The sequence below is a fragment of the Canis aureus genome, chromosome 10 (genome assembly GCF_053574225.1).
Source record: "Canis aureus isolate CA01 chromosome 10, VMU_Caureus_v.1.0, whole genome shotgun sequence".
Lineage (NCBI taxonomy): Eukaryota > Metazoa > Chordata > Mammalia > Carnivora > Canidae > Canis > Canis aureus.
The window spans coordinates 67,916,516-68,060,694 of NC_135620.1; the positions used below are offsets into that span (position 1 = coordinate 67,916,516).

At 40.2% G+C, this 144,179-nt stretch overlaps 3 protein-coding genes across 6 annotated transcripts in view; 1 reads left to right on the forward strand and 2 right to left on the reverse strand.

The window, feature by feature from the left end:
* Window positions 1-1,990: 1,990 nt before the first annotated feature.
* OR2K2 (olfactory receptor family 2 subfamily K member 2) lies at window positions 1,991-3,916 on the reverse strand. Its single transcript, XM_077911030.1, has one exon. The coding sequence runs from the start codon at window positions 3,787-3,789 to the stop codon at window positions 2,839-2,841; it is 951 nt and encodes a 316-aa protein (XP_077767156.1). The 5' UTR covers window positions 3,790-3,916; the 3' UTR covers window positions 1,991-2,838.
* Window positions 3,917-22,002: 18,086 nt separating this feature from the next.
* ECPAS (Ecm29 proteasome adaptor and scaffold) lies at window positions 22,003-120,130 on the reverse strand. Its single transcript, XM_077912888.1, is given in 50 exon segments — window positions 22,003-22,302; window positions 23,871-23,942; window positions 26,204-26,292; window positions 26,513-26,618; window positions 28,570-28,708; window positions 30,195-30,387; window positions 30,482-30,525; window positions 31,362-31,570; window positions 32,136-32,327; window positions 33,122-33,188; window positions 33,270-33,361; window positions 33,943-34,009; window positions 35,056-35,145; window positions 36,799-36,864; window positions 38,550-38,700; window positions 40,914-41,035; window positions 41,894-41,941; window positions 43,118-43,223; window positions 43,831-43,910; window positions 46,353-46,520; window positions 46,992-47,109; window positions 50,067-50,135; window positions 50,837-50,951; window positions 52,024-52,078; window positions 52,497-52,642; window positions 53,301-53,343; window positions 53,345-53,409; window positions 57,551-57,668; window positions 59,027-59,199; window positions 59,647-59,809; window positions 60,544-60,678; window positions 62,520-62,611; window positions 63,056-63,281; window positions 64,516-64,596; window positions 66,094-66,217; window positions 66,630-66,733; window positions 68,912-69,034; window positions 69,129-69,195; window positions 70,171-70,220; window positions 71,996-72,074; window positions 72,544-72,629; window positions 75,059-75,178; window positions 77,640-77,721; window positions 80,876-81,015; window positions 83,648-83,816; window positions 87,022-87,171; window positions 88,451-88,569; window positions 90,031-90,147; window positions 95,279-95,409; window positions 120,000-120,130. Coding segments are annotated over 50 exon segments (5,541 nt in total). The 5' UTR covers window positions 120,040-120,130; the 3' UTR covers window positions 22,003-22,162.
* Window positions 120,131-136,181: 16,051 nt separating this feature from the next.
* The window catches only part of ZNF483 (zinc finger protein 483), a 14,134-nt gene continuing 6,136 nt past the window's right edge, over window positions 136,182-144,179 (forward strand). The window contains exons 1-5 of one of the 4 annotated variants that reach the window (XM_077912890.1): window positions 136,182-136,308; window positions 137,930-138,474; window positions 140,184-140,272; window positions 141,378-141,504; window positions 141,877-141,972. In XM_077912890.1, the coding sequence (XP_077769016.1) occupies window positions 138,087-138,474; window positions 140,184-140,272; window positions 141,378-141,504; window positions 141,877-141,972 (700 nt within the window). In that variant the 5' untranslated portion in view covers window positions 136,182-136,308; window positions 137,930-138,086. The other 3 variants (XM_077912892.1, XM_077912891.1, XM_077912893.1) reach the window with 3 other exon arrangements.

Here is a 144,179-nt window from a genome sequence, read left to right on the forward strand (position 1 = left end):
AACTGATACTGCACACCAGTGCAACCGGTATTAAACAAGCAAACCCACAAATTATTATCAAGTTACAAATTATGATAACTGTTCCTAATAAAAGAAGCAGCAAGATATAACACAAAACTTTCATGAAACTAAAAGGAGTTGTGTGTTCCTAGAGCAAAGGATGTAAGTGGCGGATAATTAGATTAAGAATGTCCTTAAATGTCATCGTAAGGACTTCAACTTTTAAGGCAATAAAAGCCACTAAGGGATTTAAGCAGGGAAGTAACATGGTCAGATTGTTCCGCAGCGTATATCTGGTTATGTAATCATTCAGGAACTGGTTCTCTCTCAGATGTCATTTTACCTTCTCTGTCAAATATATTCCTCTTTTTAACAATATCTGAAAAGGATCCCTTACCTGAGACTCCAAAAGTTATGACTGCAATTAGCACTGGTTGAGATGGAATCTAATCCAAATGAAGGAATGCATCATTTATCAATAACTAACTTTAGTATTGCCTATAATATATAAAGCATATTTATATTCATTTTGCTTTTCTTTATTTTTTCACTTTGTTTTTCATAGCAACTTTACGTACCATACGGCTGTCACTACTGTAACTCCTAATATTTTGGGCAACAATTGCTACAGAGAGATCTGCCCGGGTCCCATCGTGAGTCCTCTTCTGACATCTGGGTCATTTCTAATCTGTTTTGGTCCCACTTGGGTCCGTATCACATTCTGAAATTCTTGTTTCCATGACCTTTTGCTCCGTCCCTTGTGTCAAAGTTGGTTACTAATTACAGAGGTTGCTAAGTTGTTGTGTCTTTCTCGTAATTCACTCTTCAAAGTAAAATTTTCAGCTATCTCTATAACTCTGGTTATTCCTGTTTATATTTGGTACCACAGATACTACAACTAATTGCGGGAGGCAGATAATCCGTTCTACTCCAACATAAATCCAGCTCTACCGTAACAAAACTCTACCATAGAACGCCACTTGACAATGACTCTGAAATGACCAGGAAATGAATGTGGTATCTAGTTGTGAAGGTTGAGGTATCTTGGCAGAAAAATAATTACTTCTGAGATGAAAGCTTCCTGGTCAGCTCTCCTCTGCTACCCCAAAGCCATTTACTCAAGTCTTTGTTTTCATTAAACATCTCTTGGCATCAATATCCTCCACTATCAAATATCTCTTGGGCATCAAATTTGTCCCCTTGCTGCATCACCAGAATTTTTTTAGAGGGAGGGAAGGGCAGAGGGAGAGGAAGAGAAAGAATCTGAAGCAGGCTCCACACCCAGCACAGCCCCTGACTCGGGGCTTGATCCTATGACTCTGAGATCATGACCTGAGCTGAAATCAAGAGTCAGATTCTTCACCGACTGAGCTGCCCAGGTGCCCCAGCATTGCCAGAGTTTTGCTGTGTGATTACTTCACATCTCTTGTTGTATGGGTTACACACTCCTGAACATGTAATGGAAGCCCTGGATCCAAGGGAATGGTCCACGGGTGAAATAATCCAGAACTCAACATCCAATACTAAAAATTTTTAGGTCTTTCATATGTCGAAATATGTCAAGTGAGTTACCCTTCCCCTACTCAAAAACCTCTCCTCCTCCCTATCCTAGAAGTAGAAGTAGGCAAATGAGAAGGTACACAGGGAGGCACGAACGATGAAAGGAAAAACAAAATTGAAAGGCAAAAGGGGAGAAAGGAGAACTAATCCTACTTTTATTTTGGAATGGTAGATTTTTGCTGGAAACGTTTCCCCAAGTATGGTCATCTCAAAATCTCTACCAGAATTTCTCCAGATCTATTTTAAATGCAGACTATCAGGACCCTACCCCCAGAGCTACTAAATCAGAATATCAGAGAGTAGAGGCCAAGGGTCTACATTTTTAACAAGCAATATTTTTATATGAATAAAAGTCTTAAAACAATGAATATAAATCTCATCTTCTGTAGCCATTGGATAGACACCTCATTGCCCTCTGTTGTTCCTTCATTGTTGTCACAGGTGGTACTTACTTCTCAAAGGGATTAGTTTAAGGCTGGTAAATGTTGTTAGTTTATCAGATGACTGCTGGAAGCATGAAAGATATGATATAACGGGTTTCCTTGCCCTTGTAAAGTCAATCATCCAATAAGGAAAACAGAGACACGCAAAAAGACTTGGCATATGGGTGGTATACAGGCAAAGAAACAGATACAATTTATGCAAGTACCTATGTGCTTAGAAAAGCAAGGTTGGCAGGTGAGCAACTCAAATAGGTACTGGATGCTTCAGTCCAGAAAGCCAGGAACTTGACTCAGGAGTTTTGAATGAGGAAGGATAATCAGGGAACCACTACAGTGAGGCAAGCCCCACAAAGACACAAGGGTGAGAGTTGCGGTTCCAGTTCTGCAACTGTGTGATGGGTCAGTGAGTCTTTTCATTTTTCTTGAATGTTCTCTATTATGCATAATCAAGGCCAATCTCTATTATGTGTTCCTTTGTTCCTTATGCTCCCACCTCATTCTAGAAACGACCAAAGGCAGGGAACATACACAAATTTCCTCTGGAGCCAACATTCACTGACTAAATTCATCCAAGTTTCCTTCAGGGCCAAGTGGGTGAGGATGCTACAGCCCAAAACTTCTCCAACCATGGAACACAAAAGACAGGAAATATCACCAAATGCAAACTGGAACCCACTATTGTCCATGGGCAATCACTTCGGTGTTCACATATCTCACAACTGTAAAATTACACGGCTAAGGGTGAAACCAGTGTGCGAAGGGTGGGGACACTGTGTAGACTTTGCGTGGTGAATTGGGTCAGGAGCACACCTCTGACAAAACTGCTGGCATCTGGTCAGAGATTTTCATGTGTTTGATACAATGGTGTCTGGCCCAGTACTTTTCTCACGGCACCTTTGACTTCTTTGTTCCTTAAGCTGTAAATTATGGGGTTCAACATTGGGGTCAGCACTCCATAAAGCAGCGAGATGATCTTATCTACTTCTTGTGAACTTGATGAAGAAGGCTTTAGGTACATAGACAGGGCGGCCCCAAAATACAAGATCACCACAGTCAGGTGGGCACCACAGGTGGAAAAAGCTTTGTTTCTTCCCTCTGCTGAGCTGATTCTCAGAATAGTGGAAAGGATGAAGACATAAGAGATGCAAATCAAGAGCATCGGAATAGGCAGGAGGAGCACGCTGACCACCAGCATGATCATGTCCATGAGCAGTGAACTCGTGCAAGCTAACTTCAGCACGGCCAGAATTTCACACGTGAAGTGATCGATGAGATTCCTACAGAGGGGCACCCGCAGGGCGAAACTGGTTTCCAGCAGGGCGGTCACACACCCCGTCACCCAGGAGACAGTGGCCATCTGCACACAGACCTGCCTGTTCATGATGATGGGGTATCTCAGTGGGTGGCAAATGGCCACGTAACGGTCATATGCCATCACAGCCAGGAGCACGCACTCTGTGGAGCCCATGGCGAGGGACAAATACATCTGTACCATGCACCCAGAAAAGACAATGGTTTTCTGGGATGAGAGCAAGTTCACCAGCAAAGTGGGAATCGATGCAGATGTGTAACAGATATCCATGAAAGACAGATTTCCAAGGAAAAAGTACATGGGGGTTTGGAGGCGTGAATCTAGGACAGTGATCAAGATCAGAGTGCTGTTGCCCAAGAGAGTTATCAGATACATCACAAGGCTGAAGACGAAGAGAACAATCTCTAACTTCGGGTATCTAGAAAAACCCTCCAGGAAAAAAAAGCTCCAAACGGTGAGGTTTCCTCCTTTCATTTCCTTTTTTTTTTTTTTTTTTTTGCACCTGTAGTTATTCTAATATTATTATTGTGTTCAATTCATCTGAGGACATAAAGAAATGGATCGAGCATCGTGTTCAGTTAGGAAAAGACTTTCAAACTTATTTTCACTATTATAAACACAATTTTGCTACAAGTGATCACAAGCCTTATCTATGGTTCTAAAGGGAGGGAGAACAGGTTTGATCTACATAAAAAGGTGATTATTCCACAATGAAATTTAGAAAAGAGTGAAATTGAAAACAAGAATAATAAACATATTTCATACCTGAATTTCAGTTCGTTCTCCTATGCTTGGCATAGAAGTTTTTCAGTACAGATTTGAAAGTACTGTGCAACAAAAAATATGAGTGAACACTGACTAAATGGGGCATAGATTAACAAGTAAACCAGATAAGTGAAGCAAAGAAAGCATGTCTGGGGCAGCCCCGGTGGCTCAGCGGTTTAGTGTCGCCTTCAGCCCATGGCGTGATCCCAGGGTCCCGGGATCGAGTCCCACATCAGGCTCCCTGCATGGAGCCTGCTTCTCTCTCTGCCTGTGTCTCTGCCTCTCTCTCTCTTTCTCTCTCTCTCCCTCCCTCTCTCTCCCTCTCTCTCTCTTTCTCTCTCTCTCTCTCATGAATAAATAAATAATCTTAAAAAAAAAAAGACAGAAAACATGCTTGTACAATAAAAACCAGTAATGATCTTCAGTGTAAGAAGAGGAGGGATATTGAAAGAAGCAAATAAATGAATTTGTTCTGGGTCTAAATAAACTCCTTCCTTTCCAGCGAATAGCATGGAGGTCCATACACTTGTCTCAAAAAAATGATGACACTGTTAAAAGCATTGGAAGTACCCATTCTGATTATATTTAAGTACCAGTTTACAAGTCACCACAAAAGGAGCCACCTTATTTAAACACCGACACATCCACAGCACAGTCTCACTCCTCATTGAGACCCCTACCTTCGTGAGTACGTAAATCTTGCTAAATATTATTCCCAGGCGAAACTCTTCTCATATATTAAAACCCATGAAGATCTGGAAGATGCAGAAATTAAGCTCCCTTTTTTAAGCTCTCTTAAAGTCTCTTGGAAAATATTATAGATCATCTAGGTATAAACAAGACGCTGAATGTTTCGGGTTTTTTACATTCCAGTCCATTCTATCTGGGTTTTACATGACACTTCACATTAATAAAAAGAAAAGACAAAAAAGTACCTTGCCTCTGCACTGATACCACTCTTTATCACCCTTGATCGCTTCCCTTTCCCTACTAGTCCTTTCCTTCCTGTTTTCAGATATCCTGGCTCTGAACCATCCCGGCTGGCCGTGTTCCCTGTGCACACTGCCATCCTACCTTTGCTCTTTCTCTCATAGGCAAAGTCCTCCGTGACATGGTTCACCTTACGGTGTTTCGCTCCTCACTTTCTCATCGCCAGGGTTCCTTCGTGGTTTCTCCCTTTCTGCAGTGTTACCCTTCATCTCCCCATTCCCCCGTATTTCAAAAGTGGGTAAGTGGGGTGATGGTGGAAACAATCTCGTCCTGGGGTCAATATCTTGTATCATGCCCCTAGAGCAGGAGCATAGGATTTTCCCCAATAGTTTCCATCATAGGATGTTATTCTCTGTGACTTCTGCTCCACCGTATCTCATTCCTAGCCTATTAGCAAGCCCTTCCGTTGTTTCCTGTCTTAGTCATCAGTCCCCAAGCAGCTTGCATGGGGACTAAGTCCAAACATTATCTGCTCCCGCCCAGTAGGCTGTTGGTTTTCTAGGGAATGCCTATCAGTTTGCCTTTCCTCTGCGGTACTCGAGCAGAGTTTGTACTTCTATGAGTTCCATTTCTCCTACATCACAGTAGGTAGTTCTCATTTGTTTCTTAGATAACAGGTCCTTTCATAGGGATTTCTCTGCCAGATTCTATATTTAACAAATTCTGTACAAAAAAATTGTATTATATTATCATAGAGATTATTTTAAAGAAACTAAGCATGTGTGTGTATGTGCATGTGTGTGTTACTCTTAAGACTAGCCAAAAAGACACAATTTTTTTTTTTTTTAAGAATGAAAAATCAGCCCAGTTGCCTGAGACATGATATTTTCCTACTGTTTAAAAAGGGTGCCTGCCTGGCTGGCTGAGTCAGTAGAGCATTAAGACCCTTGATTTCAGGGTTGTGAGCTTGAGCCCCACACTGGGTGTAGACATTATACTTTTAAAAAAATTTTTTTAATCTTTATTAAAAAAAATAGTAACCAGGAAAAATTTGTCATCCCATCTGAATTCCCTGTTGCCAACTCCAAATAAAATATTGTTTTAGGATGAATTTCATAAAGTTAGCTACGTGCAAGAAAGAATGAATGTATCCATGTTAAAAATGCTAAACATGTTATGTAAAAATCAACATTGCAATTCATTTCTTTCAGAAGTATTTACTGTCACCTCCATAACTAAAAGTGCCAAAGGACAGCAACTGACATACTACATAAATTTAAATCATCTGTTGTGTGGGGGGAATACCTGTTGTCCCTGAGCAATTTAAATTTCAGCAGCTATAATATGCACAGGTTTGAAACTCCAGATCCTTGAGGGATGATGTCCCAATGATCCAATTATATCAAACTTTTAAAAATTGAGACAGAGTGAGCCATAGTTCTCCAAAATAATTTCAAGGAACTCATAAAAACAAAGTCTTCTATTCCTCCCAGTCCATCCTTGCTATATCAAGATTTTTTTTTTCTTGAATGACTACAGTGTATATTGAACAGTATTTAACAGTCTCTGTATTTAACAGTCTACAAAAAAAATCCCTAGAATTCTAAGGTATACATTTTTTTCATTTGTGGGAGTACTTCCTAGTTTTCAGGGCTTAAGGAATCAAAATTTACTCTTTAAGGCCCTTGTGCTAAATCAGTGATCAGAAATTTTACTCAATGCACAAATATTGAAGAGGCCCTTAAAACAATGAACCCTCAGGAGCTAAAGACAGACCTAGCACCCAGATCTTGGTTCTAAATACAATTCTCACCAAAAAGAGACATAGTTCCCCTTTCCAAGGCTGGAGCAGGAAAAGGACAAGACAAGCTACAAGAGTAGCTTACTGCACTGGAATACCAGGAAGTATGCCAAGAATGACAGGAATATTTCAAAAGGCGGTAGGAACCCATCCGATGAGGCTCCCATTGGCCAAATCTGAGACAAATCATTTTGAGCATCCAAATAAAAAATGGTTAAAATAGATTATAATCCAGAGAATAAAATAAGAAAGCATGAGTTCTTCTGAAAGTAAGGAAAGTTCTTCCTTACAGGAGGATGCCAAAAAATAAATATGAAAGAATGATGTCATTAGAAAATCATTACGGGTTGTTGTAGTAATAGATTAGAATGGGTAAAATGTTATAGGAGGTAAATGGAGGTTTACCTTCATAGTTGTCCAAGGTCAAAGTTGGATGAGAAACAGGGTATTTTACAGGGTGTTGGAGTATCACTGCACAAACTACGAATTAATTTCAAAAATAAGACACTAACAGCTTTACAGCGAGGAGCTCTGGAGGACAAGCACCTTCACATCACCAACCACGGGACAAACTGAATCCATGTACCTTCTAACACGATGGGCATAGTATCACGTCTACCGTATTCCCACCAAAAATACACGACCCGGGGCAGCCCGGGTGGCTCAGGGGTTTAGCGCCGCCTTCAGCCCAGGGCCTGATCCTGGAGGCCGGGATCGAGTCCCACGTCGGGCTCCCTGCATGGAGCCTGCTTCTCCCTCTGCCTGTGTCTGTGTCTCTCATGAATAAATAAATAAAATTAAAAAAAAAAAATACACGACCCGAATCTAAGTACGAGGGAAAACCAGACAAAATTAAATTAAGGGACATTTGAGAATGAGCAGCCTATACTCATCAACACTGTCAAGGTCAGGAAACAAAGGAGAAGCCTAAGAAATGTTCCAGGAGATTAGAGAAAGATGACAACCCAATGCAATGCATGACCCAGCCAGCACTCAGTATCAGAGCTGGGGTGGGGGGGGGGGGCTCTAAAGGGTATTAACAGGGCAAGGGGCGAACCTTGAATATGGGCTGTAGAGTAGATCGCAGCTTGTATCAGAGTGCAATTGCCTGATCTTCCTAACCACAGCGGGTGGCGAGGCAGGAGAACATCCTTGTTCTAGAACACTTCCGATGCTGGGGTTCCGGGGGCAAAACGTCTCCGACTTACCGTCAGAGCCCACAGGAAACACGCGCGTCACAAGTGGGCTCCCGAGGAGCTGGCCCTGCACGTGGGGCCTGGGCTCCCGGAGCAAAGTGGGGGGCGGCGGTGGGCGGTGGGGTCACAGGCCCCGGGCGGTCCCCGCGGCCCAGGGGGCGGCGACGCGGTGGCCCCCGGAGGGCAGGCGGGCGGGCGGCAGGGGTGCAAAGCCGGGGCGTGGGGCCTGTCCTGCGGCCTCTGGGACCCCCACCGCCCCCGCCCGGCCCGGCCCCGCCCCCACCGCCTGCGGTGCATGCCCGGCCCCGCCCCAGGCCCCGCCCCACCAGGCTCCGCCCGTGGCCCCGCCCCCACCCCAGGCCCGCTCCCCCACGGCCCCTCCCAGGCCCCGCCCCCATCGCCCGCGGTCCATCCCGGCCCCGCCCTCGCCCCGCCCAGGCTCCGCCCCTCCAGGCTCCGCCCTGCCCAGGCCCCGCCCCCACCCCGGTCCGCATCCCCGGCCCCGCCCAGGCCCCGCCCCCCTCCGCCGGGCGCCCTGGGCTAGCACGTGCCGGGCGCGAGGACCCAGGCGCGCAGGGGGGGCCGCGCCCCTCCCCGACCACCGAGGCCCAGCGCCCCGCCGACCTGCCAACCTGCCGCGCCCTCCGCGGAGTGCAGGGGAGCCTCGGTGGGGAGACTGCGGGGAAACGAGGGCCTCGCGGCCCCCCTGCCAAGGCAGGGACACCGGCCCCTGCTCCGGTTCTTCCTCGCGCTCTCCCCGCAGGTGCGGAGCTCGCGCCCGCGTCCGCCCCGCCGCCAGGTCGGGTGAGCGCGGCCCCGGAGGCCGTGGTCCCGAGCTCCCCGCTGGTGACCCGCCCAGCGCCCCTCTCCTCGCCGACCGGGGCCTTCGGGGGCGTCTGCTCCTGCAGCCCCCGTGTCCCTGCCGGCTGCAGGCGCCACCGTAGCGCCCGCGTCCCGCCGACCTGGGGGTCCCTTGGCCCGCGGCTCTGGGCACACCGTCCCGTGCCGCACGTGGCTGGTGTTTCGTGTCGTATCTCATGTGACCCCTGGGGGTCCCCGCGGCCCGGTCCCCGTCCCCGCCGGGGCTCGTCACCCTGGGCTGCATCCCCGCTGCCCCCTGAGCCTCCCACCACTGGCCTGGACCGGCCTGGCCTTCCCTGGGCGCAATGACCCCGAGCCTGTTGGGGGGGGGGGGGTTACTGCAGTCGTGGGTGAAGAGCAGGTACATTCATTACCACATTCCTTCGGCGAGGTACACAGTTCCCCATCCATCCTGTGTCCCTGTGACGGTCCCCACGCTGCGGATCGCCAAGGGTGAATGGACACTCCAGATAAAGAATGAGCAGGGGAACTGGGTCATACCACATGAATAAGCAGATGTTTTCCTTCTTAGGAAAAGAAGTAAGAAATAGATGGAATAATGTGAGAATTAAAAATAGAGGGCACCTGGGTGGCTCAGTGGTTGAGCATCTGCCTTTGGCTCAGGTCGTGATCCCTGGGTCCCAGGATCGAGTCCCACGTCGGGCTCCCCGCATCTCTCTCTGCCTGTGTCTCTGCCTCTCTCTCTCTCTGTGTCTCTCATGAATAGATAAATAAAATATTTTGTAAAAAAGAATTAAAAATAGAAATAATTGGTTTGAAGAATGACATTTTGGGGATAATGGACTTGAGTGCCTATTCATGATAAGCTTGAAATGGTTAAACCTGCTACATACACCCCATTGGCTTGTCTGACTGTAGAACACAGGAAACACGGAGTTAATGACTTCACAGTGTTAATAAGATTGATCTCGAAATTCTACTTTCCTAAACATCAGAGCTCGCAGTAAATCTATCACCAGGCAACAGCGCAACAATAATTTCTCTAAAAGACTGACAATGGGATATTAAGTAGAAATAACAGGCATTGATATTGGAGAAAAGGAGATAAAATTATCACTTGCAAACTGTATGGTTGTATGTCTAAAAAGAAGAGATCCAATTAAAACTGTTCCCTAGCAATAGTTTATTAAACTAATAACAGAGAAATAAATAAAAATCAGTAATTTGCTTGTGGCCAAGTTGGAAAACTTAGAGACCAGAAAAAATTGCTATTTCAATTATATTAAAATTGTGAGGAATCCTAGAATGACTCTAACAGGAACAGTGCAGAAGTTACATGAAGGGAAAAATAACATTTTTAATAACAGTAGTGACATAAGCAGTAAACTAAATGAATCCTGATGCAAAATCTAGAGTCCACCTGTGTTATTTTGATCAATAAATAAAAATAATTCTTTTCTGAGGGGCGCCTGGATGGCTCAGTTGGCTAAGCGTCTGACCCTTGATTCTGACTCAGGTCGTGATCTCAGGATCATGAGATCAAGCCCTGTGTTGGGCTCAGCACTGGGTATGGAGCCTGCTTAAGATTCTTTCTCCTTCTCCCTGCACCCCTCCCGACTCCTCCCTCAAAAAAATAAATAATTCTTTTCTAGTAAAAACACAAAATTACTATATTAAAATCATACCTTCAAAATTGAAGAAGTTTCTATAAAAGATGGTACAGGTGAAAGAGACTTACAGAACCATTTCTCACAAACCAAACAAAAGAACTTAAAGGAAAAACTGCTATTTAATAGTAAAACTGACTCTAGCTAATTCAACTTTCCGAAGAGTAGCATCATTATCTCATCTCCTGATAGTGTGGTTCTTTTATTTAGAAAAATACCTCTGGGGACTGTTTGATTGTGAAAGCAGAAAGCAGGACCCGGGCTCATGCAAATGGAAAAGACTATGATAAAGGTAATTAAATTATTCTATTTAAAAACGAAGTTATAGGATTGTAAAATTCAATCCTGGCTTCTTCAGAAGGGATTTGAAACACTGGACGAGAGGAGACTGGAGAGAGTCTTAGGAAGAGAGCCTAGAAACCTTGGAGACTTACAGGAATCGAGAGAAACTAGCCAATGAGAAATGTCTAGTTGCAGGGAAGGCTAAGGATATATTTAAATACTGATATGTCATATTGAATTTTAGATTGTTGGCTGGTCTTAGCTATTTTCTACTTCCTCTATTACTCCCAAAATTTCCACTAAAGTCATATAAACACAACAGTCTTGGGTGACAGAGCTTTGGGAATGGAAAAATAAGAGTAGCTACCAGAATGGAGAACTTAGGCGTGTAATCACTAGCCAACCACGAAGCTAACTGAGCAGAGCCTTCAGTGGTCACATACAATAAAGAACTGAGACCTTACAGAATTAGTTCAGGAAATCACTAAAAAAGAAAACAGCAATAACAACAACTCTTGAATGAGGGGAATCGATTTCCTGAGTTACCACATAACATTATTTAAATGTCCAATCCTCAACAAAAAAATAGGACAAGGAAACAGGAAAAAGTATGCCTGTGTTTAGTAATGATGGAAGGGTTGATCTATCAAGAAGATATAACAATTGTAAAAAAAAAAAAAAAAAAAATATATATATATATATATATATATATATATATATATATATATATATATGTGTATTTAAAAAACAAAGCCCTCCGGCCTCCGGGCACCTGGGTACCTCAATCGTTTGAGCATCCAACTCTTGATTTTTGGCTCGGATCTCAATCTCAGGGTTGCAGGATTGCGGCTTATATCAGGTTCTCTACCCGGAGTCTGCTTGTCCCTCTCTCTCTGCTCCTCCCCCTTCTCATGCTCTCTTGCTCTGTCACATAAATAAATAAAATCTTAAAAAAAAAAAAAAACAGAGCTTCGAAAGACTTGAAACAAACTGACAGAATTAGAGGGAGAAGTAGACAATTCAACAGTAATAGTTGAAGACTTTTAACATACTCAGCTCTCATAACTAGACACCTCTCAAGGATAGAGAAGACTGGAACACTAAACCAAGTAGACTGAACACGTTTCCAGAACACCCCACCCAACATCAGGCACATGTATAATAAAGTAACCAAAACTTAGTGCCTTTGAACAATAGCCATTTTCTTTTATCTCATGGATGTCTGGGTCAGGAATTCAGACTACTTAAGGGTAATGTTTGTGACAGGCTATGTCCTCCCGTAACCATGTTTCCCTCTCTGCTGTTTCAGTTACCCACAGGCAACTGAGGTCCAGAAGCAGAAGATCCTCCTCCTAATGTAGCATCAGAAAGTCAATAGTAGCTTAACACTAAATAGATTTAATTAAACATTAGTAACATTTCATTAATTTATTAATAATTATGTCATTATTAATATTCTTAGAATGGTAGTCATTAAATTATTAACAGATACTGGGTGCCTGGGTGGCTCAGTCAGTTAAGAGTCCAACTCTTGATTTTGGCTCATGATCTCAGGGTTGTGAGATCAAGCCCCTTGCCAGGCTCCATGGAGCCTGCTTAAGATTCTCTCCTTTCTTCTGTCCCTCCCTCTCCCTCTCTAAAATTTAAAAAAAATAATAATTATAAACAATAAAAGATAGTCATCTTTGGATAGTTGCATATAGGTGATCTTTCTTTTTTTTAAGATTTTATTTATTCATGAGAGACATAGAGAGAGAGAGGCAGAGACACAGGCAGAGGGAGAAGTAGGCTTCTCATGGGGAGTTCGATATGGGACTCGATCCCAGGACCCCAGGATCATTCCCTGAGCCAAAGGCAGATGCTCAACCACTGAACCACCCAGGTACCCTGTGATCTTTCTTTTTCATCTTTAAAAAGTTTTGTTATGTGTGCAAAAAGCATTACCTTTGTAATCCAAAATAAACCTGTAAAATATTGTCCTTAGATTTATCTAAAGTGTAATTTATTTTTTATTTTTTAGAGCAGTGTTAGCTTCAGAGCAAAGTTGAGCAGAAAGTACAGAGATTTGCCATATCTTATCTGCCCCCAAACATGAACAAACTCCCCCACTATCAACATTTGTCATATATTTGTTACATTCAGTGAACCTAAACAGATGCATCATTATCACCCAAAGTCCATAGTTTAACAGTAGGATTTACTATGGCATCACACACCATCGTTGTAGTATTATAAAGAATAGTTTCACTGCCTAAAACTTCTCTGCCTTATTCATCCTCCCTCTTCACTCCTCCCTGGTCACCACTGATCTTTTTGCTATCTGCATAGTTTTGCCTTTTCCAGAACATTATATAGTTGGAATCATAGAGTATTTTAGCCTTTCAGATCTCTTTGACTCAGTAATATGCATTTAAGTTCCTCCATGTCTCTCTTAGGCTTGATAGCTCATTTATTTTTAGGGCTGGATACTATTCCATTGGATATTCCAGTTAACATATCCATTACCTACTGAAGGATATCTTGGTTGCTTTCAAGTCTTGGAAATTATGGATAAAGCTGCTATAAACATCCAGGTTTTTATGTGGACACAAGTTTACAATTCACATGGGTAAATACCAAGGAGTATGACTGCTGGATCATATGGTAGGAGTATAATTATTTTTAATGTAATTTATAAACTTCCCAGAAGACTGACCCTCTTACATAACAACTATAATCTCTAGACAGACTACAGAAACTAATTCTCTTAGGACTCCACAGAGTCAACAAAGGTAGATTTTGGAAAAGAGCTAAAATATGAAAGGGATCAACACATGGTGAGCTTCCTGGATTTGGGGGCTTTGTCTGAAGCGAAACAGCCAAAATGGGGCCAAGAGTTGCTGACATTCTCATTGAAAACCACTTCTTTCTGGCCTGAGGGAGGCAGAGCCCAAGAAGGGAAGTGAAGGGAAAACTCAGGAAAGAATAAAGAGAGGGGAGTTCCACATTTTATGTGTCAACTCTGCCCCAGTCTCTGGCTGACCTCTAAAACCACACATGTTGCAGAGGAGATTGAAAACAGCTATGAGGGGAAAAAAAAAAAAAGAACTGACATCTGAACTGCCACCCACCAAAGGTAAGATAGTTTGCAGTTTGAGTCTAAGCCTGTTAATTTCCTGCTAAAAGAAAAGCAACTCATTGGAGGAATATGTTTAATAGAGTCCAGATTCTTTATAACATGACATTCACAACGTCCAAGATATAACCTCAGAACACTGGACATATGGAGAATCAGGAAAAGGTGGGGCACTGAGGGGAGGGGAATGGCTACCAATAGAGACCAAATCCAAGATGACCCAGATATGTCACTATCAGACAAGAACCTAAACCTGTTATTAATATTATAAGTATGATTTGTGAACTTTAAGTTTGTAATGAATGAAAAGATTGGAAATATTAGGAAAAGAATATAAAAAAGAATCCAGGGTGCCTGCGTGGCTCAGGTCATGATCCCAGGGTCCTGGGATTGAGCCTTGCATCCGGGCTCCCTGCTCAGCAGAGAGCCTGCTTCTCCCTCTCTCCCCCTCACACTCCCTATTCATGCTTTCTCTCATGTCTCTCTCTGTCTCAAATAAATAAATAAAATCTTTAAAAAAATAAAAATAAAAAAGAACCAAGTGGAAATTTTAAAACTGAAAACAATTGCTGAAATAAAAATTCACACGATGGTATTTAATACCAGAATGGACATAGCAAACAAAATGTCAGTGAATTTAAAGACGAATATTTTTTAAAATGCCTCAGAGATCTTTAGAGCAGTATCAAATGTTTTCTCTAAAGATTTATTTTATTTTATTTTTTTAGAGAAAGAGCACAAGCAGGGGGAGGAGCAGAAGGAGAAGAGAATCCTCAAGTGGACTCTCCACTGAGCGCAGAGCCTGATGCAGGGCTTGATCCCAGGACCCTGAGATTATGACCTGAGTCAAAAATCAAGAGATAGCCGCTCAACTGAGCCACCCAGATGCCCCTAGAACAGTATCAAATGACTTAACATAGCTTTAGTTGGAGTCCCAAGAAGAGAAGAGGGAGCAAATGGCACAGAAAAGAAACAAACAAAACTTTTGAGTAAATAATGGCCCCAAATATCCCAAATTTGGTGAAGCAAAAAAATTTAGAAATTTAAAAACCTAAGCAAACCTCAAATAGAATAAATACAAAGAAAAGTACACCTTGGCATATCATAGTTAAAGTGCTGAAATCCAAAAATAAAATCATGGAAGAAGCCAGGAAAAAAGGATACATCCAGGGAAACATCAATTTGAATGACCGTTATCACACTGGAAATCATGGAGGCTAAAAACAGTGAAAATCTCATTTGACAAAGTACAGCATCCTTTCTTGATTAAAACTCTACACAGTGTAGAGGTAGAGGGAACATAAGTCATAAAACCCATCTACAAAAAGTAGATGAATAGTGAATATCATTCCCAATGGGGAAAAACTGAGAGCTTTTCCCCTAAGGCCAGGAACATAGCAGAAATATTCACTACTATTACCACTGATGTTCAACATAGTACTAGAAGTCCTAGCCTCAGCAATCAGACAACAAAAAGAAATAAAAGGCATCTGAATCAGCAAAGAAGTCACACTGTCATTCTTTGCAGATGACATGATATTCTATATGGAAAACCCAAAAGACTCTACCCCAAAATTGCTAGAACTCATATGGGAATTCACCAAAGTGGCAGGATATAAAATCAATGCATAGAAATCAGTTGCAAAAAGAAAAAAGAAAAGAAAAAAGAAATCAGTTGCATTTCTATATACTAACAATGAGATGGAAGAAAGAGAAATTAAGGAGTCAATATCATTTACAGTTGCACCCAAAACCATAAGATGCCTAGGAATAAACCTAACCAGAGATGCAAGGAATCTCTACTCCTGAAAGAAATTCAGGAAGACACAAAGAAATGGAAAAACGTTCCATGTTCATGGATTGGAAGAACAAGTATCATTAAAATCCCTATGCTACTGGGAGCAATCTATACATTCAACGCAATCCCTATCAAAATACCATGTTTTTCAGAGTTGGAACAAATAATCCTAAAATTTGTGTGGAACCAGAAAAGATCCCAAATAGAGGAATTTCGAAAAAGAAAAGCAAAACTGGTGGCATCACAATTCCAGACTTCAAGCTGTATTACAAAGCTATAATCATCAAGACAGTATGGTACTGGCACAAAAACAGACACATAGATCAATGGAATAGAGAACCCAGAAATAGACCCTCAACTCGATGATCAGCTCATCTTCAACCAAGCAGAAAAAAATATCCAATGGAAAAAAGGCAGTCTCTTCACAGTGTTGGGAAAACTGGATAGCTATATGCAGAAGAATGAAACTGGGCCATTTCCTCACACCATACACAAAAATAGACTCAAAATGGATGAAAGACTGAAATATGAGACAAGAATCCATCAAAATCCTAGAGGAGAACACAGGCAGCAACCTTTGTAACCTCAGCCACAGCAATTTCTTGCTAGACACATCTTCAAAAGCAAGGGAAACAAAGACAAAAGTGAACTATTGGGACTTTATCAAGATAAAAAGCTTTTGCACAGTAAAGGAAACAGTTGACAAAACCAAAACACAATCAACAGAATGGGAGAAGATATTTGCAAATGACATACCAGATAAAGGGCTAGTATCCAAAATCTATAAAGAACTCATCAAAGCCAACACCCAAAGAAAAAATAATCCAATCAAGAAATGGGCAGAAGATATGAACAGACATTTCTCCAAAGAAGACATACACATGGCCAATAGACACATGAAAAAATGCTCCACATCACTTGCCATCAGGGAAATACAAATCAAAACCACAATGAGATACCACCTCACACCAGTGAGAATAGCTAAAATTAACAAGTCAGAAAATGACAGATGTTGGAGAGGATGTGGAGAGAGGGGAACCCTCTTACCTGCTCGTGGGAATGCAAGCCGGTGCAGCCACTCTGGAAAACAGTGTGGAGGTTCCTCAAAAAGTTGAACATACAGCTACCCTATGACCCAGTGATTGCACTACTAGGTATTTACCCCCAAGATACAGATGGAATGATTCAAAGGGGCACCTGCACCCCAATGTTTCTAGCAACAATGTCCACAAAAGCCAAACTATGGAAAGAGCCCAGATGTGTATTAGCGGTTGAATAAAGATGTGGTGCACACAAGGAGATGCCACCTCACACCAGTGAGAATGGTGAAAATTAACAAGACAGGAAACTACAAATGTTGGAGAGGATGTGGAGAAAGGGGAACCCTCTTGCACTGTTGGTGGGAATGTGAACTGGTGCAGCCGGGACACCTGTACCCTAATGTTGATAGCAGCAATGTCCACAATAGCCAAACTGTGGAAGGAGCCTCGGTGTCCATCGAAAGATAAATGGATAAAGAAGCTGTGGTCTATGTATACAATGGAATATTCCTCAGCCATTAGAAACGACAAATACCCACAATTTGCTTCGATGTGGATGGAACTGGAGGGCATTATGCTGAGTGAAGTAAGTTAATTGGAGAAGGACAAACATTATATGGTTTCACTCATATGGGGAATATAAAAAATAGTGAAAGGGATTAAAGGGGAAAGTAGAGAAAATGAGTGGGAAAAATCAGTGAGGGTGACAAAACATGAGAGACTCCTAACTCTGGGAAACCAACAAGGGGTAGTGGAAAGGGAGGTGGGCAGGGGGATGTGGTGACTGCGTGACAGGCGCTGAGGGGGGGACTTGACGGGATGAGCACTGGGTGATATGCTATATGTTGGCAAATCAAACTCCAATTAAAAAATATACAAAAATAAAGATGTGGTATGTATACAATGGAATACTACTCAGCCATCACAAAGTGAAATCTTGCCATTTGCAATGATATGGATAGAACTAGAGGATACTACACTAAGTGAAATAAGTCAATTAGAGAAAGACAATTATATAATCTCACTCATATGTGGAATTTAAGAGACAAAACAGAATTATAGGAGAGGAAAAAATAAAACAAAAGAAACTCAGAAAGGGAGACAAACCATAATAGACTCTTAATCATAGAAAACAAACTGAGGGTTGCTGGAGGGGGGGATGGACAGATGGGGTAACATGGTAATGAAAAAAAAAAAGAAAAAAGATCACATTCACAGGTTCTATGTACATAAGTTTTGGGGAGCCACTATACAACTCTATACTGGAATGATGACATTTTTAAAGTAACTCTTTTGAGCTTTTGAGGTATATAATCATATCATTAGAAAATAATTACAATTTGTTACTGTATTTCATTTTATGACTTACAGACTGCCTAGACCAGAAAAAGTTTTAATAATGTAAATATTCTTAATATAATCTTGATTTCAATGAAAATATTTTGTTTCCTTCAATTTGTTCAATCATCTATGAGATGTTAAAGTTCTACCATTCTATATATTACAGAAATGGGTGTTAAATATTTTCAGCACCTAAAAAAATTTTTTTAAATAAAAAAATAAAAATAAACCTGTCACTAAAAACAGTAAAAATCTTTATAGTGTTGAAGTAAAAACAAACCCTCAAAAAAGTATTCGCTTCATCTGACATTTAGGAGAGATTTTGTATTTGAAGATAGGTCTGGAATCAAAAATTACATAATAGAATTATGTTATCTAACTGCTAATACCCAAAACTGGTTTTAAAATACTCTTTTCAGGAATACCCAGACAAAAATTAAGTGTCCTTCAACCACCATCTGTCTTCTCCCTGTACTTTTTAAAGGCAACTTAATCAATGGTCCTTAAATGTAAAAGAAATGTGTCATTTCTTAAGATAAACTTACATTTTTAAGTAAGCATTGTTGAAAAGGCTGATTATTTCCAATTTTTGTAGATTATTTTCCACTTTTTAAAAACAAATTGTTAACCCAAGCAATCAATCTGGAACCTTTTAGGGAAAGAAGCAGAAGGGAATGACGTAGGCTTGTTAGCTGCTACTACAGGTAAAGCAAGGTAACTTGCACCTTTTAAGCCTATGTTCCACAGGGTCAAGGTTTGCCTGGCAGCGTATAGTACAGGACGTGCCTGTACCTCTGACATTTTATGTTCATAGCCATGTATATCTTGGTCAAAAGTAGAACTGCCTATTGTCTGTGTGTTGATCTGGATTACTTTCCTGAAAAAACAAAAACCCACACAAAGAAGACTTCCAAAGATTACTTTTCTCCAAGTATTTGACATTTCAAGCGTCCTGCCTTTGTTTCTGCTTTGACCTTGGAACTTCCAGTTAAACCAACAATGTCTGCTCAGTCGAGAGAGCTCAGGATACGACAGGCAATAGGGCCCCTTTCGGTTTTTGAAGTTTAACTAGTCAATTCCCTGAAGTTGAACTCTTTTCCTAGAGGACCAGTAAAAATTAATGTGCTACTTCCAAAGCACTGATCATGCAGCCTTTATTTACCACTTAGTATCTTCTCAGGCATGAGAAGGATTCTCCTTTCAAATAACATAATCCCATGCATCACTAGCTCAGCACATATTGCAAAGGATTCTATGAAGATCTTACATATAAAATACAAAAATATGTTACATATACATCCATTTAACAATGGTTTGTACATGACAATGAGTTCCAACATCCAAATGACTCCCTGCACTTTACAAGCAGCATGAATATATTGTGGCAGCAGCCGCAGAAACGCCCCTCCTAGGCCAGCGTTCACACAGTGTAGTCGCTACTACAGCATAGATCAACAAGGTCACATCTTTTCTCTTTTCTCCTGTGGGTGCACACACAAGACAGAAGGGGAGCACAGGGGGGATTTGGTGGCAGTCCGTTTCACTGGCAGGTAGACTGTCACAGGCAGACCCAGCGGCACTTGTAAACTGGACACAAACGTTCATTAAAGAAACTGCTGCTCTTTATCACCAAAAACACAGTTTTATACTTTCATTGTTCTGGCTCCCAGTTGCCAAACTTCGGGTCCCTCCTCACACACCAATACACCTGTGACACTCTAGCTGGTACCCTGAATTCCAGGAATAAGGCATTCAGTAATTTGGCTCTCTGAATCCGAGGCCTGTAGGACAAGTAGCACTGAATGTTCTAGGAAGAAGTAATAGGTATCAGTTCCAGATAGCTGTGGGAAACGAGCCAGACCTAAACACACATGGGTCCTTTGGCCACACATCTGCCAGTATGAACATCCCACAAATTCCCGGTGATGAATCCTTTTAATAAATACGTGTACACCCGACACAAGCTGCATTGGGAGACCATGATTTCGTACTACTAGTTGTGCAAATGACTCGGCTGGTCGAGATGACAGCATTAAGAGTGTAAATCAGACTTGTGCTTATGGAAGGTGACAATAAATGAACTAAAACAGCACTGCGCACAACGGTTCCAGTGTCAGCACCACTCTGAGCACCAGGGGAAATTCCCAGCAGTAAATAACAAAAAGTTTGAAAAGCCTAAAACTCGATGAGGTGTAACAGTCCGTATGGGCCTAGAGCACAGTTCTCGCCCTGATCTTCTTAACTTTCTGACAACAGCCTGCCAGCGTGGCCTTCTCACCTCGGAGGCGTGTCCCAGGTCCTGTAAATCAAAGTCAGAGGGCACTCAGCAGAGCGGGAAATACTGATCTGGAAAACCCCAAAATTCTATGAAGCCACGCTTTCTGAAAAACACCCAAAGTTGATTCCTCCCTGCCCCCAAGCAAAAGCCATTCTTGGTGGAAGTCCATTGAGAAGCTCCTTTCAATTCATAAGGCTACTCAAACCCACAATCATATTTCGTACCCGCTAGGAGGAGGTTTTGATAATAAACACCTAGATTTTCATTCGTAAACCCCCTTCCCAAATCAGAAGTGAACCCAGAACACAGTACACCCAGCCAAAGCCTAAGTCCTATTTATGGCAGGGTTTTTCAAACTGTGCATTGCAACCGATTTAAAAGTCAGGATATGAATGTAGTGGGTCTGAAGAACATTTAAAATGGTGTTGGGGAGGAGGGATCAAAATATATTACACATAGTTAAGAGCTGTGTATTGTTTCACATAACATTTATTTCAGTTAAAGATTTTATATTCATTCACACACACACACACACAATTATTCTGGGTTAGGATGTAAGAAGTCATTTTTATTACAGTCACAGTCAATATAATGTCTGTAGAGATCACCAAAAATAATAACCATGGACTTTTCCATCCTGGTGTTAATGTCAGTAAGGGGTCAGTCTTGACTGTAAAACCAATTTTGTGCTTGGAATCCAAGGTGAGCTAGAGTTCTGTTTACCATAAGTACTTGTGTTAGATTTAGTTTTTCCCCTGACCCTACGCCCTTAGGCAGGGGAATGAGCAGTGCAAAAAATAAAAAAATAAAGAAACCCTAGCTGCAATTGTTTATTTTGAGTGATATGTTATTCCCAAATGGTTAATTAAGATGCTTGCCTTCCTCTTCTATAGTCATACTGTCAGCACAAAAATGGGTGGAAAATTTTAAATGGTCTTTACAGCTTTGAGATTACAGATTTAAAATTATAAATGCCAAAGCAGTCATGATTCTGTTGTCGATCTGGCTTTGGCAAAATATGCAACCACATACAGATCCAGACAAACAAGCAATCTTGTCCTAATCTGCTTTCACCTGCCTGTGAAAGGACGATCAGAATTATCACATGGAGGCCAAAGTCTCTCTCAACCTGCAAAGATGCTAAACAATCACTTTCTAAAAACTGATCATCTAAACAAATGACAGTGTTCAGCTTCTCAATTGCAAGAACCCAACGGTACTTAGACATGGGTCGGTCCGACTGCAGCTCAAGGACTGTGTGCACCTCATCTTGGGAGGTACCTGGGCAGCCCAAGGGCAACGCTGATTGACAGCAGCCTATAAACGAAGTGCACTGGGCAGGGCATCTATACCTGGCTCCCAGCCTCAGCACAGGCCTCAGATGGGAAGCCAGGTCATCTCCTATTCTATTTCTACAGGCGTAAAGCAAGGGACTGAGTTACAGAGTCCCCTCCTGAAAGAACTTTATTTAACTTGGATGTACTTCTAAGACTTTAATCCAGCTTGCTCTGCAACTCTACTGCTTTAATAACATCTTTAATTCTTTTCCTATTTCTGTCAGTTTCACCAATAACCACCTCTCAAACATCCGAGGTCCCATTAAGCTCACTTGGCCAAGACACTTTTAAAAAAAAAATCAAGAAAAATAAAGCTAATAAGGAACAAAACTTAAGGCATTTTTTTTTTTATTTCAGCCAAGGAATGATGCATGCTACAGATTAAACTTTACTTTTCCCCACTTGGTTTTTCAAAGAATACCACCATTTCAACCCCCAATGAACATGGCACTTGTTTCTTTCTTCCCCTTCTAATTTATTCCAGATTTTCAAGTGTTTTCTTCAGTAACGATGCTTTCTCCTGCAGCTCAGGTCTGCTGTCTGTCTCCATAGTAGCTAATGACTCGATCAGGAGCACTCTGCACTCAGATGTCAAACTTTCCCACTGTTTAGATTCTGAATAGAAAAAGAAGAAAAGTAGAATCCTTATAGAATGAGCAAACACAAAAACTAAAGCTATTCTTTCTGCTTTTCCTTCATACAACCTATCCCCCAAATAAATGCAATAAATGATAAAAGTCCTGTATGTGATAATCAGTTCGGTGGTTGTCTCAAAACCTAATTATTGACAAGAATTTGAGAGCACGTCAGGGGTTACTGGTGGGCAAAGACAATCTAGGGATGCTGGAGCAAAGCAGAAAGCACACAGTAACTAAAAAGCCATTAACAACACAAAAAAACCTCTTTATAAAATATGCTCAGTAAAAAATAATCTTCAATAGATTTCCCGATTGGGGCACCTGGTTGGCTCAGTGGTTGAGCACCTGCCTTTGGCTCAGGGATCCCGGGGTCCCAGGATCAAGTCCCACATTGGGCTCCCCACAGGGAACCTGCTTCTCCCTTTGCCTGTGTCTCTGCCTCTCTCTCTGTGTCTCTCATGAATGAATAAATAAAATATATTATTTTTTAATTTCCCAATTGCAAAGTCAGTCTGAACAGATGACTTTATTACGATGCTCTTTAAAGCACCAGAGATCTATACACATATTGAAAATTTTAGAAACTCAGAAAGTATACCAGATCCTAAATCTTGTCTATAAGGTTCTGCTACTTTCTACCGATATGGTTTCAAGCAAGTTGTCTTGCTGCTTGGCCTCATTTTCCTCATCTACAATACATTCGTACATATCTGGCTGCGAAAATTCAGTGATGTGACTCGGTGCCTAGCTTTTATTTCAACAAGGAAAAGGAGATAATGAGATGTGTACCGTTACTGAGTCTAAAAGGCCTGCTTCATGGAAGCTTACAAGAGGTCTTTTAATTGCTAAGCAAAGAGAGCAGTAGAAATAGCAAATATACAAGACTCTAGAGAAAACTTTCCATCTTCTCCTAGTCTATCTCTTCAGGAGTAAAGCCAGATCTATGGGCTTTGAATAATTAAAAAACAAGAGAGAGAGAGAGAGAGAAAAGCAGCCTCCTTTGGAATACACTGCTGGAGAAAATGAGAGCAGTTTTCTTTTATCACTAGAAGAAATCTGCTTATTGATAAAAGATTAAAAAAAAAAAAAAAGGAAAACAGGAAAAAAAAAAAAAAACCTAAGATTAAGAAAACTGCTGTCAAATTTGATGACCTGTATAGATAAGCATTAAAAATGTTTTCCCCACTGCACTCTTCACTGTCACTCTTTGCTCACTTGTGTACAGTTAGCTCCACTTGGCCACTGTCAACTACAACCGTAAGTAACCCAGATTAAATCAGGAGTCATGGTGGAAACAAAACTTGATTATTTTAAGATAACTATAGCTTCATAATACATTACAGGTATATAAAATAAAAGAGTATCAAATTTAAACACTTAATAAAATGTAAAGGTTCTAGCTTTGTATATTTCCTCAAAGGTACATATACTAATGTGTATTTCAGAATATATGATTAAAAATAAAAACAGAAAAACATTCCTAGAACATTTGCCATAAAGGATTCTGGCTTTCTGATCCTCCAATAAGAAGAATCAAGAACTCACCTTCAAGTTTTTTAAGCAGTAATTCTATCACAGATAAAGCTTCTGTTCTCACAGATGAGTAGGTCTTATTTTCTAAGAAGAAAATCAAATAGCTCACATTATTTTATATGCCTTACAAACTGAACCTCCAAGATTAAGAGATTAAGCTAGTGTTGCTGCAAGAAAGATATTTAGAAATTACAAATTCAGGGAGAGATAACATCTGTTCTTAAGTAAGCTTCACTTTGCTCATTACGATCAAATATTTAAAATGTGTTATATGTCCATATTTCTTCTTTAAAAATACTGTCACACAAATATACCAACCATCACAACAAATGGCAATATTAAAGAACCCATTTTAAAAGAGAGAAATCAAAGGACACTACCTTTGAGGACACTACCTCAAACATAGAGTTGTCTTCACATGATGCCTAAGAAAGGTCTTTAGGTTTGCATGACTTGCGCATTTTATCAGAGAACATCACACAACCTCGATGGTTAAGGGCAATCAGGGACATGACAAAGCCTAGAGTCTTAGCTGCCGGTTTTTTATTCGAATGAATGCTACTTCCAAGAGATGCAACTGAAACAAGCTTCCCTGGTGTCTATTCTAGTCACAGCATCTAGTTCAGAGTGAAACTGTCTACCAAAAAAATTAATACACAACCATACCTAAGGCAAGGAAAGCACAATATGAGCTTATAACATCCTTTTCATGCTACTAAGTACAGAGGTGCCTAAAGGGATGACAGTGACGTGCCAATAAGACATAGGAGTCAGTTTAAAGGAGCCAAATCTGGAACAATCTGAGCAAAAACTAATTATAAACTGGGGGGAGGGGCACAAATCAGTACTGCTAACAGATAAATAAAGAGGTAAGTAGAGGTGGGATCTTGTTTACAAGAGGATGCCAACTGCCAAGTGGCAGATAGTGAAGAAACTGCCAGAGTTGGAAAATCACACTAGTAAAAATTGGTTCAGGGAAAAACCATCGATGCATGCTAAGTCTAAAGAGGGTATTTTGAAAAAAAAAAAAAAAAAAAAAAAAAGAGGGTATTTTGAAGAGAAGCAGTGTATCTGCATGGTCTTGGGGTAACTGCTCTCTCTGCTGGTTAGACACAGTTTAGAAGAGGAGTGGAGCATCTGGTCTTAAAGAGTCTTCCCACAGACAGCTAATCAGACACAAGGGAGAAAAATAGTAACTATACAATAAAGAAAACTGAGTAGTACCTTAACCAGGTAATCAAAATTAACATCGCCAAGCAGGGCAGATGAACACTATGTGCCTCTTGAGGAGAGAGGACACAGCATCACTTTCAGAGTATCCCAGCTGGGAACTCTAACCTGGATCTAATCATGAGGAAACATCAAACAAACACCAAATGAGAAACATTCTAGTTAAAAACAGGGGGAAGGGCTTTTCTTCAAAATTGTCCATGTCATGTGAGATAAAGGAAGGCTGAGGAAGTGTTCTAGATTCAAGGAAACTAAAAAGACAGGACAGCTAAATTCAATAAATGATCTTGGATGCCTTGCTGAAGGGGAGGGGGAAAAGTCTACAAAAGAACATTGTTGAATCAAACGGAAACCTGAAATATGAATGGTAAAAATCTGATTAAACTCACTGCATCAGTGTTATCCTACCTACAGCTGTTACCTGTACTGTGGTTGTAACAGAGAGGGCACACTGAAGAACCCAGGAGTAAAGGGCGTGACATCAGCAAAATACTGTCAAATGGTTCAAGTAAAAAAGATATGTATACAGAGGTACAAATGATGAAGTAAATGGGACAAAATATTAACAGGTGATTTCGGGTAAAAGATATACAGGTATTATATGTACTATTACTGCAACTTCTCTGTAAGTTTGAAATTATTTCCAAATAAAAGTTAAAAAAATTCTTATCACAAATATATTCCTAATCTAGGGGTTAAAAATCCTAAATTACAGTTCTAGATTAATATACCACAGTGTCAGCCGGCCAGGTGGCTCAGCAGTTTAGCGCCACCTTCAGCCCAGTGTGTAATCCTAGAGACCTGGGATCGAGTCCCACGTTGGGCTCCCTGCATGGAGCCTGCTTCTCCCTCTGCCTTGTCTCTGCCTCTCATGATTAAATAAAGAAAATCTTTTTTTAAAAAAAAAAGGATTAAAAAAAGAATACACACACACACACACACACACACACACATATACATACACCACAGTCTGGGGACATGTCAAGTATATGAAGTAGTTCAGCAGCTGTTCCATAAATCTAGCTCCTAGCACAAGGGAGAGAGTATCTGAAGCTTCACTTCTTGAGGTTTAAAATTAGGACAAGTTCTTAACAATCTCAGTTCACCACACTCACCTAAAGAATATGTGATTGATTTACAAGTTTCAAGAAGAATTTCAGCCAAAGCCTCAGGATCTGCATGTTCTTCTTCCAAAAGCATTAATCTATACAAATCAAAAAGCAAGATACAAATTGGTAGCTATTCAGAAACACTCCAAAACCTGTCTGGCACAAACAATTTCTATCTGCATGCATCACTTTATAATGTCACTTCAGTTTTTCAGTTCTAAGATTTAAAAGAATTCCATTGATCAGCCATAAAATGCTAGGGGGGGAGGGAGGGAGGGATGGCCAAACAGAGGACTGAATTACGAAGAAAATTACCCCTGAAAAAAGGCATTCATTGACTGCAGGACTCCGAGCTGCACTTGCCACGTGCTCAGTTTTAGCCGTTCACACATCAGCTTGCACAGCTCCCGACGGTAACACCCTGGGGAAAACAGACAGAATGGTCCAGAGCGGGACAGCAAGTGTGCAGGAACAAGGGACAGAGCGGGTGAGGGACACAGGAAGGGAGGACAGAGAGAAATTGGAGCAGAAAAGGAAATAGAGACAGAGAAAGGAGAGCGGGAAAAAAATAAAATTACAAATGCCTTTAATTAAAGCCATGAAATCTCAAAAAAACTTCAGCATGACTTTGCACCCAATTCCCAAGTTTCCCTGATGAGGACCATCCCCCACCAACCCCATAAAGGGTCCTACATAACAGTTGATAAATGTTCCTTCTCCAAGGAACTAACACAGAATCTTAATGACACTACCTGTCAGGTACCCCAAGTGATCACCAAAGAAAGCAGAACTCTGGAGGCAGAGAACACAACTCTGGACACTCACAAGCTTCTGCACAGGGCAGGCTTATCATGAGGCAAAACACTTTATTCCAAACATGTTATACCAACTGTACTTGTTATAATCATATAATTAATATTATGCTAACTGATGAAAAGGAGTATAAAACTCAACAAAGTACTCATTCCTTAAATGCTGCAAAATTTAGTAAGGTTCACAAATGTAAAATTGCATGGTGGTAAAAGTCAAGAGTTTTGCACTTATTTCCTAAGAGACTGTAAGTTCTTTTTCTGCTCTAAAGAAACAGAACCCAGAAATTATAGATGTCATGTTACAAGTAAGATATACATAAGAAGCCAATATGGAACAGTTAAACTCTCAAAGGCCATGGCCCGCCCCTCAATGCATATGAGTGGGCATTCCTACACCTTATATGAAAATAAACCACTTTGTGTGTGTGTGTCTGTTGGCGTTTCCATAGAATTCCCTACTTTAACCTTTCTACCTATCAAGAAAAGTCAGGAGTCCTATGGTATCAAATAAAGTGGGCTTCAGCTGTAGTCCTCAACATGATACCAAGAAATAAGACCATTTAACAAATCTCGGTCTTTCAGAAAGTCCTTCCAATACAGAGCAAATACTGGATAACGCTCACACAAAAACCAGCAAGGCTCAGAGACAGCCTTAAGTCTGAGTTTAGACATATCCAATCCCAAAGGACCAGCAATGCTCTGGATAATGTTTGAGAATACAGATGTTCAGCAGGGTACACAGCCAGCACGAGGTGAACTTAGGAGCTGCATCGTCCCGAGTCTAAGGCCCTCAGAACTAACTACAACCTAAATCAATAACCAAGGTTTAGTAGTTATTTACTTCATCCTTTGGAAATATACATTCAATTTAAAAATCTCTCAGAAAGTTTCTTCGTGAAATACAGATTTCACTTGTTTACTGAAGATATGGAAACAAAGGTCTTTAATTTCAAGATAAAAAGAACCCACTCAAACAGATTCCTCACAACAGAGCATTTAGAGTAACAGAATTCTTTTAATGGCCAAACTATCTACATAAAATTTATCATGATTGTTATAGGTTGAACTGTGTCCCCCAAATTCACAGGTCGAAGTCTCAATGCCAGAGTAATCAGAATGTGACTGTACCAAAAGCCAGGCATGGGGTCTTAAAGAGGTCATCAGGGTGGGCCCTAATCCAGTCTGACTGGTGTCCTTCTAAGAAGGGATTAGGTCAGACACTGATAGCCATTTACAAGCCAGAGAGAGAGGTTTCAGGAAGAAGCCAACACTGCCAACACCTTAATCTCAGGCTCCCAGCCTCCAGAACCATGAAAAAAATCATTTCTGTTGCTGAAGCCACCCAGTCAGTGGTGCTCTGTTATAGGAACAGCCCTCACCAATCAGACACAGTAGTCAGAGATCACCTGCTAAGGTAGGAGTGCAATTTACACTGGATTTGTACTACTCATCAGTCAAGCTCTATAAGGAATAGTAATTATAATCTGTCACAAAGAACATCCTCTCCCACTCAGTAACCTATGGTTACAGCACTTCTTCAAATGTAGTTTCTGTGCTTACGTTGGGTCTCCACGTTTCGGGGCCAGGCTTTGCCCAGGCTCTCAAAGGCTCCCAGCAGACACTCCAGCTGCAGCTCCTTTTCCTTCTCATTCTCATCTTCATTTTTGGTTGTCCGAACACCAGTGCTCTCAGGTGAATTCTAGGATGTATTATTAAAGCAAAGGAAAGCAAAATTTATTTTCCCTCTAAATTACCGGTATACTACAAAACAATCACGGTGCCAGAGGAGGAGATGTTAACCAAGAATTAAATGCGAAATTCTCTAGCATGGGTTTTCTGTTTGTAAAAGGAATTTGTTACAGGAATACTATACCTCTCTAATGAATTTGGAAAATCCTTTAAAGGAATCTGTTAGGAAAGGTGACCCCCCTCCCAAAAAATACCATAAGTACACTTATTTTAAGTATAACATAAAAAGTATAACATTTAAGTAGAACATAAAAAGTCTTGCATTAGAATCATGGGATTAAAGATCCAAGAATTTGGTAATCATCTAAATCCAAACTCTTTCTTAATAAGAAAGGAAAATGAGCTGAGAAGTGACTCATCCAACTAGCTGGTGATATCATCAATTTAAAACACAAGTCTCACCAAAAAAAAATAAAAAATAAAATAAAAAAAAAAACCACAAGTCTCCCAAATCCACATACAATCATTATGTAACAGAAATAATTTAAACAGCCTTTTTAGTGAAACAAAACTGCAGATTAGCAGCAATACAAGAAATAAAAGTTATAAAGTATTTCATGTTTCACAAAAAAATAAATGATAAACCACAACCTTCCTTCCCTGACCAAGTGCCTAACCTTTAAAAATGAGGACTTCATTTTCCAAATGAAACCAAAGTCTTTTTGATCAAAGTCCCTCAATATATGGCAGAGACAATTAGCGGTGACACACCAAGCCCCGTGTACTCACTCTAGGATGCCTGGGGTGCCTTCTGCACACGCTTAAAAGGCAAAGCACATCATCACTATATCAGAGACTGTTCATTCGCTCCAGCATTCACTCCCGGAGCTCACTCACAGCCCCCACAGCCTCGAGCTTCCCGGCATGCAGGTTGAAACCCGTGCAATAAACTCCTCTTTTGGCTCTGTTTACAAAAACCACTCACTCTGTCCTCCTGCCACAGAGGGCAAATGGAAGCCTAGAGGATGCCTTCCCTAGCCTCCCACGCAGCAGGGTGTGGCTACCTGGCTGGGGACCCACCAACTAAACAGAAGGGAGAGTGCCACGCAGCTCCAAGAATGTCCAAGAATTCTCCCCGAGAGAGAACAGACGTGCCTACTTGGACCCTTCATCCTTTCTTCACTCTTCTGCCATCACTGCCTGGAAGGCAGTTACACCACAGACCACCGCGACAGTGGCCTGTCGCCTGCACTGCAGGGACGGCGGAGCTAGCAGCTGTGAAGAGCCAGAACCCATAAACTATTACCTGGCAGACAAACGTCTATCTTGTTTGAGGCCACAATATTTTGGGATTTTCTGCTATTTGCAGCCACACTAATCCTAGTAAAATTTGTAAACAGAATACCAGGAAAACCTTCCTACCTTTTCTTTCCTTTTTAATTTTTAGTTCTTAAGTATAAAGGAGACCTGAGAGGATACGGGCAGGTGATCATTACCTTCTTGATGAGAGGTATGACAATGTCAGAAAACTCCTGGAATCTGTCTTCTTTGGTGGCCTTCAAGACATCTGCTGCACAGCTGATTGCTACGATCTTGTACTTAAGATTCTCTTTGCAACACTCCTTCAGAACAGCCTGGAGAATTTCATTTGTGCTGGGTTGATTGGGCACAGGCTTTTCCAGCTCTGCACTACAGGATCCACAAAAACATCAGGACAGTTAATAAAGACTTCAGCTTTCAGGTTCAGTTTAAGAAATGGCATCTTCACTGAAAGAACATTTACCTGCACGCTGTCACCACACAGGCAACGGCTTTCAACAGCTCTTCCTACAGGGTTGAAAGATGAGGGAATGCTGTTAAGAACACGTGTGTCATTTACATTCTATGCACTATGACTACACTACCACAGGAATACTTAATAACCATGATGACAAAAATTAACCAGAGTCATTTTACTATTTAACGAGCACGTCCACAGGGTTTTACTCCAAACCACAAAAGCAGAACAAGTGTCTTCATCTCCATTTCATAAAGCCTAGAGCCCTGACTTGCCCAAGGTCAACAGGTGGACGTGTCATTCACGGAATTCTGATTCCCAGTCCAACACTTCCTCTACAGCACTGTGCTGGCCACTACTGAATATGACATCAAGCAGATCATGATATACTACCATAATCTCACCTTCCCACTGAGTGTTCTCTTATAGTTATCCCACCACCACCTCTGTGTATATAGTGACTAATTCATAGGCTTCAGAAATGGGCACCCTCAGCTCCAAATTTAGACACAGCTAGCCAGCCTTGCTACTCAATTTCACATGTGCCCAACCCTGATCTGTTTATAAGGTCAACAGGGACAAAATGGTGACCAAGTGATAAAGACTTCTCTTAGAAAGCTGAACATGATACATAAAAACCAATCCCCAGCATTACTATTACAATCCCCGTGTATTCAAAAACACATGGGTTACACTGATGAAATAGCATATTTAAGCAGGCAAAGTTTACCCAAAGCTTCCCATTGGCTAGGAAATCTGGTTCACAAAAACAATCCATCTGACATCCCACAAAACCAGATTCTACTTTTTAAAGAAAATGAAAAGATGAAATCATAATCCTTTAAAGGATACCTTAAATTTAACTGGGCATGAATGGTTCCTTTACCTTTCCTGCCCATGTTCTTCCAGCTAGGCCTTGCAGTAATGCGGTCAGTATCATTCCCAGATATGGAGGTACTAGGGAGCTGGTTTGTTTTGCAATTGATGCCATGGCAATTGCACCCTGGGCTTTCATTTTCCAGGACTGAGACTGCAAAGCCTTCTGGGTAATGGCAATCAACTCCTGCAGGTATAATCGAATGCCACCAAAGGAACCTAGGTTATGGAAAGCAAAATTAAAGCAACTTTTAAGTGACAAAAAAAATTAATCAGTTTTTCTTTTCCAAATCTGAAAAAAAAAGTCAGTGACCATCAGCAGTAATTCCCAATGGTTAGATCACACCACTCTCTGAAAGAGAAAGAGAGTAGTGCTGTGATACATCTTTACAGCAGCAGAACTTTACAAACTTGAATATGTCACAGGAGGGTGTCATGGTCGTCATCTGTTTATACATGTGAAGGTAAAGTAGGGAATGAAGAAGCATCACTCTAAAATAATACCCTAAGACAACATAAAATCACCACTCATTCATTCCCAACTCAAGTCAGTAAAGCTCTTCTTTGCTTGGGCAGAGGTTCTGCTCTGTCACATGGGCAGCAATGAGGGAGGAGAGAGAAGAGCTGAGTATCAACCTTGAGAACGCAGCAATTTGGACAGACTTAAAACCAGACAGGACACATGCTGTTAAGGTCCTGGGAAAGTAACTATCGGAGTTTTATAAATGAAAAATAGGAGTAGAAACTCCAGCTGTGGTTGAATTCACAGGCGCTGTTTACTAACCAGGTACGTTTTCTTGCCACACTTCAGTCCATAAGTCACACTCTTCTTTCTCTGACTTCTCCTCATCAGCGATTTCATGCATGCCCAGAAATGCCAAAGGCAGCACTTCTTTGGCATGGTTCTTCAGTACATCAGGGCTGTACCGTCCAATAGCATGGACGGTCAAAGCACAAGAGGTCTTATAGACAGGTTCTAAAAAGGAGCAGAAATACAATAATCTTTATGATACTTACTGTTGTTAGGATAACTGATCTAAACAGATTGCTCAGCTTGCACCACAGTAAAACAAATCAGTAAAATCAATCAAATTCTCCTAGCAAAGCACATAATATCACAGAAGGCAAGAGCTGATTTGTATCATTTTACTATATTGTTAACAACTAAATTAAAAATAATAGAAGGGCGCCTGGGTGGCTCAGTCCAATTCTTGATTTCAGTTCAGGTCATGATCTCAGGGTCATGAGATGGAGCCCCACCCTGCATCCGGTTCCTCACTCAGCATGGAGTCTGCTTCTCTCCCTCTCCCCTATGCCTCCTCCCGCTCACACGCTCTCTCGAGCATGCTCTCTCTCTAAAATAAATAAATCTTGAAGAGAAGAAGAGAAGAGAAGGAAAGAGAAGGGAGGGGAGGGGAGGGGAGGGGAGGGGAGGGGAGGGGAGGGGAGGGGAGGGGAGGGAAGGGAAGGGAAGGGAAGGGAAGGGAAGGGAAGGGAAGGGAAGGGAAGGGAAGGGAAGGGAAGGGAAGGGAAGGGAAGGGAAGGGAAGGGAAGGGAAGGGAAGAGAAATCAGTGAAGCATCTGCCTTTGGCTTGGGTCGTGATCCCAGAGTCCTGGGATCAAGCCCTGCATCGGGCTCCCTGCTCAGAGGGGAGTCTGCTTCTCCTTCTCCTCCCCACTCATGCTCTCTCTCGCTAACTCTGTCTCTCTCTCTCTCTCAAATAAAATAAATAAAATCTTTTTAAAAAATGATAGAAAATAAAAGGGCACCTTCTTTCTCCATGTACCAGCCATTGAGCTTCTGCAGGAGTTTCTCAGTGCTGCTATCCCGCGAGGTCTGAAAACGAAAACAATCCCTATTTATTTCTTTATAGTTATCAAAGTATAATTACTTTATTAAATAAGAAATTCAACTCACCCGAACTAAATGGCCCATGGCAAACGCACAAGATTTCTGAATTACACTGTTCCGATCTGTCAAGCCACTAAGCAAAGCACTCATAAGTTTACCTATCAGAAATAATGAAGAAAAACCCAATACTTGGTTGACCAAATGTTCTTCTCTAGTTCCAGGATCAAAACAAACTTAACTCTGCAATTAATATCTGATTTATTCCACGCTAGTTTAGAACCCTTGTATGTCACATGTGTAATATTCATATCATTTCACCCGATATGAAATTAAACACTAATCTGTGTCTAGAATATTGTGGGGTAAGTTGTAAAAATTAAGAGGTAAGTATATAAAGTTCATTAGCCTTATATGGGAGTCAATCCAAAAAGAGAAAAATACTGAGTAAAGTTAGGTATAAATGGTAAACAAATCCTACAAAATGGCAGATACGTTCACCTCCCTATAACCAGTAAGAATTAATCCGATATTTTTAAAATAGGAACACTTGCTAAACTTGATCATCCCTGCACCTCCTGCATGTGACAAAGAAACAAAGGTAGAAGGGGGAGTTTGAAGGGAGAAAAACCATACGGAAGATCACAAGTGTGTCTGAATGATATTTAATTTTTTTAAAAACCTTGTCACACAAGACATGGCCATACCAAAGTATCACCACACATGATTTTGACAAACTCACCTGAGTAAGGTGTTAGGTCCTGAGGACACTGAGTAGTTAATGACACAATGACACTGGCACAGCCTCCCTACAGGGTTACAAAGGCAAAGGTCTAAATTTGATGGTCACAATGGTCTCTCAAACCCTTTGTCTTATGTGTCAATGATTTAAAGATGAGAAATATATGAAGCCTAACAGTCCCTGCAGGATTCAATCTCGAAAGAGGAAGGTCCTTATTTTAAATTAGCAATGCAAAGATTTTCTTTCAAGGCTTCCAGCAGAAAGATGTGTGCTCTCAGACATGCTACAGGTAAGAAAGAAAACTGAATCTTTTGGGATGGTCACATAGGTCATCTTAGCCATCCTTGTTCTAACATTTCCAATTCTAAAAATTTAATCAAAGGAAATAGCTTCAGATGTGTCCAAAGACATTCATCACAATGCTTTAATATCGAAACAGCTGAAAACCAATCAGATGTCCCTTGATGGACTAAAATAAATGATGCTACAGCCACACAACAGAGTACCCTATAGCCATTAAAAAGGATGGTGTAGCAGACACATACGTGCACAGAAAAGAGACTGGAAGAAAACATTGTGGAATAGAAACAGCAATTACATCTGGGTGCTAAACTTAATGGACAATCTTTAACTTTTTCCTGATCTATAAATGCTAAATTTTAAAATACAAGTATTAATTTTGTCAGGAGAAAAATTAAGAGTTGGCTTTTAAAGTGTGGAGACAGAGTTTGACCCTTGAAAGATCTTGGAGAGGAAGACATTTTTCTAGCCAAATACCCGTTGGCCTCTGTGAAAATGCTAATCACCACCTAAAACCACCGGTTCCTGATACCTACATGAGCATTTCCGTTAATAACTGATTGTGGCGGGGACCCAAAGGGCATGTACGTGGCAACCAGGGACAGAAATGATCCCAGTAAAAAAGTCAGACACTATTTATTGAATAAGTCACAGGTTTTAAGTTATTAGTGCAACCAGAGAAACAAAATGGTTAATGTAAAATATTATTAATTTTAGAGAGAAATATGAATTTCAAACATGATGGCAGTTATATTTTTATGGCCCCAACTAAAGGAGACGCAAATTCCTCTTGTGAAAAATACACTTACTTACCTTAGTTCCAAGACCCACACCACTTCTGATCAATTCACATAATCTAGGAACGAGCTCACCCAGCACCGACACATCAAGATATTGCAGGCACTTTGGGAAAAGAATAAACATAAGGTTAACCTTAGAAAATGATGGAAGTCAATACCACATCATCAATTAAAAGCTGCCATGTCAAGTATGTATGCACTGGATTTGACATGAAAAACTGCTGGTTTCATTTTGCACTGATTTCAACATAAAAACCATCATTTTACTACAAACAGAAAAACCATTCGTCAGTGGTTCAACATTAAAAATAAAACAAAAATTGGGGCACCGGGGTGGCTCAGTTGGTAAGCGCCCGACTTAATTCTTGCTCAGGTTATGATCTCAGGGTCGTGAGACTGAGCCCTGAGTCTGGCTGGCTCTGTGCTCTACATGAAGTCTGCATGTCCCTTCTCCGTCCCCTCTGTACCTCCCCCAGCTCACATGCTCTCAAAAAAATAAAAATCTTTTTTAATTAATAATAAAAATCTTTTTTAAAAAAAATCATGAAAACACTGACTTACTAAAGAAGAAAATACATTATGACTCCCTAAGAAGAAAGGATTTCTCTGGGCCTATTCTTCCCCTTTACTAATCTCTGTTTTTTACACCAGACTAAAGAAGATTAGTCTACCAGAGACTAATCACTACCAGAGATTGGTGTAAAAAAACAGAGATTAAAACTGACCTTCCACGGGCCTGCTCTACCAAACCATCTTAGTAAAGTCAACTTCTTAGTTGAATTTGCTATACTATGTTTTTAAAAAATGCAATGACATCTATTCTATTATTAATGAGCATATCTGTAAGGTGTTTGCTAATCATTCTTATTTAAGATTTCTTTTCCCCTCAATAATCCTTAGACCAAATTTTGGTGACAATCAAGGCACTAAAAAATATCTTCTTGGGGCAGCCCGGGTGGCTCAGCAGGTTAGCGTAGCCTTCAGCCCAGGGTATGATCCTGGAGACCCGGGATCGAGTCCCACATCGGGCTCCCTGCATGGAGCCTGCTCCTCCCTCTGCCTGTGTCTCTGCCTCTTTCTGTGTGTGTGTGTGTGTGTCTTTCATGAATAAATAAATAAAATCTTTAAAAAAAAAATCTCTTGTCCAGCCTTACGATCTGCTTAAGAAAACAATTTCCAATAACTCATGAGTTGTCAGTTACACTCCAGGGTATGCACAGCAGAGCTGGCTCTAGACTTTAGAGACCCCTAGTCCCAGACTCCAGGATGTTTAGAAATTAGAACCTCAGTGCCAAGCAGCTCTTTTCTACAAATCCCTTACTACTTCTTACAACTACAACATTCCAAAATTGCTCAGCTCTCTTTCCCTATTTTTTATGCTGCCTACTCTCACTGAATATCTCCAGCTTACACCTTCCTAGGTCCTCCCAAAGACAATGCTCAGGCAGAGACAACTATGTGAACCTTTCTAAACAGGTAGGCCAAAGGCATATAAATAGATTTATAGAGAAATCTTTTAATACACTGTTCTTCTATGTAACACAAATCTGGACTAATAGATTCTAGTATTTGAAAAATGATTTATTCCATTTAGTAATCTAGAAGAAAACAAGAATTACACTAAGAAAAAAGTGGAGTCCATAGCAGCTTGACTCATCCCTTAAATCTCTATTTCACGTAACTGGCTGTAAAGAGAGAAAAACTGTACCCTAAGATAAGAAAATAAACAAACTTCCTTATTACATTAGGCACTGACCATGTTGATTGTTTCCATCATGGGAGAGGACTTGGCAGCACTGAGTCGAGCACTATCCATCGCAGCCTGAGGACACAAATTCACGTCACTCAGCATCAATTAAGAACCCCCACACACACCCAAAATGGGGCTTTACTTCTAGAAGAAAAATTTTTTAATAATATATAAATAAAGCAAAGTCAAATATAAGTCCAAGTCTAACTTCTTTTGAACTGCATTCAACAATTACCTATAGAGGCAGCACCTCACTGCAGGTGAGAAGTTCAGACAATAGTTAGAAATTAACACAGTATGGTGCTGTCATCGGCCTTCCTGAACCTCATGTTCTCCATCCACTAAATATGGAACAGGCTAAATAAATTTCCATCTAAGGTTTTGAAAAATTATATCTAAGCAATAAAAAAATACACTTATTGCTTTAACTTTGTAAAGAGTCTTCATTATATCTACAAAGGTATGTCAGTCTAACAATGGCGCTAGCAAGAGAGGCAAACTAACCATACATAGTAATGAGCAAAGGCTGGCCTAGAGAAGTGACTAGCTGAAGACTGCAAGTTTGGGCTAGACCTTGTTTCCTAATTCTGAGCACAGGTAAACACTTGTGGGAACCTAGGAAGGACAAGTCCATTGCTGAAAAGGAAAGAATGATGAATAAGAAGAAACAGCAACATGAGAGGCAAAGGGAAAGAGCCAGTTAAGCCAAAGTAAAAACCAAACAGCAAACTGAGAGAAAGCATTGGCAATGTACATGACAGAGGTGTGACAGTCCTAATAAACAGAGACCTACGTAAAAACATCAACAAGTACCAAAAGAGGCATGGAGTAAAACAGACCATTCACACAATGTAAGTGACTAACACAGTACGGTAAGACGATGGGCAGCACTAGTACCAGGAAGGTGCAAATCAGAACAATGAGATTCCTGCTTATCAGACTGATGCTATTCAACGCTGGCAAAGGGGTGGAGGAAACAGAAGAGGCACAACCCTTGATGGTGCATAATCTAACAAAAATCTGAAACTACCTCACTGTAGAATACTATTAAAAGGAATGGAACAGCTCTACCTACAGATATGATATACTGTTAATAACAAAAAGCAAATTGCAGAACATTCACAGTCTATTTTTAAACCAGTGTGTATGTTTGGGTTTGTAGCCTAGGACTACACAGGAGTTTCAAAACAGACCTAGAAGACTGCTGATGGTGGGTACCTTCCAGAAATGATACCACACCAGTAGCGGAGAGGTGACTCCTAAGGTATTACTTTCTATCCTTCTGCATTATTTTTTCACAGTAAATGTTTCATCTACAATTTTTTAAAAGAACTTTGATCAGCTGAGGCAACTACAGTATATATGAAAAGCAGAATAATTCTGGACTCTGCTAAAGTCTAGATACAAATCCTCTTTACTTGTAGAGCAGGAGTGGTCTACTTTGAAAGCGTAAAACCAACCCCTAAAAAAATAAACAAATATGTACAAAAAACTGGAAATGCATTTTTGGAATGGAAGTGTTAGTTTTTATCCAATTCACAAAACAGGATGCAAACCTTCCTCATGCTCCCTCCTACCCCTAGAAAAATACACTTCACGTAGTCATGGGAGCCAAGTTATTTCAAGCATGGTGAAACTATCATTCGAGTCATGGCGTTTGTCTGAGGACACTGGAAAGCTTGTTCCGATGGAACCCAGTACCTTAGCAAGGCTTTTCCTCTTTGATACTCACCAAGATGTCTGTGCTACCAACTCACCTTTTCTTGGTCTGTAGCCCGAAGACTCAAATAATTGAGAACCTGGGGTTCCAGTACACTTAGGGATTCCAACAGAGCTGGGATGAGTTTTGGTGCATGTGGTTTCAGCATGGCTCCTGCACTTTTGCTAATCTTCACAAGGGTGTTAATGCTACAGACACAGAGAACACAACTCCTAAGTCCTTTTGACAAAAGCTAGAAGCTCTACAAATCTAATCATGAGGACCTTTTGTAGTTTATTGTATTAGGAATACATTCACATGCATGCAATGTCTGGTCTTAGCGCTATTTTTTTCTTTACTTTGTATTATAGAAATTTTTGAGCATATGTGAAAGAAGAGAAAATCACAAATTAAATTCTATATATTCTCTACTCAGTTCAGCTATTTGCAACTTTTGACCAATTTTGTTTCATTTTATCTCCTCCATACATACAAGGACACTTCCCCCCTACACATCACATTATCTTGAAGTATCCCCTAACTAAACTTCAGTATATGCCACTAAGAGGTGAGAATTCTTTACTATAATCAAAATACCACTTTTATGCCTAGAAAATACTAATTTTTTTCATATAATCTGATATTCAAAATTCCTTGTTTCACAAATGTCTTCAAGAGTTGATTTGTTGGGGGTGCCTGGGTGGCTCAGTCAGTTAAGTGTCCAACTCTTAATTTTGGCTCAGGTCATGATATCTCGGGGTTGTGAAATTGAGCCCTGCATCAGGTTCCTCATTGGGCTTGAAGCTCACTTAAGATTCTCTCTCTCCCTCTCCATCTGCTCCCCCCTCAAAGAAAAAAATAATAATACGTTGGTTTGTTAGAATCGGATCCAGAATCCACCTACATATCACACATTGCAATTTACTGCATTTCTTAAATCCTTTTTAACAATGTCATCCCTCTTCTTTTTTCTCATAATTTATTTGTCCTCACTAACTATTCCAATGGTGTCATTTAACATGTTCCTCTATCTCTTATACAGAACTTCAGGCTAAATCAGATTCAGGTTCAATTTTTTTTTTTAACATGAATTTTTTCTAGGTGGTGGTGTATATCATCACATTAGGATGCATGTAATGTTTGCTTATTCGTTTTTGTGCTATTAAGAATGATTAGTGAATTCAAGTTTGGTTGGCTTGACCATCCGTTTAAAGTTTCCCAACAACCTTTGAGCAGTGGATTTAGAAGCCACTAATGATCTTTACTTAATATTATTTTATGAAGAACAGCAAATCAGTAATATCCTTTTTATTATTCCTTTGCCTTTGTTATGTGAATTCTTAAAAAAAAAAAAAAAAAAAAAACCAAGGTGGCCCAGGTGGCTCAGTGGTTTAGCGCTGCCTTCATCCCAGGGCCTGATCCTGGAGACTCGGGATTGAGTCCCACATTGGGCTCCCTACATGGAGCCTGCTTCTCCCTCTGCCTGTGTCTCTGCCTCTGTGTGTGTGTGTGTGTGTGTGTGTGTCTCATGAATAAATAAATAAAATCCTTAAAAAAAATAAAAGTAAATTTAAAAATAAAAAATAAGAAAAAACAAAACAAAAACAACTTTTGGGGCACCTGGGTGACTCAGTCAATTGAGTAGCCAGCTCTTGGTTTCAGCTCAGTCATGATCTCAGGGTCCTGCGAACCAGCTCTGGACTCTGTATGAGTGGGGAGTCTGTTTTAGGATTCTCTCTTCTTCTGCCCCTCTCCCTGCTTGTAAGCTCTCTCCCTAAAATTAATTAATTTAAACAAAACACCTTTCCTCATCAACTATTAGTAGTAGTATGAAATAGTTACTATTAGTATGAAATACTGGTGGTACTACTAATTGACCTAATTTTAAGAGTGAAATAAAATGATGGATAAAATTCCTAGCTAGGACTCTAGTTTAAAAACAAACAAAAAATATAAACTAGAATCCCTCACTGTTGAATTTTACAAAATAGCCATATATGCCTAAACATGTAAGTGTATTTTTTTAATATTCCATTGTTGCAGGTGGTACGGTTTATTTTAAACTTAGTAACTGGTGAAATATTACTAAATGATAAAACTAATAATAAACCTCCCAAAGACCTGTGGCATAACAGAAAGATGTGCTTGCTGGGGGCAGAGGCTGATGGCACCACAACAACACACCTTACACAAAGTCAAGGCCGAACAGCAGGATGCGGTCCAAAGCAACGTCCCCATGATACTGTTTCTGTGAAAATGTTCTGCCTCAGAGCTTTTCACCAAATGCTCCTGAGTCACTTCAATGGATTCCCCTCAACTCATTCTCTCCATATTTCCAAGAATCTAACACTCAGAGAAACACCATTTCTGCTGAATGGCTAGGAACTAAGGAAATCCATTCATTTTATCAGCTGATTCAAACCTGAGAGCTCGAACTTCTGTGACAGGACTCATCATTCCTTTGTCCAAAAGGCAAGGTAGAAGGACAGCAATGGTTCTCTGGCCAGCTGCTCCTTTGGCAGGGTCACACATTTTCACACAAACCTGACATACACAGAGCATGGAAATTAGTAAAACTGACCTCTTCTTATCCAATAAAGCATTCATCAAACACAATACTTTCTACTTCCCACAGCCATAGAAAAGAATAAGTAAATCAACTTTCTATGACACTTCAGGGAAAAACAGAAAAAGCGTTCTCTGCCAATACCAGGGAATTGGATAATGCCTTCTACTATCTACAGTTCGGTCTTCTCATTTGTAAGACACGAAACGGTTGAAAATAAAGTGAGAAAATGTGTAATAAAGCACTCTGCAGAAGGATTAAGGTATTATCACCATCATTAACTTTGGGTGGCAGCATAACACAGTGATTAGGAACACAAATCAAGAATAAGAAACACCTGGATTTAAAATCTGTTTTTACTACTTACTAATGATGTAATCTATGGCATGTCATATAGTTAGAATGTAGAAGTCCCTGAAATACCACAAAATCAAGTTCAAGTAAAAAACTAGTTGTAAAAAGCTTGCCAACCCCATCTGCAAGGCAGATGAACACAAAACCACAGCAATAGTAAGAGGTGAGGTAGATGTGGCTTGAACTAAATGAGTAATGTGTTCTTCAGGGTCAAGTGAAAGTCATACTTTATGCAAAGGCCCAAAGAAGCTGACCATATAAAGAGACCAGACACGTACTATGCTAAAAATACTAGTATTCTAGCATAATGGCACCCAATTCCCCATTCACTGTATGAACACTGAACCATAACATGAAACCCATTACTTCATGTTGCTGCAACTCAATGTCTATTTATATGAGAAAAAATAAGTCATTGCTGTCCTGATCACAGGACAAAACCCTGCCCCACTTCACTCCCAATATAAGATAAGAGTTTTCACCTTGCTCAGAGTTTTCAGAGCTAGTTCTGCAGCCTTCCGTACAGATTCCTAAAAATGAGGAAAGTATGGCATGATACCGATTACTTTTATTCCCATCCACCCCTCAATGTACATTTAAATGCCTCTGACTCTACACAGTTTAGTGAAAAAAAAATCCTACTTTCCATACCAGGTAAAAAAAATAGTGTTTTATTAGGTTCCCTGCCCATCAAGGAACATTTTATAATGGCAAATATTTTTTTAGATATGACCTATTTTGACCTTACGAAAATATGGCTATCAAGTATAATAGCTTAGAGTGGGTGGAATAGTTGGTTAAGTGTCCAACTCTTAGTTTTGGTTCAAGTCATGATCTCACAGTTCTGAGATCGAGCCCCACTTGGGGCTCTGAGCTCAGCACAGTATGCTTGGGACCCCTGCTCCCTCCCCCATGCCCCTCCTTTTCCTTTTCTCTAAAAAACTAAATCTTAAAAAAAAATTTAAAAAGCAATACAGTTTAGAAACGAAATGTATTATAAATGTAAACATATAAATATCTCTGTGAAGATTCCAAAAGACTTTTAAAACTTTCTAATAGGGATCCCTGGGTGGCGCAGCGGTTTGGCGCCTGCCTTTGGCCCAGGGCGCAATCCTGGAGACCCGGGATCGAATCCCACATCGGGCTCCCGGTGCATGGAGCCTGCTTCTCCCTCTGCCTGTGTCTCTGCGTCTCTCTCTCTCTCTCTGTGACTATCATAAATAAATAAAAATTAAAAAAATAAAAAATAAAAAAAAAAAAATAAAACTTTCTAATAAAGAAAAAAAAAGTAAAATTAAAGTGCCTAATTCTGATGGTGAGATATCAAAATATCTAAAATTTAGATTGCCCAGGGGAAAAAAAAAATCAAAAGACTTGGTCCCATTATTTGGGAATAACTGATCCAATTCATAAAACTCATCAGATAGAAGTTGTCTGGATCATTTCCAAACTGTTATCTGTCCTAATCAATAGCATCATGAAATCGCTAGTGAAAGAAAGGCTGTAGCGACCTTTAAGAAAAAGTGAATTCAGTTTAGATCTAAGGATACCCAACCTCACGAACACATCAAGAATGAAACTTTAGGAGAAAACTGTAGTCTCTTAAAATTGTCTAGAGAGTGAATTTTGAAACACCTCACATACATATTTCAACAATCCCAGTTAAAGTTATTCTATGAATGAAGGCAGACTTATGTCTATAATACCTTGATATCATCTTGTACCCGAAAAAGAGTTTCCCAAATTTCTGGAAGTTTATCAATGATGTCATCTAGGGGTCTTCCTCTCAATAAATCATTCAGTGCTAAACAGCTGAAAAATAAACAATTTGATTTTCAAGTTTATGATCAAGAAAGCTCAATCTTCTACTATGAAATATTCACACCAAATAAGAATATGGATTCTGCCTACATTTCCAGTTCTTGGCACCTCACTCCTGGAGAGCAACGCCCATTTTCTCCTTGGTGCCTTAAATGCACCACAGGTATATAGCATTTACACTCATCAAATGTCTGTGACCCACAACTCTAACACGGCCTCTCAGAGAATACATCATTTTTTATTTACTGGTGTACCCGCACATAGCACACTGACAAGTATGTAACAGGCAATGAAAAAACTACATATAAATATAGAAAAAAATGATACCCTACAAAGTCATGACAGTATCTATCTTGATGTCTACTAACTTAACAAGTGATCTTTTATGTCATATAAATTAAGACAATTTACATTAACCACTGCCTAGAGTTGTTTTTTTTTTTTTAGAATCTTAAAGATAACTGTCTAACCCAACTAAAAATATATTTTTTAGTAACGCTAATTTATTTCTTTTGCATAAAGTATAAAGCTTGGAAACTTGAAAAAAAAAAAAAAAACCAGTTGCATTTGATTAGTCTTGTATTTCCAAAAACAGTACCTGGATTCTCGAACTCGCCACATATTGCTGGTAAGGTTCTTAACCAAATCTTGAAGAATTTCCTTCAAATATTTATCCACCTAATGAAAGAAAAGGATAACATTTAAAATGTGAGATTTGGGGGTGCCTGGGTGGCTCAGTTGGTTAGGTGTCTGTCTTCAGCTCAGGTCATAACCTCAGGACCACGGGGAGCCTGCTTCTCCCTTTGCCACTCCCCTCACTTGTGTGCTCTTTTGCTCTCTCAAATAAATAAATAATTTTTTTTTAAATGTATCAGCAGTCAAGTTATTAATCTCTCAACTTTACTGACCATGTCTCTGTAGGTAATAGACTAAGCATCTCTAGACATCTTAGCCCACAAGTCTCTTCACACTCTGCTTGCTGACAGCTGCCAAAAAGATCATTCTAAAATGCAAACTGTATTCTCTTGTCTTCCTCAGTACATGAGAATAAAATCCAACCACCCAACATAGATAAAAAAAACCCGTTGTGATTGATCTAGCTCCAAAGTTATTATGTACGTTCTCGCCTTTATGCCTTCATATATACTACCTCTCCCTATAATCCCCTTCCATCTCTTGCTTGCCTGGCTAATTCCTACTTGTCCTTCAAGATTCAAATCAGCCATCACCTCTGCAGAGAAGACTGGCCTACTCTCCCCTGTGTTCCCACAGCACCTTCTTAAGCATGTCATACAGAATGTACATAACCACTCTGCTCCATCACACTGAGACCTCAACCAAGGACAGGGATAGCATTTCACTTATCTTCACATCCCTGGTAACATGCAGTGTCTGGCACATCAAGAAGTATTACGACTGTTCAGAATGAAAGAGGATTGAATCTTTTAAGCCTGTTTCGTTTGAATACACATTTAACAATTTGGTAACAACAAATACCTTATGGTAGGCTCAGTTTTTACACTGATCTTGCGGCGCCTGGGTGATTAAGTTGGTTAAGCATCTGACTTTGGCTCTGGTCATGATCTCAGGGTCTTGGGATCGAGCCTCATCCAGCTCTGCACTCAACAGGGAGTCTGCTTCCCTCCCTCTCCTTACCCCTTACTATGCCTGCTTGTGACTTCTCACTCTCTCTCTTATAAATAAATAAAATCTTAAAAAAAAAAAAAAAAAAAACTTAAGGCTTTTCCACTTTTACTCTTGTAAGTAGGAAAAGTTTTGTGATCTTCACTTATATGGAAGAAAACCAAGACAGGAAAGTAAATAACCCACCTAAGATTTATCAATAGTGATCTCATCCATACCATCTCATCTCTCTAGTGAGACAGACTGATCTCATCTATCACCTTTCACTCATAAGGAGATGATACATCTCGAGAGCGTCGGCCTGTGCACTGGACTCAATCTGTAAAGCCAACTGGCCTATTAGATCTTGACTGACCCAGTGGTACCAAATACTCTCCTCCTAGAGCCTTCAAAGCTCAATTCTCAAATGCCTATCACCAGAACAGGAGCATACTCAACCTGACACCAAACTGAAGAAGTGGAAAAGGCCACATTATGGAGAGACTGCAAAGATAAGGTAAGGATCAATTTACTTAAAGTGAACTATGAAGCCACTAAAGGATTTTAACCCAAAATGGCACAATCCAATTTTTTTTTTAAATCACTCTTACTACTGATTAAATGAAGTAAGGCAAAGAGAAGAGAAAGATGACACACTGTTCACCAGGAAAGAATTACAGAAAGAAGCGAGTAGGTTCAAGAGATATTCTGGAAACAGAATCAACAGAATTTGCTACTAGATTCAATGGAAAGTAGGGACACAACAAACAAAATTCAAGATGACACCAAGTTTCCTGGCATGGGTAAATGGACAAACGCTGAGAAGAGAAGGGAAAGGCTGTTTTTTTTTTAAGTCCTGTCCTGGACATGTTAAGTCTAATTAAGTCTAAGGCATTGTGAAACAACACCCAAGGGACGATATCAAGCAGGCAGGTGGGTGTGCAAGTTAGGAACAAAAGTCATGTCTGAGCCAAAAGCATAAGAATGGAACCATCACAATTAAGATGACATTTATACCCACTGGAATGGATGAGCTCAAAAGATAACACTGAGACAATAAAAGGTACTCAGAGGCAAGCCCTGAGAAATCCTAATACCTCAAAGTGGAATCAAGTATGAGAAGCAGCCAGATAAGAGAAAACCACATATGGTAATTGCCTGTTTCCTTGACTGTCTCAACAAAGTGATCTCCTTGAAGGCAGAACTATAACCTGGTCTCCACGGTCTTGATGGTAACCTATCGACTCAGTGTTCCAATTGTGTGAATACACTGCCACTTCCTTAGCCAGCCATCCCATGGACATTTAGATTATTTCTATTTTTGAGATTTTAATAAATGTTGCCACAAGCATCTTTGACATCTTAAAAGAAGGGAGAAAGCAAAGAATGAAAGCAAGCTTGTTTGTTTAAACAAGTAAGTATACAAAGTAAAAAGGACGATGAGCACTGGGTTTAAATCCCATGTGTAATTTTGGACAAGGGTTCACAGATACTCACCGTTGATTTGTCAGTGACCAATGCATTCCAAATACTTGTCATGGCCTGTCGAATCCCCAGGTTAGGATCAAACTGATAACGATAAAGACGAGGAACTAGCTGAGGCAGAAAAGGAGCCAGCTGTTCTCCAGCTCTGGTGGCAATCACATTAAAACCAAAAGCAGCACCCTAAAAAGGTAAGAAGATAAGTGACTCAGATACATCTACTGTGTTAAAATGTTAACATATTAAATATATGAAGATCACAAAGTTCTCTCTCCCAAACTTGTCCCTGAATAGAATCTGATATATTAGGTGTCCCAGCTTTACCATATAGTTTGATTTGAGTCTGGCTCTCTCTAATCCCAGGCTTCTGAAAACACACTGCGTTATCAGTTAGTTGCCACTCTCTGCCAAAGCAGCAGGCTTGATTTCAGAAGTAAAAAATAAAAACCGGGATCTCTGGGTGGCTTGGCGGTTTAGGGCCTGCCTTTGGCCCAGGGCATGATCCTGGAGACCAGGGATCGAGTCCCACGTCGGGCTCCCTGCGTGGAGCCTGCTTCTCCCTCTGCCTGTGTCTCTGCCTCTCTTTCTGAGTCTCTCATGAATAAATAAGTAAAATCTTTAAAAAAAATAAAAAATAAAAACCATCCAACTTACCTTCCTAGAGTTCCACATTGCATGATGGTTGGCTAAATTCATAAATTTATATACCAGATCTGGCTGACTAAGATCACTTGCCAGAGAACAGAGCTCCTTGTAAGTAGAGAGGCCTTGGCTTGGAAACAAACAAAAAAGCATACAATTATTATTTCTTTGCCCCCAGCCTAGTGAAAGTTACATCATCAATATTACCAGAACATTTTAAAATTATGTTTGCAATCTTATCACCACAGAGGAAAAGAATGAGGTTGAGAGGAATATAAAAAGTCACCTAGTTCAATTATGGACAATGCCAAGTAAATGATCCAGAGGCCTCTGTGATTCTCATGAAGATGGAACCCTCACCATCTGGGAAGCAGCTCAGTAATTCATTACATTGTACATTAATTTCTCTCAGAATTAGGAGATCCCTTAAAGAAAATTCTTTTATTTTCTTTCTCTTTCTTTTTTTTTTTTAAGTAAAGGGATAGAGGTTTATTTAGTAAAGATACAGAGAAAGCTCTTGGATATGAGAGGGGTCCCGACAGGGTTGCTCCCTTAAAGAAAATTCTAAGTCTTTTCTAAGTGACAGCACCCTGATTGTTTTTTAAGTTTTTATTTTAATTCCAGTTAGTTAACACAGTGTTATATTAGCTTCAGGTGTACAATACCATGATTCAACACTTCCATAAATCACACTCTGCACATCACAAGTGCCCTCCTTGATCCCCATCACTTATTTCACCCATTTCCCCCCCTCCGCCTCCTCTCTGGTAACCATCAATCTGTTCTCTATAGTTAAGGGTCTGTTTCTTGGTTTTCTTCTCTATTTTCCCCCATGATCATTTGTTTTGTTACTTAAATTCCACGTTAGTGAAATTATACAGAATTTGTCTCTGACTTATTTCACTTAGCATTATGCTCTACCTCCATTCATGTCATTGGAAATGGCAAAATTTCACTTTTATGATGGCTGAGTAATACTCCATTGAGTGTGTGTGTGTGTGTGTGTATCACTACTTCTTTATCCATTCATCTTATCTCAATGGACATTTGGGTTGCTTTCATATCTTGACTATAGAAACTAAGGCTACTATAAACAAAAAGGTGCATGTATCCCTTTGAATTAGTATTTTTGTATTCCTTGGGTTAATACCCATAGTGTGATTACTTGATCATAGGGTAGTTTTATTTTTAACTTTTTTAGGAACCCCTATTCTGTTTTTCACAGTGATTGCATGAGATTGCATTCCCACTGACAGTATAAGAGGGGTTCTTTTTCTCCACATCCTTGCCAGCATCTGTTGTTTGTGTTGTTGATTTTAGCCATTCTGATGGGTGTGAGATGATATCTCATTATAGTTTTGATTTGCATTTCCCTGATGGTGAATGATGTTGAGCATCTTTTCAGATGTCTGTTGGCCATCTATATGTCTTCTTTGGAGAAATGTCTGTTCATGTCTTCTGCCCATCTCTTGACTGGATTATTTGTTCTTTGGGTGTTGAGTTTGATAAATTCTTTATATATGTTAGATACTAACCCTTGATCAGATATGTGATTTGCAAATATCTTCTCCCACTCTGTCAGGTGCCTTTTAGTTTTGCTGTTTCCTTTACTATGCAATAACATTTTATTTTTGATGTAGTACCAATAGTTTATTTTTGGTTTTATTTCCCTTGCCTTAGGAGACAAATCTAGAAAGAAGTTGCTTTGGCCAATGTCAAGGAGCTTACTACCTATGCTCTCTTCCAGGATTTTTATGGTTTCAGGTCTCACATTTAGGTCTTTACTCCATTTTGACTTTATTTCTGTGTATGGTTTAAGAAAGTGGCCCAGTTTTTTTCTTTTACATGTAGCTTTCCAGTTTTCCTAATACCATTTGTTGAAGAGACTGTCTTTTTCCTATTGGATATTCTTTCCTGCTTTGTCAAAGATTAATTGACCATATAATTTCTGGACTTTCTATTCTGTTCCACTGATATATGTGTTTATTTTTGTGTCAGTACCACACTGGTTGATTACTACAACTTTGTAATATAGCTTGGAGTCTAGAATTGTGATCCCTCCAGCTTTGCTTTTCTTTTTCAAGATAGCTTTGGCTATTCAGGGATCTGCTGTGGTTCCACACAAATTGTAGGACTGCAGCACCCAATCTTGAGATCTCCTTTTGAGTTCTGTTAACTTTCCTCTGAACAAATAATATTTATTCAAATAGCCAATCATTTGTGTTAGTTATTCTGTAAAAGAAAACTCAAAAAAAGTCTATAGGGAGAGTAACTGGAACAAAAATAACTTTTGATGTGGAAACAGTGAGCTATGGGAGAAAGTCAAGGACAGAACAAATGGCTGCTTTCTGAGGTTTTAGATGACACTAAAGCAGGGCTCTGTGATGCCCCAGTAAGACCCAGTCCGCTTCACAGTTTGACCTGAGGGTTTTTAGAGGAAAAGCATTAGCATAAAACCACAATGGAATACTGATTAAAGGAGGGAGATAGGCTCCAGGAATTAATTTGAAATGGTAAATTGGTGGACCCCACAGTACCAAACAGAGTCCCCCCCCACCCCCAAAACACAAGGTGTAGTGGATGCCCAGGTGTGCTGCCAGATTGTCCCACAGGACTCAGCTGGCTGGAACCTACCAGAACTGCCCTCAGTTCAAGGTCAGGTCCTCCCCCAGGGCAGCCCATCACCAACAGCTAGTCATTAAAGAGATGTAAAGGCAAATGAGGGAACGCAAAGTTCTGGCCCCTCAAAGCAGGACAACTCTGAAGGGCCAACCCAGCCCAGTTCCAGAGGTCAGGGTCTTCTTAAGTGCTGGCGGAGGTCAGTTCCTCATTGGGCCACAGGCCCTCTCCTGCCTCCTCACTCCTCCAGGTGATAAGCCTGGGGCACTCATCAGCTGGCTTCCAGCTGACAAACCTCCACCTCAGAGTCTATTTCCCAAGAACCCCAATCTGAGCCTTCTCCCCAGAAGTTTCCTTCTTCCCTAACACATAACATTTTCCAGGCGGGTGGAAATCAGTGTCGTGAGAGTTCTATTCACCAGACTAAAGGTATTTATGATGACTGATCAATGGATTTGGCACACTTACCCATCGGGTGTTTTGCCAAGGCTTCCCCCTTGAAATACCACTGTCTCTCCAGAAACTTCATGTTTAGCTCTAAAGCAAAACAATAAGACTTTAAATTAGCCTCAAAATTTTCATACCAGTATTCAACTAATTGATTCATTTCTTTGACAAACTGATAAAAATAAAATTCCATAGCAAGATCTACCATGTGTAAGATGTAAAAGTCAACTAAATCCTTTCCCATCAGCCTGAGAATTCTGTAGAACTAACTTTAGGGTGAACAAAGAGATATAAAAGACCTTCCACATGAAATTAAACTGCATTACATGTGGTCACCCATTAAAAACTATCCTCCCTGCAAGGAAGGTTGCTGGAAGGAAGGTTGGTGACATAAAGCAGTCACCAATTATAACGTTGCCCTTCTCATACTCTTCACAGATCAGACTATGAAAGACATGTGAGCTTCCCCTCTGCGTCTTCATTTTCATTTAACTAATGGCAATTATGGTATTTTTGTAATCCAATGCTTTGACTATCGTAAGATCATTCAACCTTCAAAGCTTAACCTACTGGCATGTTTCTGAACAGTAGTTTAGTTTACTTTACTGTCTAAACAGTATCCACTGAATAATTAAACTGCTATCCACCGCATAACAATCACTGACTTCTAATTTAAAGACTTAACAAACAGGAACATCACTTGGATGTTTTCCCTCTTCTAGTGCATATGCTCAGTATGTGCAAAGCTTGCTGTACATGTTTAAATCTGAAATGTACAACTCCAACTGTACCTTTTGCCAGTCATAAGTGTCTCTACAAGTGTAGAAACCAATTCCTGTTGATCTTGTTCATTGCCCAGTTCGTATACCAACCCAAGGCCTTTTGAGGCAACATCTTGGCTAAGTTCTGTACAAAAGTCAGACAAAACAGTATTACTTTAAGGAAAATCTGTCTTCTGGACATCGTCAAATTTTTTAAAAGCTGTAACAGAAAACCAAAATGGGGACACTTGGGTGGCTCAGCAGTTGAGTGTCTGCCTTTGGCTCTGGGCGTGATCCCAGGATCCAGGATCAGGTCCCACATCGGGCCTGCTTCTTCCTCTGCCTATGTCTCTGCCTCTCTCTTTCTGTGTCTCTCATGAATAAATTAATAAATCTTTTTTAAAAAATGTTTTAAAAAAAGAAATCCAAAGTGATTTCAAAGTAAAGACAAAAAAACATAATCTGGGATACCTGGGTGGCTCAGCAGTTTACCACCTGCCTTCAGCACAGGGCATGATCCTGGAGTCCCAGGATCAAGTCCTGCATCAGGCTCCCTGCATGGAGCCTGCTTCTCCCACTGCCTGTGTCTCTGCCTCTCTCTCTGTCTCTCTCATGAATAAATAAAATCTTAAAAAAAAAAAAAAAAAAAAACATAATCTGCCTATTTTGTTAAAACATTAAATCGTCTCAGGGGTGACAGTACCAAAGGTCCCCGTAAAAGAAAACTACATGCACAAAAGATCCAACCCACAAACCAAGTGAACACTGCTGGGCCTCAGTGTGCAGTGCAAGTGACAGAGGATCCATACACTGCCAATCACACACATGAAAAGTACAGCAGCCTCATGGGATTCCAAAATAACCACATCCCATTTTTTTTTAAATAAAAAGTCAATACAAAACCGTATGTTTAAAACAATTTATAAAACAAAGCTACCATTTAAATGTCTAACACATTTGCTCTCTCCGGGCTTATGTCACATAGAGAAAAGAAACCAGAAATAGAAAAAGGCTATTACTTAGAAGTACTGATGTTAAAGACAGCCTTGGTTCCATTTTTAAATGTAAAATTGAAGAACATGATCTAATTAATCAAATCAATCAAAAAGAATCTACTTTCCTGTGCCCTTCTTTTTTGTTCCTTAATCTAGATTTTTCAAAACTTAAAAATACAAGCTTAATGAAGTTTGGAAATCAAATATTTACCAATAACTTACCATCATTTTCCGACAAAATGGAAACAAATGCACTCTGAATTTCTTTCAGGTGAGACTGAAACAAGAAAACAGGCATTTAGAACACAAACTCTACCTCCTAGAAGATAAGGGAGGGCACACACACCTCATTAGATTCTTCGGACCTGAGGCAGCCACAAACCCTCTTGTGCTGTCTCTGAAGGCAGCCAAACTACCTCAAGGCTGTAAGTTTACAGATCGTCTAATGCACACTCTCAGCCTCCATCCTGACCACCTGACTTTATGCCTTCAAGATTCGAATCATCTTCCAGTCAATATACATCAGGCTACCTTCCTTCATGCACAGCTTCTTCCAAAATATCTGTTACTGGTTAATGGCCTTCACTACCAGCACTGGCCCTCACCTTCAAACACTTTCCTTCCTACCACCTTTTCATTATAATATTTCAAAACTGATTTCCAGCAGTGCTGAGCACATTTCTAGCATGGCTTACCTTCACTTCTTTATGGGTACTTAGCTTCCTCACAAGGGAAAGGAGCCAGATGCAGGCCGCTTGCCTCACATGTGGGTTGGGGCTGATGATATGTTTATTTAAAATCACATCCAACACCCAGGGGACCACATCATTCACTTTGGCTCCTGGCAGGAAGAAAAGAATGATAAGCAGCAATTAAATGACTAAAATATCCTGAAATATTAAATTTTCCTCTATATTTATTCAATACAACAATGGAGATCATATTCAAATCTAAATGACTACAGTGTTTATGTTGCTGAAGGACGGATAATCATCCATTTCAAAACCACAAGACCTGTGAAATCCCAGGATCTCTAACAAGGGGCCCGAAGCCACACACTCCCTCACCCGTGGGGTCCTAAGAACCAGTGCACCTGCAGTGCAGAGGTATGAGGAGCACGAGCAGGACATCCCAAGGCTTCACTATGTGATAAAGGACTGAGGGACACATAACGTGGAAATGCAACTCTGCCTTGACTTCTGAAACTGGCTAAATATACCAGTCCTCCAGAAAAGAGTACAAGTTTGAAGATAATACCTAGAACTCCCTCCTTGCTTCCAAAGAACTAAAAAAAAAAAAAGGTTCTCATTCATTATGCTATGTTCACTCTCCTTGAACCAACTATTTCTCTTGGCTGAACCAAACTGATAAGGCATGTACAAATATCAGAAAAAGAGTTAAAATGGAACACATAAATTTTGTTTTTTGCTTCAAATGTGGTACCAAGATCGGAAAGGGCTACTTGAGGATTATGAAAGGATTAGCTGAGCATGTGGTACCAGCAGGGGGCGTATATTCTTCTTCAGTCACCAGCCAGGCATCCCCGGGCAGCCACGGAGCTGGTTCCTATTGCAGCGCTGGTAATGGCTTCGCCAATAGTGAACTGCAGTTCTATCCTGCTTGGCCTGCAACAACGGAAACAGAAGCCATGAATTGAAGAGAACATTTTCCCAAAAACAGCCATTTCCACAAAAAAAGCTGTTTTAGATCTTGTCTGTCAACATGCTGTGTTTTTTGACTCTTGTCTAAATTGTTTTCCCCTAAGGTGGTGGCTCAGAGGGCAGGCGAGGGGTGGAAATAAGAATCTTCTTCCCACCCCATGTTGCCCTCTTCACCCTCAGCAGAGAACCACGGAGCAGGGATTTTTAATCTCTGGAGGAAAAAGTCATGGACTGGGAAGCCACACAGATCTCAGGGCAAATTCTAATCTCTCACCAGCTACATACACTTAATTAAATAGCCTCAACTCTGTAAGGAAAGCATGACACCACGGCCCACCTCGTCAGGCCATAAGAAGGAAATGAGGTAAAGCTTCTACATAAAGCTCCTAGCGGACATGAGGTGTGCAGTCACAGCACAGTAAACAGGCAGCCACTATGACTTATTACCACCTCCTCTGTGCACTGTGAAATTACACAGTGTCTGCAAGTTACTCTCCACTGGTTTCAAAAAGAGAGAGAATATGGTAAAATGGTAAAATCTGGCATCTCTGGATTAAAGAGTGTAGAAGTACAGAGATAAATGGAGAGCTAGATAGCTTCAATACAAGTTAATAATCCAAACAAGAACAGGAGCTCGGATTATTCTCACAACTGCACTGTAAGTTTGAAATTGTTTCAAAAATCAAACATTAAGAAAATTCTATATAGTACAGAATATAGTATAATATACTATATAGTATATTATCAAATTTTTAATAATTTTTTTTAAAGATAGAAAGCCAGCAAGCAGGGGAGGAAAGAGGCAGAAGGAGAAAGAGAATCTTAAGCAGGCTCCACACCCAGCACAGAGCCTGACACGGGATCTCAATCTCACAACCCTGAGATCATGACCTGAGCCAAAATCAAGAATTGGTGCCATCCAGGCGTCCCTCAATTTTTTTAATTTGGTTTAGAAATTTTGACACATTGGGGTGCCTGGGTGGCTCAGTCAGTCAAACATCTGCCTTCAGCTCAGGTCATGACCCAGGGTTCTGGGATGCAGCCCCAGGTTGGGCTCCCTGCTCAGCGAGGAATCTGCTGTTCCCACCCAATTCATGAGCTCTCTTAAATACATAAATCTGGAAAGAAAGAAAGAAAGAAAGAAAGAAAGAAAGAAAGAAAGAAAGAAAGAAAGAAGAAAGAAAGAAAGAAAGAAAGAAAGAAAGAAAGAAAGAAAGAAAGAAAGAAAGAAAGAAGGAAGGAAGGAAGGAAGGAAGGAAGGAAGGAAAGGAAGGAAGGAAGGAAGGAAGGAAAGAAAAGAAAGAAAGAGAAAGAAAGAAAGAAAGAAAGAAAGAAAGAAAGAAAGAAAGAAAGAAAGAAAGAAAAGAAAGAAAAGAAAGAAAGAAAGAAAGAAGAAAGAAAGAAAGAAAGAAAGAAAGAAAGGGAGGGAGGGAGGGAGGGAGGGAGGGAGGAAAGAAAGAGAGAGAGAGAGAGAGAGAGAGAGAGAAAGAAAGAAAGAAAGAAAAAAGAAAGAAAGAAAAGAAAGAAAGAAAGAAAGAAAGAAAGAAAGAAAGAAAGAAAGAAAGAAAGAAAGAAAAAGAAAGAAAGAAAAAAAGAAAAGAAAAGAAAAGAAAGAAAGAAAGAAAGAAAGAAAAAGAAAGAAAGAAAGAAAGAAAGAAAGAGAAAGAAAGAAGAAAAAAATTTTAACACATTTCACAAGCATGAATCACTGACTCAACGTGGAATTGGACCGGTTTTAGTTCCCTTTGGCCTTGTTCTCTGTTTACTATAAACTGGAAAACAACCAAGAATATGGGGAGTAAGAAGAGACTGAAGATCAGAGAGTCCCCACGAGGAGCATGGGAAGAGTGACCCTCTGGGAGAATCTACCAAGCACCGACCATGGTGTAGCCAGCCATTCCTAAGCTCAATCAACCAAATGTTCTCATCTCGATGAGGTGTCACATGCTGATACCAGATGCTTCCTACTCTGAGGAAATAGAATTTCAGGGCTTCTTCAGTACTACAGTTTCCCTGGTCAAAAAGCTTCTTTGGCAACTCTAAGCAGAGAAAAGGTATGTCTACATAGAGGATCCTATACTAAGGACTCAATCAATGTGCCTATTTTCAAAAGTTTCCCATTGTTACTAATAACATAACTGGCATTATAAACAAAAACAAAACTCCATTTCTGAATGATATGATACCTAGACTTTGCTTCAAATATTCCAAAAATAAAGGATCAACAGATGAAATAAAAACAGGTAACTGAGGGATTATATTACTATTATGTCTACTTTTGTGAATATTTGAAATTTTCCATGATAATTTGGTCCTAGATTACTGTGAATACATTTTGCTTCTGATTCCTTTATCCCATTTTTATCCTTTAATCTCTCCATCATGTTTCTAGGTCTTCATGGATCTCTGTACTTCCAAACTCTTAAAAAACAGCTTCAACAGCAACTTAACAATACAGACAAACTACTCATTCATTCATTCATTAATTTTTTTAGAGAGAGAGAGAGAGACTGCTGAGCATGGAGCCTGCTTAATATTCTCTTTTTCCCTCTCTCTCTGTCTCTCCCTCATTGCGTGCACACACATGCACTCTCTTTCTAAGAAGGAAAGAAAGAGGGATCCCTGGGTGATGCAGAGGTTTGGCGCCTGCCTTTGGCCCAGGGCGCGATCCTGGAGACCCGGGATCGAATCCCACGTCGGGCTCCCGGTGCATGGAGCCTGCTTCTCCCTCTGCCTGTGTCTCTGCCTCTCTCTATGTGTGACTATCATAAATAAATAAAATAAAATAGAAAAGAAAAGAAAAGAAAAGAAAAGAAGACACCTTAAGCTTTTCTCCAAGTGGTTACGATGTCAATGACACCGGGGAGAACCTTATGTGGGTAAAGTTCATTCTTTTAAAAATTCACATTAAAAAAATGATAATAAAAAAATTTTTTTAATTCACATTAAAAATACTAGATTAGGATCCTTAAGACCTGGATCCTAACACTGGCTCTGTCACTCAGAGGCCTTAGTTCTCAAGCCCAACCTGCTTCCTGCCTCCTGCCCATCCTTGCAGGCCCAGTAGCAACCCTGCCCCCAAAAACCTGTATACCAAGCCTCCCAGACAGCAGCACTCACACCCTCCTCTGTGAGCCTACTCCCTTACATGCAAATGTCTTTTCCTTCAGTTATTCTTCCCACATTTACTAAGGTCTTCCTACTACCAATCACACTGCAAGGCACTTGCTTCATAGTAAAGATCAAAACAGACTTTGCCTTCAGTCTAGTGGGCAATTAGAAACTGTGACAAATGCTGTGAAGAAAAAGTATGGAGAATCATGAGAGTTCAATATCTAAAGAGTCTACTCTAGTTCAAAGGGATCAATAGCAACCCCAAAAATGAAGTATTCATCTTTCAAAATCTCAAAGCAAAGAAGGACAAAGAGGCTGGTGTACAAAAATGTGAGCAAGTAATGAGAATCAAGCCTAGATGAGGGGCTACATCAGGTCATGTTAAGACTTATGACACAGAGCTAGCAATTGCCTGCTTGTAGGTCTTCCCAACTACTATAAAAATTATCCAGATGACAGAAGCTTGGCCACCTGACTCAAGAACAACTGGAATACCAGCACCCACTTCCCACACTTAGCTGACGAGGTGAGTCTCCACTTCTACCTACATTGCACTGGGTTTTACTCAAAAACTAAAAGGCAAGGACTTTCCCACATACATGATTTAGTCAATGCTCTGCCCACCAAAGTGGTATAAGCCCAAGGCTGGTACTCAGTAAGTACTTGGTGAATAAATGCATAAAGGCTTAATTTAAAATCTCACAGCATGAAGGGGCGCCTGGGTTGGTTAAGCAGTTAAGCGTCTGCCTTTGGCTCAGGTTGTGATCTCAGGGTCCTGGGATCAAGTTCTCCATCAGGCTCCCTGCTCAGTGAGGAGTCTGCTTCTCTCTCTTTCTCCTGCCCACCCCCACTCCTGCTCTCTTCTTCCCTCAAATAGATGAAAATATCTTTTAAAAATAAAATATAAAATAAAATCTCACAGCATCCAAAAATCCAGCTAAAAAATATCTTTTATTTGAATAACTAATAATCAGATAGCAATATAAATACCTCCACAGAATCCATCAGACCTTGCAAGAGGAGTTTCTGGTGAGGAAAATCTCCATCCCCAACTGGAAAATATCCCAATGTTTGGATTGCTCGTTCTTTCATCTAGAAAACCAGTAATTTTTTTTTTAAACAAAGTATGTAACAGTTTTATCCCAGAACAGTGTTTCCAAAATGAGATGACAGGGAGGGCAGTCTGTCTAAAGCACTTATGCATGCAAGTTTTTTTTAAAGGATCTAATTTTACAGAATTACATCTCTAAGACATTAGAGGTAAAAAGACATAAAACTGAGTTCACTAAAGATCCGTGGTTGCAAAAGAAGAAAGAAGAAAGCCTTTAACCAGGTTTATTACCCTTCAAACTATTTATAAATATAGATTCTGGGCCAGAGGACAGGACCTAAGATCAAATCACACCTTAACCATGTCAGCAGCCTTTAAAGGTATATGACCTTAGGCAATTTTCTCCACCTCTCTGTGACCGTGTTTCCTCCTCCAGGAAAACAGAGATGACAACTGTACCTACTTCACTAATCCTGGAGAATTCAATAAATGTATGGGAAGCATCTAGCATACACCTGACACATTGCAAGTGCTCAACAATGGTTGGTAATCACTAATTAATTAATAATAGCTAACAAAAACTACAGTGTGATATTCTTTGGAAATTTTAAATATTTGCTAGATCAAAAATAAGATTATGTGTTTATTAACCTTACAGTAAACTGACTTATCTGCTCATTAAATCATGTTATAATTCAACACTGAGGTACTCTGATCACAAATATGTCTTAGTTTACAAAAATGTTTACTGGAAACTAAAAACTGATAAATGTCCTTCTCAGGTATTACTCACACAGCTTACTAACGCCCAGACTTCTTAAAACCAAATTCACTATCAGAGGTTAAGATTTAGATTTGGTCTAAAACTACAAAAGTGGTAAAAACTATTTAACACTTTACTATCCATTTTTCGCATGAAAGAAGAATCAATTACCTCATGCAGCTAGTTCCTTACCAAATCCTAACGCTGTGGGCCTAAACTGGAGCCACTGGCCCAAATGCTGCATGTGCAGAAGTCGTACAAATCACCCCTAACTTGGGACACCTGGGTGGCTCAGCAGTTGAACATCTGCCTTTGGGTCTGGGTGTGATTCCGGGATCTGGGATTGAGTCCCATATCGGGCTCCCGGCAAGGAGCCTGCTTCTCCCTCTGCCTGTGTCTCAGCCTCCCTCTCTCTGTGTCTCTCGTGAATAAATAAATAAATCTAAAAAAAAAAAAAAAAAAATCACCCCTAACTCAAAACTAAATAGTCGCCTAGACTCTCTCAGTCTTTTTTTACCTTAAGTCCTTCTTCCAGCTGCACTGTCATGTGTCCTCATTACGACTGTGTATTTGTTCATTTATGTATCTATGAAGCGCAAGAATTTCAGAAAGAAAGGGGAAAGAAGAGAGACTTACCTTATTTGTTTCTTTACTGGAAGGTATTCTATTCAGTAAACTTTCTACAAGATGCAATTTGGTGAAGCCAGATCCCTCACTGGGGATCGGGAGGGGGCCGTTTCTGCCGATTTCACCCAGGGCTGTACAGGCAGCAATTGCCAGGAGGGGCGACGTACTGTCCAAAAACGAGCCTGTGAGCACAGTGAGACAAAACTGAGAGGAATACACTATTGCTCTTGGGGCCCAGGGCTAAGGGCAAGGAACTCCAGACTGGTTTCAAGGTGGTAAAATGAAATCAAAGTCTACATTTCCTTCTAGTTGATAATTTGTTAACATTCACTCAGTAATAAAACATGGAAACAAGGCATACGGCACTGTCCTCTTGTAAACGTTTATGTTTTTTCCCATAATGCGATCATCTGCTGTACCAGAACACACAGGAAAAAAACGTACAGAAAAACTAGAGTACTTCCACTGTTATTAAAAACACACATCCACCATCAAGCAAGGTTTTCTGCAAAGACTTGTGCCTTTAAAGTGCAATGCTGTCAAAAGAAACTGAAACGCTGTAATAAATTTTAACCTAACTCAGAAACTATGGCATCCAAGTCAGCATGAGCACGTGACACATGACATACCTATCGTTTCCGTGGCATTCTGAATGAGAGCCTCTTGTTCCGGCAGGAAATCGGCATCTGTCTCCAGGTCTTGTTGCTCTGCCATTCTCATTTTCTTTTTGGCCAAGTATCTTCCTACCGTGAATCCCAATGCAAGCAAGGATCCATGCTGTATCTCTGGGCTCTGAATTTAACCACAAGATAGCTGTCACTCTCTCACATATGCAAGAATGCATAACTATGTTTATTACAGCCATCTCGCCAATAAAACGTAAGGCCAGAGAACAAAACGATCATTTGAGGTTCTACTGAATGTTAACAAACCTGGAGTTTCTAACACTCAAGAATTCCGAGAAGGCAAGTAGAGTCTTGATTCGCTTCCAGTCATCCCCTACCCAACACCCACTCCATGTCTGGGTGAAGTGCCTCTTCTGCGTGCTCCCGGTAGCACCCATGCTTTCTTCTAGCTTGGAGCACTTATGTAACTACACTACCATAATTTTCAAGCATAATTTCTCCCCACTGCCAGTGAAATACAATGAACAGATACGATTTCTAATTGTTAAAACCTCGAAACACAAAGAGGAAGTCTGAATACTTGAAAGCACGGGTTTCCTGACAGAACAGGCACGATGATAGGTGGCAGGAAATGGGGAAGGAGGAAGGAACTAGGATTTCAGCACCTGGGAGTACTGGGTATGTGCTCCCTGCTGTACTCCTAGCATCCGCCATAGTGCCTGTCAGATACAAGGCACTCAAATTTGTTTACTGGACTGAACAAATCCATGTACTATCAATCTCACTTATTCTTCACAATCATAGAAGCTCCTTTTAGAAATGAGAACACGTATCAGATGCTTTTTGGGAAAGCTCTACCATCTCCCATAAAAAAGAATGAAGACAAAACTGGTAACATACATGATTGTCTTTTGTGGTCTTTATAAGCTGTTCTATCATTGACTTCAGCTCATTTCCCGACACTGTAGATACCACCACAGAATAAAACAAGGCTGCCAGTTCACGCATCTCTTCTTTACTGCTATTCATCAGACTCTGAGTGGTGTAGAGAAACAAATATACACGTGATCTACAATCATCTTCCTACTGACATCTGACATTTAAAATTAAAAGAATAAATGATACACTGTATTGTTCAATCTATTGATTATCTGTGAAAAAGGAGCACAATAAGCGATTTCAAAATAAAATAAAAGCTGAATTATACGCCAAAAGCTTCTATGCATTTTCATCAAAAACACAAAACACAGGACAGAATTAATACAGATGACTAAAACAGAGGTTAATAAGTGTTTTCTGTAAACGGCCAACCAGGCTTTGTAGGCCACACAGTCTCTGCTGCAACAACTCCATTCTGCCACTGTAGTGCAAAAGCAGCCACAGACAATCCAGAAATAAAGGGAGTTATCTGTGTTCCAATAAACTTTATTGGAACTATCATTCTTTTGTCAGATAATGTTATTCATCTTTTGCTTTTTTTTTCAACCATTTAAAAAACGTGAAAACCATTCTTAGCTTGCAGGCCCTACAAAAACAGGAGGCAAGGCAAATTCAGTACAGGGACCATGGTTTGATGACCCCTGATCTACATGATCAAAAGTCAAAAACTCTCAGATCATTTTACACTCAGCAAATACTCATAAGGAATAAAAAATCCTTTTGAAACCAGAAGCAATTTCATGAGACTAGATATTCCAGAAAAGCACAAAACTCACACCTCTGGATATATTACATTTATGCTTTCACACTAAGAGATAATCTGTACATTTTACCATAATTCAAGTTCCATTTTCCAAAAAGAACTGCTTTATACAGCCCAAGAGGTATATGAAACTGTATGAGCCATGTTGGTACTAAAAATTTTTCATTGTTTATGTGAAATTCAAATTTAACTGAGAACCTTGTATTTTTATTTGCTAAACCTGGCAATGCTTTTGGTGTGACCACGAGACAAGAACACTCTCCTATGTGGCTGGTGGGAGTGTAAATTGGTACTGGAGGATGTGTACTATCTATCAAAATTGCAAAAGTCTATGTCCTCAATTCCACTTCTGGGGAATCCATCTAAAAAATATACCTCCTTATATTCAAAATGATAGATTGTTCATTGCAGCAGAGTGAAGGCACCCTAAATGACCATCACTAAGGTTCTAGAATAAATTACGGCATATTAATACAATGGAAAAAATGAAGTTGTAAAAGAGGATGTTCTTTCTATAGTTCTATAAAATACCTCCACATTCTCATATTAAGTGAAAGAAGGTACAAAACAGTGTGAGAAGCTAAATTAAAACTTGAAACATTAAAATAATAAAATTACAACTATATGTTAACCAACTAGAATTTTTTTTAACCAACTAGAATTTTTTTAAAAAACTTGAAACAATAATAAACTTGAAAAAATAAATAAAACTGAAAATTATGCACTTTCATGTAAAAGAAGGAAGAAAAATTGAAAAATGCTTATTTTAGTTTGTGTGTATATGCATAAATAAACTCTAGAAAGTACACCATCTATAAATAAGTGATGACTTACATGTTTGTCAACTGAGAGAGGAAGGGGTAGGAAGTTGGGAGATTTGGATAGGTGGGTGACAGTTTACATATTTTTTTTACACAAACCTATTTTTATAACTCTTAAAACAGAATATATATATATATATTTTTCCCTTATGTGATTCTCAGTGCATCTCTCCCTGTCATGTAGATGGATCACTGAGATACACTGACCTACATGTTTCCAGGAAGTATTTGAGAAGAGTTTTCAAGATGACCTAAAGGCAGGAAAGGTCATAGGAACACTAGTAGAGAAACAAATTATAAGACTAAAGTAAAATACACAGAATCAAAGAGAAATATACATGCACAGGATATACCTTTATCCATTCTGTTTTGTCTACAAATTTAGCAGCCAGTTTTTCTGGATACACAGAGACAGCTTCCAATAGACAGTACATGACTGGCAAACCTAAGTAAGAAAGAATTCACAACCATTTTTGCTTCACAACAAGTGATAAACACAGAGCTCACTAAATTCCTTTAAAGGATAAGAAAATTGCTTTATGAGGCATTCCCCAGTTCCACAAAACAAAAATCAACTTAAATGTAGTATGTGATCCAATACAGCAAATTTACAGACTCAGTATCTATAAAAAGATGCCCTGTTCTTCCCACCCATTTCCAAAGTAAAACATTCTCTATTGTTAGCATTTCTTTCCAAGAAGAGTAATACAGTCTATCAAGGATGAAGCAAATAAGTTTAGAAAAGAAACAAAGGTTAAAGTATTAAATGTAACGTTCAGTTACAGTAGTGAAGGTAGACAATAATTTTGCTATAAACTCTTAGCTGAGTTTAAAATTAGATTTTTGCTTAAGTGCTTTAAGATCTGTCCTCAGCAGCAGGACCTCCTACCTCCAACACCTGCCAGAAGCTGCTGAAGCAGGCCAATGTAGATCTGAACAGGGTTGGTTTCTCCACTCTTGGAAGAGGATGATGAGGATGTCACCTGGCTGCCTGACATCAAAGTCCGTATGTAGCGACCAATGGCTGGGGCGTGGTCTTGCATGTCAGCCAAACTCTGGGAGGTGGGCACCACTCCTGCACTGTGCGCTAGGCACATGCGCAAGTACAGGACTATCTGAAAGCAGAAGGAAGAATACCAGACAAGCTCCTCAAGAAATCAGTGTGGGAGGATGCTCTTCAACGTGACGGTCTCCCATTTTCATTCCCCCGTCCTCCCTCATAAAGCTATTCAACAAATTCTCACAAAAGCTGGAAAATATGACTCAGGATGTTAACTGAAATTACCATAATGGAGCACGATTTACATAACAAGCTTTTATAAATCCAGAGTGTTTTTAGTGGAGTTTAATGGAGTTAAAATGCAAACTCAACTTTTAAAGTCTAAACAATTACAGGGACGCCTGGGTGGCTCAGCCTATTCAGCCTCCAACTCATTTCAGATCAAGTCGTGATCTCAGGGCCACGAGATGGAGCCAGGCATCGGGCTCCATGTTCAGGGAGGTAGTCTGCTGAAGACTCTCTCCCTCTGCCCCCCACCCCTGCACTCGCATACACGCACACACACAGAATCTTGGAGCCAATCATCTGTTCCTGTGAAATTCCAGTCGTATTTAATATCCACCAACATAAGGATTTAAGAAAATGGATTCAAATCATCTAAAGAAGAGTCGAGACAACACCATAAAAACCTCTGATATAAACTGGCTACCAAGCAGTCCTCTTGAAGCTCTTTCTTGACAGTTAAAATAGGTAGTAATTCCATTGCAGGTACTCTTACTCACTCTGAACAAGATTACCTCTTGTCATTTAAGTAGTACAAGTCAACCACCTAAACAACAGATAATCCAAACAACTTCAACATAGCATTGGCTTTAAATCTAAAAAAAGGGGGACCTCTGGGTGGCTCAGCGGGTTTAGCGCCAGCCTTCAGCGTGATCCTGGAGTCCCGTGATCAAGCCCCGTGTCAGGCTCCCTGCATGGAGCCTGCTTCTCCCTCTGCCTGTGTCTCTGCCTAACTCTCTCTCTTGTCTCTCATGAATAAATAAATAAAAACTTAAAAAAAAAATTCAAATCTAATTTGCTATAAAATCACAATAGTAATCAATGCGGAGCACCCAGTTCTTCCACAAAGAGAATCTCACTGAGACAAATACATTTACAGACTTCACTACAAATTAAAATAATAGCTGTTACCAACGACTGTTTTTCTAATAAACGATCTGGTGAAGGACAATGACATCACAATATGGGTTTACTGAGAACACAAAAAAAATTCACACATCTCTTTGGATGTAACAATATCTTTTACAATGTTTAGAGAGCAAAACAGGAATAGGTCCAAGTCCTACCTCTCCGAAGGCTGCTGGGTTAAATGGAAGGACAGTGGTCCCAGTCATGTACTTAGCTGGAGTTTTCATTCGATGAGAAGCCTAATAAAAATAAGCCGAAAACAAACACATTACTAAAACAAAGAGCATGTGTGCCCTTCCTCAATTCAAAAATAACTGCATTTCTAACGATATTACTATTTGCTACTGTTTTTTTTTTTCTAATCAAAATATTTTTCCACCAATCATACTGATTGCATATGTCGCTCAAACCCTAAATGACAGGTGTGGTGCCTTTTCCCCTTCCTGTTTTTACTGGCTTGTTTAAAAAAAATAAGGGATATCTGAGTGGCTCAGTTGGTTTGGCATCTACTTTCAGCTCAGGTCATGATCCCAGAGTCCTAGGATGGAGCCCTGCACTGGGCTCCCTACTCACTGGGGAACCTGCTTCTCCCTCCCTTCCCCGTTCGTGGTCTCTCTTGCTATTTCTGTCACTACTTCTCAAATAAATAAAATCTTAAAAAAAAAAAAAAAAAGAATAAACCTGGGTGGCTCAGGGGGTTGAGAGTCAGTTGAACCAAGAATCCGACTCTTGGTTTCAACTCAGGTCATGATCTCATGGACATGAGACTGAGCCCTGAGTCACATTCTACACTCAGAGGAAGTCCACTTGAGATTCTCTCTCCCTCTCCCACTGCCCCCTCGCCCTGGGCACACATACACCTTTGCACTCTCTCTCTCTCTCTCTCTCTCCAATAAATAAACAAATCTTAAAAATAAATAAGCCTGCTCTAGGCATCTACTACTAACACAGTCACCTCAGGCCACTGCATGCCAGTTATCTTCATTACAACAGAGGCAAAAGGAAAACAGGAGCACAAAAGCATCTTCTGACTACGAACATGACTATGCCTCAGAGAAAAAAACCACAGCTACTTAGTCCTGACCTCCAACTCCCTCAAGATGCCTATCTAAATGAAAAGCTAGGACCACCAGCATACTCAAAAAAACACTGACATAAAAAGTGGGATAGGAAAAAAAAAAAGAAAAAAAAAATGGGATAGAAAAAAAAAAAAAAAAAGTGGGACAGGATCAGGACTGGGGGGTCAGGGCAGTCTGTCTGACCTGCCAGCAGAGAGAACTGCACAGACACAGGAGGCTTCAAAATAGCAGATGTGATGTTTCTTGTGATCACAATGGAAAAAATCTAAACTGTTCCCTCAAGCATCCTTAAACTTACAGGTTCTAAACAATATCCTTAAAAATATGTGTTTTTAAAAAAAAAGCAGGCATTTTTCAGCATGCCATACCATGGAGAAAATCTTTAAACCCATTTTAAACCCAACCAAAATGTTGAGGAGCATAAAGGGAGTTTAAGTAATTCAGCTTGCGGCAAAACAGATCAATTTTGAGAATTACATTTTTCTCTTCATTTTGTATTTTCTTCCTCTCACTTAGTATAAATACTACCGTGGTTAGAAACCTTACTACAACTCAACATTGTGATAACATTTTAAAGGTGTCACCTAAAAAAATTCATGTTTATTTTCATCATTCGTTATATGACCCAAACTAATTACCTGAGGTTGAATGCCATACCTTTTCTTGGATATAATACACCATTTCTGGGAAAGAAGGCATCTGCTTAGAAGCACTTTCTTTTTTGTTTCTACCAGGAAGACACCTTAATACTCGCTGTGCTTCTCCATGAACTTCTTCCCGTCTTACAGAAAGACAAATCAGAATAAAAAATAAATCACAATAACGGCAGAAAGATTGTTTGATGATTAAGAACAGTCATTTTATTTGACAGCTTGGAATCTGAGAAAATGTCTTAAACATATTCTTGGCTATCGAAGCAGAGAGTCATAAAATATATTGTAAGAGACAACTTCTTTTTGGAAATGTCTTGAGATTGGAAGTGACGTGGCTTGCATCTTTAAAATTTACCCACAGAAATAAACAAGATAGGGTATAACTACAGCTCTGTGCCATGTCAAGGGTCATATTTTTTTGACTCTTGAACAAACTGCTTCTAAATTCCATAGAGTGATAATGAAAACAATACAAATTTTAGTAATTTTCAAATAATTTAAAATGAGCCCAAGTTCAAACAAAGAGCTTTTGAAACTTACGGATCCCCTGCAGCTAGTAAGAGCAAGTATCTGGAAGGTATGTGATCTGAGGGAAACACCGTACTAGCAAACTTCACAGCCACCTGTCGAACTTGAACCTCGGGCTATTTGACACATAAACAACACACACAAACACATACAGATGTTAAAAAAAAGGAGAAGAATCCAATTACTAACAGTTCATTCCAGTCAAGTATGTCATCTTAGTTGTAAACAATCAAAACTGAAGCCATTATTTTTAAGAAGTATATTGAAGTAAATAAAATCAAGACAACTCACTTGGAAATCTTTACTCAAGTTGTTTAAAAGCCTCTGTGACAGTGACTTTTAAAAAGTACTTTTCTGAGCTAAAAGGCCCCTCTGAGTCAGCAAGACCCACAAAGGCCACAGCCAGAGAGTCTCTATATGCGCACATCCTCAGCCCAGCTTTGGGGCCATGGTCGCTGTGAACAGCGTCTGGTTCCCCAAAACTCTCAAACCGTCAGTCATGTGAATGAAATGAAGATAGGAGGCAGGGAACACAAACAGAGGTTACTTGGAATCTCTACACACTGGAAGCAATATATCTCTACGCTTTTCAGAATAGCTCTAGTTTAAACTGACTCCAAAGGAGTTTCAACTACATGAGTATATTCAGTTCACCTAAACAGATTAATAAACTAATCTATGAACACAAAGTTCAACCAGAGAAGCAGCTGAAGAATCTTTATTCTGAAAAGCCTTTTTCTCATGCACCTTCCCTTCGAGTCATTCCCCTAGTCACAAACCTAACACAGTGAGAGGAGAGGGATATTAAATAATAGATACTGTGCTATTCATTGAGGTATTCCTGCTCTTTAAGCATTCCTTGAGTTGCAATAAAGAAAAATGATACTAAGGACTAGTTAATGTGATTTAGCCTAGAGTCTAGTGCTTTAAATGTAGTCTGAGAAAAGGGATGCCTGGGTGGCTCAGCGGTTGGGCGCCTGCCTTTGGCTCAGGTCATGATCCCGGGATCTGGGACTGAGTCCCACATTGGGCTCCCTGCATGGAGCCTGCTTCTCCCTCTGCCTGTCTCTGCCTCTCTCTCTCTCTCTCTCTTTGTGTGTCTCTCATGAATAAATAAATAAATCTTTAAAAAAAAAATGTAGTCTGAGAAAAGACAAATTAGCTTTGGTTTAATAATATTGCTACATGATTAGATCTGCATATGTATAACCAACACCCACATGCAATACACAAGCATCACATCTCCTTGTACCTAGGGAAAAAAATTAGGTATTCTATTCTAATGAGCTTCCAAATAAGCCTACACTTCTTTGCCCATGGTATAGGACAATGAACCATGTGCACTGGATGCTATATGACTATGAACCACATACAGGAACTTCTGACAATGGAACTTATCTATTTAACAATTTTCCTGAGTGTACACAGTAATCCTATCATATTTCAATAGAAACCAGATACCCTTTTGAACCTTTAGTAATTCCCTTGATATCAGTGTAATAAATACATCAGCCAAATTTCAGTAGGACAACTAAATATTAATTGTACCAATACTTTTCGACTTCATTCCTTCTTCTAATCTCCCTCTTTCTACTCCTAGAAATGGAAGACAAAGAACTGACTATAGCAAATACATATTACTTTATACTGTACATTACGTACTATATATACAGATGTATATATATATACTCAAAATTTTCTACAAACTCCCATGATAGCCAATAAAAAGATCTAGAAGGAAGAAGACTACATATGATAGTGCTGGCTTACTTCCTACGGACTCCATTTTAAGGTATAAAATTTTTCTTTTTTTTCCTTTTGCTTTTCCCCTGGTGTTGGCTGGAGAACACCACCCTAATGGACTGTAGTGTTCAGCTACCAAGTTAAGACAAAAGACTTCCAACTTGGAGGACACAACATCAAGAACACTTCCCAACATGAAAGGCTTTAAACATAAAACCTCAGAATATCACCACTCCTTGTAATGAGCGCTGGGTATTATATAAGACTAATGAATCACTGATTGACCTCTACCTCTGAAACCAATAATACATTACATGTTAACTGAATTTAAGTAAAATTAAAAAAAAAAAAAAAAAGAATATCATCTCTCTTCCATCCCTAAGCCAGATTCTCATCATTAAGAATTAAAAATCAATCATAAATCACAGTCCAAGCGAAAGCAAATATTCCTCTTGTCAAGATAGTTAAGAAGAAAAGCAATTCAAATTTTGTTCTTAAAAATGTACAACATCTCTATCACCAACCATCACAGTTCACACAGATGGACCTACCTTTATTAAGTACGAAGCCACAAGTGCCTCCATGAGAGTTCGCTGTGCTCCCTCCAAAGTACTATAAGCTCCAACCATCATAGATAACGCTTCTTGAATAGCAAGCCGAGTCTCAGGCTCTTCCTATAAATATGATAAAAAATAGTGTTTCCCTCCCTGTCAGGTTTCCAGGTCAGGATCCAAACGGAAAGCATAAACTTGCTGGGTGTTTCCCTACCTTACATAGGGCTTCAAAAAGCTGCTGCACAAGAGCTATATCCTTAGTGAATAAATGGGGCATTCGACTGTAAGAGAATATAAGACCATTGCTACAATCATAAATTTTCAAGAGGCTAGAAGAAAATGTAACTCAACACAAATTTTCTTGAATTGCATTTTCATCTCTAAACATGTCAACATCATTAGATTACCTCCCCAAAGAGCCAAATATTTTTAAAAGTAAATATGAATTCTTCAACTGTCTAACATAAGTAACTCATGATTAAAATACACACTATCCAGATATTCCCTTTAGAATATTCCATGCATTCAGTTAACATTTCTGATTTTAATATAAGAAAAATAGACAACTAAGGCCAAACCACTATTTAAACTAAAGGCTGTCATGTAAGTGCTGTATCAGGTGATCTAGGGTGGCTTTTTTCTGAGCCCCAAAGATCTGTTCCCTGCACAGACAGAAGAAGAGCAAGAGCTAGTCTATACAGGCCAATCCAGGACCTGTGTCATGGCTGGAAGTACCATATAGTGCCATATAGTACCTCTATCTCCCCGCTTTGAAATCTACTGAAGGAAGAGGAAACCAGGAGGAAGTGGGAAGGAGGAAATCATACTATAAGCAGAAGAAAAAAAATTCACCTCTGGAAACAGGACCACCCAGAATCATAATATAGCACTATCAGAAAAGAGAGTCAAGAGATAAACCTTGATGATTGGGATTATAAAGACTAGTAGTAAACAGCAACAAGAACACTTAAGGTCAATCAAATGTCTCCAGGGTATAAGAAAAAGTAACCCATTAAGACACAATCCAGTTCAAAACCTCATTTCAAGACTACCATTTAATATAGAAACATATCTTCAAATGTAGTGTCTCACATCATTTTTCCTCTATAAGGAAAACATCCCTAAACAACCTATGGCCGTTAAATACATTTCCTTTCAAAATCACAACAAATTTATTCTCCATTCATTATTAAATACCATGTAATTTTTCTTAGTTTACCCGCAGGATATCTCTCACTGAAGAAGAGTTTACTCACCTGGAGAGTTTTCCAACAGCTGAATATGCCATTGACAGTAGCTTAGGGTCCTTGAAATTAGGAAGAAAAAAAAAAAAAGAACAAAAAACAGACAAAACAAAAAATACAGTAAACGGCAAAACCTTTTTGCTGCAATTACATGCATTATTTTACTCCTTATTAAACCTGGTCTCACTCTGCCTAACTACATGATATTGGCATGTGAACAAAACAAACAAACAAAAGTCCAAACCCAGAATCACCGCACTACTAAAAGGAAAAACAAAAAAAACTTTGCTTCTCCAGCTCACTTCAAAAGGAAAAATGCAGAGGTTATATATTAAAGAATTCTCTTAGCTGGTGCTAAATTCAGGATATCTTCAACACTATAACCTGCAAACACCAAAATTCATCTTCAACACACTGGGGAAAGTTTAACTTAGAAAATCCACCAATGCTCACACAGACTAGGATCCTCCATCTCTCTCCCCCCAAAATTGCAAAAAGCTGGGGAACAATTACCTAAAAATCTACATGATAATAAAGCTTCCACTCATATCTTCCATTATGAAAAACTAAAGGATCATAGTCATCAAGTGAGTGAGGTTCCCTCCTCAAATAGACAGAATTTTACACTGCTTTATGAAAACCAATTACTCAAAACAAAGTAACAGCTCTGTGAGTTGAATTTCATACAATTAACATTAAGACTCACTCTTCCACACCTGGATGGGCACACTTAAGGATTCATCTGTTGGGGAAACATGCAGGTACCTCCAGGAGGTACACAGATTAGGGCCCTACAGGTTATCTGGCCTCTCTAATTTATTTTAAATATACAGATTCTCCCCTAAAAGCCCAAAAGCACTTTTATTTCTACCAACCATCCCAAGCATCTATCTATGCCATAAAAATAATCTGAAAGGTTCCACAGGCCTCAAAAACCATGCAGGCACTATTCAAGAAACAGGAGAGCCAGGCCTAACGATACCCCCAAAGCACAATTGCACATGAATGAACAGCTTTTCACTAAAAAATATCTACTGAATAACTTTTGTGTATTATCTCACTTAATCTTCACACTAATCCCAACGAAGAGATATTTTCATTTATCTAATAAAGAACAGAGCTCCAAAGAACTTAACTCACCAAAGAACAAAACCAGGATTCAAACTCAATTCTAACTCCAAATGGCAGAATGTTAATTACTATACTACTACAAACATGCATTCACGTTTAAAGATTTAGGAAAATAATGCTAACTACAGTTCTTGAAACTTTACTTCCTTTAGCAAATTCACCTGAACTAATGAAGATGGTAAGAGTGACACAGCAAGGACAAACAGGATTCAAAAACCTACATTCCAAAGATTCCTCATCCCACTTAGCTTAAGGAATCAAAAACTTACTGAATGCATGTTTTTATAGAATTCTGAATTGGTAAAAACTCAGCCCTAAAGAACTAACACTATTTCTAAATATAAGCAAATCCAAATAAAGATCCATATGGAAACAAATCATAAAATAAAATGTAATTTTTTCCATTCCATTTTTGCACAGTGCCTAAAAGCGGAATAAAATGCAATTGCTTTAAAAGATGTTATTTAAAGAAGCGATAAGACCCTTCAAAATTTGTATCACATTTTTAACTTATTTCCAAAAACAAAACAGCAAAAGTTGGCAGTAATTTCTAAAATTCACACCACTTCAAGTAAAAATGTTAGGAAATGATGGAACAATTAGCAAACTGTAACTAACTAAACAAACATGTAGACCAGAAAGGTTAATAACAGAAAATATTTTGAAATATAAAATGTTAACAGTGTTTAAAAAACAAGTCACTTACTTCTTTATATTCATTGATTAGCTTGGTGAGGCCATTCAAAAGCATTGGACCTAATGGCTTAATCTTGATTTCTGGACAACTTTAAAAAAAAATAGCACACATATACAAAGCAAGATAAGAATCTCATTACTAATGTATCTTTTCAGATGATGATTTAAAATAATTAGAGACACAACTGAAATAAGTTAAAATAATCTATTAAAACCTAAAATTATGGAGATCCCTGGGTGGCTCAGCGGTTTAGCGCCTGCCTTTGGCCCAGGACGTGATCCTGGAGTCCCGGGATCGAGTCCCACATCAGGCTCCCTGCATGGAGCCTGCTTCTCCCTCTGCCTGTGTCTCTGCATCTCTCTCTCTCTCTCTTTCTCTCTCTCTCTCTGTCTCCCATGAATAAATAAATAAAATCTTTAAAAAAAAAAAAAAAAAAACCTAAAATTATTTTAAGATGAGTAAACATGGTTTCTTTCTGGGTAAGAAAGAAATACTTGAATTATTTGGTCACTCCCAACAGCTTGAAATTTTACAGTCAAATAATTTTAAAAACTTACGTTATACAAATGTGATGCACAAACTGCAGGGATAATGTTCTCAATTTTGAATTTGTATTTGTACCAAAAAGTCCATCATACACCACCTATGAGAAACGGACAATGTCAAGAACACCAGTTAATAATAGCGTTTGCTATTCTCAAATATGATTCAACAGCCAATCTTGGGCACTACCTCTCATTATTTAAAATCAATGCAGTTCTTTTTAATACAGATAATCATTTTAGCCGACCAACTTAGGAAGCCCGTCTGTAGCTCCAATCAGTAGTCTGAGGCATAACAAACACAATGGTTGATCTTAAAAGTCCATAAAACTTGTGGGTCTACCAGCAGAAAGCCCTTTGGTCTGCCACTCTGTATCACACAGGGAACTTTAGCAGATAAAGCCACTTTGGGAATATTAGGTTCCTTCAGTACATACGGAGTTAGCCACTCCAAACAAATTATAATAAAAGCTTCACAGAAAATGTCAAGATTAAAGCAGTCTTCAAGCGTACAGTCAGGATACAGGCATTCCCTGTATTGTTTAGCCAGGTCTAGGTGGCAAAAGATCACATAGGTGAGTCCTGTATAGCAATGTCAAATAAATCTGAACTCCTCAAATTCCTACTTTTTAAGATAGTCTTACACTTAGGGAAAAAAAAATCTCCTCACACTGGCTCCTAAAACTACTAGCAGTATTCTGATCTCACTTAACAATGATGTGTGCCTGAACAGGACTGAGCCTCTGCTAGGTAACCGACACAATGCCGGGTACTGTGAGATACAAAGAAACAAGTATTGCTTCCAAGGCACTTGATCTGGTTGAGGGATCAAAATCTACATACATTAAAAATGGTACAGGACAATATAAATCACATGCTACCTTATTCTGGAAAAGACTTCTGGAAAATTTATCCGACCATGCTATATTATACAGAATAAAATGGTAAGATAAAAGCAGCAAAAAGATTAATCAGAACACTAAAGATTTATTAGAAAAAATAGAATTCATGGTGCACATATTACATGCAAAGACTTATGCTGGGTGCTTTCATATGTTCAAAATCAAGGTGAGGTAACACATCCCTAGTTAAAGTCATTGGTATCAGGAAAAAAAAGGCTCATCTGAATGATACCGTGAAGGATTTCTACTATTGACAGGGGGAAAATATAGGGGGTAGGGCCAATTATGTAGGAAAATAGTAATACAATCATTAAAGACAGGAATATAACCAAGAATATGTGTGAGGGACAGTAAATTTGTCTTTGTTGAGTTTGTCTTTCAATATACCAAGTTTTAGCCAGATTTATTTTGAAAACATATAAATAACTACAAATAAAGCACACACCTATAGGATGTCTATGAATATCTTGTCATAAAATTCTAGCTGCTTAGTATATAATGTAGTGTTACTATCACCAAATTTTATGACCCAAAATTATCAAGACACTACCTGGGAAACAGTGCTGGCAAACACCAATTACAAAACACCAATCATGAAAAAAGAAAGGAAAGAAGCTCTACAATAATTTTATATTTATGGAGACACAGAAGAGAATACTTTAAGGTAGTCAAGTACTAGAGTGCCAGATATGGGGAATAAAAGTTTTATCATCTAGGAGAAAGAAGCAATCACTTCAACAACATAAGCCTTAAGTTAAAAGAGAGAGGTGTTAAGACAGGAATCTATGTCCACCATACAGCAAACACAATGGAGGGTGTCCTCACTTTAGGACTGAAAAAGAAGAGTGGCAGGAAATGGGAACATTTCAGATGGGAGGTGGCACACTGGAGTGAATCCTGAAACATGAGTAGATGTTTACCAGGCTAAAGGGGGAAGGGGAGCTCTGCCAAGCAAAGGGAGCATCATGAGTGGAGACACAGAGCCATGAAAACAGTGTATTTAAAAGACGAACAATCTTCTGTTGGAGCATAAGCACAGGGTAAGGGGGTGGTGAGACAGGAGACCAAAGATAACTAACTGCTAAGTTTTCAGCAATTACTAGGAACTTAATAACAGAATGAGGCCTAACCACTGTGATCTACCCTTTCTATTAATCCATTCAGTCTTTACATTACGATGAGGTAGCTGCTATTATTATACCCGTTTCACAGATTTTTAAAAAAAAATTTTTTTTTAAAACACGCAGAAGCTTATTTAAGATCAACAGCAAGTAACTGACAAAATTTAACTCAAAGCGGACACATTTTCCACTTAACTGACCCACCCAGAAACTTGGTTGCTTAAGAAAAACATTTCTGGAGAAAAGCCACCCAGCAAAGCACTAGTTTGAAAGGACAGTCATCACATTTCAGTCAAATATTAACTATATATAGTATATATTCTATAATAAAAAATTTTTTAACCACGTCTGCAGCTAAACTGGAGATAGAAAAAAAATCTGGAATCTCATTATTCTTGCTACATACATCAACATACCTCCTGAATATCCATTAATGCAGTTCTTTCTGTAATTAAACAGACATAAAAGTTGTAAACAGGCCATGTCTCTTTGGAAAGAATGAATTACCTGAATGTTAGCTGGGAACGTTTCTGCAGCTTGTCTAGAACGAAGGAGATGGGGGACAATCTTTAACTTAACCCTTGTACTGACGGGGTCCCTCTTCAGCTCTGGTTTCAGAACTGCTCCCTGTTAAAAATATGTTTAATTATAATTTAGCAGTTCAAAATTACTGTGCACTGAAACATTGAGAGGTCATCTAAATCAGTGGTCTTTCAAACTTTTGTTTCAAGATTCCTTCTTAAAAACTAAGAAATACTCCAAAGAGCTTTTTGCTTATACTGGAACACCTATCAATATTTGCTATATTAGAAATTACAGCTAAGAAATTTTTTAAATATTCACTTAAGATTATATTAATAAATCCATTATATATTTTTGTAAATAACATATTTTTAAGAAAATTAACTACAATTTCCAAAACAAAAAACTGTACTGAGTGGCACTATTTCATGTTTTCTATAAATATCTTAATTGTCTCCCTTAATACAAGAGAGTTGGAATCTTTTATCTTCTTTTGCATTCATTCTGTTGTGGCACGTTGTTTGGTTAAATTACATTTAAAAAAACTAGCACTGAGTGGGGGCCAAAAAAAAAAAAAAAACCAGTTTCATAAAGACAGGTAGTTGGAAAAGTGGGGATGATTTTAACTTTTCAGGTAATTGTAGATATTCTTTGATCCTACACCAAAACTTAATAAATGATAGTTTCTTTATGGTTAGTTACAATTTGGATTTGAAACTATCACAGAACTTTTGCATACGGTGTTATACTAAATTCCAATGATCTATCCTGCCCACTGATCTATCCTGCCCCCTTACCCTTGTAATGCTTCTGTAACATCACTGGTCATTTGGAAAATACTGGCTCACTGAGTTAAGCATTTCATTACAAAACATTTGTTAAAATCCCATGTTATTATTACCACCGATCTCATCAGAAAAATTGTAGGTACTGACAAAGTGTCAGGCTCATTTTGATGGATACAAGTTTCCCTAAATTCTAATTTTTGCTTGAAAGTCCAACTTTTACCATTGCCAATAAACCATGTGAACTGTTTTTCTTGGAACCTCATTTCTTCATTTTAGAGAACATGTCTGCCAAATACCATCTCAATATCTACAGTTTCCCTGTCTACAGGTAAGATAATTTTAGTGCTTCATCAAAGATTTATTCTCTTTTAAGATTTACTTTAGAGAGGTAAGAGTGAGACAGAGAACAAGCACAAGCAGGAAAGGGAAAGAGAATATGAAGCAGACTCCATGCTGAGCACACAGCCTGATCGGGGGCTCGATCCCATGACCCTGAGATTGTGACCTGAGCGGAAACCAAGAGTCAGCCACTCAACTGACTGAACCACTCAAGTGCCTCATCAAAGATATTCTTAAAGCTGAGCTTTCATCTCTCTCTTTTAATTTTTTACATGAGTGCTGACAGTTTAAAAAACACAATAACTACTAGTACTATTTAGTGACACAGTTTTGGTTTGTGCTAGGACCCCAGCAGTTACACCCATCACTGTTTGTGCACCATCAATGCAAATATCAATACAGTTAAAAAAAAAAAAATCTCCCTATGACCCAACAAGGGTGCATAGACTACATTCTAGGAACCACTGATCTAATCAAAACCCTTTGGTTTTCTCCATGAAGAATATGAGGCCAAGAAAAGCTCTGTGATTAACCAACTCTCTCCTCCCCAGTACATTTATGTGCAGCCATTCAGGACTAGGATCCAGAGGGAGGCTCCCAATTCCCAATTCATTGTTCTTTCTACCACATCACATTCAATCTAATTGGAAAACAGTATGATGGGGGAGGGGGAATTATGATTTTTAAAACAACTATTTATAGTTTAAAAAGCAAGCAAGCAAACTAGTCCTTGTATGTCTGCATTTGGACTTGAGAACACTTTCTTTTTTTTTTTTTTGACTTGAGAACACTTTCAAATACAGTGAACTAAACAGAACTTAGCTTATTAAGCAAACACCTTACTTGGAGGCTTCAGAAGAACCCATCTACTGTCCTAGATTTTAGACCAGAGGTCAACAGACTGGAGCCAATGGGCCAAATCTAGCCCACCATCTGTCTTGATAAAGCCTATGAGTTAAGAATAGTGTTTATGTTTTCAAATGATTTTTTTTAATCAAAAAAATAATATTTCATTATATGTGAATATTACATGAAATTCAAATTTCAGTAATCATGAAGTCATACTGGCATACAGCCATGCACCTTCATGTGCTGCTGTTGCCTATGGCTGCTTTCATGTGAGGACAGAATTGAATAGTTGCTGCCTCAGAACCACAGGGGCAGCAAAGCCTCAAAAACCGACAGATAAAGTATGTGGATCCCTAATCTAGACAGTGTACCATCATTTTTTAAGCACAGAAATTAAAACCATTAGCTCAAATTAACTAAGTTACCAAGAAATTTTAATCCACCCAGACTTACATGGCCTAAAATTAGTATTTCCTACAGGATAGGTTCAGTTTAAGCCAAAATAACTAGGAGAAAAAGTTCAAATACATGGAGCTCATGTCAACCAAATGCTTTTTATGATGATGTGAGAATAAACCAAAACAACCTACCTCTTTTGTCTTCAGTGGTATATCTCCAAGGTATACTTTGTACATCTTATTAATGATGGCAGGATTATTCCAGTCAATCAAGCTACAGAAGGTTTCAACACAGCTTGTTAAAATTATTTTTTCTGTCTCACTTCAATGATTTCAAATAAATACACAGCCCCAATATTTGTTACCAAAGGAAAATGTTAGAAGAAATACAAAAATGAACTGGGCAACTGACATTGTAGAAGAGAAGGAAAGGGATTAAGTTATAAGTTAGATCAAAGTTAGTTTTTAAACAGAAATACAGGAAATCACTTATCCCACCCTGATTCAATAGATCATTACATCTATGCCCTAACTTGCCACCACACAAAAAAACTGGATTATAATTCACTCTCAATGCCAATGCCTTGGAGCAGCTGACAGGGCAGAGCTATAGTACACTTGTTCAGAGAGAACTGAGGCAAGCATCATTCTTCTGTTTAACTAGTTGGAAATTCAACAGTGATAAAGTGACCAAAAAAAAAAAATTTATTCATTAAAGTCACAGCCCTAAGAAGCTGGCAGCACATCCCATTTCTCTTACATTGTGTCACTATGATCCCCAACCTCCCTCTCTTCCTTATCTGCCAACACAGATTTGCAGCTTTATCACCTAATTCTACACAGCAGGCATGATGCCATTAGTCACTGAGACTTGCTCCTACTTGGGCCCCACTGTCAGGTAAATCAGAATACAGCACTGACTGATGATTGGCACCCAGCCTCTCTCCCAGCAGCCCCTCCCAGTCATTTTAAAAACCTAGCAACACAGCAATCCTGCGTTTCACTCAATCAGTGAGATTTCACCATCCTATCTTCTGCCTTTTGACATTGGTTCTGCTTCAAGCTATGCTCTATCTGTGCAAACACAATTTATGATGCTGCTTTGACAGTGTTTCTAATCCATCTTCCTTTCATAGTTTAACAATCTGCCTCTTCCTCAGATATCCACAATTCCACTATTCTCAAAGATGTTCATTCCATGATTCTATTTTAGTTATTACTCACTTTTCTCAGATGACTGCTACTAACTAATCCTCAAGCTCTATCTTTGTTTCTCTTCTATAAATATGTCGGGTGTAGAGATTATTGACAACATATACACATTTCAGTAAAACAAAGGAAAACTTAATAGTAAAAACAACTAAAAACTAATAAGGATAATTTTCACCGTCTTCTACTTTTCCTCTTGCTAGCTTTCTAGTTTTTTTGATTACATGTTTGTTGTGTAAATTCAGAAATGTATAGAAATTTATAATCTGTACCATACCCCCTTCTCTATTCCTTTTCAGTAACCACTAACTTTGGTGTATCTTTTCCTAGTCTTCTTTCTTATGCATGTAAAATAGGTGGATGGTATAGCAGGTAAGTAGATCAATAAAGAGAAGCATCACTTGAAAAGAGACTTCAGGATTTTTCTTTTAACAAAAGCGGAAAATATCTACATGTTGTTCTCAACTTACTCTTTACCTCTTAACAATGTTACACTCTTTATATGAAAAAAATGTACACTTGTTTTAACAGACAAAATCAAAACGATTTGGAATACTGCTGCACCATATTTACATTTCCAACAATCCAATGCACTACACGGTGTAAAGAGTGGGGCCAGCTCAAACACAATGAGAAGTTTTAAAGAAAGATTTTTTTGATACTCCAAATCCACATAAATTCTTTGAAAGGGATACCAGGAGGATGCAGTGATAAGCAACATGAAGGAATTTTAGACCTGAGGGAAATGTTAAAGTACATTCTAGTCCTTATTCCACAGAGTGTAAGCCCTGGCAGATTACAAGAGTCTTCCAAACTCCACCAGCGAGGGGCATGACCAGAATTAATTCCATAACAACTCAGTCCTCCTCTAGGCTGCCTCACCTGACCTACAGTGGTACACCAATCCCAGCTGCCACCACACCGTGCTGTCTGCTTACTGACATGTAACCACACAACTAAAGACACAACGAACTTAACTTCCTTACTTGGTTCCACTCCCTTTATTGGTTTCTTTGAGGAGGAAAAATGCAATATATGCACTCCACTGCCTCTCAGCATGTTACTACATTAAGCATTAAAACAAATGAAGAACATAACTATTCCATAATTGGGATTTTTTTCAACCAGGTAACTTCAACTTCTCATGCTGTTTCTCAGGCTTCACACATCTCATGTTTTAAATCAATACACATATTATTTTGTATTCTGATGTGTTCATTTGCCATTACTTGGGGATAATTTACATGTTGCTTTATAACTTTCATAATTATTTTGGCAGATATATAATATTCCATATAGAGACACATAGTTAATTTACTACCATTTCCATATAATAATGGAAATTTGAATTTGTTTCCATTTTTCTTAAAATTACAGGAAAAGGTATAATGAGTAAATCTATAACATGTTTCTATATAAAACCTTTTTCTTCTTTGAATGACTGTCTTAGGATGAATTCCCAGAAGATTTACATAAAAGATTATAAATATTTTTGTGATTCATTACATACTGCAAAGTGCCTTCCAAAAATTATTTCAGTTTGTAATGCCAATCAACAGACTATAAAAATAGCAGTTTCAATAGAAACTTAAATGGAGTTTCAACTGTTACACAATTTTATTTACCAATAGGTACAAATTGGTACACCAGTGTTTCATTTTGTATTGATTTTATTGCTCGCACAAAATATTTTCTCTGAGCCTATTAGAATTTGTATTTTCCTCCTGTGTGACATAAGATTATTCAGCACCTCTTTTCATGGGACCTGATTTTTACCATATTAGTCTTGAAACCTACATATCCTTTATTAAAAACAATCTTAAACCTTTTAACTAAGAGGGAGAATAAAAAATGAACCATCTCTGGGTTTGGGCATTCTTCTTAACATTAGTTCTTTAAGTCCATTTACCTTGCCGACAAAGGTCTCACTTCTTATGGTAATTGTTCTAATCCATTCAAGTTTAAAACTGCTTCTCCAAACAGCTTTTCTTCTTTGTCTAACACAGAATCCTGCTCCTAATAAGCAAACTGTCTTTATTACAAATTAGGTACATTTCATAATCTCAGAAATTGAATGTCTCATTACAGAAAATCCTGAAAGGATAAATATGTGTCAAGTGAGCATCTAGAAATATAGCCTCTTTTTATTTTTTAAAGGTGAAAAGGGTATATATATAGCTTCTTTTTATTTTTTAAAGGTGAAAAGGGATGTAGTTTACCTTTGCTTGCTTTTCAATTCTAGGTCCGCTGCTGTTGCTACACTGTGGCGTGTGTCACTAGAAGCAATCACCAGGTGGAGAACAGCTTCGAGTTCAGGCACCTGTTCAGCTTCTATGAATTTCACTATCCCCAGTTTGCACTGCAGATAAAGGAAGGAAGGGAAAAACTGTAATCAAAGAAACAAATACCACCAACCAAACATTAACAGTAGCAACAGGAGCAGCTCCTGTTTAGGCTTAAATGTGCCAGGAACTGTATGTAATGTACATTCATGATTTCATTTAACCCTCACAGTCTAGGACATAAGTAAGATTATACTCATTCTTCTTACAAGGAAACTGAGGCATGGCTTAAGAGACTCAGACACATAGTAAGTGATGAAAACAAGATTCAAAGCCAAGCCTCTCCAACTCAAAGACCATTATGACACCCAGCCTTCCTACTTAGGTTACAGTCTCTCTGGAATGATAAAGCCTTGAAATGAAGTCCAAATTTGGAGCCTAAAGGTAGGAGTGTGGTACATTATGAACAGAGTAGTTCATGGACTGTTCTGACAGTTCAAAAAAAAACTAAACCACATTCCACAGAGGTTCACCCTATTGTTAACATGTTCATTCTGTCCTCAACATTCTTACAGACTGAAAACAATAGGATGTTAGACACACTCCAGTCAAGGCAAGTGAAATTTTAATCAAACAGTATTCAATCTAACTGAATGGCTGAAATGAAACACAGACTGAAGAGGGATTCTAATTAGAACTTCACGGGATGTGAAAGCACTATGAATTTCACAACAAAGAATTCTAGGGCAAATATATCTGAAAACTACCTTTATCTTTAAAAAACAATTACATAATAGTTCTTATGTATATGAGTCAAGACTGAATTTATAATTATTAAATGACAACAGATGCAATTTAAAAAGGTATATAAACAGATCATAAAATGCTTGTCTATCCTCCCCTTGGTCAACACAACTTACTTGTCGCAAGAGCTACAATAGAAAAGACGCAAACATTTACTGAAGCCACAGAAATACAGTTATGGACATTAACTACATAAAGATATAAACAAAAAAAAAGTGCAAAGAAAACAAAAAACAATGCTAATGTCCATCAAGAGACAAGTTAAAATCTTATGTGGTTTACACATAATTTTATATAAAACATTTAAAAAGATGATTTTTTTAAAAAAACCTTATATATTGTTAAATGAAAAAAGTAAACCACAAATACTGTATTATATGTAAATGTAGGTAAGTGTACAATGTACAATATATAAAGTGTACAATATATAAAAATGCATTAAAATGTATCATGTAAAACTGTACTTGCATATATATATACACACAGACACACACACACAGTAGGCTGTACAATGACACACTAGGGTGGCAGGATTCCAGGTCATTTTTCATTCTCTTTGTGGTGTTCTGTACTACTTGAATCTTTATATTATCATTTTGTCATGAGAAAAAAATAAAAACCATTTTATTTAAATAAAAACTATTTTATTCCATCCTAGAAACTAAATAGTTCATTTCCACACTAGATTATAAAACTGACAAAAAACACGGATAGGCCCTTGAAAATTAGCAAATAATTACCAACACAAGACTATAATTTCATATTAACAATTATTCTCTAGCACGTAGAGCTTTAGTCCTCAGGAGACCTAAATTCAAAGCCTAGCACTTGAAGTGAGATGGTGATACATCTCAAAACCTCAGTTCCTTTTACAAAATGAAACGATTTCTCTTATCTCAGCTGGGTTTAGGTTGTTTTAAGGATTAAACAAGACAATTGTATTCCACGTGCTCAGCATAGTACCGGCCACATAGCTCAAACTCAATAAAGAGAAGCTGCTACTACCATTTACCTTTCTTACTTATATCATGGTTTGAGGAGGGAGGAAAAAAAATCTATAAAATATAAATCTAATCAAGCATAACCCTCACTGAACAAATCATTCTGTAAATCTGTGAGTGGCTGCAATGCCCCACCTGCCTTTTCCCTCTGCTGGGGAACACTTTTTTTGATCAGCAGTCACTTACATTCCCAAAAAGAAAAAATATCCAATCATTTAAACTGCCACGGAGAGAGAAAGGGAGGACTGGAAGACTGACCCACGTTGCTTGAATTCCAAAATAATTACATACTGAGCTCATCTGTTCTTCCCTGAGGTGCCTGGTGACACAGACACACTGAGGCAACTTCTCTGGAGAGCACCAGTCTTTTATAAAAGCTGCTCAGAGAACATCTGTGTCCTGTTTAAATTCAGAATAAAATGCTTAATGCCAATTTTTCAATTCCCAGGAAGAAAGAGAAAAGGGAGTCATGCTTTTCTCCCATATTGTCACATGTGAGTATAGGAGTTCTTCACTTTACATAAAATACACAGGCCTAAAAAGCTGAACCATCTAAGATAAACTGCATTTTAACTGTACCAAAATAGCCCGGGTGACTATTAAACCCAGAATTAAAAGCTAAAATGAAAGAAGTTAAACATACTCAGTTTCTAAGTGGGCTGTATTTCACCCTTGAACTATGTACGTAATGGTGGAAAAACTAAAGAGCACTTCCCACTCCTCCCTTTCTCTGGGGCTGTACCAAAAAACTGACACACTGAAGAGAGCACATTAGGTCATCAGTCCTTGCCAAGATGTTTCTTTAGAGAGACTGAAGGCATGGGAATTATGTTACACATGCTTCCATGGACCTCCTAGGGGCGAGCATGTGGGGTGAAGTTCCATTATGAACAAGAAGTGATACCTGTTCCAATTGTTCAGGTGTCCACGGGTTATCACCAATAACTCGCTTAGCTGCATAAAAACTCATTCCTGGGGGAGGTTGTGGTATTCCAGAACCTCCCCCACTATTTGAAGAAGAACCCTGTCCTGAAGATGAATTTTGGCGACTCTGGGATTCATTTAACACATATCTGAAAAGGAAAGAGACATTTAATCTCCTTATTAAAGCACCTACATAAACATGTACATGCACATTTAATATATTCAATCGTATACTTTTCCCCCCAGAGAATTTTTCTAGAATACCTGAAATTAAAATTTCACCACAAAGAAAAATTCAGAAGGTATCTAAAAAAAGGCATTTACACCTTTGGCAAATTAACCATAACAGTCCATCTGTTCAACTTGGTTACAAATGAACTATTACAGTTACCAACAATGAATATAAATATTTTGCTTTCGGGAATCCCTGGGTGGCTCAGCAGTTTAGCACCTGCCTTCAGCCCAGGGCGTGATCCTGGAGAACCAGGATTGAGTCCCACATTGGGCTCCCTGCATGGAGCCTGCTTCTCCCTCTGCCTGTGTCTGCTTCTCTGTGTGTGTGTGTCCCTCATGAATAAATACAATCTTTTAAAAAAATATATTTTGCTTTCAATTTATAAACAACTTTTCAAGAGCTACTATGGACCTACTGCATTTTGAGTTTTGGGTTGACAGATACAGAGAACGGTTAGTTGATGATAAGAAGGATTTAAAAAAAAAAAAACAAACATTATTCTGTACCTGAAGCACAGAACATTTTTAGTCATTCCCATTTCTGTTAAGTTGCAATTCACCTTTAGTTCTCCTTATATCCCTGCATTAGAAAATCCACTGAAACCTCCAAACCACTTACTACACAAGCACAAAATGCCCCCAAAAGGAAAAAATATTCAAAAGTACTAGAAGAGGAAAAGCCATAACAATTAGATTTTCTCATTGTATGCCCTTTGCAGCCACTTGTTTATTAATTTACCATTCTATTTTCATTTTTAGCTTCTATGGATTAAAAATAAGATTTCTGGTAAATTTGTTTTGATTCAGTTAACTGGTATTTCTCATCTACAAAAGGAAAACTTTGAAAAAGTTTTTAATTCAAGTCCCTTCAAACCCTAATAAATTTCTATGCTGATGAATTATCAGACTGGATGTTAAAATGAGATATCTGCTATAATAAAAATTAAAACACTTATTAGATCCTGATGGTATAGTAAATTATTCCACATTACTTATATGCTATATCCATTCAATCCTAAGTCTATTTTTAAAAAAACGTGTTAAGGAATCATTTTAATATTTTTATAAAAACAAGGCAAATTCCCACTGTAAGAAAAACTGGATTGAATACATTATATGCCTAAGTTAAATTTGGATTTGTTAAGAAAAACTGGATTGAGGACATTGTGTGCCTAAGTTAAATTTGGATTTCAAAGTTTATTTACCAAAGCCATCATCACCTGCCAATTCTGGCTGCCTCCTGATTTAACAACTATAAAAAGGAGGTTTTCATTTATTTCTCAGTTAAACCAAGACTGGTGGCAGTAAGTAAATGAATCAGTAATTACTGAACAGCTAACATTATGCAAAACACCATTCTAAGCACGAGACAGAAGAATACCAGGAAGTGTAAGATTGAGTCTCTGCCATCTGGAGCAGGTTGGGATAAGAGCAACCCATATGACAGCTTTGACATGTTATCACATGACAAAGAAACTACCAAGAAATAAGAAATGATATGACAGGTACTAAAAGTGAACAGGTAGAGGTAGTGGAAGTGTTTTAAGGTCTGGAAAATAAAACCACCACACTAGAGGTAGAAGGGGAGCAAACCGGAAAGCAAAGAAATTATACACCATGAGCCCTCCTGTGTCTGGATGGGGGTACAGAGGATATGAGGCTCCACACGCTAAGCTTATAGTACATAGTACACTTATGACTAGGGAAGAAACATAATGAAAGCAGCATTTTAGATAAATATCTCTTCAAGCAAAACCACCTAGAAAATCAGTAGCCTAGAAGCAGATCACAACCTGGGCCACTGAAGGGACCAGAGCTCTGACTTCAAGGAGTCCCCAAGTATATTAGGGAAGATGGACTTGTCAGCAATATGATACAAACACAACACGAGGGGATTCCTGGGTGGCTCAGTGGTTTAGCACCTGCCTTCAGCCCGAGGTGTGATCCTAGAGTCCCGGGATCGAGTCCCACGTCCAGCTTCTGCATGGAGCCTGCTTTTCCCTTTGCCTGTGACTCTGCCTCTCTCCCTTTCTCCCCCTTTCTCTCTCTCTCTCTCCCTCTCTGTCTCTCATAAATAAATAAATAAAATCTTTAAAAAAAAAAAAAAAAACAACATGGCAATACAGATGTATGGTTAGTGTAAAAAGGACCCGGAAAATAGCATCCTCTGCCCAGGACAGGAAATTTATGACAGAGACACACACACCTGACACCTATAAGCTAGTCTGAGATGCTTTTACAAAGTGGTTGTTCTGGCTGTTGTTTTCTTTCTTTCTTCCCTTCTTTTCTGATGGGCATTCTAAGCAGAGAACTGTATTCTCTTAAAACATGAAAGGCAAGGACACAAGAGAATACATGAACTGCATCCATGTATATAACGACTGGAAAATAATACCCCAAGGATTTTAAAGGTATGATCTGGTAAGATGTGTGTTTTAAAAATCAGGGATCCCTAGCAATTTCTGCTCAAGTCCTAATCTCAGGGTCATGAGATGGAGCCCCACCCCCTAGAGGAGTCTGTCTGTCCCTCTCCCTCTACCCCTCTCTCCCACTCAAGCATGAGTAGGCTCTCTCTCTCTCAAATAAATCATCTTTACAAAAATAAAAAATAAAGTCAGGGATCCCTTTGGCAGGAATAGAGTTTTAGAGAAAAGCAGCTGGTGAGAAAGTCATGAAGAGAGCTGAGCAGAAATGAAGCTAGCCCGCAGTGGGCAGTGGTGAGAGTGGTTCTGGGACGAGTCAGTTAGCAGGGAGGGGGTATCAGGGGGCTGGTATTAGCAACAAGAAAAAGGAGGGCTGGAGGCGTTTTTTAACTGCACACCAACGAGGCTAAGAGAACCATCGCAGCACTGACAGCAATTAAAGAAAAGGAACTATTTTTATGGGGAAAGACTGATTTCAGCTGGGACAGATTGAGTCTGAAATCCTAAAGCAGCTCCACACCTATAAGGTCAACAAGTGGTGAGGCTGGGGTTTAGAAGACGTCAGGGCTAAAGCAAAAATGAAAACCTGAGACACAGACATTTTCAAGTGAAAGCTGAACCATTTAAAATAGTACTTAACCCTACATAGTGAAAGCAGTTAATAACAAGGTTGCTATGTTTTTCTTTTTTAACCTACCCATAAGGCATCAGAAGGACATCTAGCATGAAGTCCAAAAGCAGCTGCACAGTCTTTGGTTTCTCAGCAAGATTAAACGGAGAAGCTGATTTTGATGATTCAACAGGGTATTTCATGTGAAAAAGGGTTGGTATTAAAAGATGCATTAAGCTGAAAAAACAATTACATTTATTGCAACTACTTTAAAAATAAGTCTTTTATACATGCACATAACAGACAAAACAAAAATCACTAACAAAAAGTGGCAAGTGTAAGGGCCCTGCACTTTCAAAACCACCAACTTACAAAGTCCTAATTTAGGAGCTGGCCTAGCTTTGTTTCTTTGCCATTTTACCAATCTGGGTCATCACCAAAAACACTGGGAAAAAATGTTTATAATATGCCCTCAGTGTTAGTATCTAAAGTTACCAAAAGAGATTTTCTATTAAACTTTAGGTATAGTTCAACTTATAATATGTTCCTTCAATAAATTTTTTCTTTTCTACAGTTAATTTAAAAAGTTATTCTAAATCTAAAGAAATTAAAAACCGATAATGGTACTATTTTGAATATGAAAATTTCCAACGTGTGAACTTATATAACAGAAATTCCTTCTTTCATTACACATGAAAACTTCAAAGAGTGCTTGTACTGTTTAATTTTATTTGTAAATATCCATATTACAGTCTCTCTTTTAAAAATACATGTGCTCTAAAAGGCAAAGTAAACCATCATTTAACTCCACTTTGCCTCCACAGTTTCTACGCTCTTCCTGATGATGCTGACCAAGCTACACTACAGTACTTAGAGCCAAATCTGAAACTAAGAGTGTTATGCAAATCTTTTCACCTCTCCAATTCCCATATTAATAGAAACAAGTGATCTGTTCCTTTAAGAAAACTGCTCTAAAACTTCATATACTCCAAGATAGAAATGTTTTGATGAAAAGCACTTTATAACTAATTTGTGCAATCACATGAAATTAGCTTCTTCAAAAGAATTGGCAAAATAAATGCATCTAGACTGAGAAACATGTTGTTAGTTCTGCATACTTTTCAATATGCTCACATCAAGAAATCTGATAATTACCAAAACAGTAATGTTGAGGTAACACAAAAAATTCAATCAGGGCAGCCTGGGTGGCTCAGTGGTTTAGCGCCAGGGCGTGATCCTGGAGACCCGGGATCCAGTCCCACGTCAGGCTCCCTGCATGGAGCCTGCTTCTCCCTCTGCCTGTGTCTCTGCCTCTCTCTCTCTCTCTCTCTCTCTCTCTCTCATGAATAGATAAATAAAATCTTAAAAAAAAAAAATTTTTTTTTTCAATCATTTGTCAGCTGAAAGAGCTCAAGCCTTCACACTGGCCCAAGTAAAACCAAATGTGTGACTCTATTTATGAAAGGTAGCTGTTGACTCATGCAGGTGGGAGATAAGATAACTGAGGAAACCATACCTATCCTGCTGTGGCTGAGGCTTCCCTTCCATGGCAGTAAGAAGCGTAGGGGCCAGTTCACATTGTTTTTCCACTGGTAGGCGAGGATAGCCCATCTTAACATAAATTATCGTAAAATTCTAATGCAATGAGAGAAAAGCAAGTGAGTGTGAAGGAAATGTTCTAGGATTTCAATGAAAACACAAGGTTGATAACTCAGGGAGTTATAGCAAAGAAATCACCTTCTCTCTCCGTATGCTTATCACATGTTTATTACAGCTTGATCAACTATTACATCTCAGGAAGAATGCTAGCCCTACTTACTAAAAATGCTTGCTTTAAGATGTGCTCATGTAAGGGAGCACGACCTAATCTGAAGCACTCACACATGTATCAAGCATCATGTTTTTTCATTTTAAATACATACAATTTTGTCAATTATGCCTCAAAGTTGGGGGGAGGATAAAGCATGCAAATACGCAATTTTCACTGAGAAGAAAAAGCAAGCATTTGGCCTATCTGCACCTATATACCACATGTTAGCACCAGAGCTCCCGGCATGTTGCATTAATCCTTTCAAGCAAAGGGGAGACCCCTGTGAAAGCCTTGGCCGCTGCTTCCCAACTGGTCAGTCACTACAGCCACCTTGGTACAAGGCAGCACTCTGGTTCCTCACTGATAACTGACCAATGGACGATGAACCAAGGGAAACTGAGTGCTGTAGGTATGTTTGTATCCCTAGAATCCATATGAACACTGCATTTTAAGCAAACTCCTAAGTGTATATCCAGATCTATGCATAAGATAAAGATTTGCTTTTCTGAAGGACTCTTCACTTTAGAACAGCCTTCATAAGGTTATTGTTTGGAAGACATTCTATTTGGCAGTTTTACTGACACACAATGTTTCTATTTGCTTGAAGAAAGGAACGTCTGTAATGAAGCTAGCTATATGTCCAGAGTAGGCAAAGAGAGATGTCTGGACCAGTAGGTGGCTCCAAAGGTTTGGAATCCAGATGTCAGAACTCGATAGATTCAGCCTCAATGCTAGGGCCACAAAAAGATCATCTGACTTCACACGGCATCAACATCTTTATACATTTATTTTTCATGAACACGACAATTCAATGGGAACATTTCTTACCAGCCTCAGTTTACTTCACTTTTAAAAAGGATATCTTTCTAAATATATGAGAAACAGATAGAAATTTTAACAGATTTTAAAATTCAGCTTCCTATCCTTGCCACTTACCCTTTCTTTTCCTTCTTCTATTATTGCTTATCCATGCCTATGCTGCACAACCCTTTCTTCTCTCTCCTCATACAACCTGTGACTAAGAATCAAATCACTCCTTTGTAGATCTGCATACCTGACAAGTCATTTCACCAACCTTCCTTTGCCCAGCAGAAACGCATGCCTTATATCCTGCTCCTACCACTTCAGTGGAAAAACAGTGTGTCATTTGAAGAAAAACCTCTCATGTTTCATTTAGAATTAGTCTAAAGTGAAATCCTAAACTTGCCCATGTATTGATGACATCTAATAAATGTTAGGAGAGAAAACTCACTGTAAGTCAGAAAGTAGTCCAAAAGAACACTCACTGTGACAAAGGAAACTGCAGCAGGGTCCTGGTATTGAACCAGTAGTGTCTCTACCGGGAGCTGTATCTTAGGGCGGCTTTTTATACGCTTATTCAGATGGACCAGCAGTTCCATTACCTAAGATACAAAAAGATATGCACTGAAATTATTGATACCTTTAAAATAAATTCATTTCTCAACTGTGACTTAATGTGATAAGTAGCGGCTACTTTGTGCTTTTCAAGGACATAAATGTGACATCCCAGAAAGGGAATTTAAAAAATCAGGGTCTTACTCCAAAATGCTGTGTTCCCCAAAGCCAGGATCCCGTATGAGCTTATACTGAGGCACAGCCCCCAGAGCCCCTGTGAATAAACAACTGCAGCACACCGGGCCACAGGTGGAATGTTTGTGTCTCCCCAAAACTCATCTGTTGAAGCCCTAACCTCCAGTTTGATGGCTTTAGGAGGTACTTAGCTTTGGCTAACATCATGGGAGTAGAGCCCCCATGATGAGATTGATGTCCTAGTAAGGGGATGACAGGATCAGAGTCCTGTCTCTCTTCCTCTTGTGAGAAAGCAGCAAGAAGGCTCCCCTCAAGCAACCAGGAAGGTCCCCCCACTAGGAATCCAACGTGCTGGCACCCTGACCTTGGACTCCCAGCCTCCGAAACTACGAGAAATCAAATGCTGTTTATTAAGTCACCCAGTCTGTGGCCTTCTGTTACAGCAGCCCAAACAGGCTAAGGTACACTGTGAACGCAACAGAAAGGGAAACATGCAAGACTCTGTGGGTTTCCAGAACAGAAAGACTGCCAGATCAAGGAGGACTTAGGAAGTGACAGGAACACTAAATCCTGACAACCAGATGAATTTCCAAGCAGAGAATCGGTTACAAGAAGGAATGAGTTCTAACGTGACATACTGCATGTGATTGACACGCAGAGTGATAAGAGATAACAGCAGGGCCCAGGTTACAAAAGGACGCAGGTAAAATGCTAGAGAAGTTTTACTTTATGCTGAAGATCATCTGATTCTACTAAAGAGCTTTAAGTAATAACAAGCTTCCTGTCTTTCAAGTGGGAAGAGAGAACAGAAAGAGAGATCTGCAAGTCAGTAATTCCTGTGGGTGGAAAGCAAAATCCAGAGGCTTATGTCAGATGGCCCCGCTCTTACTCTAAGAGTGAGATTATCTTGCTCAAAGAGAAGAAATGGAGCACTGAAAAATAACATTTGTAGAAAGCCTCACCTGAGAAAGACTCAGATTTGAGGTATCTGCTCTGGAGGGCCAGGTCTACACTATTTTCCATCATTTCCGAAATGTACACTCTACCCTCAAAGCAAGTACTAAAGAGAGTTGTAGTGGGGCGCCCAGGTGGCTCAGCTGGTTAAGCGTCCGACTCTTGATTTCTGCTCAGGTCATGATCTCAGGGCCATGGGATTAAGCCTCATGTGGGGCTCTGCCCTCAGCCAGGACTCCTCTCATCCCTTTCCCTTTGCCCCTCCCCCCACTCACATGTATGCTCAAGGTCTCTCGGTCTCTCTAAAATAAATACATAAATCTTTAAAAAATAAAGAAAGTAAGTTGTAAGACAATTTCTGACAACAGAAGTTCAAATGAACCTAGAACAATAATGAAATGTGAATTTTAAGAATAACAAATCTATAATCTGTCTGTTTAATGAATCATAATGAAATTGCTGACATTTATCAACAGTTTCTGTGCAGAACACACTTCTGCATAGCATTCTGTATTTCCTATCTGATTCTCACAACAACCAGAGAGGTAGAACGGCATTCCCATTTCATAGGTAAGGAAACAGAGGCCCAGAGAACTGAAGTAACCTGTCCGAGGACACTGAGCCACTAGGTAGCATAGCCAAGATCTGACTCCAGAGCCCATCCTTTAAACCTTTCCAACACTGATAGTTGAGTTCAATTCATCTGAAGTGTCTGTCTGTCACCATGAGACATTCTCAGAACCACTTATACCTTACAGAGACCTAGAAACTTGCATTAAAACTTACACACATATTTTCATCTCAACTTCCTCACTGTCCAGACCTAAGATCCAGCTGACTGACAGGGAAAGAATGAGGAGGAACGAGGCTCAAGGAAACAGTCCTCTTCTGACTATCTAATCGAGGCTGAGTCCTGGAAGGACTCAGTGGGAAATCATTACTAATAAAACAATCATGCTCATAGTCATATACTTTTTTTTAATCTTTTTTTTACTTTAAATAAATTAATGACTTAGTTTTCTTCGAACAATATTATATTAAATATTAATTTCCTAAGTTTGGTTATCCACCTTCTGAAACCCTCTATAAACCCATAAATATAAAAAAATTTTTTCAACTTGGGATGCCTGGGTGGTTCAGCAGTTGAACACCTACGCCTCCCTTCAGCCCAGTGCATGATCCTGGAGTGTCCTAGGATCAAGAAGTCCCATGTCAGGCTCCCTACATGGAGCCTGCTTCTCCCTCTGCCTGTGTCTCTGCCTCTCTATGTCTCTCATAAATAAACAAAATCTTAAAAAAAATTTTTTTTCAACTGAACCAACCTCCTCCATGGACAACTAGGTAACTATTAACCTATCAGTAAACTACAGAATCACTAGCCTTGGGTATATAGTATCTTGTCCATACCAGTTCTTAATACTCATGTATTTATATTCATTTATTCATTAATAAGCTTTTTGAATTGAAAGTATAACACATAGCTAAAGTGCACAATTCAGAGTGTATGGCTCAATAAATTTTCATAAAGTAAATACACTAGAACCACAAAAGCCCTGCACCTCATGCCCCCCCCCAACTCTCTATATTTCTTTGCCAAAGTAACTACTATCCTGACTTCGAACACCATGTTTAAATTTTTGTAACTTATATCTGAACATTTTCCTCGACATAACTGAGATTCATCCATGTTGTTGCTCATAGCTGGCAGTTCACTTTCACTGCTCTAGTAAGAAAATGCCACAATTTATCCACTCTCCTACTGACAAACATGAGATTATTTCCAGTTTGGGCTATTACCAATAATGCTGCTATGAACATTCTTAGGTAGGCTTTTAGTGCACACATATACAGTATTTGTTTTATATAAACTCAGGACTGGATGTGCTTCGTCATGGAGTACGCATATGATACACTTTAGAGTATTTCCAAGAAGTTTTCCAAAGTGATTATGCTAATTTACACTCCTAACCAGCAGTCTGTGAGAGTTCCAGTCCAACCTTGTTAGTACTTGGTATGGTCAGTCTTTAATTTTTAGCTATTCTAATGACAGCCTAAATTTAAAGTTGGCTATAAAGTAGAATTATACATAACAAACCTCATTTTCCTTAAAACAGCAAATGTACTCTAATGATATGTCATGAGAAATCTGAAACTTTTATTTCTTTCACTCAATTTATCCACAAATCACCAGCTACCTTGAGGGATATCTTGGTTAAATCTAATGTACATCATGACATTGATAGTTAGGAACCCAAAATTACACAACTGAAAATCAATGCAAATTTTCATCAATCACAAAATTTCACATCTTGAAATTATTTACATGTGAGCTTTCAAATAGCTGCCCACTGGAATCCCTGTTTCTTCTGCCCAATGTCTGACCTATCACTCCTATCACTGGGTGCACGTCTGCCCTTCAGCTCCGTGAAGGCGTCACCAGCTGTTCCAACTCAAAACATCTGCATGGGGCCTTCTGTGTCTTCTATGGTCTCTGCATGTCTCTATCTGGCTACTTCCTACACACCACAGACGCCTTCCTTATGCCCCACATTCAGTTTAAAGCAAGTCCTCAAATATATTCTTTCATAGAATTGTTTTCTATCTTGGCATTTATTACAATTTATATCTGGATACTATTTGCCTGATTTCTTTAATACCAGTCTTCCCAACTAGATGTTTCTTTCATTCACCAGCGTATCCCTAACACCTGGCAAATATAGTAGAAAGCACTGTCCCTAACACCTGGAATACAGTAGAAAGCATTCAGTATTTGCCAAACGAGTGATGAGACTGAAGAAGCTAAATAAGTAACCAGAAACCAACATGGCTCTTTATTATACCTTGCTCTCCTGAGGGTAATGGAAGGCCACAGAAGAGTTTTAAATAGGACAGTGACAAGATCAAATACATATGTATTCAGCAAGGCAGTGTTAACAACAGGCATGTCAAATACCGGACAAGAATGTCCTGTCTCTTCCTGCAAACATAACAGACATTCTTAAGGATGTTTTTTGTCCAATGAACCCAAATTGGGCCTCAGAATCCCTCTCAGGGCAGACCTCCAAGGAGCCATTGTCAATCAATCAGGGTGGCCCAAGGGATGAAACATGATGACAGCTCTAAGACCTGAAGGTCTAGTATAAATATACCAGAAGACTAATGAACGATTTTAAAAATGAAGGGGACAAATGTTCCCTGTAGAACATTTAGATTAAAAAGAAAATCTTGAGGAGTGCCTAGCTGGCTCAGTTGGTAAAGCACACAACTCTTGTCAGGATTCTAAGTTCGAGCCCCAGAGTGGTTGTAGAAATTACTTAAAAATAAAATCCAAAGAAAAGGAAAGGGAAAGGAAAGATCCTGGGGCTCCTAAGTGGCTCATTCAGTTAAGCATGTGCCTTCGGCTCAGGTCATGATCCCAGAGTCCTGAGATAGAACCCTTCCTGCTCAGCAGGGAGTCTGCTTGTCCCTCTCTCTCTGTCCTTCCTCTCCACTTGTGCTCTCTCTCTCTCAAATAAACAAAATCGGAAAGGAAAGGAAAAAGGAAAAAGAAGGATCGATCTTGATGTGACAGTTATCTAACTTTTGGTGACAGTACTTTACAAAATCCTAAGACAGGAGCTGTACAATATCTTGCTTTAAAATATATATATATTTTGCTTAATTTTAATGAAGGTTGTATTCACAGTCATCTAATGCTAAAGAATAATTTTGCCCCATTACCACCTGACTTTCACACTGGAATCAAGGGCATGGATTTTAGATCAAGCCTCCACATATTCAGAATAATTATCTCAATTATATCATCTGGCACTGATGCCAAGTGTACAGTTGGTACTAAATGCAGCTGTGCTAAGCATACAAAAGCTACTTTTAAATCATGTAAGCTGGTCCCAGACTTACTCTCCATTTTGAAAGGCCATAATGAGAACATAAACCTAGATTTCAATAATGAGAAGAGAAAACTCACTTCATAATATATATCCATTTACTCTCACCATTTAATTCCCTCAACTGTCCCAACATGCTTACCTTTTTGCGTACTCCTTCTTGGGTGCTGGACAGCTTGAGCAAAACAGGAGGAAGGAATTTAGATATAATATTCTGTAACTGTTCATCTGTTTCAGCATGGCCAAGTCGTAAAAAGACCCGTTCAAGCTGATCTATAATATAAGAAGAAAAAAAGAAGAACTTAACAAATCAAACACAACCAAAACTAAGTATTTTTATAGCATAATCCTTTTTTCTGTACTGCAGATCTGTCATGATTAACCACAACTAGCCCTGTAGGCAGATGACTCTGACACACTAGGTAACAACACTAAAAAGGTTTACTAGCTAACTATACTTTCTTACAACTGTCCTGGTCAATTAGCCCCTAGAAGAGAGGAAAAGAAAGCCAAGAATATCAAAATTCTCTCCTACATATAGTTATTTCTTTCTTCCAAAGGATTTGTATACTGAAAAGAATACAAAGTTTTGGAAGAAATCTAGATCTAGCTAGCAGAGGAAAGAGAACTTTAATCAGACACCAGGGACAATATATACTTGGTGAAGCCATCCTACTGAAGAAGTTTCTCCAAAGACAGAACCACTGCCCACTAACCATACTGGGATTACCTAAGCAAAATGTGAGAGACCAGTCTCAACCAAGAAAGCCGCTATGAGAGAAACATGTTCACCACCACCACCATGATGTTCTCTGTAAAACCCCGACTGTGACAAAGTACAGAACAAGTAACCAGGACATTATGAGGGACGGGAGGGGTAGTGACAGGGGAACCTACCAATTGCAAACAACTGGGCATTTTCTTTTAAGGAATTACTGTTAATTTTTTAGGTATAATAATGGTATTGTGGTTTATGTTTGTTTTTAAAGGTGATTATCACTGGTGATTAAGAAGACTTCTAGGGGGCTAGATAGGACCTGTATCTTGTTCTGGGTGATGGTTACAGAGATATATATCTTGATAAAAATTCATCAAGCTCTACACTTTCATACTTTCTATCCAGTTATACCTCAATTTAAAATTTTATTTAAGAGAGTCTTTATTTTTCAGAGATCAAGACTGAAATATCTGAAATATCTAAAGGTGAAATAATTCGGTTCCTGGATTTACTTGAAATAACCAAAAGTGTACTAGAAATTAGCTAAGAGAGTAAATTTTGGATGTTCTCACCACACACACAAAAGGTAACTATGTGAGAAGATATGTTAATTAGCTTGACTACAGTAATAATCCCACATGTACATGTATATCAAATCATCACACTGTACACCTTAAATATGTACAATTTTTATTTTTTTAATATAAGTAAATAAGGAGACTCATGTCGGTCCTCATAAAAAATAATAATCAGGTGCAGAAGGGTGAGGAATGGGAAGAGGCCGTATAAATGAAACTAAGATTGGCCACCAATGGATATTCAAGCTGCATGTTAGATACAAAGAATTTATATTTCTGTGTATGCTTGAAATTTTCCATAATTTTTTAAAGACACACATAGGCACACGAGCACATACACACACACACACACACAAACACACACACACACACACACACACACTGCGAGAACATAGAGGCAAGACATTCTGGTAGCAACAAGCACACCCTGCACCCAAATCTTGGTTTTGAAATACCATTCTCCAATGGTACTGACTTGAAAAAAATGACTGATTCTGGAGCTGGGGCAACGAAAATAAGCAAGATGAATCTGAAGGATCTGGTAATGCTAAAAGAAAATGGGGCCTGGAACATGTCAAAGGTCTACAGGAGCCACCTGAAAGAGTCTCAACGTGGACAAGACCAGAATAATCTGAAGGAGAAAATAAATAACGCAGAATTGAATTATAACCCAAAGTATACAATATATCTACATGAATCCATGCTGATGTAAATAAGTGATTAAATGATTAAATTCCCTGGGGAAAAACATTTTCTTATAAAAAAATTTCAAATAATATATGTAGATACCTCCCCCTGCTGGAGGTACAGCTTCATTTCTACCTCCACCCTCTTAAAGAAAGTAGACTAGATTTAGTGACTTGCCTCCAAAGATAAAGAGAGGAAAATGTTAACCCTACATTGGAGACATTTGATAAATACTATTTCTTAACCAGGTGATCAAAGCTAACACCATGACTGATGTCACATGGATATCACGATCCCTGATAGGATGTGACAAGAAGGGCACTGCACCTCTGTGGTGTTTTTTCATAAAGCCCCACACCCCCTATCTAATTATCAGTAAAACAACTAGAAAAACCCAAATTGGAAGACCTTCTACAGGATACTCAGCCAGTACCGTTCAAGACTTTCAAGATCATGAAAAACAAGGAAAGGCTAAGAAACTGTCACAGACCAGAAGAGATGGGGAAACCGGACAACTAACCGCAGCATGGTGCCCTGGGTTGGATTCTGGAACAAAAAGAGGACATTAATGGGAAAAAGTGGTGAAATCCAAATAAAGTTTAGCTTTTAAAATTAATAATGAAGAAAAGGAGGAGGAAGAGGAAAGGCAGGCAGGATGGCTGTGAGATTAGCAGACCAGATGATTCTACGTGGTCGCTAGGAAATCAATCCACAACATCTGTGCCAGTTACAGGAGGCTCTGCCCTAGTGCCTCACAGGTCTTCGGCAGTAAAAACTGCCCAGAGATTTTAGCTACAGACACTATGGAAGGGGGCGCCTGGGTGGCTCAGTTGGTTAAGCACTGGCCTTGGGCTCAGGTCCTGATCTCTGGGTCCTGGGATTGAACTCTGCATTGGGCTTCCTGCTCAGTGGGAGTCTACTTCTCTCTCCCTCTCTCTTTCTCTCTCCCTCTACCCCACCCCACTGCTCATTCTCTCTCAAATAAAAAATAATAAAATCTTTAGGGGAAAGAAAAGAAACTACGGAAGAATTGTTCTGTGGAAGACAGCAGAAAGTTAAATTCTTCATAACAAACTGACCTAGAGAATTTGTACTAAAGGCTTAAAAAACCAAGTGAAGCATGTCTCTTTCATTTTTCATACAACCATTTGGTTTCTTCCCATGTATCCCCAGTATAGTGCTAAACTTTCTCACTCTCTAGAAAAGAAAATATAGCATTCTAAATCCAATAAAATTATTTATGATGGGAATATGGGAATGCCAAAAGGGCACCAAACATCAGGTGCGGTCCCTCCAAAACAAATCAATTGTACCTGAGGAAGAGTTCAAGCTTGCTACATTCTTTGAGGATCAGTGTAACACTCTAATGCCATCTTTAGATACACATCATATTTTAAATAAAAGGTAATTAATCATGTTCAAGCTTTATGAAAAGAAATGTAAATAAGTGCTGATATAATCAAGTGCTAAATTTATCAACCTGTCAAAGCTAACAAAATAAAAAGTAAAGATTTAGCCAAGTATGGTCCCTGAATCCTGTTTTTTAGAGGCACAGAAAGAATCTCAACTCTGGGGTGCCTGGGTGGCTCAGTCAGTTAAGTGGCTGCCTTCAATTCAGGTCATGAGCTCATGGGTTCTGGGATTGAGCCCTACTTACTGCCTCCCTCCTCAGCGGGGAGTCTGCTTCTCCCTCTGCCTCCCCCACCCCACCAAGAGCTCTCTCTCGAAATAATAAATAAAATCTTAAAAAAAAGAATCTGGGATGCCTGGGCGGCTCAGCAGTTGAGTGTCTGCCTTCAGCTCAGCACATGATCCTGGGATCCCGGGGTCAGGGCCCGTGTTGGGCTCCCCGCAGGAAACCTACTTCTCCCTCTGCCTGTGTGTCTCTGCCTCTCTCTCTCTGTGTCTCTCATGAATAAATAAATAAAGTCTTTTAAAAAAATAATCTAAATCTGAACTCTATGCCCTCCCTTACCCAACCCAGGAAACAACCTCATCAAAGTGACAAGGCAAATTAGGCCTAGGACCCCAAAAGTGTATAGTCAGAAAAAGGACTGTAACCAAAAGTTCTGAAAATTCAAAAAAAATCCAACACTCAAATTCATCTTTCACACAGACTCCGTTTTTAGTTGTAGGAAGTGAGATCCTCCAGATACTGCTGTGATGACAAACACTACTTCAGAGTCAGAAGCAAGTTTCTTTTTTTTTTTTTTATAAAGATTTCATTTATTTATTCATGAGAACACACAGAGAGAAGAGAGAGAAGCAGAGACACAGGCAGAAGGAGAAGCAGGCTCCATGCAAGGAGCCTGATGTGGGACTCGATCAGGGTCCCCAGGATCACACCCTGGGCTGCAGGCGGCACTAAACCACTGAGCCACCGGGGCTGCCCCAGAAGCAAGTTTCATCCTCTCTACAATTCTGACCTTTATTGTATAGAAACTCTTATCAAGTTATTTTCACTTACGAAAAAAGACATTGCAATAACCTCAATTACTGTTATATGTGGAGAATATATTCTGAGCAATGATTTCCTATTCATAAAACTAACATTATTTTAACCTAAAAACTGGAATATGACATAGAGTATTTTACAGTTTGCCTTTCTTTTTTCCTTTGAACACAAATCCTTTATCGGAAACCTTTGGAGCAATATATGTCTCAGGACGTTTTAAATTTTAGAATGATAACATGGTGTATATACTGTGTATTTCAAATAACCCTATCCATCCAATTGGTTCTAGAGTAGTACCTGTAATCAAATACATTCCTATTTCTGTAATAAAACATATGGACACTCACACTAAGTGGGACAATCAAAGATTATAAAGAACCACATATCCATTCAGGTCAGGTTTTAAATACCAAATAAAGAACACTAAAATGTCTGGGTACATATAAAATCTTAAATATATTCCCATAGTACTAAATAAAAATCCAATCGTTAATGGCTACCTGGAAACTCTGTCTATCCTAATCCTCTATTCCTGTTATTACTAGTTTTATAGTACCACAAACAATGCTTCAAAGCATTCAAAGAACATTCTTATCCATGCACCCGTGCACTTACATGGGTTTCTGTAAGTTAAAACCCTAGAAATGGAACTGCTGAGTCAAAGGGTAGGTGTGTCATCAAGTTTAACAGATTTTGGAAAAATACCTCAAAAAGTCTGTGCTACTGAATAATGTACAGAGTGTTGAATCACTATACTGTATACCTGAAATCAGTATAATACCGTATGTTAACTATACTGGAGTTAAAATTAAAAACTTAATTAAAAAAAGAAAAGTCTATGCTAATTCATACCAGCAGTGTATGTAAGTAGCAATTTCCCCATACCCACTCCTACTCTGAGTAATCAATTTTATAAAGATTGTAAGCAATCAATCTTAGCTGAATATGATAGATGAAAAGGGATCACACTGTTGTCTTACTTTATACCTATCACTGAGGTAAAGTATTTTCTCAAATATTTATTGGTTCTTTGAAATATCTTCTTCAGCAAATTACTCATTATTCTTTTGAATTGCTGACTTGTAAGAGCTTTTATATATTGGGGGAAAATATCTGCCTCTATTCTCCCACACATCATAAATACTTTTTTTTACCTAGTATGCCTTGTGACTACAGCACTTTCTTTTCATATTAAGTTTTTAAAATATAAATTTACCCTTCCTTCCTTTTATGGCTTCAGAGCTTCTAGTCATGCTTAGAAATGCCTTTCTTACTCTAAGATTACAAAAACAAAACAAAACAAAACAACAACAAAAAAACAGTATATTCTACAGGAAAGAGTTAACATAGCAGGCCTGAGACTGCTATCCTTAGAAATGTCTGCCTGCCAGGCTGGCCGTTGGCTGGCATATGGAGATGGATTTCAGGAGAGATCCCCCCGCTCTCAGAACTGGTAATAGTGGCACTGTGCCTAAACCCTTTGTCCAATAATATGGTTTATGCTGAACACCTGCTTTCCTTCTCAGAACCTGGAATTTTGGCGTGTGTTAGAAGATGCCAACATGACCGGCACTGATTAAAAGCCCTCGGCAGAGTCTCTAATGAGCATCTCTGGTAGACAAGATGTCACACGTGTTGTCAGAGCTCATTGCTAGAGGAATTAATAAGCATGCTCCGTGTGACTCCACTGGGAGAAGACTTTTGGAAGCTTGTACCTGGTTTCCTCTGGTCTTTGCTCCATGTGCCTTTTCCCTTTGCTGATTTTTCTCTTTATCCTCTCGTGATAATAAATCTTAGACATGAGTACAAATATATGTTGAGTCCTGTAAATTCTCCTAACAAATCACTTAACCTGGGGGTGGGCCCTGAAGATCCCTGCCGTTATCTACTGATCTATAGATTTCTCTTTCTTCTTGCTCTTATGATTTTGCTTTCTGCATTCAAGTCTTTAATCTAGTTGGAATTTCGGGGAACGAAAGGGGGTATGCCATGTAGATGTAAGAAACCCAGTCTTTTGTGGGTTTTAAAAATATTTTCCAAAAAAATAAATAAAATTAAAATAAAATAAAATAAAATAAAATAAAATAAAATAAAATAAAATAAAATCTTTTTCATTCTGAAATAAAACATTTCCAAAAGTGCACAAAATATAAGTGTGCAGTTTCATGAATTATTATAAACACCCATGAACCTACTATCCAAGAAAAAAATTTTTGAAACCTGTACTACAAAGACTTCTACTGAACTCACAGCTGGAAAGGACTGAAAGACTGTTCAACATAAAAAACAGTGCATTTCAGGGACCCACCTAGGTTCAAAGAGGTAATTAGCAGCAGTGCAAGAACTAGAACGGAGCCTTCTGACCTTCAGTCTAAGAAACCTTGCCTACCCTGTGCAACTGTCTGCAACAATCATCCCATATTCTATAGGGCACTATGCTACCCATACCACATCACACACAGGAGCCCTGTTTGAGAGCATCACCAAAAGATCACGTGACTTTGTCTCATTCAAGGGACAGCTAAGACAAATCCAGAGCTAACACCAAATGTGTCAAGTTGCAACTCATCCTTCCACCTCCTCCCTGTTCATCTAAATTCTCTCCTCCTGCAAGGCCAGGTACCCTCCTACTTCCACTGTGAAGCAGTAACTTCCTTAGCTGGGTCACTCATGTACTTATTCAGGTATTTACTGAAACCTCACTGTGTCAGAGCTTGGTGGTCACAGATTACAGAGTGAAGAAGGAAGAGGCAAGGATGTGGCATAGGTTTGCAGCACTTGTATATGCTAGTCGTATGCTGAAAGAAAGTAACAGAAGGCCAGAGATAGACTGCTCAAGACAACAGCATTTAAGGATAAAGGAAGAAGAATTCAAAAAAGGAAATGATAGTGTACAAAAATAGGAAGAAAAACTGAGTATGAGGTCAGAAGAACTAGGGAAAGAAAAAACGAACTAGTCAAAGCTGGAAAAAAAATTTTTATTTCCCCACATAGAAAAGAAATACCTAAAAATCCCTTGCAAGTAGGTTAATGACATATGTAAAAAGTAGAATTTTAAAGATTTTAAAATAAAACTGAGAAAGGAAAATTGAAACTCAAGCACAAAACATAAAAGACTAATGGGTTAAGAGTTAAAAATATCATAAAACACACCATAAAATAAAAAGTTATAAATAGCAATAATGTTTTTAATGAAAAAGACTTGAACACAGGATACTTTAAACATTTCTGCAAATCAAGAAAATGCAAATTAATCCAAAATTTTAATTAAAAAGGCCAGAAGCAGGCAATTCAAAGATGAGACTCATATACTAAATAACACATAAAAAGATGCTCAATCACACTGGTCAAGAGTATGCAAAATTAACACGATAAGCTACAATATTGCACCTTTCACATCAGAAAAACTTTGCAAATCTAACTACCAATTGTTGGCAAAGACTGGAAACAAACCAAGAGATTACCTGAGTTCACTGCTGATGGAGTGCAAACCCATACAATCTCTGAAAACAAATCTGAAGCAATGCTACTCCAGGGTAACATACCCTAAAATCAGTGCTGTTCAAAGTAACCCAGCTGCAAACTAGCACCAGTCAGAAAAAGATGAGGAACACTCTTCCTTCATTGAAAAAGTCTTACTAGGGTAAGAAAAGTTAAATTAACAATGATTCTTTCACAGTTCCCCCAATTTGCAAAAAATAATTCTCCCGTCCTCAGACCACGTTTCATGTAACCTCTTCCTGGAGAAAAACTCTCCTAGGGAATGACAAGCAGCACAAGAACACCTATAAGAAAATGATCATACACTCAGGATCAGTAAAAGAAAAATCATGGAAACGACCTAAATGTCAGTCAACGGGACACCTAGGTGGCTCAGTGGCTGAGAGTCTGCCTTCAGCTCAGGGCGTGATCCTGGGGTCTTGGGGTCGAGTCCCTGCAGGGAGCCTGCTTCTCCCTCTGCCTGTGTCTCTGCTTCTCATCAAAAAATAAATAACAAACTCTTTTAAATAAATAAATCTCAGTCAACAGGAAAATGGATAAAGAAATTGTGGCAGGGTCATATGACAGCAAAATAAACAAGAGTTAAATGTCACATGGACCAACAAGACAATATCTAAAAACCTAAAATCAAAGAAAGCAAGTACAGAAGGATGTATACAGTTTGATTCTACTCATGTAAAGTTTTTATTTTTTTTATTTTTTTAAGATTTTATTTATTTATTCATGATAGAGAGAAAGAGAGAGAGAGGTAGAGACACAGGCAGAGGGAGAAGCAGGCTCCATGCTGGGAGCCTGATGAGGGACTCCATCCTGGGACTCCAGGATCACGCCCTGGGCCAAAGGCAGGTGCTAAACTGCTGAGCCACCCAGGGATCCCCTATGTGAAGTTTTTAAATGCAATGTAAATATGTCGTATAGAATATACATACAACACAGAAATGACAACCTCTGAGCTAGAAGGAAGGAAGGAAGAAGTAAAAGGAGAGAAGAAAAAAAAAGAGAATGGAAAGAACATTTGTAAGGGGTAGCACAGGGGGCTTGAACTGTATATATATCTCTTATATATATTTCTTTTAAGAAAAAAGTTTTTTGCTAAGAGCAAAAAAAAAAAGATTTTACAAAGATGGGTGGGACATACAGAAGTGTTTCTAAGATTAATCTCTATATTTTCTTCATACTTGAAAGATTTCATTATTTTAAAAAAGAATATATACACCATACTAATTTTGTTTTATGATACAACTATATAAAAAGAGGAAGAAAATATAGCAGTAATTTTTTTTCTTTATACTTTCATGTACTTTTCAAATATTCTTCAGTAAAAATACATTTCTTTTCTTACAAAAAAAATTTTTGAAAGAAGTTATGTTTCAAGGATAAAGAAATAAATTTAAATCACAGAATTTTATAGCTGAAGAGGAGCCTTAAAGAATATGGAAGAACAAAAATAAGAATATTTACTGGTGGGGATGCAAAATGGCATAGTCTTTGGAAGACAGTTTGGAGGTCCCTTACAAAACTAAAAAGTTTCACCCATATGATCCAGCAATTGCACTCCTTGGTATTTACCCAAAGGAGCTGAAAACTTATGTCCACACCAAGACCTGGACAGGGATGTTTAGAGCAGCTTTATTCTTAATCGCCAACTCTTGGAAGCAACCAAGATACCCTTCAGTAGGTGAGTGGATAAATAAACTGGCACATACAAACAACAGAGTATTTTTCAGTGCCAAATAGAAATGAGCTTTCAAGTCATAGAAAGACATGAAGGAACCTTAAAGGCAAACTACTAAGTGAGAGAGGCCAATCTGAAAAGGCTACATACCGTCTGATTCCAAATGTATAATATTCTAGAGAAGGCGTAACAGTGGAGACAGTAAAAAGATCAGTGGTTGTCAGAAAGGAATGGGGAAGGAGGGATGAACAAAGAGGAGAACACAGGATTTCCAGGTCAGTGAAAATACTCTGTATATTATAAAGATGGGTATAAGTCCAAACCCATACAATACAGAACACCAAGAGTGAATTGTAATATAAACTATGGATTTCAGGGACTACTGTTGGCTCAGCAGTTGAGCATCCACCTTCAGCAGCTCAGGGCATGATCCCGGGGTCCTGGGATCAAGTCCTGCATTGGGCTTCCCGCAGGGAGCCTGCTTCTCCCTCTGTCTCTGTCTCTGCCTCTCTCTCTGTGTCTCTCATGACAAAATAAATAAAATCTACTAAATAAATAAATAAATAAATAAATCTATCTTAAAAAAAGAAAACAAAAAAAAAAAACTATGGACTTCAGGTGATTATATGTCAGTGTAGTTTATCCTCAGTTAAAAAAGGTTCCATGCTGGTGAGTGATGTTAGATGGGGGATTCCGTGCAATGGTAGGGAGTTGCGAGAGTGAAGCAGAGGATTACACGGGAAATCTCTGTGCCGTCTCAATTTTGTTGTAAATCTAAAACCACTCTTAAAAAAGAGAGTCTGGGGGAATCCCTGGGTGGCGCAGCGGTTTGGCGCCTGCCTTTGGCCCAGGGCGCGATCCTGGAGACGCGATCCTGGAGACCTGGGATCGAATCCCACGTCGGGCTCCCGGTGCATGAAGCCTGCTTCTCCCTCTGCCTGTGTCTCTGCCTCTCTCTCTCTCTCTCTCTCTGTGACTATCATAAATAAATAAGAGATTTAAAAAAAAAAAAAAAGATAGTCTGGGGATCACTGGGTGGCTCAGCGGTTTGTTTAGGCCTGCCTTTGGCCCAGGACGTGATCCTGGAGTCCCAGGATGGAGTCCCACGTCGGGCTCCCAGCATGGAGCCTGCTTCTCCCTCCTCCTGTGTCTCTGCCTCTTTCCCTCTCTCTCTCTCTCATAAATAAATAAATAAATATAAAAAAAAAAAAAAAAAGCAAAGTCTTAAAAAAAAAAAAAAACTTAGTCTCAGGGGCACCTGGTGGCTCAGTTTGTTGAACATCCAACTCTTGATTTCAGCTATCATGATCTCAGAATCGTGAGATGAGCCCTGCATTGGGCTCTGCACTGGGCATGGAGTCTGCTTAAGATTCTCTCTCTCCCCCTCTCCTTCTGTACCCTCCCCACTCCTGTGTGCACGCACTCTCTAAAATAAATAAATCTTAAAAAAAAACAAAACTTAGGTCTCAAAAAAATATATCAAAACACTGAAATTCTTCAATCCCCAAAACAAAAAAAAATTTTCCAGCTTAACTATGTCAACTATTATATTCACACAGGAAAAAAATCCTACTAAAAATAAATATATTCATTTACTTCCATTGAGTATTTCTATAATTCATATTATTCACCTGTCTTTAATTTCTCTATGTAAAGACAAAGAAGGGACCTTCCTTCCCTCTACCCCTCACAAGGAAGAAATAACCAGTAAAGGTTCAAGGACTTCACTCACTTCAGCGTTATCCATTAACCACTGATATTTCTGAAAACACATAACTATTCCTGACAAAAATAAAACTGTCCACATAAATCACTCATCCTTCAGATCACTCCAAGAAAATACAACTTTGACTTCTAAGTTAAGGAGGAAAGGCTATTTTTTCACAGTATTAGAAAAAGCAAACACTGGTTTTTCACTCACATCATCACTTCTACAGAAAAAGTTGAAAGAAGGAAGGAAGGAAGGAAGGAAGGAAGGAAGGAAGGAAGGAAGGAAGAAAAGAAAAGAAAAGAAAAGAAAAGAAAAGAAAAGAAAAGAAAAGAAAAGAAAAGAAAGAAGAAAGAAAGAAGGAAGAAAGAAAAGAAAAGAAAAGAAAAAGCAATATATCCATTTCATCAGATGTATCATCTTTTCATAACAACTTGAACATAAAAACATTCCTTACAAAAAAAAAAAAAAACATTCCTTACAAAGCGTGCAATGCAAAGATATACCATCAAAAAAAAAAAAGGAAAAGTCACTAAATTTAAGGTACTGGTTATCTCCATGTGGTAGATTTTCAGAGGATTATTTTTTGGCTTGTTTAATTTTATGTCATTACTAATTTGCTTCATGAGCATGAATTACTTGTTTTAATTAAAAAGAGAAAAAAAAAAAAGAGAGAGAAAACAGGGGATCCCTGGGTGGCTCAGGGGTTTAGCGCCTGCCTTTGGCCCAGGGCATGATCCTGGAGTCCCGGGATCGAGTCCCACATCGGTCTCCCTGCACAGAGCCTGCTTCTCCCTCTGCCTGTGACACACTCTGCCTCTCTCTCTCTCTCTGTCTATCATAAATAAATAAATAAATAAATAATTCTTTAAAAAAGAGAGAGAGAAAACAGTTATTTCAGTGTAACAAGTTTAGGGAAGTTTTTAATGCTGCTTAAGAAGTTTTCTACAAAGAACATTATTTTTTCTGAATATTTTAAATTATAAATTGTAAATTGCAAATCAGGTTAGAGCTTAAGTGGAAGCTGAGACTGAAATGGAAAGCTGAAAATACCTAGACCGACCCACTGCATCATAAATCAATTAATAATCTAAAGCTGCAAGATATTTTGAGAAAGATCTGTCAAGTTACCATAGAAATACACTAAACTATAATGGAATAACGTCACAAGGAAATACTCTCCCTCATGGTATTTACTTTCTTCTGATTCATACATACATACACACTATAGTCATAAAGCAGTTTCATATGGTCTTTTGAGCCTCAAAACACATCAAGGGGGCAACTAACTGTCTGCATTTATAGATGAAAAACAGGCCAGAGATCTGATTTGCCAAAGGTCACCAAGCTAGTAAGACTAATTTTAAGTTGAGCCAAGAACACATTAGAATGCAGTACCTCCTTCATAAATAGTATTTATAGAAATCGGGTAATATTAGCTCCAACTTACAGATGAAGAAACAGACTTAGAATTAAGAATGAAAAAAATAAACAAACAAACAAGAATGTTGATCAAGACTACAAGGTAGAAAGTGTCAGGGTTAGGGTTCAAACTCCAGGCCAGTTCAACCCCAAACCCAATGCTCCTTCCAGCATGCTGAATTGCAGTACTGTGGAAGCAGAGAAAGGGAGTGGCAATGATACGAAGGCTTGCTGGACAACAACATACAACATGACTCTGTACCCTGGCCACAGTCAATGGGTCAGGATGGGTCCTGACTCAATTCATACCTTCCTCAGCAATTCAGAGGTGGGACCAGAAAGTCAAGCCCCCTTGAGTGCCAGAAGAATAAAGCCAGTAGATAGGACATGGTCATCTTTAGCCTACTCTAGGGAACACAAAATCAGAAGAAGCTGGCCTGAAGAAAGAATGGGCACAAAGGCTAAGAGAGCAGCTAGAAAAACTGGATGATTTCTAGTTCTTTAAGGCCCCTCCTGCTTCCATAAAACTCCCCAAAATAAGTTCCCTGTTTTTGCTTAAGCCGGCTTACAACTGGGTCCAAATACAAACAGACGGTCTTGGCCAAAGGGGATAAAAAAAGAAGGACCTCTATAAAAGTACATTAAAAAAAAATAATAAGCAGCTAGCACATGCCTAGGGTGAATTATCAGATCAGAGAAAGAGTCCTTCCTAAGTATGGACCAATCTAGCCCCAAAGGAATCTTCTCAACCAAGGCCCTCCATTACTCCAGCAACAGTGATCCAAACTGTAATCACTTAAGCATGCCATGTTTTCCCTGCTCAATTATTTAGTCAGCCAAGTATCCCAACCGGGAATACTCTCCCAAGCTCTCCTACCTCTCCATCTCCACACAGCCAAGTCCTCCCACCCAAGGTCCAGCTCAGATATTACCTGCAGCACACTTACACATCCCATCTGGGCCTTACAAACTCCCATAGACCTCTTCTGCATCTCTCCTGGCACTCACTGTGTTTTGCTACACATTATGTAACTGCCCGATCTTCTCTTCCTAGACCAAAGCAGTTCTCTGAGGTGTGATCTCAATCTGATTCCACCTAACTACCCACTTGTACACTCCATCCTTCTAATAGAGCTCTTCAGGTTGAGAAACTGTGACTTAAGTCTCTGGGTATCCCAGCACTTAATTCAGTCCCATGCAGAGAGTAGTTGCTCAAGTACCTGTTGAATATATGAAATATTAATTTCCTGCATTAGAAAAGTTATTTAGAAGTTTATACACTTAACATCTGTAGCAAGGGAAAGGAGGAGACTGGCAACAATTTATAATACCTGACATCAGAATCTCTTGGAAAAGGGTCTACAGCATGTATTTTATTACTGTGACAAATGCTTAGGGTTAAAAAAAAAAAGTGGGAGGAATTCTAGAAGGTCTGATTGTGTGGAAGAACCAGTCTGCTTCAAATTGAAGTCTGCTTCAAATCCTTCAGAAAGGATACAGTGGTTACTACAAAGTGCAGAGGAGAAAACAAAAAGATGGAGAAAGAGGATAGACCAGTGAAAGAATAGAAAGTCAAACACTCTATACCAAGCCCTTCCTCATGACTCACATCTTCCAGAGTTAACTAAATTACTGAAATGCTTGAAAGTGGAGTGTGTACGTATTTAAACCAGTGAAACAAGTGGGTTTTCATGTCCAAACTGACATGAGTGACACCAAAATATCATTTTCAGAAATGGGAACCTAACACCTAAGAAAAGCATAAGTAAACTAAATTCTAGGAAATTCACAAAAACAAGATGTGATGGGGGAGGGAGAGTGAAGGAGAGATAACCACCTCTGGACTTTGACAATCTCTGTGATTAGGAGTGTGAGGCTGAAACTACAAAGAGTAAGGAAGGCCTCGCTGCCATCTAGACTTTTTTTTTTAAGATTTTATTTATTTATTCATGAGAGACACAGAAAGAGAGAGAGAGAGAGGCAGAGACACAGGCAGAGGGAGAAGCAGGCTCCACACAGGGAGCCCGACATGGGACTCAATCCCAAGTCCCTAGGATCACCCTGGGCCAAAGGCAGCGCTAAACCGCTGAGCCACCTGGACTGCCCGCCATCTAGATTTTATACATAATAATCCTTCCTGGTAGATCAATCCTGTGAACTATAAATCTAACCAGATACTAACCAATGTTAAAGTAAAGTCCACATTATCTTTTGAGTTCTATATGCCATTTAGATTCATTAATGCCAGTCTAATACTTAACAAAAATCCAAATGAGGCCAGCAAGATACTTCTTCAGGAATTAATGCTTTCAATTTTGATCTCTATTCCCAGGTTTTTAAACAGATGTTTGCCCCCACTCCCCACCTTAAAAAAATAAAGTATTAAGTACAAACATACTTAAAAAGAGAACATCAAGGGGTACCTGGGTGACTCTGTTAAGTGTCTGCCTTCAGCTCAGGTCATGACTGCAGGATCATAGGATCAAGGGGCACCAGCTCCCTCAGTGGGGAGTCTGCTTGTCCCTTTCCTTCTGCCCCTCCCCCTGCTTGTGCTCTGGCGCTCCCTCTCGCGCTCTCTCAAATAAATAAATAAAATCATAAATAAGATCATAAATAAATAAATAACGTCAGCAAGTCCAGTAGTAAACATCAACATAGGCCAGGGGTGAGGAGAGGACCCATTCCATCATGGCTCTGCAGGAGCTGCCTCCCCCCAGCCAGGGCTGCCCAGAGGGGAGACAGATAAGAACCTCTGCAAGAAATGAGATTTGGAGCAGGAGGCTCTTGCTGACACAGTTGCTCCTGGTACCCCTTACTCCCAAAATTAAGGCAACCAGACAGACCAACTTCCTGTCCTCTAGCCCACCATCTTACCCCCAGGACCCAGGCAGATACTCCAATATGGAAACCTCTGCACCAGGATGCACTCTTGACTCTGAGCAGGGAGGAGGAAAGGAGTGTTTCTTCTCCTGCCACTTCCAAAGTCCTAGCCACCTGGATATGAGGTCAGGCTACTTTAAGCCCTCTCCCAACCCAGCCTAGCCCCAAGCAAGACTACCCTCTCTCTCCTGCTCACACACACACCCCACTGCCCCCTTCCACACACACACACACACACACACACACACACACAAGCAGGGAGGAAAGGAAGAAGTCATAGGGTTAGCTTGGCAGGGCTGGGCCAAGTGGTGAGACAGAAAGGCCTCATCTGTACCCTAGATATAATGAATAAGTGCCAGACTCCAGATGCACTGAGTGCCACAAACACTCCCACCTCCCAAGGAAGCCCTTTCCCCCAGAGACAGCAGCTGGCAGGTGCCCAGTTAGAAATCAGTGTTAATAAACTGATGAGCAGAAAGATTAGTTCAGCTTATGAAAGCCAGCTTAGAGGAGACAATACATACTATGCAAGAGTTCACACTGCATAAAAGTCAAACGTGTGATAGTTAAGATGCGTTCAAAGCAGCTAATCACTTAGGACAATGCTCATTTCAATGTGTAACCTCTAGAAAATTCTTTATTTAACTATTTAAATTCCAGCATTTGTGGTTTGACCTGCTTGCGATAAGTATATCAAAATTTCATTAACACATCTGTCACAGGCCCAAAAGCACTGAGAAAGAATCTAGGAGCAAATAAACAATGTTCTCATTTCTCTTCTAAACAATTCCTCCAACCTCCCAGTTTTCCATTTCTCTATAATGGAATGAAGATATGCGAGATAGTAAAAATAAACCAAAGTTTATGCTAAAGTTGAGCTTTGATTTATGAAATATTCCATTCATTCTATCCCTCAAAATTCCACCTGAGTTAAGCAATCACACCATCATCAGCAATATACGCACTGAAAAACAGAATGCACTGGGGGAAGGGGAAAGCAATAATTAAATTAGAAGAAAGCAACAGATGCACCTTTGGATTGAAGCCACAACATCCCAGGTACTCACTGGATATTGAGTTCATGGTATCAGAGAATTGCGATCTGAATTTACAGAGTTTCAATCAAAGGACCATCCAATATCACCCAAGAATGACACTAACACCAGTCTTATTCAGCCCCAGAATGAAGTAGAATTTAGTGGCTTTTCCATCATAGTACATGTCAAAAAGGCAAAATTAGGAATATCCAATTACTATGATGATGCCTCTTTCAATGCCTTTTTTTTTTTAATTTTTACAAATAAAACAACTCCAAGATGACATTCCTGGAGCATGTAAAATCATTTTTTGTGGTTGTAGCAAACAATAATACTACTTGTAAACTAACACTCACAGTCTTTTCCTTGTGCACACTGGTAAGTAATGTCTTCAAGTTTTATCTTTTTCTCTCTCTTGCTAATTTTTTAGAATTATGTTTATGCAAAGACAGAGAATAGAGGCTTCAGGAATATATACACTAACATGCACTTCACTAACTCTCTTGGGATAGCTAGAAAAGGAGAAAAAACCCATGAAGATCTTGGTTGAAAACCACTTGCTACTTGATAACCTATGCATTTTTAAATGCTACTACAAAAAAAATGCACACATCCTAAGGAACTAAGGAACTACTAACCTCTACAATCAATGTGATACATGGTTTATCCAGTCTTGACAAAAATCCTCTGGATCACCAATGGTAGGTTCATCCACTCGTACATATGCAATTGTATAAAGAATCTATTATTTAGAACACCAGGAAAAAAAACAATTAAAAGATTTATACTCATTGCTACCATTAAGAAATCAAAAAAAGCACTTTTCATTTCTATGCTAAACTCTAATTTGATGCCCTGCTTTTTGCAAATTCAGAATGAGGAGGAAAAAATTAGAGTGATTATCATATTGGAGAAAGAGTAAGGAGTATGCCCACAAATAAAATTTACTATATAGAAGTAACAGGCTAATACTTTAAAATTATTCACCAAAGACTAAAAAATTGAAATACCAATACAACATAGATTTTATCATATATGTATATGTGTACATATACATATAAATCATAAACATACAAAGCCTTACATGAAAATTAGGAGGAAGCATAATTACATAACAGTTTTAATAAGAAGAGTATTAGTAAGTGGGTACACGTTATCGTACAACTGAGAACGCAAATGGTTAACATTCATAACCCTGGGAACCTGTGTCCTCTCTCAACACTCCTGACCTTCCCTGGTTCTTCTTGGTCTTCTTCTCACCCCACATATGCACAGCCCCCAGACAGCTGTCCCCTGAACAATCTGCCCATTCCCCTGACTCTACCATCACCCCCACGCTCTCCCAAGTTTCAGAACAAGTTCCCACACCCAGAAAGCCACACGTCTAGCATTATGCCAAGTTTTTAACATGCATTATCTCTTCCCACTCTTATAACAACTCTGTGAAATAGGTTTGGTTATTATCCCACTTAACAGAAGAGAAAACCAAAGCCCAGAAGTTAGGTCCCTCATTCAAGGATATTAATCAAAAAGCAGCAGGGCCAGGGCCAGGATTCAAAACCATTTCTGACTCTACAGGACATTGCAGCTACTATTCCAGTCTCCCTAAACAACACAACTTGGGTGCTTCAATAATTCAACTCATTCACTCAACAATTTATTTTTTGAACATAAACCTGTTTTCTCTCTACTTCCACCTCCCTAAATCTGTCTAGAGACTACACTCTCTACCCCCTCCCCCCCAACCTCTCAGTGAGATTCCTGGGATCATCTCTAACTCCTCCCTCTCTTGAACAACACTCATCTACTTGGCCAATAATTTCTGCCTATTTTAGGGACTCTAAGTTATATCATCACCTCCTTGACAAATCCACTTCCACTGTCCCACTTCAGACCCTAGGTTTCTTTCACTTGGCCTCCCAATTAGTATTGCTGCTCTTGGTCTCTGGATCCACGCAATCAGTGTTACACCACTGCCACCTGTTATCCTCATAAAACAGATCTACTCATGTTACACTCCAGCTTAAAAGCCTTTGATGGTCCTCTTCTGTCTACAGAACAAAGTCCAAACTGGTTGTGTTGGCATTCCCACACAAGTTGGTCCCAACCTATCTTCCCAGCTTCATCTCCTACTGCACCCCCCAACTACATAATAATAATAACTTACATAGAGCTTAATTGTTTATACAGTGCTTTTTCACATACACTAATCATAACAACACTGAATATTTTGTATTATCCCAATTTTATGAGAAAGAAACCGAGACCTAGAAATGTAAAATAATTTGCTAAAGATCCCAAATTATAAAAAGAACATAAAAGGCAGAAAGGGTCAAGTATCAAACTCCAAATTTTATCTCCTTTCCCAATATTTCTCACAGCCATAGCACCCCTATTCCAGCATATCAGACTGAAATTTACCCTTAAAATGCAGGATACTTTCCAACCTCTATCTTAGCTCAAGCTATTCTCACTTGAAATGTCCAAAGAACGGTGGGAGGCATTCTTCATATTATGTTTCATATTAGTTCTTCCTATTTGTGTAGAAACCTGTATCTACTGTGAATTATAAGCCCTATGAGGATGGGATCAAAAGTTAGTCACTCAACTTTTGGAAAGTGTGTAGGGGAAATAAGCCATATAAGACAGCAAGCATCAAGGCAGAGACTGGCCAGGCCTGAAACCAGAGACCAGAAACGTGGATCAGACCATCTGAGTACACTGGCGGTGCCAGTAATTTTAACATCTATCTTCCGAACAAGGTCGAATGCCCCAGTGCCAACTATTCTCACTGACACTGGCCTTTATTAAATATTTCAGTTTATTGAAAGCATAATTCAAAACAGAATGGGGTAAAAGTGAAGAATTAGAAGTTGATAAAAAGCAGAAATATTATTTCCCATTTTAACTTTCCGTTTTGACTAAGTAACCAAAATTTGAACGGTACAGGCTTGATTTAGCCTTCCTACAAAGATCGGCTCAGCTGCACGGGTAGCTGTCACTGGGGCTATTTCAGTAGGCCGCAGAATCACGTTCACCTACACAGCTTCCCACGTCTCACCCTCCAGAGGAGCCGCTCGGCTTCCTGGCACTGGCAGAGAGTCTCTCAGAAGGTATTTGACATGTTGATGATCTGGCCAACTTTTACAAGTGAAGTTCCCCATGGTTATGTCAAATGGTCAAACTGAACAGTGTCAATGTGCTTGAAGATTACAGGCCGTACTCCTTCCTGGCTTGTCTCTATCCCAATAAAGATCAGATGCTAAGGATGCCTTATAATTATAAAGCCCAGAATATGAAACCACCGAACAGCTGACCAGGTGAAAAGTCTCAAATGCTTCCTTCCCTCTGTCAGAAATCTCCCTGTCCACTGCTGAAACATAACCACAATGTCAACTTTTCCATGAACTGGCAGAGGATAATATTAGAAGAAAAACTAGCCCACATGCCCTGCACTGAATTCCATTCCATTCCCAACAGTTATAGCACCCTAAATATAAAGGAAGAAAACTACAGACTTATGAGCTTAAGTAACTTACAAACCCAGATTTCAGATTTATCTTTGACGGAACTAACTGGTCTCTAATGTGGCATCTCACCCAAAAATCTAATTCTACTTCTATTCGATGAATAGCAGAATACTGCCACTTTCTGTACACTACAGGAGATTTCTTCTGGAGGCCAGTAAGACATGGGGGGGCAGGGGGGACATGCTGCTCTTGTTATAAACTGTACATTTTCTCTTTCAGAGATAGTAATACAGCAGTATTAATATTAACATCAACTGTGGAATCAGAGAATCTGAATTCAAGCCCTAACTCTGTAACATCAAGAAAGTTCCACCACTGAGACAGTGAGAGTACCACACTCACAGGGGCGTTGTAAGGATTTGGTCAGTCCTGAGTGACTAGAACACACAGACAGCTTTCAATAAACATTAGCTTTATAAATCACCTGACCCAAAGCGACGATTACATGAGATTTGTGAAAGGATAACAAATTCTAAAAAATCCCTGCCCAAGACTTTCCTGCTTACCTTCTGGCAACTTCCCTGTGTCGACGATACTAATCAATCAGTCAACCAATAAAAAATGAAATACAAGAGAAACCGAACGGCTCTGCCCCTCGGGGCTCCCACAAGGCGGGGTGGCACACACCAGTGACAGCAACTGCAGATTTAACTTAAATGTATGGCATGTGTATCCCCTCAAATACAAAGATCTGAAATCGACAGAAACCCAGTGTTACCAGCTATACATCCCTAAACAGCAAATGTGGGAACCACAGATAATATTATTTTAGCATTACCTCTATTACATAATCACACACTTTGGTCCTACATATTTGCTTACACATATGCTTCCTCTTTCCTCTCAGCAGTATTACAATTCTGTTGGTGGACTATGGTGTTTCTTTTGCACCTCACAGCATGTTAAACAGCAATCAAATAGCTGGACTAAGGTAACATCTAGTTAAGTAGTCAGCAGCCTCTCTGACTAGATCTTTCCATGAGCACGAACCCCTTGACTTTGGTACTCAGAGGTAACAGCCCAAAGCCTGGCTGAGTGCACGCCAGAGTCTGAGACACCTGGGATCTGACTCCACCACTCACTTGCTGCAGGACCTTGGCCACCGAAAAAGTCTGTTTTCCATTCCATAAAACGGCAAACATAATTTTACCCACCTCTTAGGATTACTTTGACAAATAAAATATATGCAAAACACTTAATGCTAGTCCTGAAATAGCGAGGGGAACATTTACAGACGTCTCCAATTTACTTTGAAATGCATCAAAAAAGGATGGGTTTTGAGTACTTAGTCCCACTGAACCATGATTAAAAAATCATTAAGACGAGGAGTTTCACTATGTGTATTTTACTAGTTTTTTTTAATTAAAAAATAAAATAAAATTGTAAAAGGTGGGTTGAAAGATGGACAGATATGTGATAAAGCTGGTAAAATATCAAATGCAGGATCTAAGTAATGGGCATATGAATAATCACTTTCAACTTTTCTGTATTTTTGAAGATTTTTACAACAAAATATTAGGGAATGGGATGCCTGGGTGGCTCAGCAGTTGTGCGTCTGCGTTTGGCTCAGGGCATGATCCCCAGTTCCTGGGATCGAGTCCCGCATCGGGCTCCCCACATGGAGCCTGCTTCTCCCTCTGCCTATGTCTCTGCCTCTCTCTGTGTGTCTCTCATGAATAAATAAATAAAATCTTTAAAAATATATATATAAGGGAAAAAAACAATGCTGGCATCCAGTAGTTTGTTTTTATTATCACTACTTGTGGAAAACAATAGCCAGCAAATATTCAGATTCTTGGCTTCTTTTTTAAAAATTTTTATAAAGCAAAAAAAAAATTTTTTTTATAAAGCATCTTTTTATCAGCCATCTCTCCTTTTATTATAGCCATTCTAAAACCAAAAGTGGCTTCTTTGAAACTTCTTAGCCAGTACTTACGTAGGTGATTTCAAGTTAAATTACTCTAAGGTATCGGCTGCCAAGCATTTAATCTCTTCTGAAGAAACACAGAAACCAAGTCAAGAGATATTTGTGGTCGATGATTGATGACTTGACCAACCAAAACAATGGAAAAGCAAGGATTGGAATTACTTGTTCCTAACTTTTTCAGTAGCTGCTGAAGCCGTATGTTCCAGAAGTACTATTAAAGTATTACCAGAAGTACTACCAGCACTTTACCAGGTACCTGATGTACAGGAGCACGCTGCATATACACAAATACGTCAGCTACTTTAGAACGATACCCAATTTGGGACGCCTGGGTGGCTCAGTCAGTTAATCATCTGTCTTGGGCTCAGGTCATGATCCTGGGGTGCTGGGATGGAGCCCCTGTTAGCCTGGCTCCATGCTCAGCGGGAAGTCTGCTTCTCCCTCAGCCCCTCCCTGTGCTCATGCTCTAATAAATACATAATAAAATCTTTTTAAAAAAGGATTAAGGATATCCAATTTTCCTCTAGTTTTTTTTTCCCCATTCCAACTGGTAATTCAGACTTTAAAGTGCTTAGTGGCACTACAAGAATTCAGATATCATACAGTACAACAATTTAAACAGACCACCTCAAACCCATTGCGATGGCTACTTTCAAAAATACAGAAAAGAACCAGTGTTGGTGGGAACGTGGAAAAACTGGAACCCTTGCGTACTGTTGACAGGAACACAAAACCATATAGCCACTGTGGAAAACAGTATGGTGGTCTCCCAAAAAATTAAAAACAGAATTACCATATGACTAAACAATCCCACTTCTGCATATATACCCAAAAGGACTGGAAGCAAGAGATACTTGTACACCCATGTTCATAGCAGCATTACTCACAACAGGTAAGACGTGCAAACAACCCAAGTGTCCATCAACAGACAAATGGATGAGAAAATGTGATACAGACACACAATGGAATATCATTCAGCCTTAAAAACAAAGAAAATACTGTCGCAGGCTACAACACGGATGAACTCTGAAAGCATTAGGCCAAGTAAAATAAGGCAGTCACAGAAAGACAAACCAGGTATGATTCCACTTCTGTGAGATACCTACAACAGTCAAAATCATAGAGCAGGATGGTGGTTGCCAAGTGCTGGAGGGGGAGGGGGCTGGGAGAGGGAGTTCAGGTTTAATGGGTATAGAGTTCCACTTGTGCAAGATGAAGAGTTCTGGAAATGGGTGGTGGTGGTGGTGGTGGTGGTGGTGGTGGTGGTGATGGTGGTTGCACAACAGGTACTTACCACCACTGAACTATATACACTTAAAAATGGCTATGAGAGTAAATCATGTTATGTGTATTTTGCAGTAACAAAAAAAAAATGGAACAAATGAGGGAACGGATCTCCCCAGAAGGCCTGGTAGGGTGCTCCAGCTTGGGCCTGACAGAGAAGCAATCAACTCTGGGGCCCTCACACCAGGTCTCTCTCTCTCAACACACCATGGGCCCGGCGTCCACTCAGACTCTCCATCCCGCCCAGGGTCACACTGTTTATTTCAGCTCCAAAATGAGCAAACACTACTCTTGCCACACCAGTTTTATGTCGAAGCATCGAGGAGCTTCACCTCTCTAAACCCGCCTCCTCTTTAAAACAAGGATAATTCCTACCTACCTACCTTACAAGGTTACGAGGGCGCAAGAGTGAGATCACCCATATATAAAAGCAGCTTCAAACTACCAAACACCAAAGTAAAACAGAAATTTTACTACGTTTAAAACTACTTTCGTATGGAAATTCGGGAGGGATTACACCAACAACAACTTCACAAGGCTTGCACACCTCACCCCTGCTTCGTTCCACTTACAAACTCCCATCGTCTCTAACACCTTTTTTTTTTTTTTTTTTTTTGGAGAAGGGGTGTTTTGTCGTGAACCGAAGGGCAGCCACTGAGGAAACAAGCAAACAAAAGCTTTAAGCTGAGCATGGGCGTCTAACCACCCCAGACGCGATCAGAAGTCATCCCACACGTCCTACAGAAAAATCCCATTTCTCCAGGACCCCGGCGCGGGCCTGCGGCGCCCTGGAACTACACTTCCCACAAAGCATCGAGGTGAACCGGGGCGGCGGGCGCGGCGGCAGGGGACTCGGGGCGCCCACCGCTGTCCCCCGAAAGGCTGCGGCGCGGACCGGCGAGGGTGCGCGGGCGCTGTCAGCCCCCCCCCCCCCCCAGCGCCTGGCTCGGCGACCCGCGCCCGGCCCTCCCGCCCTTCCTCCTCCACCTGAGGGTCACCGCCTGGTCTTGACCTTTCCGCTCAGTTCCGGGGGGTCACCTTCTCCCCTGCCCCCAGAGCTCCGTTTCCAGAACTGCCCCCCCCGCCGCCCGCCCCTCACACAGTCGGGACCCGGGGCCACCGCGGGGCCGGCGGGACGGGCCGGCGCAGCCCGTCACCCTCTGGGGGGGGAGGGGGAGGCCCCCGGCCGGGCCGCCCCCCGAGCGCCACGGGGCCCCCGCCGCCGGCCCGGGGCGGATCGCGGCCAGAGGTGGCTCCGCCCGGGGCTCCGGTTTCAATTTCGCAACGTGACGGTGCAAACCTGAGGCCTACAGGCGCCGGCGCCCCGCCCGCCAGGCCCGAGCGCCTCAGCCCCCCGCCCGCCGCCGCCGCCGCCGCCCGCCCGCCCGGCCCCGGCCGCCGCCCCGGGCCCCTGCGCTGCGCCGGCTCCGACTCGCGGCCGCGGCTGCCGGTGGCACTTACTCAGCTCGTCCTGGGAGGCGGAGGCGGCGGCCGCAGCCATGTTGCGCCAGGGAGGGAGGGAGGGGCCGAGCGGGAGGGCGCGGACGGGCGGCGCGGGGGGCTCGCCGCTCGCGGTGCGGCAGGGGCCGGGAGCCGCCTCCGGTCGCGCGGCGCCCACGAGGCCCGCCCGCCGCCGCCGCCGCCTGCGTCCCCCTCGCCGCGCGCGGCGCTCCCGCGGTCCCCCGCGAGCCCGCGGCCCGGGCGCTCCCACCGCCGCGCGCCTCTGCGGGGCCGCCGCCGCCGTCTGTCGGCCGAGTCCCGGGGCGCCCGGCCCGCGCGGCGGCTCTGCGGCTCCGCGCCGCGCTCGCCCAACTCACGCCGCTTTTATATTTAGAAAGAGCTGAGCCATCCTCCCAGCGGCCCCCCCGCCGGGCCCCTCGCGCGCCCGCCCGCCCGCGCTCGCTCGCTCGCTCGCGGCTCGTCCTGCCCACCTGCCGCCCGCCCCGCGAGCGCTCCCCGCGCGGACCCGGCACGCGGCGGCCTGCGCGGGCGGCCCGGCCTGGCCTCCCCGCCTGGCCTCCCCGCCTGGCCTCCCCGCCCCGCCGCGCCGGAGCAGCCTGCGGCGGCCGTGCGGCCACAGGGACGCGCGGGCCTCTGACCTGAGTCCGAGCCGGTCTCCATGCCGGGGATGCTGCGCGCGGCGCCGCGAGGTGGGCGCCGGAGGCGAGGCGGCGGGCGGGCGGGCGGCCCGGGGGCGGGGGCGGGCGGGGGCGGGCGCTTCGCCCCGGAGGGCCCGGCCGGCCGGCGCGCGCTGCCCCGAGCCGGGCGCGGTGTCCAGGCGGGGCCCGAGCCCGAGCCGCCGTGTGCAAGGGCCGCGGCTGTCACGTCGGCCGCCGCCGACCTGAGGGAACACGCCTGTCCGGAGGAAGAGACGTGGACTCGGAGAAGTCGAGCCGGGCTCGCGGGCGGCGGGAGGAAGCCCCGCCCTGCGCCTCCCGCGAACTTCTCGGCCCCGCGCGCCCGACGCCGCGACCCGGAGGCCCGGAGGCCCGGAGGCCCGGAGGCCCGGCCTCGCTGGCGGCCGCGGCCCAGCCTGGTCCCCGCGCTCGCCCGAGCGGGCCTGCCGGGCGCCCAGAGCCCCGAAGCCCTCCCGAAGAGTTGCAGGAACCCAGAGACCCAAAGTTCAAATTCAAGTATTTATGCACATCTATGTATATGTCCTCGAATTTCAATATATTTGAATATATACACACATATGTGTATGCTTACGTGGGCTTTTTTATTATTTTTATTGTAATACCCACGTTCTTTTCGGTCATACCGATTTTAACTTTACGGCTTAAGTTTGTCCATGAGGTCGCGTCCCTGAGAAGCCCTTGCAAAATGGGATTCAAATTAAGGGGTTGCATCATGCTGTACTTCTAAGGGATGGCACCGTCACAACAAATTAGATAGATCAAATGCCTTTTTTGTTTTTTCTGTTTTTTGTTTTTTGTTTTTGTTTTTTGGGGGTTTTGTTGTTTTTGTTTTTTGTTTTTTTGGTATAAGCAAGAAATCAAGGCCCTACCTATATGGATTGAAACTGCATTTATTCCTAAAAGAGCTCGGTAAAGCCCTGGTTAATGTCTCACAAAATGAATATATTGTTATTCCAGATGTAACTTAGGCGGACGCAGTACTTGCATTTTCCTCTTATTGCTTTAATATGGAAATTATACGTGATTTTTGGGAAATTTTTCGAATGATTCAGGATATCGCAGAATTAAAAGCGAAAGGCCTTCCACTCTCACCACCCCACTCCCCAGAGACAAATGTGGTGCACAGGTACTGCTGAGTGTGTATTCTCTGAGGCCTTGTCCATACACATATCTACACCCACCCACCCACCCCCAGAAGTGACTAGGATGGAGAGAGGCTCCTACAATAAAGTTCTGTATCCCTGTTTTCCCCTACAAACATTCTCCCGCATTAATTCAAAAAGGTCTACACCGCCAGTCTTTTTATTAATGACCTCATACCACATTAGGTCAACCAATTCCTATTTTGAGGATATTTTGACTCTAGTTTGATATTGACATAAACTCCGTGCATGACAAACTATTGGCAAAGACTACAGTACAGAAGTGTATAAAAGTAAAGGTTGTCCCCCTCCTCCCTGCCCACCATCCCCTCATCTTCTTACTCCCTGGAAATAATCCTGTTAACAATTTGGTGCATCCACCCTTTCCTGACTGTGAATTTATAAGGTAGCTGCACCAAGGATTGGTTTGAGGAAGCCTTGACTTCCCACAACCTCAAATAGATCCTTCTAAAGCTACCCAAAAAAAAATGTAGAGAGAATATAGTTTATAAAAAAAAAAAAAGTTTGTTAGGTAATATTAACTTCCAGACAAGACTAGTTAGCATCTCTTAAATTCATCCTACTAGAAATTTCAGAGTCCATGCATATGCAAATCATGGATATATGGGTATGCACAGATTTGTGTTTGCTTTAACAAAAATGGAATCCTACTACACATATTATTATGTAACTATCTTTTCACCAAACAATATATCAGAGGTGTTTTTCCATACCAGTAATGATAATAACAACTAATACTAATTGTGCCAGGCTGCATTTAAAGTGTCCTATATGGGCAGCCCGGGTGGCTCAGCGGTTAAGCGCCGCCTTCAGCCCAGGGTGTGATCCTGGGGACCCGGGATCGAGTCCCACGTCGGGCTCCCTGCATGGAGCCTGCTTCTCCCTCTACCTGTGTCTCTGCCTCTCTCTCTCTCTCTCTGTGTCTCTCATGAATAAATAAATAAAAATCTTTAAAAAATAAAAATAAAAAAAATAAAGTGCCCTATATGGAGGAATTCATTTAGTCCTCACAACAATCTTATAAAGTAGGGATTTCCTTTTTTTAAAAGATTTTATTTATTTATTCATGAGAGACACAGAAAGGCAGAGACATAGGCAGAGGAAGAAACAGGCTCCCTACAGGGAGCCCAATCCATGACTCTATGCCAGGACCCCGACACCTTGACCTGAGCCAAAGGCAGATGCTCAATCACTGAGCCACCCAGGCTCCCCAAAGAAGGGATTTCTATGACACCAGAGCATGGAGGGAAAAATATCTAAAATGCCACAAACTAGAAAGCAGTGGAGCGGGGATTTAAACCAAAACAGTGTGGATCATTCTTCACCACTATGATCTATATGTACAAAACTACCTCATTCTTTCAAATGGCTGCATGATAAGCACATGACGAAGTTTATTTAATCATTGCCCTACTAATGAACATTTAGGTTATCAACAATTTTTTCTACTAGCAGAAGCAAATGCTACTGTAAACTCATATCAACCGAGTTACATACTGCATATACAGAGAGAAATAGGTAGAGGTGGTATTGTTAGGTTAAAAAAAAAGAAGCCTTTAGGGGTACCTGGGTGGTGCGGTCAGTTAAGGGCCCAATCTTGGTTTTGGCTCAGTTCCTGATTTCAAGGTCCTGGGATCAAGCCCCACATCGTGGGCTTGCTGAGGCTCTGCACTCAGCAGGGAGTCTGCTTGAGATTCTCTCTCTCTCCCTCTGCCCCTCCTGCATATGCTCTCTCTCTCAAATAAATAAATAAATTTTTAAGATTTTATTTATTCATGAGAGACACAGAGATACAGGCAGAGGAAGAAGCAGGCTCCATGCAGGAAGCCCTATGCAGGACTCGATCCCAGGACTCCAGGATCACACCCTGAGTCAAAGGCAGATGCTCAACCGCTGAGCCACCCAGGTGTCCCAATAAAGGCTTTTTTTTTTTAAAGATGTCTTTAACATCTCATCATATACAGCAGCTCATAGCAGTTTCCAGTGCTGCTTCTAATCACTAATGTTTAAAGCTCTAATGTTTTTTATACTTGCTTCTTCCTTCAAACTACTTGTAGTTTATTTTCCCACTAAATAGCTTTATAGTCTTACTAGACAATTTGGTTTTTAATAGTGGCCTGGAGATACTTTCTTTTTTTTTAATATGTTATTTATTTATTTATGAGAGACAGAGAGAGAGAGAGAGAGAGAGAGAGGCAGAGACACAGGCAGAAGGAGAAGCAGGCTCCATGCAGGGAACCTGATGCGGGACTTGATCCCGGGTCTCCAGGATCCCACCCCGGGCTGAAGGCAGGCGGCGCTAAACTCCTGAGCCACTGGGGCTGCCCCTGGAGATACTTTCTATCTAGAATTTACTTCGATTTCCGAAAACAGACAAGAAGAAATTGTGGGCAGGGATGAACAGGGGACAAAAAAGAGGCCACCGAGAAGCGAAAATAATGTATCACAAAATCTAAAAACTTACATCTTTTACTCTTTCAAAGTCCCCTCTCCCATCTCATAGGCCCTAATCACACTAACTGTATGTACAGTTCTGACAAAGTAGTCTTGTTTCCACAGTAAAAGCAAATTAGAAGCAAATATTAGAGAGCACTCTCCTGGGCAGGTGCTTGGATGACAGAGGAGCTAATGGACACCCTAAAAATGAAGGAAGAAGCAGAAACACTAGGATAAGAAGCTGTAAGAACTCAAACAGCAAAACATTCTAGGGTTATTTATAAAGTACAAAAAGCACTACCCAACCCAGAGTCCCTGAAGTCATTTCATTTGAATGACTGATGTCCATGGTGATAATCCTGACATCAAGAAATAGCACAAGGATGCCTGGGTGGCTCAGTCAGTTAAGCATTTGCCTTTAGCTCAGGTCATGATCCTGGGGTCCTGAGATCGAGCCCCACATTGGGCTCCCTACTTAGAGGGGAGTCCACTTCTCCTCCTCCCTCTGTTCTTCCCCCTGTTAGTGCTCTTTGTCTCTCAAATAAATAGATTTTTTAAATCTTTTAAGAGAAAAAGAAAACACAGTATGATGATGTTTACTATATCAGCATCAAAAATCAAGGAAACACAAAATATTTTATCAAGCTTTTAACTCAAAATGATAACTATTTTATTTTATTTATTTTATTTTATTTTTAGAGAGAGAGAGCAGCAGGGGAGGGTCAGAGGGAGAGAGAACGAATCTTAAGCTGGCTCCACGTCCAGCATGGAACCTGTCAGGGGGCTAGACCCCACAACACTGGGACCAGAACTCTGAGATCACAACCTGAGCCAAAATCAAGAATCTGGCTCTTAACTGACCGAGCCACCCAGGCATCCCTCTAATAGGCAATGTTAGATGCCTAAAAGGACTCATTCTAAACTATCTAGAAAATCCAACTATCCCAAATGATTCAATTATCCATTCCCAAGGAGCTCCAGACAAGCCAAATTCTATAGAAATAAGTCTCATACAGTACTTATTGTGGTTGCTGAAGAAGTCAGAACTGGATCCCGGGTGCCAACAGAGTCCACAGCACTCATGGTCTTCATCTCTGCTCTTTTCACTAAGTTATTAATTAAAAACATGTTTCACTACACATAAAACCATGTCATGACTCAAAACATTCCACTTCTAGAAATGAAACCCGGAAACATCAGTCAGTCTCTAACCACCATATACAATCCTTCCACTCTTACTCCCTAATTCCTGTAGACTTAGAGTACATTTGGATTGTCCTCATCCCCTGGAACATGTCCACTGCCTTCTGGTCTGTGTTTCCTCTAAGTACCACGTGCTCTGTTCTTAGCCTGAACCCCAAAAATGGCAATGAAGTCAAGCCTTTCCTTCCTCGGTTTCTATCTTAAGACAGTGCCAATCAATTCCCAACTTTTGGCAAAACCTATCAGTCACTTTATTTTTCCCTCCCAAATATCATTGGGAAAAGGCAGAAAGCTGACCTGGTCCAATACAATACACTGGCCTGCATCTTAGAGGATAAGGCAAGATTTCCTCTATGGATGAAATCTACCTCTATACCAGAAGAGATATCTCCTCTGATTTCCTTTAGACAGTGGCTTCAGAGTTCTTGGTTTACATTCTTCCCACCACCACCACCCAAATTTTTGAAAACCAATGTAATCCATTCACACATTTTTAGATTGGCATCTAAAATTTTCCCTTATAAATAATTGAAAGAGGGGGACCCCTGGGTGGCTCAGCGTTTGAGCATCTGCCTTCAGCTCAGGGCGTGATCCCAGTCCAGGGATCGAGTCCTGCATCAGGCTCCTTGCGAGGAGCCTGCTTCTCCCTCTGCCTATGTCTCTGCCTCTCTCTCTCTCTCTCTGTGTCTCTCGTGAATAAGTAAATAAGTAAAATCCTTTAAAAAAATAAATACATAAATAAATAAATGATTGAAAGAGGGAAATTTTGACAATAAATTCTATCATAAACATTAGCATTTTAAAATAAAAACGGAGAAACCTGGGTGGTGCAGTTAAGGATCCAACTCTTGGTTTTGCTCAGATTGTGTTTTCAGGGTCTTGAGATCAAGCCCCCAAGTCAGGCTCCCTGCTCAGGGTGGAGTCGGCCTAAGATTCTCTGTCCTTCCCCCTCCACCCACCCCTCCAGCTCATGCTCTCTCTCTCTAAAATAAATAAATAAATAAATTTGTAAAAAAAATATAATAATAATAAAATAAAATGAAAACCCTTCTGTTATTTCTTTATATATATAGCACTAAATTCTATCCCTGAAACTAATAATACAGTATATGTTAACGAAATTGAATTTAAGTAAAAAATTTGGGACACTTGGGTGACTCAGTGGTTGAGGTCTGCCTTTGACTCAGGTCCTGATCCCTGAGTCCAGGGATAAAGTCCCACATCGGGTTGCCTGTGGGGAGACTGCTTCTCCCTCTGCTTATGTCTCTGTCTCATTCTCTGTGTGTTTCATGAATAAACAAAATCTTAAAAAAAAAAAAAAGAATTTAAGTAAAAATTTTAAAAACATGTGTATATATCTAAGTAAGATTTTTTTTAAGAGTTAATTTATTTATTCATGAGAGATACAGAAAGAGAGAGGCAGAGACACAGGCAGAGGGAAAAGCAGGCTCCATGTAGGGAGCCCGATGTGGGACTCAATCCTGGGTCTCCAGGATCACACTCTGGGCTGAAGGCGGTGCTGCACCGCTGAGCCACCAGGGCTGCCCCTAAGTAAGATATTTTTTTTAAGTTTGTTTTTTTTTAAATAAATTTATTTTTTATTGGTGTTCAATTTACCAACATACAGAATAACACCCAGTGCTCATCCCGTCAAGTGCCGCCCTCAGTGCCGGTCACCCACCCCCACCCCCCCGCCCTCTCCCCTTCCCCCACCCCTAGTTCATTTCCCAGAGTTAGGAGTCTCTATGTTCTGTCTCCCTTTCTGATATTTCCCACACATTTCTTCTCCCTTCCCTTATATTCCCTTTCACTATTATTTATATTCCCCAAATGAATGAGAACATATTAAATGAGATACTGATTTGATGCCTGCTATCATCTATTTAAAAATAGAGGCAGCCCAGGTGGCTCAGCTGTTTAGCACTGCCTTCGGCCCAGGGCCTGATCCTGGAGACCTGGGATCAAGTCCCAGGTCAGGCTCCCTGTATGGAGCCTGCTTCTCCCTCTGCCTGTGTCTCTGCCTCTTTCTCTGTGTGTCTTTCATGAATAAATAAATAAAATCTTAAAAAAAATACATGAACAATTTCTTTAAAAATCAGAAATTTCATATAATTGCATTTTCTCCTCAAACTTGTATGTCAATTTTACTTCCCCCTCAATAATTTATAATAATGCAATATAGTTTTAAACTTGAAAGCCTTATTGTTCACTTTATCAATCTTTTCTTCAACAAAAAATATATATAAATTAAAATATTTAAATGTTTTCTGTGGCCTTTTAAAAAATTATTATGATGAATCATAATTAGCAGTAGTGCCAACTTATCAGAACAACATAAGTATATTACAACTTTTTTAAAGGTTTCAATTATTAGTTATTAGCATATTTTTGTTACAACTTTTGAGAGAGTTGAAATAAATATATCTCTTAATGAAAGAGACAGGGGCTTTATGGGGAAAAAAAAGAGAGAGAGAGAGATCCAGGTGTTGTTATTCACTTCCTCTCGTTATCTAATTTGGTATATCACATTGTCCCTTCAAAGTCACTTGAAGTTCTCCCCTGAGGGTAATCAACCATAGTTAGACTTGAGGTGGCTAAGAGGTGTGGCTTGCTTATGTAAGGTGAGAGAAGGGCCACTGTGAGATAGGACACCTTGACTTTATTTCTTTTTTTAAGGTTTTATTTTTAAGTAACCTCTATACCCAACGTGAGGCTCAAACTCACAACCCGGAGATCAAGAGTCGCATGCTCTACTGACTGAGCCAGCCAGGCGTTCCATGGACACCTTGAACCTAGAGTGTTCTTAGGCAAAGCAATTTAAAGGAAGAATGGGGGCACCTGGGTGGCTTAGTCCATTAAGCATGGACTCTTGGGGCACCTGGGCAGCTCACTGGTTGAGTGTCTGCCTTCAGCTCAAGTCATGATCCCAGGGTTCTGGAATTGAGTCCCATATCAGGCCCCCTGCAGGGAGCCTGCTTCTCCCTTTGCCTATATCTCTGCCTCTGTGTGTGTCTCTCATGAGTAAATAAATAAAATCTTTAAAAAAAGAAATAGACTCTTGAATTTGACTGAGGTTGTGATCTCAGGGTCTTAAGATCAAGCCCCACATTGTCAGGCTTTGGGCTGAGCATGCAACCTCCTTAAGATTTTCTCTCTCAAAAAAAAAAAAAATCTCTCTCTCAAAAATAAATAAACAAATAAGTAAATAAAATAAAGGAAGAATGTATATGACCTAGGGATTGGTTCTCTTAACACTACCTAGGAGTTCTTTAGTTTCTTTGTATCCTAAGAAATCCTTCACTACTCCCAGAGGTCCCTAGCTTCAGGATAGGGCATCTTGAGTGTTTTGTTCTTATCCTATTCTATCCCTAGTCTCTCTTAAAAAAAAAAAAAAAAATATATATATATATATGTATATATATATACATATATATATATATATAGAACCTACCCTATCCTTCTCTTTCCATTCTCATATTCAAGCCACACCTTTACTCTTTCCTCAACCCACTGGACTCCCCTGAAACCAATCACATGAAGATTAATCAACAGCACACTCTGATGGATGCTTTCCTCTTGATCTCATTTGAACTACGGACTCCATTCTCCCTTTCAAAACTCCTCTACCAGGTCTTCCCTACACAATTTTCTCCTGATTCTTTTCTACTTATCAGTTACCTTTACTGTCTTCTCATTCTCTGCCAACCCTTTGAAGTCAGCGCTTCATTGGCTTTTAGTCCCAGACCACTTGTCACTCTACGTGCTCTTTCTTTGCATTCCCCACTCATTCATCTTCAATTACTAAATAACTAATTTCTCTCTCTGGTTAAGTTCTCTTGGACATTTCCACCTAAATGTCCTACATGTACTTCATAGTTGATACACCTCCAACTGAATGTATTTTCCCTCTCAAACTACCTCCCATACCCCTCAGAGTGTGTGGAACCAGCATCCAGTTGACCAAAACAGAGAATGGTAGCCCACCATTCTCAGTTTTACTCACTATCTGCAGATTGTCACTGAGTAGTATCAGTTATGGGTTTTCTGGTTCCCAGCGGAGAAACCACTCGTCTAAATACAACAATATTTGAAGAAGAGGACTGCAGTAGTTCACAGAAACAAAGAAAAATGAAAGAACTAGACTTCAAAAGGATAAGAAGTAGGTACAACTAGGATCTCTGCGACAGGAACTGGAAGATCGTCCCTGAGGGGATTACAACCAGATGACCCAGCAACAACACAGCCTTTCGTTTCTAGATGTTGTGGAATAAGAATTATAAGCCCCAAACCTTTAAGTGAACTTTTTTTTTTAAGATTTTATTTATGTATTCATGAGACACACACACACACACAGAGGCAGAGACACAGGCAGAGGGAGAAGCAGGCTCCATGCAGGGAGCTCGATGTGGGACTCGATCCCGGGTCTCAAGGATCAGGGCTGGGCTGAAGGCGGCGCTAAACCACTGAGCCACCCAGGCTGCCCCCTTTAAGTGAACTTGATTAAAAATAAAAGAAACCATAGGTGCAAATGCTAATAGATGAAAGGTAGACAACCCTTGACTCTAATTCTTCGGGAACCCAAAGCATTCTGTTGGTCTAACATTTCTCAACAAGAAAAAGAGTTGTTTTTTTAAAAATTTGCATTCTGATGACAAAAGGAGTACGATAAATAAGAGACCAACTCATAAATGGCAAAGGTCACGTTTAAATTTCAAATCTAGGGGAGCCTGGCTATTCTCAGTTGGTAGAACCTGGGACTTTTGATCTCGGGGTCGTAGGTTTGAGCCCCATGTTGGGTGTAGAGATTACTTAAAAATAAGATATTTTTTAAAAATTCAAATTTAAATGTGTTTTACATCTTGTTATTATGGTTATAGCTTCTTTAATGTTTAATAAGGAACAAGACACTATGCTTACGTAATTGAATTATCTCATTCATGCTATAAATGAATTCACTGGTCTTAGGTGTACTACACACACTGCGTGGGTCCTTCTGTCAAATCAGGAGTATTTTGAATGACTTTCTCCCAGACCTATAAGAATTAAAGTCACCTCTCAAATAACTGATCCAAATACAAACGAAGTCTGATTTCTCCAACAGTGTCAAGTTTAAAATCCTGGGATGGGAAAGTTGATTGATCTGGTTTGGATCACTTGTCCACGTTGGTGGGGATTTGGGACTATTAATAGAAGGGGAATGGGAACGTTGAATAGTTAGACAAACAAGAGCAAGCACTTCCCACTAGTCTAAATAGCAAATATTCATTCTCCTTAAAATGGCTCCACTCTGCCACTTCCTCTCTATACCTTGGCTTAATCCACTTTCTTGGGATGCCCAGGTGACTCACTGGTTTAATATTTTTAATATTTTCTTTTTTTTTAAATTTATTTATTCATGATAGTCACACGGAGAGAGAGAGAGAGGCAGAGACACAGGCAGAGGGAGAAGCAGGCTCCAAGCACCGGGAGCCCGATGTGGGATTCGATCCCGAGTCTCCAGGATCACGCCCCGGGCCAAAGGCAGGCGCCAAACCGCTGTGCCACCCAGGGATCCCAACTGGTTTAGCACCTGCCTGCGGCCCAGGGTGTAATCCTGGAGCTCCCAGTTCGAGTCCTGCATTCAGGCTCCTCGCATGGAGCCTGCTTCTCCCTCTGCCTGTGCCTGTGCCTGTGCCTCTCTCTGTGTCTCTCATGAATAAATAAATAAATATTTTTTTTAATCTTCTTTCTTTTTCAAAGATTTTATTATTTATTTATTCATGAGAGACACAGAAGAGAGGCAGAGACATAGCTGGAGGGAGAAGCAGGCTCCCCCCAGGGAGCCTGATGCAGGACTTGATCCCAGGACCCCAGGATCACACCTTGAGCCAAAGGCAAATGCTCAACCACTGAGCCAAGTGCCCCAATCTACTTTCTTTAAGCCATCTTTTGGTAAAAAGAAGTACTCGATCTTTAATCCTTTGCATTCTAGCTTCTAGCTTCTTCACTTTACCTTGATAAAGATCATCACTGTTACTCTGAAAGTGTACCATGATTTCTCTATTTTTTTTTTAAGATTTTACTTATTTATTCATGAGAGTCATAGAGAGAGAGAGAGAGGCAGAGACACAGGTAGAAGGAGAAGCAGGCTTCATGCAGGGAGCCTGTTGTGGGACTCGATCCCGGGACTCCAGGATCACGCCCTGGGCTGAAGGTGGCACTAAACCGCTGAGCCACCCAGGGATCCCGATTTCTCTATGTTTTAATGTAATTTTAAAAATATATACATATATGCTTTACGCATATGTTTTTATATCTTGTATATTTTATTATAAACAAAAAATGTAATTTATAAAACAAAACATACATATGTATTTTTAAAATTTAAAAATTAACTACAATTGACATATGACATTGTATTCTTTCTAGGTGTACAACGCAATTTACCAGATGTATGTATTATTAAATGATCACTACAATAAATGTAGTTAATATCCATCACCACACATAGTTTAAGAGTTTTCTTGTGATGAGAATTTTTAAGATCATCTCTCTTAGCAACTTCTAAACCGTAAGATTTTGTTAACTAGAGTCACCGTGCTGTACATTATATCCCTAGGACTTTATTATCTTGTCACTGGAAGTTTGTACCTTTTCCCCATCTTCACTCATTTTGCACACCCCCATATTATATTATATTTAGTGGTTTTTCAAGACAGCTTAGGCTCCCTGACATCTCTCAAACATCAAACATTTCTTGTAACTCCATCCTCTCTTGTCACCCTTGACTCATTTTTCTTCTACCTTTTTTTTAAAAAAAAGAATTTATTTATTTATTTGAGAGAGTGCACATGAGCATGAAGGGGAAGGGCAGAGGGAAGGGCAGAGGAAGGACAGACCCTCTGCCCAGTGTGGAGCCTAAGAAAGAGCCTGAGGGTGGGCTCTATCTCAGGACACCCTCCCCACCCCAATCACAACTCCGGACCCAGTCAGATGCTCACTTAACTGTTAGGCACCCAGGCACCCTCTTCCACCTTTCTAAAGTTCCCCTGATTGTATTATCATCTCCCCTCCCTTCTCCTTTATGTACCTCATCAGCAAACCTTTTCTATAAGGGCTAGCTAGTATACAGTTTAGGCTTTGTGGGCCACACAGTTTCTGTCACAACTACTCAACTCTGTCATTGTAACAGGACAGCAGTCATGAATACTACAGAAACAAAGGAGCATGATCATGTTCCAATAAAACTTTATTTACAAAAACAGTGGGCTGATTTGGACTAAGGACCATGGTCTGCTGATCTCTCATCTAGGAGCTTCCTAAGAGATGAATGTTGGGGACTTGTATGTCTCAAAATGTCTCCAATCTCCACCTGAAATACCCAGGATGCCTGGGATAGAATTCTAGGTTGGAAATAAGGACTCTTCAGAATTTTGAAGGTACTGTCAATTTCTTCTACCCCCCCCAAGGCCTTGTTTGCTTTAGCTCAGTTAGCTCCACTAGCCTGCAGAGGTAGAGCTCTGCCTTAAGATTTTACTCAGGCTCACTGAGCTATCTTACGTCATTAATAACTTTTTTTTTACATTTCTAAAAAATAAAATCAATTTGAAGAAGTTACTATGTTTTCCAGTTTCCTGTATCCAAGGAATAGCTTTTCCTAGAAATTTGGTACTAGGAAAATGTTTGAATCTCACGGAAACTTCTATGCTGTCTTTTATGAGACAATAGGCATTAAGTACTCCATTGTGAGTCACTTTTTGTCTTTTTTTTTTTTTTTTTGCCCACTTTTTGTCTTGATTGTTAGTGTCCAATTGCATTAAACTCCCATACCATATTCAATTCATTTGTATCCTCAGATGTTTAATAAAAGTGAATAAATGTGAAAGAACAGACAATGGGAAGGCAGTTATCTTGTCAGCTGTTTCAGTACTCGGGACTGAAGGGAAAGAAACAGTTATCTCCTTTCATTGGAAGGATATCAATAATATATATCTAGATGGGATATCTACCAGTACAGCCATCTTTACAAAATATAATCTGCCATAGAGTGCATAATTTTGATCATTTCTTTGTTCTCACCCATCAATATTTACAATAAGTCACCAAATCCTATTACTACTATATCTTGAATCTTTTTTAGCTCATCATCATTTAGACCACCCTCATCGTCCCACCTGGATTATTGCACAACTTCCTATCAAGACTAGTCTTTTTGCCTCCTACCTTATCTTTCTAATCTCTTCTCCATCCTGAAGCCAAAACAGCTAAAAAACAAACAAAAAGCCCACTTATTTGATTAAGTATTCCTTAGCGTGCTTATCCTGACTAGAAATCCCACCAGATTGCTTACAAGTGAAACTAATTTGTGGTTTTCTCTTTCTTTACTGCTGTATAATAACCCACCACTCTTTTTACCATGATGGTTGCATTTAATCAAAAGTTACGGTTTGGTTACCAGTTACAAGAAGGAGTCATTTTTTCCTCTGGAGATTTATTCGTATGTAGCATACCGCTCACGGAATATTTCAACTAGTGTATTTTTTTTAAATAATAAATTTATTTTTTATTGGTGTTCAATTTGCCAACATATAGAGTAACACCCATTACTCATTCCGGTGAGTGCCCCCCTCAGTGCCCATCACCCATTCACCCCCACCCCTCCCCTCCTCCCCTTCCACCACCCCTAGTTCATTTCCCAGAGGTAGGAGTCAACTAGTGTTAATGTTTCTCAAAGTGTAGTCCAAGGATCACCCACCATGGGCTTTGGAGGGGAAAGTCCCATGTTCATATTCAAATGAAGAATGCCAAAAAAACCCAAAAAAAAACAAAAACAAAAAAACAAAAAAAAAAAAAACAAATGAAGAATGCCATGTGATTCCAAGGCACATACAGTTTGAGAGTCACTACTTAAAGTTTCTCTGACTTGCCCTGTTAAACCTATGACCTATGAGTATAAAATTTATTTCATGTCTCTCTGTTTTATCCAGCTTCTCCTTGATGTCAATTTTCAGCCTGACAAGGAGAGGTGGGTAGAGGAGAAGCATATGTACTCAGACCTGGGACTGGGATAGCTTCTTCTTGACTGTGGGCAGTTTCTTCAGCCTACCTCCTGCCTGTTAAATGAACCCAGTGGTTCATCTGGTTGAGCTTGCTCTGTCCTTTTAAACTCTCGGGGCCTTGGGATGCCTGGGTGGCTCAGCAGTTGAGCGTCTGTCTGCCTTTGGCTCAGGGTGTGATCCCAGATTCCTGGGATTGAGTCCCACATCAGGCTCCCTGCATGGAGCCTGCTTCTCCCTCTACCTGTGTCTCTGCCTCTCTTTCTGTGTCTCTCATGAAATAATAAATAAAATATTTTCAAAAAAAATTTTTTAAGTCTCAGGGCCTTGACTCACTGTGGTCTTTCTGTCTAGAATGTTTTTCTTTTTTCTTTTTAAGATTTTATTTATTTATTCATGAGAGACATAGAGACAGAGGCAGAGGGAGAAGCAGGCTCCATGCGGGGAACCTGATGCGGGATTCAATTCCAGGACCCCAGGATCACGACCTGAGCCAAAGGCAGACACTTCACCACTTAGCCACCCAGGTGCCCCTAGAATGTTTTTCTCTCCCAACACCAACTCTCCAAAAGCCATCTAGTTATTAGTACCCTCCAAACAATCCTTCTGGAGTTTCTCAGCCCTTTTTGCTATGCCCCCAGGAATCCAGGCAAGCGTCCATTCATAAATTCAACAAATATACTGAGCTCTACTATGCACCAGGTACTGTTCTAAGGCCTGGAGATTGTGTGTCATGGAACAAACCAGATAAAGATCCTTACTCTTATGGAATCAGTATTCTAGTGATCAAGACAGACAAAAAAAAAAAAAAACCCAAAACAAGATAGACAGTAAGTAGTAAACAAGAAAATTGTGTGTTAGAAAGGGAAACAGGAGTAGAGAGGGGTGCAGTTCCAATTTAAGCAGTGTGGTGGGAGAGCTTCATGGAGAAGATCCGGAAGGCAGGGAGAGTGAGCCATATGGCTATCCCGGGAGGAGCACGTAGCCAGAAATGCCGGGAGGTTGGAAGGAGAGGGAGAGCAAACAGACCATTGTGACTGAATCAGTTAGGTCCAGGAAGATGCGAGGCAGGTTGCGGATGACCAGATTCTACCAAGCTTTGCCACTGCTTAAATTCGGGTTTTTCTCTGAGGGGAATGGGAAGCCTTTGCAGGGTTTTAAGCAAAAGACGGACATAATTTGTTTTTACGTTTTTAACTGTCTCTCCAGTTGGCAGTGTAAAAAAAATAAAAGAAAAAAGTGCACTCAATAGGCTATTGCAATATTGCATCCAGGGGAGGCAGGATGGGGTCTTGGACCATGGTGGCAGGTGTAAAAGTTACAAAATTAGCATGTGTTCAAATTCAAAGTGGCGGCATTCGTTATGGCTTGCATAGAATGCATCCCTGGTCTTCTGCAGTGGGGTTTTCCAGGCTGGATTCCAGGAAAGGGCAGGGAGAGGAGGGAGGGGGATGGTTTGAGGTTACCAAGGAAACCCAGCATCGCACATCTGAGAACCTGAGCCGGCTCCGGGCCTCTAGGCCTCTGGCGCAGCAAGAATTCTGCGGCCGAGCCCACCACCCTTCCCCACTGACCATGCGCAGCCGGCCAGGTGGGAGCCTATGGAAAACCCAGGACTCTCGTCGAGCGGGACGAACGCATTCCGGGAGTCGTAGTTCTGCGCCCTTGCGCAGGCGCAGTGCCCCCTCCCCGCCCCCCCCCCCCCCCCCGCCGGCTTGCGCGCGCAGCTCCTGCAGGACCAGTTTCTAGAAGCTCATTGCGGTGGCGTTGGTCCTGACTGCGGGTGCGGATGCAGGTAGCGGTCGTCCGGGGCCCCTGGTGTGGGGGCCTCGGCCAGGTCGCGCGGCCCCGGGGCGCACCCGGGGGGCGGGCGGGGGGGCGCGCAGGGAGCCGGGCGAGCTCACCGTGCACCCGGGGCCGCAGCCTCCGCGGGGAGGTGGGCAGGGTCCTGAATGACGGAGCTTTTCTCCATCCCCTCCCTGCGCCTACGGTCCGGCGAGTTGGGTCCGCGGACGTTTTGGGCGGGAAAATGCCTTGATGTGGGTGCAGGTGAGGGGAGCCCCGCGGTGAGTGCAGGGTGTTGAGCAGCATCCCCGGCTGCCCCCACTGGGTAGGTACAGTCGCCCGCTCCTCTCCCGGCGTGATAACCGAAACGTCTTCGGCGCCCCCCTCCCTTGAGAACTCTCCACCTGCGTCACATTTTCCGCGGAGCCTCCCTGGTAGGCTCCCTGGAGACCGGGAGCAGGTCTCAGCCCCCGCGCAGCCCCAGGTGCTCAGCGCGGCGCCAGGTACGTGGTGGGCGCCTAACATTTGGCGAAGGAATAAGTGACGTCATGCATGCTTGTGTGCCGGGCTGTGTGCTGCTGGGAGGTGGGCAGTTACGGGTATAATAGTCGCAGGAGGTGGAGAGTGTGCTTTCACCTGCCGCACTGTAGCACATCTCAGGTTGTACGGTCCCTTCCTGCGTGCCCTCTGCGGGTGGGGACCCTGCCTCATCGGCCCCCGCGTGTGCCCACAGTGTCCTGATGTTCAGTTATTTGCAGAGTGGAAGAACGCGTGTAACACAGCCTAGGCTCTGTGCAGAAGAGCACTGGGGGATCAGAGGAAGCTTTGTACAAGAGGTGACGGTTGAAAGGAGTCAAGTTCTGAAAGATGAGGGAGAGTTTGGTAGGAGAGGGGAAGAAGGCAGGTTCCAAGGAGAGGGAACCGCTCAGTGCAGAGGATGGAAGGGGTGGAGGGTGTGTGGGATTGGAGAGAGACTTCTTTATGACTGTGGCATCCCTCAGAGGCAGCTAGAGCTCAAGGGGTGAGGTTCCTCTGAGCAGGGTCTCTAGATCATCAAGCATGGCCTTTGCATTTGAATTTTACCTTGGGACTGATGGGGAGTGATAGGACCCAGTTTTGCATGTTAGAAAGAATCCTTAGGCTGCAGTGTGAGACTGGATTGAAGAAACCTGTGCTTAGGTGGATGAAGTGAATGGACAGGTTCTTAGGAAATAAAACTGCCAGAACTTGGTTATTGATTATGTGAGAAATTTGAGGGGCAAATATGAAATCAGGCTTCTGAGTTGGGCACCTGGGTGGGAAACGTGTGGCTCTTCACTGTGGTATGTCAGGAGCAGTTGAATAAATTTGGGACTGGATTCTCTTGGAGCAGTGACCCTTTTCTCATGCCTTTTGCTTATGAGGAGTATTTAGTCTGGAGAAATTTTTCTTGGAGGGTATCTTTAGTTACCCATAAATAACTCCTCAGCTTTTCACCTGCAAAAGAAAATTATTCCTTTTAATGTAGAGGTTGGGCAGGGTTGTTCTGGGCCTCTGGGTATGTTGATACATATCTGAACCAAACCAACAACAATGTTTTTAGGAGTAATAATTTGTTTTACTTACCTAACATCTCCTATTTTTTTTGACAGTTTCTGCAAAACCAGAAGCTGAATGAATGCTTGGAGCCTTTGATATTTTGCTGTCTCTAGTGCCTGTTGGTGGACTGTCCTGGTATTCAACTAGAGTCTACAGGGATTGGATTCCTGCTGCTGATACACACTGCAAGCTGTAGTACCCTTGAATAAGATGACCACCATCTCTCCAGATCCTCAGACTCTGGTCTCAAGTGAACCAAATAAGGTCCTAGGGATGGAAACTCCTGGGGATCAAGAAGCTATTCCGAGAGGAGACAGTGCTGACCCAGAGACTTTCAGACAGAGATTCAGGTGGTTCTGTTACTCAGAAGTGGCTGGACCCAGAAAAGCCCTAAATCAGCTCTGGGATCTCTGCATTCAGTGGCTGAGACCAGACATCCACACGAAAGAACAGATTCTAGAGCTTTTGGTGTTTGAGCAGTTCCTGACCATTTTGCCTGGGGAGATCAGGATTTGGGTAAAGTCACAACATCCTGAAAATAGTGAGAAGGTGGTGACCCTAATAGAGGATTTGACCCAAATGCTTGAAGAGAAGGAAGGTGAGATTTATAGATGGCAGGACTAAGGGAGAGATCGCCTCAAGGTGTGAAAGGAAACTCCCCCAAAGAAAGCAGTTGATTGCTGAAAATGAGTCTGAGTTTGGGGTTGGGAATGGCATAGGATAAGCCCCGCCTCTTACTGTGTAATCTAGGGCAAGCTATGTAACTTCTCAGAACCTTTATTTTTTTTTTTTTAACCTGGTGAAATGGGGTTCCAATCTGCTTAGTTTCTTGTGAGGGTTAAACATGATAAGGTATAATCCTAATTTCTTTCCTTTCTGTCTTGAGTAAGAGGGATTAGAACACAGGAGAGAAGGAGATCATCTGAAATTATTTGGAGTCACAAGCATATCAACCATTCCAGGCCTCAACTTCTGCCTCCAGTGGGCAGGAGCAAGTTTCTAGATTGGGGTGCCCATATTTGTGATGATGGAAATGGTTCTGCACTATTTTGCACTTTGTGACTAGGGCAAATAAGAAATTGAATCTTAAATAGCCATATGTGGTGATCGGCTACCCTATTGAATAGTGCAGTTCCACAGCATTAGAGGAGGAATAGTTCACTTGAATTTTTTTCACTTGTATTTTTTAAATTACATTATTATACATATACAAATGTATAGGATATAAACTGAGTTGTAACATATCATTGAAAAATATTGATAAAAAGACTTGTAGGGTTGATAGCCCTTTAGGGGCATGTGGTCAACTTTGTTAAACTCCCTCTAATATGCTATAGATGTTCCAAATGTGTGTAGCGAGTTACCATAAAGTTCTCAATACATATGTGGGACAGTTTGTATTCTGCAAAAAGTTCCAAGGTGGGGAAATGCATTTACCTCCACAGAGTTAAATTGTGGTCACATAGCTAATCGGTATGTTCAACATTTGGGTTTCCTGACTTCTCTGACTTGTCTGTCCTTGCAACATGGTGCTTCTCCAAAATTAGAGCCTCTCTGTGGAAGGCTTTGCAATAAAGAAGTTCGTGAATTGATTGCTTTAGCATTCGGTAAGAACAATTTCCTTAAGAGTCCCTTCTTTCTCTCTGATTACATAATTTTGCTTCTTAATTTCTGTTGGTTGTCTAATAAGCTTGCCTAGAATTCTTTCCATAAGACAGTAAAGGATGATTTAAAAAGTACTTTATCATTATTGGAAGAAGAGCTGTTGACATCTCAGGGTATGTCATTTATTGGTATGTTCAGATTCCTCATTTCTGTCTTTAGGCAACTGCTGGTGACCTCAGAAGAGAAGTCTGTTCCTGAGACCAGCTTGGTGCTTCCATTCAATAAGCAGTTCTCTGCAAGGCATTATGCTAGGCCTAGGAAGAAAACAAATGAACTCATAAAGCAAATATGCTGTTTTACCTTAGTACATCCTTTGAATATTTTAAAAACCATCCTGTAAATTAAACACATTAAAACTGTAGGTGTGTGGATTGAATGAAATCACTTATGGTGAGCTTAGGAATTGAAAGGGTATTTTATAGAGTAGGGGAGAAGCTTGGATTTTTAAAAAAGTGTATCCGTGGCTTTTATCTCAGTTTTATTTTATTTATTTATTTATTTTTTTAAAATCTATCTCAGTTTTAGAAAGAGTGGGAACAAATTTTTGTTTCTTCTGTACTTTTTCTCCAGAGAGACATGTATAAGAATTTCTAGTCTGAGGAATGCATTTGAAAGACTAGAGTGTTCTTTTCCCCTTCCCAGATCCAGTGTCTCAAGAGTCTGTTATTTCCCAAGAGGAGAACCCTGAAGAAAATAAAATGGTTTCTGTCCTTCGGAGAACTGAGTCCCCGGTAAGCTTCCTTTCACTGGTTTTCATTCTTAAGCGAATACTTAACTGAGCTCCTACTGAGCTCCTACGGAGTGGTATAAAGATACTAGAATAATGAAGACAGTTTCCTTCACATTCTTCACATTCTTTGAGCTCATTCTTCAGATGGTGTTTTACTTCACTTCCCAGAATTTGTCATACGTCTGTTTCTAAGAAAAACAAAAAATTTATTAAAATTCTACAGTTATTCTTGATAAAATTAGTCAAGTGAGAATAGAATTTTATTTCCTTAATATAATAAAAAAATCCCTAGCTGAACGGTATTGGAAAAATAAAAAGCAGCTCTCACAATGCCTGTAAAGATAAAGATGTCTAATCATGCTGCAGTTGATGAGCTTTTGAATATTCTAGCCGATGCAGTAAGATAAGAAGGAAATGAGGTAAGTATTGGTATGTAAGAGACAAATGTGTGTTATTTGCAGATAAATGGTCTGTTTGGAAAACCTCTGAGAATCAACTGAACAACTACTAAAACTCACGGTAGTTGAGAAAAGGGGCTGGTTACAAATCAATTAGAATAATTTGTAATCGATGAATTACAAATCAGAAAAAAAGTATTTTTATTTTCTGTAAAGATTTTATTTATTTATTCATGAGATACACAGAAGCAGAGACACAGGCAGAGGGAGAAACAGGCTCCCCACAGGGAGCCCAATGTGGGACTCTCTCCAGGGACCCTGGGATCACACCCCAGGCCAAAGGCAGGTGCTCAACCACTGAGCCACCCAGGCGTCCCCCAAAATTCTTTTTTTTTAAGATTTTATTTATTAGTGTGCATATGCATGCATGAGTGGCAAAGGGGAAGGAGAAGCAGGCACCCCACTGAGCAGGGAGCCCAACCCAGAGCTCAGTTCCAGAACCCTGGGATCATGACCTGAGCCAAAAACAGACGCTTTTAACGGACTGAGCCACCTAGGTGCCCCGAAAAAGAAAATCTTGTTCGCGATAGTAATTCATACCTCCCTAGTAGACTGATAATGGCTTCCCAAAATATGTCCAGTTCCTAATCCCTGGAACCTGTGGATGTTCATCCAGTGCTGAAAGACTGTATTTCTTGTGACTGTTAGGAATCTGTGACATTCAAGGATGTGGCAGTGAACTTTTCCAGAGGAGAGTGGAGGAGGCTGGAGCCTTTTCAGAAGGAGCTCTATAAGGAAGTGCTACTGGAGAACTTGAAGAACCTAGAGTTTCTGGGTAAAGCTGTCTCTTAATGATCTAATGTATAAACTGTGTATCTTTTCATCCACTATTACTGAAAGATGAGTGCTATTAACTGTATTGATTAGGTATGCAGGGATAATATGACTAATCCTAAAAGTGGGTTCTGAAAATGTACTTTTCTGCAGTGTTTTCTCCAAAAAAGAGTTTCTGCTTCATTAAGCTGGAAGTGTTGAGTATCGCTGTGCTGTCATGCAGGGCACACCTTCCCCAGTTCCTCCTCATATACCAGGATTGATGTCTATATTTGATAGCATCTTCTCTTGGGGAGCCGGAGGCTGTGTGTGAATGCTGGACCACCTTTGCCCTGTGCAGAAACAGTTATTTTTTATTCTTTTCTCTGAGCAGGCTTTCCAGTTTCCAAATTAGATTTGATTTCCCAGTTTAAGTGGGTTGAACTGCCGTGGCTGCTGGAAAAAGAAGTTTCAAAAGGCTCCAGATCAGGTGAGTTGGTGAAAAGCAGACAAATTAAAATAGTTGCTTCACCAAAATTGTTTATGAGAAGCTTTTGAAATGCCGGGTGGGCTAGATGCTAAAACAGGAAGGTGATTAGGATATACCCCCTTGCTTCCTGGAATATTCATTTTAGTGGAGAGACCATTAGTTTAGTCCTCTGAGAAGTAGATGCCAAGGCATGATTAGCTCTACCAGGGACTTCTGGGGGAGACTTGCCATGAATGAAATGGGGAGGGCTCTCAGAATATAATGTGGGTATAACACACCTGTGAATGAGATAGGAAAGGAAGGAAGGTTGGGGAGGAAGCATCTTAGACTGATGCGCGGTTTAAGAAAATTTTGGCAAGGCCAAAGAAAAGTTCCCCAGCCGGAGTGGCCCATGAGGAGTGGCCCATCAGGAGTTCTGTGTCTCACAGAAATGGGCCTGCCCAAGGGTTCGTACTCTACTTGCCATTGACTGGGAGCAGCCTGTGGGAAAGTGGCCTTGGCGTGAATGCTGGGGTGGGCATCAGAGAGCAGCTCCTGGGGCCGTTATGTGAGCACCCCAGAGTTGGAGACCTGAGAAGCGTGTTTCTGTGGATGCCAGCATACAGATACTAAAACACAAGCTGTTAGTGGGATGTGTGCTATACTAACACCTGTATGTGGGGCAGTGGGAAATGCAGGAGCGATGGCTTAATTAACACATAAGTTGAATCTTGAAGGATAAGTGGGAATTCGTCCAGCAGACAGCATGGAGAGTGTGATCTCATTTTTGTTAAAAGGAAAACAATTTATATATGCATGTATATATCTCAATATACATAGAGATTGTTTTTTTAATGTCTCAACATTAATGTTAACCCTGGTTATCTTTGAAGGATTATATTTTTTCTTCATCTTTTATCTTAAAATTTAACAATAAGCATATTAAAATTTATGTTTAAAAAATAAATTATTGCTTATATATCAATACCTTACTATTTTTTTTAATTTTAAAGAAAAAAATCAGTAATTTCACTTCACTCTATTACATCTTAACCAAAGTCAACCTGTTGGCTGTTTTCAGTATAAATATGTGCCCCTCTTTCCTAGAAGCATCATGTAGATGTACAACTTGTTTAAAAAATTATTTACAGGGACATCTGGGTGGCTCAGCAGTTGAGCACCTGCCTTCGTTAGGCTCAGGTTGTGACCCAGGGTCCTGGTATCAAGTCCCACATCGGGCTCCCTACAAGGAGCCTACTTCTCCTTCTGCCTGTGTCTCTGCCTCTCTCTCCGTGTCTCTCATGAATAAATAAATAAAATCTTAAAAAATAAGTAAATCTTTAAAATAAATAAATAAATACAGAATTATTTACAGCAGACTGGAGAAGAAGCTCTTGACAGACAAAGCAGAATCGGTAGCTATAATTTATAAAATACTTAAGCAAAACGGTAAGGAGCGCAGTCTATTAAAAAAATGGGTGAAGACCTTGAGCAGATAGCTGACAAAAATAACTGACAAAACTAAAATTGCTGTAATCTTGAAATAAAAGTTCTAAGTCACTGGTCAACAACGAAATACACATTTAAAGCAACTGTACTGAGGTCATGATCTCGAGGTCAGGAGATTGAGCCCTTTATTGGGCTCCACACTCAAAGTCTGCTTGAGGTTCTCTCACCTTCTCTGTCTGCCCCTCCCCTCTGCTCATGCATGCGCATGTTCTTTCTCAAATAAATAAATCTTTTAAAAATGCACCAAATTTTTAATAATGGTTAATTTCTGGGGAATTGAATTTTGGGTTTCATAGTTAACTCTTTAAAAAATAGTTTTGTGACAGTGATGGTGTGATCTCATGATGAAGAGCCAAGATGAATGATGTGGTTGTTAAGTGAGTTCAGAGTTCTGAGAAGAGTGTAAATAGAGTATGGTAGTAGAGAAGGTTAGGATTTGAACCTGAGGCCCTAGGTGTTTGTGTTTGTGAAGGTGCTATGGGATTGCATTTGAGGTAGAGCAGACACTGAAAGAATAGGATTAAAAACACTGTAGTGTGGTAGGGACAGTGAATGGATGCTTGAATAGAGTGTATCCATAAGGTTGATAGGGCCAGACCGTGGTAACCTTTGAAAGTCTAGTGTATGCAATGCTATATGTCTGTGAGGTGAGGAACATCTTCTGTAAAGTTGGTGCTGTTAGGCTGCTTTGAAAAGCAGTGTGGTATAGCGATTAAAAG

Coding starts and splice junctions, on each gene's coding strand:
- OR2K2 (XM_077911030.1), bottom strand. CDS start 3,789: ATGAAAGGAGGAAACCTCACCGTTTGGAGCTTTTTTTTCCTGGAGGGT.